Raw genomic sequence first — 144,179 nt, 5'->3', positions numbered from 1 at the left:
AATTGTGCATGGCCGGCCCCTTATCCATGCCTGTAAGTGTGGCCTCAAGGGATTTATATCTGCATCAGCAGCACTGACAGGCAAGGGGGAGCAGTGGGTCCTAGCGGGTCATGCGATTTAAAAGCCTGGCCATTTCCGCTTTACTCAGGTGTGAGGAACGGTTGTCAGTCAGTTGAGACACTGATTGGGGCTGTTGTTGGTTACCCAGGGTTATTTGGCTTGGACACTCGGCTACCCAGTGTCTGGTCTTTCCTCACACAAAACACTGGGAGATGGCGGGGGGCAGTGGGGACAGGACCAGGACCAGGTTGAAAAGTCAGTGAAGTATTGCAGGGATTCAACTGGTCATGATTCTGTCCTGACCTGGCTTTTGGGTTTTGCGCCTGCAGTTTTTTGAGTATGTTGCCAGATGCTACCGGTGTGGTGCTCTGCTCTATTCAACGTTGAGATCAGTCAGCTGCATGCGTGTGCTCCCTCTGTGTGCTGTCCCAGCTCTGCGCAGAGAACTGACCCAACAGACCCTGAGAGAACCCCCAATGACCACAGGCTCTTGTAAGGTACGAAGGCACCCGGCCAGGTTTATTGTTGAAGAGAAACACAGTCTCCAGCTCCCCGAATCAGAGATCCAAGGTGCTGCTAAGGTGCTGCTAGCTAGTACATCTGTGCTCCCTGGCAATGGACCGGCTCAGTCAATGGCAGGACTTTCTGTTGTCCCTAGACCAGACAAAGACACCACCCCGTGGTGAATTCTTACACACAGGTACACATCAATCCCGATGTATTGGGATGCAACCGCTCTACGTAGTAAGATGCCGCCTCTCACCTTGTACATGTTGGTTCAAACAAAAAAGCTCTATCCATCATATTACCCTTTGGCCCTGTCATTGGGATGGGTCAGCCTGTTCCTTGTTATCCGTGAGGAGTATACGAGTATACAAATGTTCTGATCTCTGGGGCCCAGTACCTGATAGATATGTCTGTTTGCAGCATCAGCTCTATCCTTGCCAGCTTCTGTGAGCAGGGCCTGCCTCTGGCTCACAATTAACTTTGCTTTATGTGAGCAAAGTCTTGGCCATAACTTTAGTTCAGGCCTTAGGCCTCATACCGGGCCTTTGATACCAAGGTTTCGATCTCAGGGCCTCCTCTTACTACACCTGAGACACCCACAATTATAGCCGCCTACATTATCTTTTGCTGTTACCACAGCAACACGAGCAGCTTTGCTCCTTATCTCTTTGGCCTGTCTGACTTTGCATTCAGAGGGCTACATAAATATGGATTCATAATCAGAGCCTGGGTTCACTCCCAAATTAAGGGCTGTTTGCAGGTGGGAGTTAAAACCTTCCTTTAACATCTTTAAAAATGCCTGGTCAGTTTTTTTGGGGGGTGGGGTCTACAATGCCTGCATGGCTGGAATACATCTCCCACTTTCTTTCCCAGTATTGAGAGGCCAGCTCGTCCTTGCTTTGTACGCAGCCCATGATCAGTTCCCAGTTACTGGCTCTGTTCCCCAAGGCTTCTTGGACAGCTTCCTTAAACTGAGTGTAGGCACAGGTCATATCATTGTCAGATTCAACTTTAACAGAGGTCCAAACGCCGTTTTGCTGCCCTTCTGTAGGGATGTTGGCCCATGATAGATTGGAGCATTTAGCTTTTGTTAAGATATAAAGATACCTGGGATGTAACGTACAGGTGGTAAGCATCTGGCTTATTCTTTTCCAGAATATCAAATTTGGATTTTTGTGCTTTAGATCAGAGAGATCTTTTAGTAAAGCTCTCATTTCCCAAATGCTGAGAGGAGTGTACTTTTAGGTATTATTATCCACTCCATTTCACCTGTCCCTGACCACCAAGTGAGGCCAAGGGAGCACTGCCACTTAATTTTGGGTTTAAAGGGGGGCAGGAGGAGGAGGAGGGGGCCAATTATCTTGATCTTCCCCCAAGTGTTCCAGGTTCCAATTTTGAATTTGTTTCTCAAGGTGTTTCCAATTAATTTCATTTTGGTTTTTATCAGAATCACCGCTTGACTCAGGGTTAGTAAAATGGCCCTTTTTTTGTATGCTAGCAACAATACGACATGCAGAAAAGGTGGGTTCTTTTGTTTGTTTTGTTTTTTTAAGTTTTGCTTTTAGAGTCCTGTTTTCTGATTCAAGCTTCCTCAGCTCACGGTTGCAATCTGCCTTTTGATTCAGTTCTGATGTAAGAGCCTTTCAGAGTGTTTCCAACTCTTGTAATCCCTTTCATCTTGCAGCACATGACGATGCCTTTCCCTAAGCTTTCTCTTGCCTGACCAGAGTCCAGACCACCACAGCACACTATCTATCGTACTCGTACCCTCATTCCAGCCTTCTTTTGCCATTATCTTTTCAATCTTCCCATGTTTCCCTTTCATAAAATCAATGAGTTTCCCTCCCGTGGAGGGCATGACTGACGTTCCCCAGGGCCAGTCAATGCCTCTGCCTTCTGTAGAGGGTGTCATTGGTGCACCCTGGGGCACACCAACGGATACCTCCCCCGCCCCATGGAGGGTATTGTTGATGCTTTCTGGGGCAATTCATAAGACATTGTATCTCAGCTTTCTGAAACCCACTTACACGACGCTTCAGGGGAGACTGACTGAGCACACCCTTATTCTCAGTTTACTGCAGCACACACTTGGGGTGCTGAGTACCTGGCAGTGCAGCCTTCGCCTCCAGCGATTCCTGCACCCCAGCAATCACTGCAGCACACACTTGGGGTGCTGAGTACCTGGCAGTGCAGCCTTCCCCTCCAGCGATCCCTGCACCCCAGCAACCTTGGCCACAAACACAGTTCCGTTCAGCCCACTTACCTGTGCTCCCTATATGTGGTTCATATTAAAAAAGGGGTGTGGAGGGATGCTTCAGGGATTTCTAGCCTGTGTATGGAAAACTGGGGTATTGTTTGTACCATAATATGGAGATATATCTATCTCCTAGAACTGGAAGGGACCCCAAAAGGTCATCAAGTCCATCCCCCGGCCTTCACTAGCAGGATCAAGTACTGGTTTTGCTCCAGTTCCCTAAGTGGCCCCCTCAAGGATTAAACTCACAAGCCTTCAGGACCAGATTTCAAAGAGAAACTGCTGAGCTTCAGTTCCTCAGCAACTTTGACACCATCAGCTCAGGATTAAGGAAAGACTGTGAATGGCTATCAACTACTAAAGCAGTTTCTCCTCCCTTGGTGTTCACACATCAACTGCTAGAAAAAGGCCTCATCCTCCCTGACTGAACTAACCTCCTTGTCTCTAGCCTGATTCTTGCTTGCATATTTATGCCTGCCTCTGGAAATTTCCACTACATGCATCCGACGAAGTGGGTATTCACCCACGAAAGCTCATGCTCCAATACGTCTGTTAGTTTATAAGGTGCCATGGGACTCTTTGTCGCTAGTATGATGATAGTTACTGATGAGAATTACTGATCTCCGATCGCTTAGTGACAGCCCTGGGTACCTACAGAGATTGATTGTGTCTCCCCTTAGTCATCTTTCTCCAGAACTCTCTGTCTACTATCTATCCAGCCATCTGAGGTATTTACAGGGTCTCAGACCCTATGGAGAGCTAGGCTCTATCCTTAGTTTTTTTTTACTAATCAACTATGATTTTTAAATATACATAAATGCACAGAGGAGCCAATTCCTCTCTGACTCAGCACAGAGCCCCAGAGTTCTCATCTCCCTTTGGGAAGGTCCCTTAATTACTGTTTACTCCTTAACCTGGATAAAGAGCACAGAAGTGCAGACATAGAAAAAGAGAGATTGGCTAGAGTGTCTCCAGTGTCCAGCCTGTTTCCATTCATACGTCGCTTCTCTTCAAAAGACTGAGTGAACTGCCCTGGGATTACACAGAGCTATATTATAAACAGTGCACACCCCTATGTCAGCTTTTGGAATGAGCTGTTGCTGTAGATCCTGGGGTGAGAGAGGTGTGGGATACGGCTACCTGAGGGTGGGATTCCGCAGGGGTTTGTTTTGGGACCTGTTCTGTTCAATATCTTCATCAACGATTTAGATGTTGGCATAGAGAGTACGCTTATTAAGTTTGCGGACGATACCAAACTGGGAAGGATTGCAATTGCTTTGGAGGACAGGGTCAAAATTCAAAATAATCTGGACAAATTGGGGAAATGGTCTGAGGTAAACAGGATGAAGTTCAATAAAGATAAATGCAAAGTGCTCCACTTAGGAAGGAACAATCAGTTTCACACATACAGAATGGGAAGAGACTGTCTAGGAAGGAGTATGGCAGAAAGAGATCTAGGGGTCATAGTAGACCACAAGCTTAATATGAGTCAACAGTGTGATACTGTTGCAAAAAAAGCAAACGTGATTCTGGGATGCATTAACAGGTGTGTTGTAAACAAGACACGAGAAGTCATTCTTCCGCTTTACTCTGCGCTGGTCAGGCCTCAGCTGGAGTATTGTGTCCAGTTCTGGGCACCGCATTTCAAGAAAGATGTGGAGAAATTGGAGAGGATCCAGAGAAGAGCAACAAGAATGATTAAAGGTCTTGAGAACATGACCTATGAAGGAAGGCTGAAGGAATTGGGTTTGTTTAGTTTGGAAAAGAGAAGACTGAGAGGGGACATGATAGCAGTTTTCAGGTATCTAAAAGGGTGTCATCAGGAGGAGGGAGAAAACTTGTTCACCTTAGCCTCCAATGATAGAACAAGAAGCAATGGGCTTAAACTGCAGCAAGGGAGATTTAGGTTGGACATTAGGAAAAAGTTCCTAACTGTCAGGGTAGTTAAACACTGGAATAGATTTTAGGGTGAAGACCTCTGGCGTCAGCGGCTCCCCTTCTAGCAGGAATTGGGGACGTTGGCAGGTTTCACTCTCTTTAAAATGCAAAGTGATGTGTAAAGGCTGCAAGCTGTTTCCATTTGCAGATGTTCTGTGCAGCGGCAGAGGGCTCAGCTGGGCTGTTGGGGTGACTCACTGATGGGGCTGGAGGGCAGGTCGCAGTAGGTAGCTTGGGAACCCCTCCCCTACATCTGCCCATGCTCCACGGGGAGTAATTCAATCTACACAGAAATCTGACATTCAAGGTGAGCTTTTAGTGCTAAAACCCTGATACCCTGAGCAATGATTTCTCAAGGAGTCCCATTTTTAGAGGGGCTGTGTGCTCTGGGCCCAATCCTGCCAGGGGCTGAGGAAGAAGAGATCCCACAGAATATCAGTGACTACTTCCCAAATTGCATCAGGTCTATTTGCTGCTGGAAATTCAATCAGGAAATGCATTTTCCACAATTTTACTCTTTAGCTTGATTGTAGATGCAGGAATTCAGAGCTGAGTTGCTCTGAGGGCACACAAGCAAGTCTCATTTCATGCGAGGGTTCCGTTCCACGGTTAGCGCTGCGATGGGGCAAGGCCAGATGGCTACAGTAAAGTACTGAGAAACAGGTATGTTAGCCCCAGGCTAAACAAATCCTTAGGACCATGGTAACCAAATGGCAGTTGCTCCAGGTTAATCAAGGCACCTGGGGCCAATTAAGATCTTTCAAGAAGGCAGTGGAGAGAACTACATTGATTAGAACACCTGCAGCCAATCAAGGCAGGCTAATCAGGGCACCTGGGTTTAAAAAGGAGCTCACTCCAGTCAGGCAAGGAGGAGCCAGAGGAGAGGAAGTGCGTGTGAGGAGCTGGGGGCAAGAGGCACAAGGAGCTGAGAGTGAGAGGCTGTGCTGCTGGAGAACTAAGGAGTACAAGTGTTATCAGACATCAGGAGGAAGATCCTGTGGTGAGGATTGTGGAAGTACAGAAAGAACTGACATGGATTTGTAGGGGATCTTAGTGCATGACAGTCTCTGTTAGCCAGAGTTAGGCTAGCTGTAACCCTAATGATGGGAGATTTGTAAAAGCAAGGATTGTGTGACACAAGTGGAAAAGAACTGTATGAGAAATTGTTTTTCGACCTTGTGTAGATAATACAATATGTAGACTGGCGTCTCTTAAGTGAGGAAAACAAGATATCAGGATGACCCATGTATCAACAAAATGCAGCTGTTGCTTATTATTGTCTATAACAAAAGTATAAATGCTTCCTGTAATTGTTTACCTGTTGAGAGACCTGTCTCGGAAGGGGAGACCCTATGTCCTAGTGCACTCTCTCCCTGTTGTAGCTGCTAAACAGAATAAAATATCAGACTCTGTTGCACCCAAACAAAAAGCGAGAACTGAGTTTTTCTCCGACAGGATAAAGAAGGTGTTTGGAGGAGGCCATGAGGAAGTAGCCCAGGGATTGTAGCTGTCATGCAGCTGTTACAGGAGGCACTATAGACAGCTGCAATCCACAGGGCCCTGGGCTGGAACCCAGAGTATAGGGCAGGCCCGGGTTCCCCCCAAACCTCCCAACTCCTGATCAGACACAGGAGAAGTTGACCCAGACTGTGGGGAAGATCACTGAGGTGAGCAAATCTGCCAATAAGCGCAGGACCCACCAAGGTAGAGGAGGAACTTTGTCACAGCGCGTAAAGCGAAAACCACGTATGGTGAAACACTCATTGAGTTGAATGGCGGGCGCAATCGCCTGCACTACAGATGCAGTTTTTATATTGTAATTTTTCTTTTTTTCCCCGTTTTTACCGACTGCACAAAGCTGAATTTGCGCATGTTAAATGCGCCTAAGATGCGACTTGCCTGTATTTCTGTTTCCTGATTAGCTGAAGGCTCCAGCACTTCTGCCCAGAAAATACCCCTCAGAGTTACAGGGCTATGTTCATCTCTTTCCCTTCTCTGGTTTCTGAGGGCCAAATGTCAGGACTCATAGCCTCCTTTCTCATGGGGTGAAATCTCCCCATTCTCCCACCCTCAGACTGGGCCCTGGGCTACCGCACAATGTGGCTGTAGCACCGAGCACTGTGCCTGCTCAGTAGGTCCGGCTGGGTTTGTGCCTGTGGTTGACAGGTGTGTGCTAAAGTACAGCTGTGTGAATGCTATGTCAAAACTTTCCATTTTAATACAAATACTACAAACAAACATTTCATGACATGTCTGCATATTGAAAGCCAGCGGCAGAGTTGTTGGAATTGCTACAGGAAGGAGCAGTGGTAACTGTTTGCAATGGGTTTGTGCTATTAACTCTCTGTTCAGTCAACAGCTGTATGGTACTCATCCCTGCTAACTGAGCAGAAGCCATTTGTAATACTTACATTCAGGGTCATGCACACAGTAACTCTACAACAGCCGTGCAAGACTTTCCAAGAAGTCCTGAGAAAACAGAACCGCTGGTCTCTGCTTCAGCAAAGAGGAGAGCTGAGGTGCAGGAAAGAGCAGTGTGATAGTTTTTGATGTAATTTACCTCCATCACCTGTTAAAAAAGCATGGCTGAAGTAACTAGCACACTCAGCTGGATATTAGTGCAAACCTAGTGTTTGCACTATTCACCCATTTGCGATGCCAACCCCTCCCTCATGCAGCTGAAGTAAGTGTCCATGTTAACTTGTAGCTTACCAGATAACTACAATCACTTGCATGGGGAGCAGATGCAGGTCCTGTGAGGATGAAGGGGAACCTGTAGGATGATCTAACTCTCTGGATTCAGTCAACATAGGCTGGGCAAAGCACTTGAGCTTCTCTTGGAGGGATTCTTGGGGTCAGAGTTTATCACTGGGAGCATTTGGTAAGGGAAAGGTAATAGATCCCAGTTCTGATCAAATTTACACACGTAAATCTGGAGTGATGTCGTTATTGAATTCAGAACCAGACCCTGAAAATTTATCCCATTTGCTACAAAGAGGCAGTGGCATAATTTGAACTCACATCAGCAGAGAAAAAAAATAACGTACATAATGATTCAATTAAACACGTTTATGAATAACTTAAATGCAGGACAGATAAACACAATGACCATTTTCACCATGCACTTGCCATATGTGTACACACGTCATGATACAATGGGCCACACTTTGAAGTTGAGGGCTAGAAAGGGTGTCTGTGTGAATGTTATTATTGCAAACTCAAACAGTGCTCAAATAGGCTGTGAAACTCTGATCCACTAAATATAAATGGGGCCGAGGGATTATCCGGATTCAAAGAGGGACTGGGTTTACACCACAAAATATGTCTAACTAGTGGGTGCCTGGGGGAAACTTTCCCTTGGAGCAGTTAATCTCCTAGCTCCCTATTGCAGGGATTCCTCCATCTTCCCCTGACGCATGTGTAATTGGTTAAAAACAGATCCAATCGTCCATGAGCCCATGTACATTTTCCTTTCCATGTTGGCCATCACAGACCTTGGCTTATTGATAGCCACCATACAGACGATACTAGGCCTATTCTTGTTTAAATTCTAGAGAGATCAGCCTTGATGCTTGTTTTCCCCAGATGTTCTTCATCCACTCTCTGCAATTCATTGAATCCTCTGTGCTCTATTTGATGGCATTTGACCGCTTCATCGCAATCTTTAACCCGCTGAGATATGCCTCCATCTTAACCCTGCCGAGAATAGCCAAGATGGGATTGATGTTTGTGCTAAGAGAAGTGGCAGTAATATTTCCACTCCTCTTTCTCCTGAAATGGTCCTAATTCTTTCGAGCCAATGTCCACTCCCATTCCTACTGCCTGCACCAGGATGTCATGAAGCTGGTTTGTTCGGACATCACAGTCAACAACATCTATGGCTTGTTTTTTACAGTCATAACGGTGAGGTTGGACTCGCTGCTCATTTTCCTCTCTTATGTGATGATCCTCAAAGCAGTGCTGAGCATCACGTCCCCAACAAAATGCCTTAGGATCCTGAACACTTGTGTCTCCCACCTCTGCGCCACCCTGCTCTTCTACATGCCAGAGTTCAGCCTGACTGTCATACACAGATTCTGGAAGAGCTCTTCTCCCTTGCTTCAAATTATCTTGGACTACATCTACCTGCTGGTTCCTCCTTTAATGAATCCAATTGTGTACAGCATGAAAAGCAACCATCTTCGTGCGAGGATAATCAGAGTGTTTGTCAAGTAAAGAGTCAGTTCATCATCCAGTTCCAGAGCTGGTGACACAGGTCATAACCACCTATTCCGCCTTGAACCCTTATATACGAGGAAACAAGAGCTACTGATCTCCACTCTGTAGAGAGAGGCTCATACAGAGTCTAAGACCTGATGCTTAGGGGGGCCATCCCCACCCGCCGTTGAGGGAGAACAACACTCCGGGGAAAAGAGACCAAGCCAGGCAGCAGCATTTACAAAGTCAATCGGTTCGTAGAGAGCCAGGGGAATGGTGGGATGTTGGCCCCTAAAGAGTCATAGCTTCGAATCTGGAGTTAAACGTCATACACCAAGGACAGTCTCTTATCATCAGTCTCTGTGTCGCAGGACAACAAGCCATTGTTCTCAGCCAATTTGACCCATGCTTTCAAGGCCCGCTGGTTGCTAGGGAGATGGTGGAGTTAGTGGGCCCCTTCTGTTAATGGGCATGCCGGCAGGGTGGGATTCAGTAGTATGGAAACCGGGAATAGTATAAGGGACCTAATATCAATCTAACCCTAACCCCTCCCCTTGGCTGCTGAAACCCTGCCCCTTGACACCGTAAGCCCTGACCACCTGTCACTGGAAGTCCCACCCATGGGGAATATTACTTCCGGGGTCAAGAAGGACACAGAGCCGGAAGCAAAGTTTGTCATGTGACCCCTCTAAGAACTCCTCCAACTGCCCTCTACCAATCAGGAGGGGTTTCTCCCCCGTAGGCCCACCCTGAGAGGAGATTTGTCCAATCAGGGGTATTTCTGGGCATGGTGAGCCGTCCGGAAGTGGTTCGTGTGACCCCTCCAAGAACTCCTCCACTGCCCTCTGCGAATCACGATGGGTTTCTGCCACACAGCACCACCCTGAGAGCAGATTTGACCAGTCAGTGGTGTTCTGGGGTGGGGTGACCTGCCCAGAAGAGGGTCGTGTCACCCCCTAAGAACTCGTCCCAGCGCCCTCTGCGAATCAGAGCGCAGCACTATCACCCCATGAGTCCCAGCCATCGGGGCAGAAGAGGCCATCTTTTACCAAGAACACGTGCTTTAGAAATCGTGGAAACATGGACGCCTTCACCACCCTGGTGAGAACTTCGGACTTTGTGTGAGCCCCGAGGGCCTTTGGACTTGTGCGGAGAAAGCGCTACATCAGCGACAGTTCCAGCGAGGGCCCTTTGACTCAGCCGTTGGTGGATACGCCAGAACCCGAAACCCAAAGCCTCGTGAGGCACCTGATGAGCATGAAGGCCTCTCGTTGTTCGCCCCCCAGAGGTGGAAGACGAACGCAGCTCAGGGAAGTCACCAGAGATCAAGGTGAACAAAACAGATGTTGCTCAGGTAAATGAATGATTAAGAAGTGACGGTTGATGATGGGGTGCAATGAAATTAGGAACCGGGAGGTTGTGTAAATCTAAAAACAAGCAGTGGGGTGCTTACGCTGTTTCTTTTGTGAAAATCTCTCAACAGCTCGACGATGCCTTTCTAGAGGCCTTTGAGAAGTGACATCAGTAGCCTTGTGGGAGCAGTGATGAGCTGTCAAAAAATTAACAACAGGTTCCCTCCTCCTCACCCCACGAGGGGGTCGTGCCCTCTCAGGGGTCATACCTTATCCAACACGCCATGTTCTTGATGCCTCCCGGGACCCCTGTCCTGTCCACCCCCTTCCCTCTCCCCTGACTGTCCCCTGCCACCCCATCTAACTCCTCCTCTCATTCCTGATCACCACCCGGGACCCCTGCCCCATCCAACCACACCTTCTTTCTGTTCCTGCCCCCCCACACCCTATCCAACCCTTGCTATGTCCTGACTGCCCCCCGAACCCTTGCCCCCTTTCAATTGCCCTGTTCCCTGCCCTTTGAACTCCCTGACCCCTATCCACTCCCCGACAACCCACCAAACTCCCCTGCCCTCTTCCAACACCCCGTCCCTGCTCCCTGCCCCCTTACGGACCCTGCTGTTTGGAGCCATTTGGCTTCAGCAGGGTCCACTTGTCCATGACCGGAATGGGAGCTGTGGGGGCCCGAGCCGAGCCGGAAAGAGCCCGTCGACCGGGACCTGGACCAGTGCCGGTGCCGCGAGGTCAGGGTAGGAGCTGCTCAGCCGGTACCGGGACCGGTGCCACGGGGCTCTGGATAGGCTGGACCGGGCTGGAGCTGCTTGGCCGGGACCGGGACCAGCACTGTGGGGCCCGAGCTGGGCCGGGGAGTCGGGGCCCGTGCTGGGCTGGAGCAGCTCAGCTGTGACCGGCATCCCTGGCCCGGGGTCCGAGCCGAGCCAGAGCTGTTCAGCCGTGACCGGCACCATCGCTGCGGGGCCTGAGCCGGGCCGGCTTGGAGCCTCTTGGCTGGAACCGGCACCGGTGCTGTGGGACCCGAGCCGAGCCGATGCCACTGAGGCCAGAGCTGGGGGTGCTTGGCCAGGACTGAGCAGGGGCGCTCAGCCAGGGCCAGGCCAGGGGCCAGGCCGGAGGGAGACACTCAGCCTGAGCCGGACTGGACCGTGCCATGCCTCTCTGGAGCCCTCCTCACAGCTGACCTGCCTGCTGCTTGTTTCAGGTTTCTCGTAAACATCTGATTCGCCGGAAGCAGGGGAGGGGGAGGAGAAGGAGGGCAGAGTGTTCAGGGGAGGAGAGGGCAGTGAGCTGGGGCCAGGGGCAGGATGGATAGCTGTCCGAGCTTTAGTTAAATTTAAAAGCAGTTTTAGAACCGGTTGTCCTGTAACAACTGGTTCTAAAAGGGTTTCTAAATTTAACAACTGGTTCCTGCGAACTGGTGGGAACTGGCTCCAGCTCACCACTACATAGGAGGAAATATATCAGGCATCAGCGGTTTTTGCTCATGTCTGAGACACAGAACTCAAGAGAAAAATCCAGAAAAGGACAAAATGGAAGAATGAACCAGCTCAGACTCCCTAATGGTAGGGGCAATGAATAAAACTTATTTATTTAAATGTGTCAATATGAATGTGTCCCCCTTCATATTTGTGTTAGTAAAAGACGGTACCAGTAAGCCATTTCCACACAGGCAGCTCTGTTAAAGAAAATATATTACATCCCTGGGGAAGTTGGGAGCTTCGGCGGGGTGAACCTTCTTTCTCAAGTGCCCAGAAAGCATAGTAAAACTTTAAATAGAAGATAAGTAACAGTTTGGCTTTCAGAGAGGGACAGTTACACTTTACACATTTCCACCCCACCATCAACTGCAGCCTGGACCATTCCACACAAGAGATCCACTTCCTAGACTCTACAGCACAAAATAAACGATGGCCACCTAAACACCACCCTATACCGGAAACCTACTGACCACTATACTTACCTACATGCCTCCAGCTTTCATCCAGACCACACCACTCAACCCACTGTCTACAGCCAAGTTCTACAATACAGTTGCATTTGCACCAACCCCTCAGATAGAAACAAACACCTACAAGATCTCTATCAAGCGTTCTTACAACTACAATATCCACCTGCAGAAGTGAAGAAACAGATTGACAGCACCCGAAGAGTACCCAGAAGTCACCTACTACAGGACAGGCTGAAAAAAGAAAGTAACAGAACACCACTAGCCATCACCAACCAGCTCCCAACCAGTGGCGTATTATCGCCTAGGCCAACAAGGCCTAGGCTTAGGGTGGCAAATTTGCTCACGTCCCCTCCCCATCTCTGCCTCTTCTCCAAATCCCTGGCCCGCCTCCTCCCCCAGGCACACTGCGCTTCCCTCCTTCCATCTCCCTCCCTGACTTGCCACGGGAAGATGATGGGAGGGAGAGAGAAGAGAGTAGTGGCACACTCAGAGGAGGCGGGGCAGAGGTGAGCTGCGACCCACGGGTGCTGGGAGTAACCTGGGAGAGGGGACAGGAACCGCTTCCCACCCCAGCTCATCTCGGCTCCACAGCCGCCATCCCCCGAATGCGTCACAAGTCCCCTTCTCCTACCTCCCTCCCAGGCTTGCCGTGGGGGAGCGGAAGTGAGCTAGCGCGTGGGGGGTGCACGGCAATTTTTTGAGGGCCTAGGGGTGCCAAATTTGTTAATCCGCCACAGCCCCCAAATAAAACCTCTCCAACACATCATCAAGGATCTACAACCTATTCTGAAGGACAGTCCCTCACTCTCACAGATCTTGGGAGAGAGCCCAGTCCGCTCTTACAGATAGCCTGCAAACCTACAGCAACCACACAACAAAAACACTAATCCAGGAACCTATGTTTGCAAGAAAGTCTCTTGCTAACTCTGTTCACATATCTATTGAGGGGATACCATCATAGGACCTAATCACATCAGCCACACTATCAGAGGCTCATTCACCTGCACATCTACCAATGTGACATATGTCATCATGTGTCAGCAATGACCCTCTGCCATGTACTTTGGCCAAACCGGACAGTCTCTATGTAAAAGAATAAATGGACACAAATCAGACGTCAAGAATTATTACATTAAAAAACCAGTGGGAGAACAATTCAGTCTCCCTGCCCACTTGATTACAGACCAAAAAGTCACAATATTACGACAAAAAAACTTCAAAAACAGACTCCGACAGGAGACTATTGAATTGGAATTAATTTGCAAATTGGACACCATTAAATTAGGCTTCAATAAAGACTGGGAGTGGATGAGCCCCACTACAGTTCCTCACATCTTCTTGTCAATTGCTGGAAATTGGCCATTTTCATTACCACTACAAACAGTTCTTTTTCTCTCCTGCTGATAATAGCTCACCTTAACTGATCACTCTCCATATAGTGTGTATGGTAACACCCATTGGTTCTTGTTCTCTGTATATATATCTATCTTCCTACTATATTTTCCACTGCATGCATCCGATGAAGTGGGCTGTGGCCCACCAAAGCTTATGCTCAAATAAATTTGTTACTCTCTAAAGTGCCACAAGTGCTCCTGTTCTTCTGTCCCTTTACACAAACCAGCTTGAATACATTTTAAAGAAATAAGACCATTGTGTTAGATGCGGATGTGCAATGGCAGGCAAATTTCGTGGATATGCACCGGTTCTCCAAATGCAGCAGCGGTTTTAAGTACATCTTACTAATGATAGACATTCTGTCCAAATATGCCTGGGTCTTAGGCCTAAAAGACAAGACAGGTGTAGAGGTATCCAAGGCCTTTCAAGCTATTTTCAGCAAAGGTTGCGTGCCTCAAAAATTACAAACCGATCAGCGGAAAGAAATTTTAAACAAACCTTTAAGCAGATTATTAAAGTGGCGTGGAGTTCACCATCTTCTTACTAATTATGAAGTCAAAGCAGGGGCTGTAGAGCGATTTAACAGAACTTTAAAACCTAGGATATGGAGATATTTTACAGCCCATAACACCTTTTGCTACACTGATGTGTTACCTGACTTTAAAGAGTTACAACCAGAGATTCACAGAACTATACGTACCAGACCCGCTGATATTAGCCCTTCAAATTCTTTGAAGGTAAGGAAAATGATTTACGGAAATGGTTTAAAATAATACTGGTTGTTGCCCCTAAAAAATCCCCCAGAGGGGGATTCCACTCACTCTCCCTTTTCACAAATATGACCCAGACAGTGTCGTGGTACAGGCACCACACTTGCAACCTCTCTTGGAGGTTGTATAGTTCTAAGCGGGCATAAGCGGTGGTGAAACAGGCTATGAAGACGTTGGTATTGCGAGAGACAGAGTACCGGTCTTTGCGTGCTTCCAAAACACACACGTGGTTTCATCGTCGATAAACTCACAGGATGAAACCTTGTAATTGAGGGAAAACAGGTACTGAAAGCATAGAGAAACTGGAGAGTGTCCAGAGAAGAGCAATAAGAATGATTAAAGGTCTTGAGAACATGACCTATGAAGGAAGGTTGAAAGAATTGGGTTTGTTTAGTTTGGAAAAGAGAAGACTGAGAGGGGACATGCTAGCAGTTTTCAGGTATCTAAAAGGGTGTCATAAGGAGGAGGGAGAAAACTTATCCACCTTAGTTAGCCTTTAAGAATAAACAAGAAGCAATGGGCTTAAACTCCAGCAAGGGAGGTTTAGATTGGACATTAGGAAAAAGTTCCTAACTGTCAAGGTGGTTAAACACTGGAATAAATTGCCTAAGGAGGTTGTGAAATCTCCATCTCCAGAGATATTTAAGAGTAGGTTAGATAAATGGCTATCAGGGCTGGTCTAGACAGTATTTGGTCCTGCCATGAGGGCAGAGGACTGGACACGATGACCTCTTGAGGTCCCTGCCAGTCCTAGAATCTATGACTTTATAAAATCTAAAGGTTTATTCATAAAAGGAAAAAGATACAGATGAGAGCTATAATTGGTTCAATGGAATTAATTACATACAGTCATGGCAAAGTTCTTGGTTCAGGCTTGTAACAGTGACAGAATAAAGTGCAGGTTTAAATTAAGTCTCTGGAGTACATCCCCAGCTGGGATGGGTCATCAGTTCTTTGTTCAGAGCTTCAGTTTGTAGCAAAGTCCCTCCAGAGGTGAGAAGCAGGATTGAACACAAGATGGAGATGAGGCATCAGCCTTTTATAGTTGTATCCAGGTGTAAGAACACCTTTTTGTCCTTACTGTAGAAAATTACAAGCAAAATGGAGTTTGGATTCATATGGACAAGTTCTTGCATACTTTGTTGACTCACAAGGTGTATCAGCCTTCTCTCAATGGGTCAGTTGTGTACCTGATGGTCCTTAATGGGCCATCAAGCAGGCTAGGCAGAGCTGACACCAATTCGCCTGGGATGTCACCCAGAAGCATAGCATAAGTTTGAAATACAGACAGGATAGAGCCAATATTCATAACTTCAATTACAAAATGACACATGCATACAGACAGCATAATCATAACAAACAACCCATAACCTGGTTTTAGAACCCTTCTATGACCCCCTTCACATAAGACTTGGTGCCACTACAGGACCTTGGTTGTAGCCATGTTCTATACGGTCCCAGTTCAAGTCAATAAGGTGACACACACATCTTCCGGTTTGGTCATTTTCTTTAAAACATGGTCACGGTCAGGGTCTGCACTAAATTGCACAGCATTTATCAAGGTCACCCCTTACGCTAAATGGTCTTGGGTTAGGCACAGACATTGCATAGAATACCCTATGCCAAGAACAGTGTTTAATCAGCTTTCCAAATACAACTCAGCACACAGGCCCCGGAGCTTGCAGTTTATATCTACTGAAGTCATGGCACCGTTGGGCTGGCACATCCATGACACAGCCCTCACAATCTTCAAAAAGCTTTTCCCTAAGGCAGTTATTCAGGACAGCATAAACAGCAACACGTACAATAGTCTGCATGACTTTTTTTACGTTCATGATGTGGCACTGGCTCAGTTAGTTCCATGCCAAGCCTCCTAAACTCCTCATAGCCATCATCCTCGGAGTCCTCTTCAACAATTTGTATCGGCTTTGAGCAAAAACAAGGAGAACCCAGTTCATCTTCGCTGCTTGATGTAACGCTGTCCAGGGCCTCCGGGTACTCTAGAAAGGCATCGTCAAGCTGTTGAGAGATTTACAGAAAAGAAACAGTGTAAGTTCTCCCTGCTTGTGTTCAAGTAGACACAACCCAACCCCTACCCCCCGGTTCCTAAGCCCATTACACCCCATCATCAACGGTCACTTTTTAATCATTCATTTACCTGAGCATGTCTTTTCCATTCACCTTCTCCTCCGATGACTCCCCCAAGCTGTGTTTGCCTTCCACCTCTAGGAGGGTGGAAAATGAGAGGCCATCACACTCATCAGGGTGCCTCAAGAGAGTTTGAGTTTCAGGTTCTGGCGTATCCATCAACGGCTGAGTCAAAGAGCCCTTGTGGGAACTGTCGCTAATGTAGCGCTTTCTCCACACAAGTTCAAAGGCCTTCGGGGCTAAAACAAAGTCCAAAGTGCTCACAGAGGTGGTGAAAAAGGAGTCCATGTTTCCACGATTTCTAAGGCACGCGTCCTTGGTAAAAGATGGCCTCTTCTGTCCCAATTGCTGGGACTTATGGGGTGATAGTGCTGCGCTCTGATTGGCAGAGGGTGCTGGGAGAAGTTCTCAGAGGGGTCACACGACCCTCATGTGGGTGGGTCACCCTGCCCCGCAACACCACTGATTGGTCAAATCTGCTCTTGGGGTGGTTCTATGCGGCTGAAACCCATCGCGATTGGTAGAGTGCAGTGGGAGGAGATCTTAGAGGGGTCACACGAGCCGCATCTGGATGAGTCACCCCACCCTGGAACACCTCTGATTGGTCAAATGACCTCTCGGCGTAGGCCTATGGGGGTGAAACCATTCCTGATTGGTAGAGGACAGTGGAAGGAGTACTTAGAGGGGTCACATGACACACTTTGCTTTCGGTCATGTGTCCGCCTTGACTCTGGAAGTAATATCCCTGTGGGTGGGGCTTCTCGTGATAGGTGGGCGGGGTTTAAGGGTGGAGGGGCAGGGTTTTAGGGGTCAAAGGGCCGGTTTGGGTTTGATTGATGGTAGGCCCCTAATAGTACTACTGGACAGACTTAGGATCCCTTGCCTTTCAAAAGAGTGGCTTTGTCAATTTAGTATCAGCTCTTCTTGAAGGAAGGATTGATTCTTGAACCATATGAGGTAAAGTAACAAATCCAGTGAGCTAGCCACACCTTCAATCTCATCCAAGCCCCCAGGCCCCCTTCATATTGGAATCTGAATTTAGATGTCATACCCCAAGGAGAGTCTCTTATACATCAGTCTCTGTGTCCCAAGACCACAAGCCATTCTTCTCAGCCACTTTAGCCTATGCTTAGCAGACCCGCTGGATGATAGAGAGATGTTGGAATTTGTGGGCCCCTTCTGTTAATGGGCATGGTGACAGGGTGGGATTCAGTAGTATGGAAACCGGACACCCTTGGCGGCCCTTGCCTTCCAAAAGGGTGGCTTTGTAAATTTAGTGTCAGGTGTTCTGGAACGAGAGTCCTTGGACATTCGGGACTTCACTTTGGTTTGAAGCTTCCTGAAGGTTTGCTTGAGGCACTTTAACATCCGTTTGAGCACTGTAACTTTGCTCCTGGAAGAGGATGGTGTCCTCGCTCTGGAGGCCTTTGGTGACTTTGGGGGAGAACCGTCAGGATTCCCAGTTGCTTTCTCCCCAGCTTGCCAAAGCCCTGTTGTACTCGTCGCAATGGACACCATCTTTGGTTGCTTGGTGGGAGCCATTTTCCCCATTCCATCCTGCTTCTTGCTCTTGCCTGCTGGAAGGAGCCACATCTCTGGCATCTTGTTGCGGTTGGATGATGCTGAGGAGTCTCCTGGAGTCCATGGCTGTGGAATTCCATGGGATCTTGTGGGCAAGTCAGCACCTGCAGAGCCAGCTGGTCTCTTCCATCGAAGCTTACCGCACTTTTGGCAGATTTTGATTGGCGGCTGGTCCCTGGGGAGCTTTGAATTCACAGTTCCATCGAACCCCTGTGAATCCACGATGTCTTGAAGACCATGCAGCTCAGCAGATGTCTCCTTCTGAGTTTTCTTACCCTTCGTCTTTCCTGGATATGCCTTGCGGCATTGCTGGCAAACTGAGACCTGGCCCGCCAAGAGGCGGGAGCTGCTCAACATTTCCGACAGCTGCTTGATCTGCAGGTCGTGTGCAGCCTGCCCAGCAAGGAGTGAGTCAAGGGTGGATCTTGTGATCTGTTCAGAGCCTGGTGCCACTGGGGCAACCTGGTGGCATTGGGTCCTGGGAAGATCTGCCCTGCTCTCACCTGCCTGTGCCCCTGGCCCCAGGCAGGCGCCTTCTCCCAAGATCACCTTCCTCTCCATGTGCAGCTCCAGCTTCTCTTCAGTCCCTTTGGTGCCACTCACACTGGTAAGGGGCTTTTTCAACTCGCTCCTACAAATCTGGAGTGTGGCTTCGAGGGTCTTCTCTGTTATTGTGGTTCTTGGAGGTGTCAATGCCAGACCCACCATTGCTGGCAGAGTGCAGTGGTCCGGGTTAATCTGGTTTCCTGCCACCCCATCATTCCTGCCCGTCTCCATGGTGGTATCTTCCACTGGCGTTGGAGGACGTGTGGAAGAAGAGGAGCTTGTGCTTTGCTTTCCTGTCTGCAGGAAATCGGTCTCCATCTCACTGAACTCCAGACTGGCTCCCCTGGCTTGGACGGCGTGAGGCAGCTTTGCTGGGGGCTCTGGGTCCAGGGTGAGCAGCCCCCTCTCCATGTCGTGATGCTCACGCCTCATGTGGAGTTCGATGGGGTGGGCAGGCTGCTGTCCCATTGTTGGGAATGCCACTGTCCTGTGCTTGCCTGGCTCCCTGGGGGGGCGGAGTGTTCCAGGCAGGGCAGTCTCTCTCAGGAGGGGAGCATCTCTCTGTGACTCTCTCACGATCTTAGGAAACGCCTTCATTTGGATCTCTGAGCATTTCTGAGCCACGTGATCCTGCAGCTTGACCCTGGCCGTAGGCACAAGCCTGGCCAGGATGGCATCAGGGGATGCCATGATCCTGTGGGCCTTTTGGTGCAGGGGTCCCCAGGGGCAGACACATGGCTCCTGGATCTCCTGTGCATGCTGAGGGCTGGTGGCGGATCTCAGGGGCTTTGAGACCTTTGCTGGAAATCCAAAATTGGGCCAATCTGTATTGAATGCCCATTGCTGCTTGGTGTCCTGCTCACCCAGCAATGGCTCCCTCGGGATGGGGGTTTGTGGAGCCCCCAGTTGGCTCTGCGGATGCTTCTGTCGGATGTTGAAGTCTGAACCATGCTCTGACATCTGGTCCAGACCTATGTTCTGCTCTCGCCGGTCTCATCTGCTGTGGGCAGGAGGACTGGGAAGAGGCTGGGCTTGAATGGGATGAGTGGATCCTTCCCAGCTTACCACAGTCATGATCTCCCTTGTGTGGCAGAGGGGCTCCGACCAAGTCATGGAGGCTTCTCTCAGGGAAAAGGAGCTGGGACTCCAGAGGGAAGAGGTGGTGGATTCCATAGGGGAATAGGAGAACTGGCTCATGGCAGATGTCGACACACCCAACCTGTGAAAGAGAGCAGACAGGAACAGATGGAACATGGCCCTGCTGAGCAAAGGCAGGGCTTGGACACAGCCTTCCAACAGTAGTGCAATGGGGCAGTGCCTAGACATGCGTTGCACACCACACCCTGACACAAGGACATCAACTGGGTAACGAAGGACTGAGAGGGGGAGCTGGCACTCATTTTATCTAGAACGATAACCCCTTCATCACACACACATGTGCAGCACCTAGCACAATGGGGCTTTGAGCATGATCGTGTCTCTACTGCTATTTTAAAAGAAAGATTAGCTAAGAACAATTGGTTTGGGGCAGGAAGATGTGAGCATGTGTGTGTAACCCTTGCCAGAGGATGTTGTGAAGGCCAAGACTATAAACTATAAAAGGAACTAGATAACTTCCTCAATGGCTATGAGCTACCTGGGTTTGAACCCAGCTGATGACTAGTGTTTGGGGTGTATCATGTGGTGTCCCACTCACTATATCTCTGTTGCCTGCTCTGGGGATTAGCTCTCAAGGTCAATGCCCCTTCCAATTGTCGCATGTGTTCACTGTCACTTCCACAATGACCCAGATAGTTTTCCTGTTCATTGCCCCGCTGGTTTATGCCATGCCCTTGGTGGCTGGTAGGGAAACACGGGCCCACACTGGGCTCCAGGCCAGGGACCCTCAACCCAGCAGTTCTGGGCTTTCCTCTCCAAGCCTGGAATGCTTCCTACTACTCCTGGTTCCCCTCCTTGTTCTGGGTGCGCCAGCTCCAAACACTCCCCCCTCTTCCCAGGGAGGGGCTGCCCTTTCCCAGCGGCAGCCCCTGTCTGTTGCCGGCTTTATAGGCTCTTCCTATTCCTGCCAGGGGAGCCTGCTTGGAATCAATTCCCTGCTCCCTGGCTCTTCCTCCAGGTGCACCCTGTGGAGTTAATGGGCCGGCCTGGCTACCTGAGCCCCTTCCAGTGCTATGTCATTTGATTGCTTTTTCTCTCAAACACAGCACAGGCAGGTGCTAGATAGTCGTCTGCTGGCAGATATTGCCGTACAGAAGGATTTGATCCTACTCACAACCCCAACTTGTAATCTCTGCATTTAATTTCTGATATTCTCTCACTTCACTTTCACTGGTCTCTCACCTTGGAAGCTAAAGCCTCTTAGTGGCTTTTTCCCCATTATTTTAGGATCCTGGACTGTCTGGTTGTCTCTGCTCCCTCCTCTCTACAATCACTATCCCTTCCCACACAGCCCCCAGTCTGGTGCCTCCCGGTCAGTTGCCTTACGGTATCAGAACTTCATCCAGGTGTCTGGCCACGTATTGTAGCCTCCTCTCAAGGAGCCTGAGGCTGTGAGCCAAGGGGAGCTTCTCCAGGGGCACAGGGCAGCTGTGGAACAGAGAGAGCAGATAGCTGAGAGCAGGCCCTGCCCTCAGGCCCTCTTTTACCCAGAGGTGCGGCACCGAAAGGCTCCCGGTCCCATTCTCCACTGAGGCAGCCTCCTCCCCTGCAATACCCGGGCCTTGGATGGTCTGCTTTAGGGTTAACTGGATTGTTAGGTGAGCCCTGTCTAGTGCTGAGCAAGTGAGAGTGTATCCTGCTGGCAGCGTGTGTGTCATGTCCCACCCACAGAAGCTAATCAACATATAGGATAACAGCCTACTATAGCTGCCAACTAATACAGCTACCTCTTTAGCTCTAAGGGGTGCTTTATGCTGCAGAGCTGTAGGTCCAGGGTTCAAATGCTACTGGGAACCTATCCTGGGAGACTGGAGGAGGGGCCATTACCCAAATGCTGGTGGATCCCTTTCAGCCTACTCACCGTACCAGAAAGGCCAGCCTTCCTCCTGACCTCTCCACCTCACCTCCTTGGGGTGCACAGGGCTGCTCCCAGAAAACATTTTCTCCCCCTCTTGGGAGGGGAGGATGGTCCAGTCCAGTCGACACAGTCTACCCCCTCACACACACTGCCCCAGGTTAAACGAACTGTATGATGCTCGAGGAAGGGAATGACCCACTGTACAAGGCGTGGAGGTGGATTACAGATGGCAACTTCTGCTGGGTGGGAATGAACTGCATTATTCTAAAGGAGAAGAGTTACTTGCCTGGTACATAGGTCGGGGCAGGGGAGGGATTACTCAGGCTATTGCCCCTGGGTGGGGATGAATTGAATGATGCTATAGGATAGGACTGACCCATTGCAGATTTATGGAGAGGGGCATTGCTTACCATGTCTCTAGGGATGCACAAGCCTCCTCCAACTCTTCCTCACAGCACCCAAAAGCTGCCAGAAGTGAGACATAAAGGAGACATTAAGCTGCTTGGGCACCCTCTGCTTCCTAGCACTCTAGAGCCCCAGATTTCACAGGCAGCCTGTGAACGAAGCCCCAGCCAGTGCCTCTGCAAGACTCTGGACACGACTGTACCTTCGCAGGAAGAGGGGAGGCAGGTGGGGGAATAGACCCTATTTCTCTGCTTTGCATGGGGCCTGAGTCTGCCACCGCAGCTGTGGGGTCAGGGGCTGCTTACCTTTCGATTTCTTCTTTTTCTTTCTATGCCTTCTCTTCCTCGGAGAAGCCTGCCACACACAGAGAAAGCAGCAGGGTTAGAAGAGAACTCCTCTATAAACCTGGGAGAACAATGAGCCAGAGGTGGCTGCCATGTGGGGCCAGAGGGAAGCTTTTCCTTGTGAGAGAGTATTGCACTATAAGGCTTTATGGGTAGGCGTTGTGCTTTCCTATGAGGCAGACAATATAGGGCACACAGCACAACCCATAACAGAGGTCACTGGAAGAAACCAGGGGTTGGAGAAACAGGGATTGCTGGTACCAGGAGCCTGCAGAGTTTATAAGCATTGAAGCGGAGATCCTGCAAAGTTCTCTCTCCTGCAGAGATGATAAAACTCTGCAGGTTTTAGGATTGCAGGGTATGCAATTAACCTCAGATACCATGCATGGAATTCAGACTCTGGGGCAAGAAATCTGACCTCTGGACAACAGTGTTTCCTAAATACATATTTAGGGAATGCATGCTATTGGGGTTTTATCTGCATGCATTTGGGATGGCCATGCTACTTCTGAGTTGTGAAACCATGAATGGGTTATGCAAATCCTCCCAAACAAGTGCTGATATAACCTGAATATCATCCTTAAATGGAAGCTCTTTTACACCAAAAAACAACAACAATAGTTTGGAATGAGTTCAGCCAACTTGCCTGGGAGCTGAAAAGTTTCTTGAAGGTAAACTGCACTGCTTGCAGCTTAACTCTCCAGGCATTCCTTTCACAGGCTAGAACTTTCTCACCTCGGCTCAGCCCTTGCCCTCCTCCCCAACAGATTAGCTCCTTTATTTCTCCAGGTGTTTTCAGCTGTCTTCCTTTTTTGGACAGGGAGGTGGTGGAGAAGAACCTATATTAACTCCCTTTGAATCCTTAAATAGGATTTGGCTATGACAGGAATCCTTTGTCTCCTAGTTTGACCCCCCCAACTCCTTCCTTTTGGAAAAATACCACCAGTCCAAAATGATGTCCATCTGAGGGAAGTGGGATTGTTTAGTCTGCAGAAGAGACAAATGAGGGGGGATTTGATAGCCGCTTTCAACTACCTGAAAGGGGATTCCAAAGAGGATGGATCTAGACTGTTCTCAGTGGTAGCAGATGACAGAACAAGGAGCAATGGTCTCAAGTTGCAGTGGGGGAAGTTTTGGTTGGATATTAGGAAAAACATTTTCACTAGGAGGGTGGTGAAGCTCTGGAATGGGTTACCTAGGGAGGTGGTGGAACCTCCTTCCTTACAGGTTTTTAATGATAGATCTGACAAAGCCCTGGCTGGGAATGATTTAGTTGGGAATTGGTCCTCCTTTGAGCAGGGGCTTGGACTAGATGACCTCCTGAGGTCCCTTCTAACCCTGAGATTCTATGGATTCTATGATTCTGTGAGGTGACATGATCACATGACCCTGCAGTGTCAAAGCAGCATCCCAGGAAACTTCGCAGGAAGGAGGAAGATTAGTATCTTCAAAGTCCTATTGTCCTCCCTAATAGTCCGTCCAGGCTGATTGCCTACTGTTCGGGGGCATTGCCCTGGTGCAAGTACTTTTGTAATTGATACAGAGCCCATATTCCTAACTTCAGATACAGAAACGATACATCCATACAAATAGGATAATCCCATTCAGTAAATCATAACCTTTCCAATGATATGTCACATGACCCATCTTGCATTAAACATATCTTAGTTATGCCACATTCATAGAACAATATTTCTATGAAGAATATGGGGCGTAATGTTACAGGGGTGAAGAAGCATGTGGACAAGGGCGATTGAGTGGATATAGTGCACCTGAACTTTCAGAAAACCTTTAACAAGATCCCTCATGAAAGGTTCTTAAGCAAAGTAAGTTGTCATGGGATAAGAGGGAAGGTCCTCTCATGGACCAGTAAGTGTTTTAATGATAGGAAACAAAAGGTAGGAATAAATGGTGAGTTTATGAAGAGAGATAAATAGCAAGATCCCGCAGGGATTTTTCCTGGGGCCAGAATTGTTCAACATATTCATAAATGATCTAGAAAAGGGAGGAAACAGAGTAGTGGCCAGATTTGCAGATGATACAAAACTAAAGATCGTTAAATCCAAAGCTGAATATGCCCTCCTTGTTCCCAGATGTATCACTCTGTGCTGGGCTGTTTGAAAATGCATTTTGTTTGAATGGGCCCCATTTGTCAAACAAACTCTCCAGAACTCTCTGTGTGACTGCCCTGTCCTCATTGTTATTTACCATTCTGCCAATCTTCATGTCATCAGCACATTTTGATCAGCAGCAATTTTGTATTTACTTCCAAGTGATTGAAAAGATATTGACTAGCATCAGACCTAGTCCTGATCCCTGCAGAGCCCTATTAGAAACACCCACATTCGATGAGCCCTTTGACAATTACTTTTTGAGATCTGTCAGTTCGCCATTAGCCTGTTCTCAATCCATTTAATCTGTGCTCCATTGATATTGCATAGTGCTAATTTTTAATCCAAATGTCCTGCGGTACTTGGATGCATAAACAGGGGAATCTCAAGTTGGAGAAGAGAGGTTATTTTACCTCTGTATTTGGCACTGGTGCAACGATTGCTGGAATCCTGTGTCCAGTTCTGGTGTCTAACATTCAGGAAAGATGTTGATAAATTGCAGAGGGTTCAGAGAAAAGCCATAAGAATGATGAATGGATTAGAAAACATGCCTTGTAGTGATAGACTTAAGGAGCTCAGTCAATGTCGCTAAAAGAGATTAAGGGTGGTTTGAGAAAAAGTCTATAAATCCCTACATGGGGAAGAAATAATTACAAATGGGCTCTTTAATTTAGCAGAGAAAGGTCTAACATGGTCTAATGGCTGGAAGTTGAAACTAGAAAAATTCAGACTGGAAATAATGCGTCCATTTTTAACAGTGAGAGGAACTAACCATTGGAACAAATTACCAAGGTCATGGTGGATAGATTCTCCATCATGGCAATTTTTAAAATCAAGATTGGATATTTTAATAAAAGGCATGCACTAGGCATTATTGTGTGGAAGTTCTTTGGCCTGTGTTAGACAGGAAGGTCAGACTAGAAGATCACAATGGGCTCATCTTGCCCTGGAATCTATGAAAAACAACACCTTACAAAAGTCTAAGTTTGTCACATCTATGTTTGACATGACCCATTTTCTATAAAACATTGTTAACCTGCTTTAAATATATTCCTCCCTTTTAATTCTTTACTGATTCATTCCCGTATCAGTTTGTCCATTATTTCAGGCTAACTGGCCTATAAGAAGCCAGGTCAACCTCCCGTACCTTTTTGAAGATTGACAAAACATTAGCACACTTCCAGCCTTCTGGAATTCCCTCAGGAATCCTAAATTGGTTACAAAATTAACATCAGTGGGCCAATAACCTCCTGATCCAGCTCTTTGAGAACCCTTGGGTGAAGATGATCCGAGCCTGCTGATTTAAAAGTACTTATATTTGGTTCCTTCATTCAGCTGGCATCAATCCAGCCTTTCCATCTTTCCAGGAGTCTCACTTACCTCAGATCTGGCGAGCCTTATCACAGCATAACAGACCAAAAAGAGCAGCATGAATTTCAGGATCTCTAGGCAGGAGGCAGAGTTGAGATAGGGGAGGAGTGAACTCATTTCCCTGGGCTCAAGCACTGAGACACTCTCAACACAGACAGTCTCAAACCAGCAACAAGTACCCAGTCTACACCTGAGGGCAAGTTGCTGCTCTGACATCAGGCAGGCGCTGATGTCATGTCTAGGTCACAATGGGGCTGCCCTCCTGCAATCTCCCTCTAGCCTGTGAGGTGTCAATGCTGTATTTAGATCAGGAGATGGGCTGAGCAGCTGAGTTCAGAATAAAGCAGGAGAGAGGGCATCAGGTTTCCCAGGAAAACCCTGGGTCTTTTCTGAGCTCTGACTCTCAAGCCCTTAGGCAAAGGACATTTTTTCCCTACTTGTGGGAACTCCTAAAACCCTTGTGACTGATGCAGAATCTCCCAGCCTGAAGTGAGAAGCAGCCCTGACGTGATTATCTAGTGCTACCAGTGCAGAAAAACTTTCATGGTATTGCCAGCCCAAGCATTCCAACAACATGAGCTGGGCCCCACCAAAATCATGAGATTAATGATAATAGGAGATATATCAATCTCTTAGAACTGGAAAGGACCTTGAAAGTCATCATGTCCAACCCCCTGCTTCCACTAGCAGGACCAATTTTTCCCCAAATCTCCAAAGCAGCTTTGTCAAGAATTGAACTCACACCCCTGGGTTTTACAAGCCAATGCTCAAACCACTGAACTATGCCAGATTGGCTTCAAAAATGTGAAATCTTCAAAAAATATTAATCTGGGGAATTTTTCATTTGCCTTCTGGTGTCTGAGCCGCTAAGTTGCACTCAATTCACATTCTCCAGCTTCTCTTTGCAACTACGAGGGCTTCAAACTGGCTAACAAATAAAATGAAATAAAGAGCAGAGATTCTCAAATAAATTACTTGACTCCAGCAGTTAAGAAATGCACCCTGTATCATAAGATAATCAAGAGCCCTACCTCTTATCTAACATGTTCAGTCAATAGACCTCAAAGCACTTTACAAAGGAGGTCTGGAGCATTAACCCCATTTTCCAGATGGGAAACTGAGGCACAGAGAAGCACAGTGACTTGCCCAAGGTCACCCAGCATGAAAGTAGCAGAGTCAGGACTAGCACTTAAGTCTTCTGAGCTCCATCTAGTGCTCTATCCACTAGGCCACAGTGCATTGGAAGGAAGGGGTCATCGTCAGTACATTCCTGTAGTGGTTCTTTTGGGCTCTTCCAATACCAATGTTATTGAAGTTACACATTTTGACCTGTGGCCTGTGCTGGGACAGGCGCATCCTTGTTAAAACGAGTTTTTCACAGCAGGTTGCATCTGAGTTCTTGTTAGGCCTGAACACAAGTTAACTGGCCCATGTCTCCAATGTCCCCATGGGAAAGTTTAAAAGCCATTGAAGGCCTTGCAGTGCACTGACATACTGGGATTTTCAGAAAGCCTTTGAGAAGGTCCCTCAGCAAAGGCTCTTAAGCAAAGTAAGCTGTCATGGGATAAGAGCAAGGGTCCTCTCATGGGTCAGGAACTGGCTGAACCATAGGAAACAAAGCATAGGAATACTGCATGGAGATGTGGTCTCCCCATCTGCAAAAAGATATCTTGGAATTGGAGAAGGTTAGAAAAGGGCAACAAAAATGATTAGGGGTGTGGAACAACTTGCATAGGAGGAGAGATTAATAAGACTGGGACTTTTCATCTTAGAAAAGACAACTACAGGGGATATGATAGAGGTCTGTAAAATCATGATTTGTGTGGAAAAAGTAAATAAGGAAGTGTTATTTACTCCTTCTCAGAACAAAAGAAGTAGGGGTCACCACATGAAATGAATAGGCAGCAGGTCGAAAAGAAATAAAAGGAAGTATTTCTTCACACGAGGCACAGTCAAGCCAGGGAACTCCTTGCCAGAGGATGTTGGGAAGGCTGAGACTATAAGAGGGTTCAAAAAAGAACTAGATAATTTCATGAAAGATAGCTCCATCAATGGCTATTAGCCAAGATGGGCAGGGATGCCACACGGTGCTCTGAGTGTCCGTAGGCTCTGTTTACCAGAAACTGGAAATGGATGACAGGGGATGGATCACTTGATGATTCCCTGTTCTGTTCATTCCCTCTGAAACACCCGGCATTGGCCATTGTCAGAAGACCGGATACTGGGCTAGATGAACCTTTGGTCTGACCCAGTGTGGCCATGGGTGGCAAGTTTGTAGAAATTTTGGTCGTGCTCAGCACCCACCCCCAAATCCACCCCCACTTGCCTAAGGCTCTGGGTGGGGTTTCGGGGGAGGAGGTCTGGGGTTCAGGTTCTGAGTTGGGGATTAGGGTGCAGGAGGGGTGCAGGCTTTGGGATGGAGTTTGGGTGCTGGATGCAGGCTCTGGGCTGGGGCAGGGGGTGGGTGTGCAGAAGGGGGTGAGGAGTGCAGGCTTTGGGACGGAGTTTGGGTGCAGGCTCTGGGCTGGGGGTGGGGGTGTATGAAGAGGGAGGTGGTGCATGCTCTAGGAGGGAGTTTGGGGATAGGAAGGAGTGCAAGGATGAAGGTAGTGGGGCTGAGGATGAGGGTTTCATGATGTGGGGGGGCTCAGGGCTAGGGAAGAGGGTTGGGTTGTTGGGTGAGGGCTGTGGGGCTGAGGATGAGGGGTTCATGCTGAGGAGGGGGGCTCGGAGCTGGGGCAGAGGATCAGGGTGCAGGGGAATGAGGGTTGGGGCTGAAGATGAGGGGTTCATGCCACAGGGGGGCGGGCTCAGGGCTGGGGCAGAGGATCAGGGTGCAGGGGAGATGAGGGTTGGGGCTGAGGATGAGGGGTTCATGCCGCAGGGGGGCAGGGTCAGGGCTGGGGCAGAGGATCAAGGTGCAGGGGGGATGAGGGTTGGGGCTGAGGATGAGGGGTTCATGCCGCAGGGGGGCGGGGTCAGGGCTGGGGCAGAGGATCAGGGTGCCGGGGGATGAGGGTTGGGGCTGAGGATGAGGGTTTGGAGCCTTGGAAGGGCTCAGAGCTGGGGCAGAGGATCAAGGTGCAGGAGGGATGAGGGTTGGGGCTGAGGATGAGGGGTTCATGCCGCAGGGGGGCGGGGTCAGGGCTGGGGCAGAGGATCAGGGTGCCGGGGGATGAGGGCTGTGGCTGGGGATGAGGGTTTGGAGCCTTGGAAGGGCTCAAGGCTGGGGCAGAGGTTCAGGGTGCCGAGGGATGAGGGTTGGGGCTGAGGATGAGGGGTTCCTGCTGCGGGGGGGCAGGGGCAGGGCTGGGGCAGAGGATTATGGTGCCGGGGGATGAGGGCTGTGGCTGGGGATGAGGGTTTGGAGCGTTGGAAGGGCTGAGGGCTGGGGCAGAGGATCAGGGTGCCGGGGGATGAGGGTTGGGGCTGAGGATGAGGGGTTCATGCTGTGTGGGGGGCTCAGGGCTGGGGCAGAGGATCAGAGTGTGAAGGGATGAGGTTTGGGGCTGAGGATAAGGGGTTCATGCCGCAGGGGGGCGGGGTCAGGGCTGGGGCAGAGGATCATGGTGTGAAGGGATGAGGGTTGGGGCTGAGGATAAGGGGTTCATGCCGCAGGGGGGCAGGGTCAGGGCTGGGGCAGAGGATCAGAGTGTGAAGGGATGAGGTTTGGGGCTGAGGATAAGGGGTTCATGCCGCAGGGGGGCAGGGTCAGGGCTGGGGCAGAGGATCAAGGTGCAGGGGGGATGAGGGTTGGGGCTGAGGATGAGGGGTTCATGCCGCAGGGGGGCGGGGTCAGGGCTGGGGCAGAGGATCAGGGTGCCGGGGGATGAGGGCTGTGGCTGGGGATGAGGGTTTGGAGCCTTGGAAGGGCTCAGGGCTGGGGCAGAGGATCAGGGTGCCGGGGGATGAGGGCTGTGGCTGGGGATGAGGGTTTGGCGCGTAGGAAGGGCTCAGGGCTAGGGCACAAGGGCAGGGGAAGGGCAGCCTGCCCTGCCATTATCGGATAGCAGCACTAGGACCCGGGGGCAGCAGCCAGCAGTTCTGCCGGGAGCCGTTCCACTCCGGCAGCACGAGCAGGCAGGGACGCGCCTGGCGGGGGGGACATGCAGGGGGAGGGTGGCAGGCGGAGCCCAGGACCCGCTCCACGCAGAGACGCGGCAGCACGGGGGAGACCCGCAGGGGCCGGGGCCCGATCCAGGCAGGGCCATGGTGTTGGTGTCACAAAGCATAACCCTGAGTAACTTAAAAGGTAAAAGGCAATAAGGATATGAAATCTCCCTGTTTAGGCCTCAGATGAGCAAAAGTCCCTCCATGTTTAAACTCTAATTGACCTAGCAGGCCAATAAATAGAAAAGGCCAGGTGCAACATCCGTTATCAGTTGCCATACAGCTCAAACCAGTATAAGGCAGAACTAATGAGGCCTGCATACTTTTGATTGAGGGAAAGGTGATAACAGTTCACAAAGAAGAAAGGACAAGGTCATAATTCAAAGGAGTGGACCTGACAAGATAGAATTGTAGTCTCCAGCCTTGATTAACTGTTTAGTGTAACTGCTTAATGTAACTGCTACAAGGGGGAAAAGGGGAGGGAGGGAAAAAGGGACGGGCTTAGCTAAAAGTAAAGTATAAAAAAGGTAAACTGCTTGTATTAGATGTGCTGGATCTGAGGCGTGCCAAGTCTCCCACCACCGCTTTGAGATCTCAAATAAACTTGTGTTTTGCTTCTCCACCCTGGTGTGTTTATAGGTGCTAAGCACTCCGGGCATGAACCACTGTTGCTTGCCTTGGGCACCGTCTGTGCCTGCAACAATGGGAGAGACCCAGCTCCAAATATTGCTGGAGCAGGGCACCCGGCCCTGAATATTCCTGGTGCTCGGGCACCGCCAATGTATATAACCTGCCACCTATGGGTGTGGCCATTCTTATGTTACAGCTGTTCAGCCTCCTTGATACCTGTCATGTCATAACCCTGCTCAATTCTCCAGTCCTCCTTGGAGTCTGGATGGAAAGACAGGGCAGATGTCACCTAGTGAGCTGGGCCTCTAAGAGCAACCCGCGTTCAGGCAGAGAGCAGCTCCTGGGAGAGCAGATTCAGGGCTCAGTTAAAGAGCTGGAGACAAGGGCCTAGCCTGAGTGTAACCCACCAAACTTCGGTTACACCTGTACCCATAATAATTCCATTTTATTGCAGGGATAGTGAGAAGGTTTAGTCTGTTCTGACAGCGGAACTGCCACCTGTGGAGAACAACACAAATATGCTGTCATAAACAGATAAGAAAAGTTAACAGCACAGAAGTACTTTATATCTCCTTGACTGTAAAGGGTTAACAAGATCAGTGAGCCTGGCTGTCACCTGACCCGAGGACCAATCAGAGGACAGGATACTTTCAAATCTTGAGGGAGGGAAGTTTCTGTGTGTGCTGTTAGTTCTGGTTCTTGTTCACTCGGGGAGCTCAGAGGGACCAGACGTGCAACCAGGTTTCTCTCCAATCTCTCCAATCCAGGCTCTTATAAGGTCAGACTAGTGAGTACTAGGTAGATAAGGCGAGTTAGGCTTATGGTTGTTTTCTTCATTTGCAAATGTGTATTTGGTTGGGAGGAGTTCAAATTGGTATTTTGCGGAAAAGATTTTAATTTGTACTTGTATACTTAGGCTGGGAGGGTGTTCCCAGTGTCTATAGCTAAAAGACCCTGTAACATATTCCATTTTTTTTTTAATTTACAAAGATAATTTTTACTGTTTTCTCTCTTTAATTAAAAGCTTTTCTTGTTTAAGAACCTGATTGTTTTTTTATTCTGGTGAGACCCCAGGGGACGGGGTCTGGATCCACCAGGGAATTGGTGGGGAGAAAGGAGGGAAGGGAGAGAGAGGTTAATTTCTCTCTGTGCCAGGATTACTTTCTCTCTCAGGCAGAGTCTGGGAGGGGGAAAGAGAAGGAGGGAGGAAGGTGAATTTTCCTCTCTGTTTTGTGATTCAAGGAGTTTGAATCACACAGTGATCTTCCAGGGTAACCCAGGGAGGGGAACACTGGGAGAGGCAATGGTGAGGGAAAGGGTTTACTTTCCTTGTGTTAAGATCCAGAGGGTCTGGGTCTTGGGGGTCCCCGGGCAAGCTTTTTTCTGGGGACCAGAGTGGTTTTGTGGGAACCAGGCACTGGAATTCCTGGTTGGTGACAGCGCTACAGGTTTTATGCTGGTAATTGAGCTTAGAGGAATTCATGCTGGTACCCCATCTTTTGGAGGCTAACGTTCAGAGTGGAGAATTATATCATGACATATGCAAACTGGGACAGTTGGGGATGCCAGTACCCTGAGTTGCTCCGATTTGGAGGAAAGAGACCACAGTGTGGTAAAGCTGCTCAGACTAAACAAAAAAAAATCCTTCAGTTGATAAGACGACAATCTGTGGGTTAACTAAGATGCCTCATAAATCAAAATATGCTCTTATCATTATAGCAATACAGCACATACCGATCAAAGAAAAATAACAGTATCTAACATACAGATTTCTTCAGTCCTGAAAGGTACACGGGCCACTAATCCTATGCATTGAAAGCATGCACTGCTTATGTGGCATTTATGTCCTCACACCCTCCTGAGCTGACCAAGCAGCAAGCACCCTGTTCTTTGAATAGGCTGGGATCAGTCTCCTGGCAGTTATCTGCTTGCTGCAGGTGGCCAAAGCAGGCCTGCGAACATCAGCCCTCAGGGCAGAGATCTTCAGCATCCTTCCGATATGGCTGTCTCTTTCTGGGGCTGGCTGACCTGGCGGAACAGGTTGACACCCCCTTTTTTTCAAATTTGGGAGTGGAATTGGCCTTCCACCCTTGCAGATGCCCTAATGAGCATGTGTGACCTAAACCAGCGCTCTACTCACACTCTACATGCAATGGTAATAGTCTTTGTACGAAATATGCCTTGAGAGGTATCATTTGAAAACTAACAACTCTCTGGTCAATAAGATCACAATGCAACATTACATAGATAGTTATGAGTTCCCCTTGTATGACATTACTTGTGAAAACCCGACAGCCCCTCCTAGGCAAACGCTGTTAAAGAGGTCTGTCCCAAACAAAGGAATGGGGGGTTATATAAGCAGCAAACAAGGTCATCAAGACAGCAGGGGAAGGAGATGATAGTGAACAGAGCAATTTACAATTCAGCAAACACAAGTGGGGGGCGGGGGAGGGAAAAGAGCAGGTGTAATGTTGACAGACCCTGGTTGCTGGCTGGCAGGCAGGATCAAACCTGGGACTTCTGGGGCTTACTGCATGAGCTATAGCTGCTCTACAGCCCCATTTCACTGTCTCTAAATGGTCTCGGTGCCACTAGATAGGACAGAACACCACACTCAGGAGGAGTGTGGGTTACATACTTCCCCTCGCTGAGGAAGCACATCCCGAGCTCAGAGACTTCCTGGTTGAAATCCCAGACGAGCCCCCACTTGTAACATTGACAGACCCTGGTTGGTGGCGGGAGGGATTGAACTTAAGGCCTCTGGAACTTACCGCACGAGTCTCTACCGCATGAGCTAAAAGGCCACACCACAGACTCATTTTAGTTCTCTCTCATTAAGTGGTCTTGGTGTCACTTGATGGGACAGGACACCACACCCAGGAGGTGTGTGGATTACACACGGAGCCTTCACCACCAGACTTCAGGTCGCCTTCCTCACAGCTTCGATAAACTTTGCTTTGAGGGGATCCTTTAGAACATTGGCTCTCAACCTTTTCAGTCTACTGTGCCCCTTTCAGGAGTCTGATTTGTCTTGTGTACCTCCAAGTTTCACCTCACTTAGAAACTACTTGTTTACAAAATCAGATATAAAATATAGATGTGTCACAGCACACTCTTACTGACAAATTGATGACTTTCTCCTTTTGTCTGTATGAAATTTTAGTTTGTACTTATTTCGCTAGTGCTTGTTATGAAGCCTGCTGTAAAACTAGGCAAATATCGACAGGAGTTGATGTGCTCCCTAGAAGACCTCTGTGTACCCCATGCCCCTGGTTGACAACCACTGCTTTAGAAGAATCAACTTCCAAGACTCAACGGACTAGAAAAGAAAGGGGCAGACAATCCCACATTCTTTCACCTAAGAAAACAAAAACACCAGCACCTTTGGGCCCCTGGAAGAGAGCCTGAGCAAGGGGAGAGCCAGCCACCATTTTGCTGGGAGACTATGGCTGAGAGAAACCGTCTTTAACAGAACCTGTGTGAAACAAGGCGTACATTTATATTGCTGAGAGTAATTAATCACTGGGACAATTTACCAAAGGTTGTAGTGGATTCTCCATCGCTAACAACTTTTAAATCAAGACTGGATGTTTTTCTGAAAGATGTGCTCTAGGAATTATTTTGGGGAAATTTTCTGGCCTGTGTGATACAGCATTCTGGCCTTGGAATCTATGAAAGGGCCTTTCAAAGGGCAGTATGGGTTAGTAGACTATTAAACACATGAGGAAACTGAGGTACAGAGAGACAACTCATCGAGGCTCATGCAACAGGTCAGTGGCAGAGGTGCAACTGCACTGAGGTTTCCTGACTGCCCAGCCAGTTCTCTGCCCATTGGAACACACTGCCTCCTTGGTAGTACATTATATTCCCCGAAAATAAATTCTGAATAAGGAAAGGAGAGCATTCACGCTAGCAATCAGATTTCTTGGAGTTCTGCTCATCCAGTCAGGGAACAGAAGTCAAGTCATATGACCCGAGTGTCCAATCCACACACTGTGAGTTTTAACTAGCAAACTGATTCCTGAAGAAGAATTATTCATTGAACTCACCCTGGGATTATTTTTGAAATAGGGATAAATTTGAGTGCCCTGTAAGCTTCTTATGGAGAATTTATGAAGAGAAAATGGGATGGATTCATAGCATAAATTATTCCCCATGAATTATTTGCTTGGCTGTAAAGATAAGTACATCCATACCCCCCACATATCGGCAAGTACTGCTGACCCAATACATTCAAACATCACAAGTCAGGCCTCCCAAATCATGAGATTTTATAATTATCTGGGGGATTCTTTTGATTTGCCTTATACTTTTTGAACCATTGGGGGGTCACATTTTGAACATGATGGGCTAGACATTTACTATTTTTTAAATGAATGTGGAGATTCTTATGTACTCGGGGGCGGCTCCACTCTGGGATACTGTCTTCGCACCGGCCGCTTCCCTGACCCCTGATCAGCACATTAACTTCAAAACAAATACAATTTATTAAACAGCAACTGTAAGAAAAATAAGGAAAAATAGAGATGGCTAAGAGGAACAAGGGACCCCCCCCCATGGGCTCGGAAGCACCACAACCGGCATCTCTGGGATGTGAGGGCAGGTCACAGCCTGTTCCTCACACTCCCAGCTCCCTCGCGGGCCTCAGGCTCTAGCCAGCCGGACCCTTCTCCCCAGCATTGTCCACCCCCTCGGTCAGGGTCATGTTCCCTCCCCCCGAGTCCAGCCTGTGTGTCTGGGGGCGTCTCCCTGCACTGGGCCCCTGCCCAGGGCCCCACTCGCACTCCCCAGCCACTCCCCGCGCCCGGCTCCAGCGTGACCTGTGCCCGCAGTCCCAGCTCTGGCCCCACAGCTCCCCACTGCAGCTTGGCCCTGGCTTCCTGATGGCGCGGCTGGTCTGCGCTGCCCCAGCTCCCAGCTGCTCCAGCTCCCGCATCTCTGGCTGCTGCTCTCCCCTTAGCTCTGCCCCTTTTGCCTCAGGCAGCTCCCCTCACATGGAGGTGGGATCCTGGGATCCTGGCTCCCTCATTGGCTGGCCTACCCTGTCAGTCAGGCTGACCTGGAGCTTTGGCATTTCCCTCATGGCCCTGGAGACTGTCAGTCTCAGGATCCTGATTTCTCTTCATCCATTCCCCTTTCTTTTGGTACTGGGAGAGGCCAGCCAAAAACCCCACTAAGTGTCAGTGGGGGGCAGCAGCCTCCTCCTGCTGGCGTAGATCCAATCTTCAGAGCAGACCCCTTGGACTGAACTGGAAATTGGGATTCAAAACACACACACACATCCAGCCCCTGACACTTTGAGCTCCAAACAGTTCTTAGATCTGGCTGCAGTTCCACCCTCACAAGCTCTTCATCTACCCACCCTCCAGTCCCTCTTCCTAGTGCACGGGCAGCCTGGGGCTGCACTGATAATACCTTCAGCAGCAGACCAAAGGTCTATCCAGCCCAGTATCCTGTCTTCCTACAGTGGCCAATGGCAGGTGCCCCAAAGGGAGTGAACAGAACAGGGAATCATCGAGTGATCCCTGCCTGTCACCCAATCCCAGCTTCTGGCAAACAGAGTCTAGGGACACCATTCCTGCCCATCCTGCTAATAGCCATTGATTGACCTGTCCTCCATGAATCTATCTAGCTCCCTTATGAACCTCGTTATACTACTGGCCTTCACAACAGTCTCTGGCAAGGAATTCCAGGGATTGACATGCGTTGCATGAAAAAAAGTACTTTCTTGTGTTTGTTTTAAACCTGCTGCCTATTAGTTTCGTTTGGTGGGCCTCTTGTTCTTATATTATGAGAAGGAGTAAATAACACTTCCTCATCTACTTTCTCTATACCACTCATGATTTTATAGACCTCTGTCGTAACCCACCTCACTTGCCTCTTTTCCAAGCTGAAAAGTCCCAGTCTTATTAATCTCTCCCTATACAGAAGCTGTTCAATACCCTAATCATTTTTGTTGCACTTTTCTAAACCTTTTCAAATTCCAATATATCTTTTTTGAGGTGGGGCGACCACATCTGCATGCAGTATTCAAGGACAGGCCCTGGTAGCAAATCTCTGATGAATCTGTGCTAGCCGGGAGCTGGAAGGGGGCCTTGAGCAGTTGTGGAGGAACAGAGATTGTGTGTGAGTGGGCCTATCTACCAGTGGATCACTGAGATCTGTGCATAACCTTGGGGATATCTAGATCCTGGATCTCACCTTTCATTCCTCAGGGAGAAGGGAAGAGATCTTGCCTCCTGGAATGATCCGATGGAAATTTCCATGTACAGAGTTTTGTGGAATTTTCCTTTCCTGGCCTGCACCCTGAGTCTGTAATGTAGGAAAGGGGGCTGCCAGTGAGAAATCTGGTCCTTTATTATTATTATTATTATAACTATTATTTAATTTATTTTATTTCGAGAAGATCACAGCTGTGAAAGCATCCTCATTACCACATGCCACTCCTGAGGTAGCCATGAGGCTAATTGGAAGCATACGAACAGTGATGAGAAGCTCGGATTCCAGGAATAGAGCCTGCATCTGGGCTGGCGCTGCAGTCCAGTTGTGTAGCATCACCGGGTATCCCCTGTGATTTGGCCTCCTGCAGTTTGCCATTGGCTGTGACAAGGGTTACAGCTGCTGCACACTAAGCCAAGCAGCTGAGGTTCCCTGATGGCCAAGTGGCCCCCATGGGAATGTGCAGACATGCTTCATAAAGACAGTTGCCTCCCTGCCTGATGCCCATTCAACCTCCTCCATGACTCCTTGTCCTTTTGGGTGAAGACCTCTGGTGTCAGCAGCTCCCCTTCTATCAGGAATTGGGTACGTTGGCAGGTTTAACTATCTTTACAATGTAAAGTGATGTGTAAAGGCTGAAAGCTGTTTACACTGGCATAGGCTCTGTGCAGTGGCAGAGGGCTCAGTTGGGCTGTCGGGGTGACTCAGTGACAGGGCTGGAGGGCAGGCTGTGCTAGGTAGCTTGGGAACCCCTCCCCTACATATGCCCATGATCCACAGTGGGTTGTTCAAGCTACAGAGAAATCTCACATTGAAAGAGAGTTCAGAGTGTTAAAACCCCAAAGCCCCGAATCAGGATTTCTCAAGGGGTCCCATTTCTAGAGGTGCCATCTGCTCTGGACTGAGTGAGAGGAGACCTCATGGAATGTCAGTGACTAGTTCCCAACTTGCCTCAGGTTTATTTGCTCCTGGAAATTGAACAGGAAATGCATTGTCAAAGTATTTATTCTCTGGCTTGATTGTGAAGGCAGGAATTCAGAGTGCATTGCTCTGTGGCAACAGGTCCTGTAGAGCACATATCTGGTTCCTGACTGTCTGCGGGCTCCAGCACTTCTGTCCTGTAGACACCCCTCAGAGTTGCAGGACTACCTGCATGTCTGCCCCCTCTCTGGTATCCAAATGCCAGATGTCAGGCCTCGTAACCTTCCCTCTCATGGGGTGGAATCCCGGGATCCTCCCACCCGCAGACTGGGCCCTGGGCTACTGCACTCTGTGAGGAGACTGTGCTTGCCCAGCAGGTCCCAGTGGGTTTGGCACCTGTGGTTCTTCCCTTTGGGAATCTGTAATGAGTGACCAGCCAGGCTTCTTGAACATAAATACTGTTTAATCTGAACAGCAGGAATAAAGTGTAACATGGGAGAATAAGAGGGTTTTCAAACAACAGTCTGTATAAGTCTCTGACCCCAACTCCTCCCATTCTGATGGGGACTCAGGCAGGCCCAGGGCCTTGAGACTTCCTCAGCGATGTCTGTGCCTGTCAGTCTGAAGAGTTTCTCAGCAACAGCTCTCCCACCTGTGCACAGACTTACAGAACTGGCAAAACAAGCTGTGTAACGTGGTTGGTGTCCAGAAATAGGCTTTTCCCAACTTGTAGCTCTGGTGTTGATTCTCAAACTCCCTGAAGTGCTGAATGAGTGATGGCTTTTCTGGATCTGTGACTTCCCATCCTGTTTATTCTCCAACAGCCTGCTGTTGAACTAAGAAAAGCCACACTGGTTACACCCAATAAAGCCATAACATAAACAACCCAAAAGTTAACCCAATATAGTTATATAAACTGACAGAACAGAACCTAATGTGAATCAGTCAACTATTAACCCAGGGACAGAGGAGCTAATAGACTTTTATTTGCTGACAAGCAACTGAATGAGGGGTGAGACGCTGGGATCTTCTCTGGTTCTGAACAAATCCCGATGACAGATGCTACATTTTAAGTCCCACTCTAACCTGAGAAATCATCTCTGAGAGAAGATCAGAGGGGAAAGAAAGGGTTGACATGTGTGTACTAAAATAAAGATGTGTAAATGTTATGTCAAAATTTTTAATTGTAATACAAATTTTACACATCAAAATTTCATGACATGAAGGTATATTGAAAGCCCTCAGCAGAATTGTTAGAATCGCTACAGGAAGCAGCAGTGGAAACATTACTGCTTAATGGTTTTTGCTTTAGAAAGTATTTCAGAAATACTCCACAAACTATTTGGAAAGGTTTTATGCTATGAACTCCTTGATCAGTGAATCATAGAATCATTGAAGATTAGGGTTGGGAGACCTCAGGAGGTCATCTAGTCCAATTCCCTGCTCAAAGGAGGACCAACAACAACTAAATCATCCCAGCCAGGGCTTTGTCAAGCCTCCCTTAAAAACTTCTAAGGAAGGAGATTCCACCACCTCCTTAGGGAACCCATTCCAGTGCTTCACCAGCCTCCTAGTGAAATAGTGTTTCCTAATATCCAACCTAGACCTCCCCCACTGCAACTTGAGACCATTGCTTCTTGTTGTCTCATCCGTCACCACTGAGAACAGCCAAACTCCATCCTCTTTGGAAACCCCCTTCAGGTGGTTGTTGAAGGCTGCTATCAAATCCCCCCTCACTCTTCTCTTCCGCAGACTAAATAACCTCAGTTCTCTCAGCCTTTCTTCAAAAGTCATGTGCCCTAGCCCACTGATCGTTTCCATTGCCCTATGCTGGATTCTCTCTGACTTGTTCACATCCTTTCTACAGTGGGTGGCCCAAAAGTGGACACAATACTCCAGATGTACCCTCACCAGCACTGAATAGAAGGGAATAATCGCTTCCCTTGATCGGCTGGCAATGCTCCTACTAATGCAGCCCAATAAGCCCTTCGCCTTCTTGGCAACAAGGGCACGCTGCTGACTCATATCCAGCTTCTCATCCCCTGTAATCCCCGAGTCCTTTTCTGCAGAACTGCTGCTTAATCAGTTGGTCCCTAGTCTGTAGCAGCGCATGGGAATCTTCAGTCCTTAAGTGCAGGACTCCGTCCTTGTCCTTGCTGAACCTTCTCAGATTTCTTTTGGCCCAATCCTCCAATTTGTCTAGGTCTCTCTTGATCTGATCCCTACCCTCCAGCATATCTAGTTCTCCCCCCTGATTAGTGTCATCTGAAGGTGCAATCCATCCAATCATCCAGGATCATTAATAAAGGTGTGGAAGAGTTGTTTGATGCTGTTTCCTGCTAACTAACAAGAAGCTGTTTCTAATCACGGCCATGAGCACAATGCCTCTGCAATACCTGTGCAAGAGTTTCCAACAAGTCCTGAGAAAAAGACCGCTGCTCTGTGTTTCAGCAAAGAGTGGAGCAGAGGTGCAGGAAAGGGGAGTGTTTCTATGCAATTTTCACCTTACACGAGGATGGCTGAAGTAACTTGCACGTTGAAAAGAATATTAGCGTAAACCTACTGTTTGAACTATCCATTCATTTGTGATGCCAACTGTTTCCCCACCCAGATGAAGTAGCTGTCTGTGTCAGCTTGTATCTTTGCAGATAGCTACAGACCCTTCCACGGGGAGAGGGAGCAGTTCCTGTGAGGATGAAGAGAAGCCTGTAGAAGATGGTCAGACATTCTGGATTCAGTCAATGTTGTCCAGGCAAAGCAGTCCAGCTTCTCCCGGAGAGATTCGTCGGGGTCAGAGTGTATCACTGGGAACACTTGCTTAGGGAAAATGGATAGAGCCTGGTTCTTACTGATTTTACACATGTAAATTTGGAGTGACGCAGTTGAAGTAAATGTTAGTGAATTCAGAATGTGGACTTGGGAATTTTTCCCATGTGCTGAAGAGAGGCAGTGTCATAATTTGGACTCCCAGGAATGGTGAAAATAATTTTTATATATATATATATATATATATATATATATATATATATATATATATATATATATATATATATATAAAGGAAGAGAGAACACTGGGCTGTGTTTCAGCATAGAGCTGAGGTGCAGAGGCAGAACAATTCCGTCAGTTACCTGGTGTTGCGAGCTGATTTCCCTCTGAGGAGTTTTTTTAATGTTGCTGAGTACCTGTAAAGACATTTCCCTTTCCTAGTACAACATAATGTGACTTTGTGTTATGGGCAATGGGCATTTATTAGCTTTGAATTGGTAAATTAATTCCTTTAACTCTTCCAAAAAAAACCCTTGCAATGACACAAGACTTTATACTAGTGTAGGCAAAATATCAGAAGGGTCGCCGTGTAAGTCTGGATCTGTAAAAAGCAACAAAGAATCCTGTGACACCTTATAGATTAACAGACGTATTGGAGCACGAGCTTTCATGGGTGAATACTCACTTCGTCGGATGCATGTAGTGGAAATTTCCAGGGGCAGGTATATATATGCAGGCAAGAATCAATATGGAAATAACGAGGTTAGTTCAATCAGGGAGGATGAGGCCCTCTTCTAGCAGTTAAGGTGTGAAAACCACGGCAGGAGAAACTGCTTTTGTTGTTGGCTAGCCATTCACAGTCTTTGTTTAATCCTGAGCTGATGGTGTCAAATTTGCAGATGAACTGAAGCTCAGCAGTTTCTCTTTGGAGTCTGGTCCTGAAGTTCTTTTGCTCCAGGATGGCTACTTTTAAATCTGCTATTGTGTGGCCAGGGAGATTGAAATGTTCTCCTACAGGTTTTTGTATATTGCCATTCCCAATATCTGACTTGTGTCCATTTATCCTTTTACGTAAGAATTGTCCAGATTGGCCGATGTACATAGCAGAGGTGCATTGCTGGCACATGGTGGTGCATATTACATTGGTGGACGTGCAGGTGAATGAACCAGTGATGTTGTGGCTGATCTGGTTAGGCCCTGTGATGGTGTCGCTGGTGTAGAAGAAATGGGTGTTTATATGGGTTACCAGAAAATCTAATTATAGCAGTGAGGATTGTTTTTAATATAGTATTGGAAGGGCTCTAAACCTTCCTGATTTATACCACAAAATATGTGTAAATGCTGGGTATCAAGAGGAAACTTTCCCTGGAAGCAGGTTATCTCATACCTGTCTATTGAAGGGCTTCTTCCCCCTTTTTCTCCAGCATCGGAAACTGGCTACTGAGCTAGATGGAATACAGGTCTTATCCAGTCTGGCAGTGCCTATCTTCCCATCAGTGGTAAAAATCCAAGACTATGTTTTTGATGATTTTCCTTGAGATCCTGAGAGTCTCTAGACTTGCACTAAGAGCAGAAAGATGTCTTGTTAAATATAATCTAGTTTCCTGTTCTTTTTTCCTTCAGGAAGGAAAGTTGAAAACTCCTGGGACCTGCCCAGTACATTATGTCAGCTGTCAATGACACCAAATCCAACTCTGCAGAGTTACTTCTCACCAGAATACCCGGGATGGAAGACATTCATCTCTGGATCTCTATCCCTTTCTACTTAATGTATGTTATTTCGATAGTAGGAAATTCAGTCATTCTGTTCATTATAAAAACAGATCCAAGCCTCCAAGAGCCCATGTACATTTTTCTTTCCATGTTGGCAGTCACAGACCTTGGCTTATCGGTAACCACCATGCCAATGATACTAGGCATATTCTTGTTTAAATCTAGGGAGATCAGCCTCAATGCCTGTTTTGCTCAGCTGTTTTTCATCAACTCACTTTCATACATTCAATCATCTGTGCTCTTGTTGATGGCCTTTGACCGCTTTGTCACGATCTGCAATCCTTTAAGATATGCGTCCATCTTAACCCTCCCAAAAATAGTCAAGATGGGACTGGTATGTGTGCTAAGGGCAGTGGCCTTAATATTCCCACTCCCCTTTCTCTTGAAACGGTTCCAATACTGTCGAGCTAATGTCCTCTCCCATTCCTACTGTGTGAACCGAGAGGTCATGAAGTTAGCTTGTTCAGATATCACAGTCAACAGCATCTATGTCTTGTCCATTGCACTTTTAACAGTGGAGTTAGACTCACTGCTTATTTGCTTGTCTTATGTGATGATCCTCAGAAGAGTGCTGAGCATCACATCCCACATGGAGTCCCTCAGGGCCCTGAACACCTGTGTGGCCCGCCTCTGTGCTGTCTTCCTTTTCTACACACCAATGCTTGGCTTGCCTGTGATACACAGATTCGGGAATAGCTCTTCTCACTCGCTTCAGATTTTCCTGGGATATGTATACCTGCTGGTCCCGCCTCTGATGAATCCAATCGTGTACAGCGTGAAAAGCAAACACCTTCATGTGAAGATAATCAGGGTGTTCTTCAAGTGACGGGTCAGTTCATCACTTGGCTATGGCACTGGTGACTTAAGCGACAAATACATGGACCACAGCCACCTATTCCATCCTGGACCATTCCATCTGAGATGCTATGAGCTACTTATCTCCACTTTGTAGAGAGGTTCAGATGAGGTCTAAACCCTGGCACAATGTGAGATGGATGTCCTGACCCGCTGGTGAGGGAGGACAGTGCAATGGGGAAAGGAGACCAAGGGAGGCAGTGAGATGAACAAAGTTCTTGTGTTTCTGGAGAGACGGGACTGGTGGGATGTTGGCCCATAAAAAGCCGTATCCTTGGCTGCTCAGACTTCAGAATTCCTGTTGATGCCGTTAATAAAGAGAATGAATGTGGCTATTGTTTCCCGTTAGACCTGGCCTGTCACTTTCCTGGCTCTGGTTAAAAATCTACATGCCATGAAAAAAGCTGCAGAGCCATGATCAAAGCTCTTTTGCAATTGCAGTCCTGGCCCTTCCTGAGCAGTCTGGGCACTGGGTGATCCATGAGCGTGGCACCATGTGTGGTCAGAGGCTATTCAAGGACCACGGACACTCACCTTCCCCGATGCCCTCAGAAAGGTGCTTGTGACTGAGTCATGTCAGAAACATGATTAATACAGGAGCCCTGGGAGGCCATTTTATTCCGTGAGGCACCACCCTCTGCTCCTCCACTTCCCCCATATCCCCGACCCTGTCCAGGCTGGAAGCTGGAGCCTTGCTGTGTTTAGAGCTGGTCAGACAGCCCTGATGTTCCACATTCCCTAGGCAGGAGGTTCAGGGGACCCAAGAACAGCCCCCAGCCCATCTTCCCACTGTGACGTTATTGATATAATCTGGAACCATATAGAACATGGTTTGCAACCAAGGTCCTATAGTGGCACCAGATCTTATGTAAAGGGGGTCATGTAAGGTGTCTAAGACCAGGGTATGGGTCACTGATTATGATTATGCTGTCTGTATGTCTGTATCATTTTGTAGTTGAAGTTATGAATATTGGCTGTATACTGTCTATATTTCAAACTTGTGCTGTGTTACTGGGAGAGATCCCAGACAAGTGGGTGTTAGCTCTGCTTAGCCTGCTTGATGGCCCATTAAGCACCATCAGCTACACAATTGACCCATTGAGAGGAGGCAGATAGGCCTTGTGACTCAGCAGGGTGTGCAGAAACTGGCCCATGTGACTGCAAACTCCATTTTGCTGTAATTTTCCACAGTAAGAACAAAGAAGTGTTCTTACACCTGGAAGTGCCTATATAAGGCTTATGCCTCATCTCCATTTTGTCTTCAATCCTACTTCCTACCTCTGGAGGCACTTTGCTACAAGCTGAAGCTCTACACAAGGGACTGATGACCCATCCCAGCTGGGTGTACTCCAGAGACTTGATTTAAACCTGCAGTTTACTCCATCACTACTACAAGCCTGAACTAAGAACTTTGCCATCACTGTATGTAATTGATTCCATTTAACCAGTTCTGGCTCTCATCTCTATCTTTTTACTTTTATGAATAAACCTTTAGATTTTAGATTCTAAAGGATTGGCAACAGTGTGATTTGTGGGTAAGATCTGATGTGTATATTGACCTGGGTCTGGGGCTTGGTCCTTTGGGATCGAGAGAACCTTTTTCTTTTATTGGGGTGTTCATTTTCATAACCATTCATCCCCAGAACGAGTGGCCCTGGTGGTGATACTGGAAGACTGGAGTGTCTAAGGAAATTGCTTGTGTGACTTGTGGTTAGCCAGTGGGGTGAAACTGAAGTCATTTTTGTCTGGCTGGCTTGGTTTACCTTAGATGTGGAAAAACTCCAGCCTACAGCTATAACTGCCCTGTTTAAGCAGTTGGTCCTGAATTGGCACTCTCAGTTGGGTCCGGCCAGAACCGCATCGTCACACTCACCCACCAGGACACACCACAATTGAAGGTGGAGAATCTGGGGCTCTCAACAATGGCCTGGGCTCCCTGGTCAGTTCTTACCACAATCCAGCTCCGACCCAGCTGGGGACCATGCTTGAGGTGAAGAGAAGGAACAGGGGGAAGGGCCTCAGGAGAAGGGGAGGAAGAGGAAGATGGGGTCTAAGGGGAAAATGAGGAGCAAGGGATGCAGCATCCCTGAAGCATTGCAGACCCCTGCAAGGAGGTCACTGGGGGAGAATGGGGCTGGGCGGTAGGAGAGGCACTTATCTATGGCCCAGATTATTGTAGTGTCTGAGGACCTCTTGATCTTTGACATATTTATCAGTACAACACCCCGTGCTGTAGGGCAACATTATTAACACCACTGGTAAGATTCCAAGAGCAGAAGGAACCATTGTGATCACCTAGTCTGACTGCCTGTGGATCATGGGCCAGAGACCTCCCCTGAAATAACTCCTAGAGGAGAACTATTGGAACAACCTCCTGCCTTGATTTAACAGTTGTCAGTGATGGAGAATCAACCACGGCCCTTGATAAATTCTTTCCATGGTTAATTACCCTCATTCTTAAAAAAACACCACATCCTTTCTGAATGTCTCTAGATTCATCTTCCAGCCATTGGATCATGCTATTAATGTCTCTGCTAGACTGAAGAAACCATTGTTAAATGTTTGTTCCTCATGTAGGTACTTACAGACATTGGTTGCGTCACCCCTTAACAATAACACCCCTTTCTGTTAAAGTAAATAAATTGAGCTTCTTCAGTGGCTCACTCTCAAGCAGGTTTTCTAATTCTTTCAACATTCTCTTGGTTATTCTCTGACTCCTCTTCAGTTTATCCACGTCTTCCTCCAACTGTAGGCAATAGAACAGGACACAATATTCCAGCAGTGCCCCCAGCTGTGCCAAATACCCATGCAAAATATCATCTTTGCTTCTACTCGAGATTCCCCTGATTATATTTCCTGGATTACACTGGGTTTTTCAGCCATAGCACACCACTGAGCTGCAAGTCTTTTTCAGAGTCACTGCTTCCCAAGATTGGGTCCCCCATTCGACAAGGATGGCCTGCATCCCTTGTTCCCAGATGTAATCTTTAAATTGAGCCATATTAAAGGAGATATTGTTGAGGCACAGAGGGATTAAGTGAGTTGCCCAAGGTCACAGAAGAAGTCTGTGGAAGAGCCTGGAACTGAAGCCAGTTCTTTTGAGTCTCAGGCCAGCACTTTAAGCCCTGAACCATCCTTCCTATCTGGGACTAGTGGCTGGAGAGACAAAAGCGGGTGTCTCCAACGGGCTTAAATAGACTTTCCTTTGTGGTTGGAGTCCCTCTCTTCTATCCTATGCAGAATCCAGCAAGTCACATGTCCGCGCATGACTCAAAACTTTACAGGTGGCGGCCATTGTTCACATGCTACCTTCAAAGTCGCCAAGTAGACTTCTTCTTTGGATTGGAGTCTTCCAAGGTTCTATTGTCCGTTACGTGTTTCTTGATTGGGCACTTAACTTGAAAATTCCTTGCTTAAGAATCTGACCAAATACCTTACTAAGGCTACTTAAAATCAAACAAGTACACAGCCAATATTTATAACTTTGAATACAAAAATGTTACATGTGTACAGATAGGATGGATAGATTCAGTAGATCATAACCTGTGCAGAGATATGTTACATGGCATGCCCAGTTATGGCATATATACATTCATAAGCATATTTCTATAAAGCATTATTGGGTGCCACATTGGTTAAACATCTTGCAAAATAAATAACCCACAGAAGACATGTTGAGAGATAATGTTTGTGGTTTTGTGTATTTACATATCTATGAGTAGTGTGGAAAATGTAATCAACAGTTCCTGTCTGTGCTGTATTCTGATAATTCAGAGGTCAAAAGAACATCCTATCATGTAAATAAATTGTAAACACAAGATATCTCAGTATTCCTCTCTCTTTGCAATGTACTGTGAATAGTGGAGAACAAGCAAATGGCCTTATGTTAATTTATACAGCTAAGTAATGGTGATGGACGTCCTTCAAAGTCATCCTAATTACCTTCTGTTCCCTGAGGAATTTCAACTTGTCAAAAGACATGAAATTGGATAAACCATCCTTGGGTCCTGATTCTGTCATCTCAGATCTGCTTAGATTTCATCAGGGGAAGTTTGAGTCGCAAAGCCGAGGTTCCAGTTATACTGGTACGCCCTGAATATGAGATTTGGACATTGTAATCTGACATGTGAACTGAATTCTAAAGGAACTTTTTGAAACTACGAAGCTCACCATCTCTGCGATGAATCTACACATCAATTAATTGAACTCATGTCTGGATGTATAGAAATATTTTAATCATACTCTCTTCTGTTTTTTACTAAATTTTAGTTTAGTTAATGAGTGTCTATCTGGAATTAGATAAGGCTCAGGGAAATGTTTCTCTGGAGAAAATTACTGTGGAGAACTGTAACAGTGAAGGAAATGTTCCTGTGTCTGTTCGGGGTAATGACTTGCCCATGAAGGGAGCTATCCCAATCTCCAAGCAATTGTCCTTGAACAACCATGTGTCCTGGAACAGAGGAAAGGATATTCCAAGTTGTTTGCCTGTTAAAGAGGAATGTTTCCCTAGCTCAAGGTCCTTTCAGCTGAGTGTGACTCCCTCATTTGGGAGAGGTTAAGCACAGTTCTCCTCAGCTTTGTTCTTACAATAAAGAAAATAACATTGATAACAACATTTCCCTATCCCTGAATTCAGTACGACGGTGATTTGTAACCCAGCATCAGCCAAAGTAGATCACTTTGAGCAACACCACTATCTGCTGAGTATCTAGGAAAACTAGGTGTGTTCATGTAAATACCGTTTGCTTCTGAAGTCTCTTCCACTCCCAGCTAGCTGTCAGGGGGAACTCATTTAGCCCCTGCTAACAAAGGATTATGCACCAAACAATATGCCAGGGTCGCATGCCATAGAAGAGGACTGGACTCATTGACTTAGGTGGTCGCTTCCAGGCCTATATGCCAAATTTGCATCACATCTGGAGCTCATGTGGTGTTGCTTACCAACTCTGACAATGCTGTGCATCCTGGATGATGGATTTGCCCATCCATAGATTCAGGAGAAAGCATGACACAGCATTCTCATCTGGAAAAGGAATTGTTCTTGTAACCACAGCAGTGAGGATTGCTTGACCCATACTAGAGGGAGATAAGTCTGTAAAAGAAACTTATTGGAACATCTCTGAGGGTGAGATCTCATCTGTAATCACTTTCTTACTGTAGTAGACTTAGACTTGCATGTTTTATTTCATTTTGCTTGGTAATTCACTTTGTTCTGTTTGTTATTACTTGGAACCACTTAAATCCTACTTTCTGTATTTAATACAATCACTTTTTACTTATTAATAGACCCAGAGTATGTATTAATCACTGGGGGGGCAAACAGCTTTGCATATCTCTCTACCAGTGCTATAGAGGACGGACCATCTATGAGTCTACCTGTGTAAGTTTATATAGTGTAAAACGGATTTATTTGGGGTTTGGATCCCATTAGGACCTCCCATTGGGAGCTGGGCATCTGAGTTCTGGAGACAGGAACACTTCTCAAGCTGTTTTCAGTTAAGCCTAAAGCTTTTGGGGGATGTTGTTCAGATCTGGGTCTGGGTTTGCAGCAGACATAGCGTGTCTGGCTCAAACCAGGCAGGGCACTGAAGTCCCAAACAGCCAGGGAAAATGGGCTCAAAGGAAATCATGGCACATCAGGTGGCACATCCCTAGAGTTTTCTGTGATCCAGCCCATCAAAACAATATAGAACCATTACTACACTCCTCTTTCCTGCACCTCATCTCCACTCTTTGCTGGATCACTCACCAGCAGTTCTGTTCTGTCAGGACTTTTTGGAAAGTCTTGCATGGGTATCGCAGAGGGATTTTGTTCATGACTCTGAATGTAAGTGTTAGAAACAGCTACTGGTCAGTTACCGGGAGACCGTATCATACACGTGTTCACTGAATGAAGAGTTAATAGCACAAACCCATTGCAAACACTATTTGGAGTACTACTGAAATACTTTCTAAAGCAAAAGCCTTTATGCAGTAAAGTCCCCACTACTCCTTCCTGTAGAGATTCCAACAACTCTGCTGCTGGTTTTTGATATACATGCATGTCATGAAACTTTGTGTTTTTAATATTTATATTACAATGAAAAGTTTTGGCATAACATTTACACATTTGTACTTTGACACACACATGTAAACCCACTCGTTCCCCTCTGATCATCTTTCAGAGATGACTTCTCAGGTTAGAGTGGGAAATAAATGTAGCATCTGTCATCTGGATTTCTTCAGAACCTGAAAGATCCCAGCGTCTCAGCCCTCAGTCAGTTGTTTGTCAGCAAACAAAAGTCTAGTAGCTCCTCTGTCCCTGGGTTAGTTGCTGACTGGTTCTCCTCAGGTTCTGTTCTTTCAGTCTGCAGCCTGTATCTGGAGTGGTAACAGGCATTCCCTGAGCTCTCACTCTCTACTACATAGTGACCTCAGAGCTGTTATTCAGGCACCATGAGGGTTTGAAGGACACAGATTTCAAAGTCAAATGTATGAGTATTCATGGAAATAGAACATCATTTCACACATGAAATGGGACAGAGGCTCATGGTTAAAGCTAGAGCTGGGCTGGAAAACTGAGAGGTTCGCCCCCCACATACCCCCCATAAAAGTAAGACCCAAATTAAAATGTTTCCTTTTTATCCATTCTCTGGGGTGTGTTTTCATAGAAAATGGATCATTTTTCTGTAAAATTTCAATTTCCACGATACTGCTCAGCTGCAGATGCCTGGATCCCCAAGAGAAATTGGGACTTTTCATCTGCTTCTCCCTCATAACATAAATGAAGGCTGCACTGGTGGAGTCTCTGGCTGCACTCTGGATATGGAAAGGGCAAAACCTCCCAACCAGTCTATAGCTGAGGATTTGTGCCCTTCAGCTACACCAACCAATCTGCCAGTCTGTGGACTATTGTGATAGACCCTGGTAGCACATCTCTAATGAGCTTCCAGGGAGCTGGTGAGGGTCCTGGAGTAGTTGGGGAGGCCCAGAGATTGTGCATGGGTGGGCCTAGCTCCCAATGGATCACTGAGATCAGGGCATAACTTTGGGGATTCCTGGGTCCTGGGTCCCCCCTTTTCATTCTTCAGGGAAAAGGAAGGGAGCTCCCCTCCTGGAACGAGCTGAGGGAAATTTCCATGTACAGAAACTTGTGGATTCTCTGTCCTTTGGTCAGCCCCCTGGGTGTGTAATGGAGGAAAGGGGACTGCTGCAGAGAAATCTGCTCCTATATTCTTCTTATTATTATTATTTTAGTTTTGTTTATTTCAGCAAGATCACAGATGTTATGGCATCATCATTACCACTCGGCCACCCTCAAGGTAGCCATGTGAATAACAGGGATGATAAGTCCCAATTCCAGCAAGACAGCCTGCAGCAGGTCCGGTTCTGCAGTCTCACTGGGTAGCATTAGCACGCATTCCCTATCATTTCGCCTCTTGCACTTTGCCTTTTGTTTTCACGGGGTTTATACCTGCTGCACAGGAAGCCAAGCAGCTAAGTGTCCCTGATGGTCCAGTGACCCCTATGAGATATTGCGAACATGCTCCATAAAGACAGGTGCCTCTCTGTCTGAACAGATGCTGCCTGCTGCCCTGCAACCTCTCCGATGACTCCTTGTCCTTTAGGGTGAAGACCTCTGGCGTCAGCGGCTCCCCTTCTAGCAGGAATTGGGGACGTTGGCAGGTTTCACTCTCTTTAAAATGCAAAGTGATGTGTAAAGGCTGCAAGCTGTTTCCATTTGCAGATGTTCTGTGCAGCGACAGAGGGCTCAGCTGGGCTGTTGGGGTGACTCAGTGATGGGGCTGGAGGGCAGGTCGCAGTAGGTCGCTTGGGAACCCCTCCCCCACATCTGCCCATGCTCCACGGTGAGTAATTCAATCTACACAGAAATCTGACATTCAGAGCGAGCTTGCAGTGCTAAAAGCCTGATGCCCTGAGCAAGTCCCATTTGTAGAGGTGCTGTGTGCTCTGGGCCCCATCCTGCCAGGGGCTGAGGAAGAAGAGATCCAACGGAATATCAGTGACTTCTTCCCAAATTGCATCAGGTCTATTTGCTGCTGGAAATTTAATCAGCAAATGCATTTTCCACAATTTTACTCTTTGACTGGATTGTAGATGCAGGAATTCAGAGCTGAGTTGCTCTGAGGGCACACAAGCAAGTCTCATTTTATGTGAGGGTTCCGTTCCACGGTTAGCGCTGCGATGGGGCAAGGCCAGATGGCTACAGTAAAGTACTGAGAAACAGGTATGTAAGCCCCAGGCTAAACAAATCCTTAGGACCATGGTAACCAAATGGCAGTTGCTTCCGGTTAATCAAGGCACCTGGGGCCAATTAAGATCTTTCAAGAAGGCAGTGGAGAGAACTACATTGATTAGAACACCTGCAGCCAATCAAGGCAGGCTAATCAGGGCACCTGGGTTTAAAAAGGAGCTCACTCCAGTCAGGCAGGGAGGAGCCAGAGGAGAGGAAGTGCGTGTGAGGAGCTGGGGGCAAGAGGCACAAGGAGCTGAGAGTGAGAGGCTGTGCTCCTGGAGGACTAAGGAGTACAAGCGTTATCAGACATCAGGAGGAAGATCCTGTGGTGAGGACTGTGGAAGTACAGAAAGAACTGACATGGATTTGTAGGGGATCTTAGTGCATGACAGTCTCTGTTAGCCAGAGTTAGGCTAGCTGTAACCCTAATAATGGGAGATTTGTAAAAGCAAGGATTCTGTGAGGTGAGTGGAAAAGAACTGTGTGAGAAGTTGTTTTTCGACCTTGTGTAGATAATACAATATGTAGACTGGCGTCTCTTAAGTGAGGAAAACAAGATATCAGGATGACCCATGTATCAACAAAATGCAGCTGTTGCTTATTATTGTCTATAACAAAAATATAAATGCTTGCTGTAATTGTTTACTTGTTGAGAGACCTGTCTAGGAAGGAGAGACCCTATGTCGTAGTGCACTCCCTCCCTGTTGTAGCTGCTAAACAGAATAAAGTATCTGACTCTGCTGCACCCAAACAAAAAGCGAGAACTGAGTTTTTCTCTGACAGGATAAAGAAGCTGTTTGGAGGAGGCCATGAGGAAGTAGCCCAGGGAGTTGTAGCTATCATGCAGCTGTTACAGGAGGCACTATAGACAGCTGCGATCCACAGGGCCCTGGGCTGGAACCCGGAGCAGAGGGCGGGCCCGGGTTCCCCCCAAACCTCCCAACTCCTGATCAGACACAGGAGGAGTTGATCCAGACTGTGGGGAAGATCACTGAGGTGAGCAAATCCGCCAATAAGCGCAGGACCCACCAAGGTAGAGGAGGAACTTTGTCACAGCGCGTAAAGCGAAAACCACATATGGTGAAACACTCATTGAGTTGAATGGCGGGCGCAATCGCTTGCACTACAGATGCAGTTTTTATATTGTAATTTTTCTTTTTTTCCCTGTTTTTACCAACTGTGCAAAGATGAATTTGTGCATGTTAAATGTACCTAAGATGCGACTTGCCTGTATTTCTGTTTCCTGACTAGCTGAAGGCTCCAGCACTTCTGCCCAGAAAATACTCCTCAGCGTTACAGGGCTATGTTCAACTCTTTCCCTTCTCTGGTTTCTGAGGGCCAAATGTCAGGACTCGTAGCCTCCTTTCTCATGGGGTGAAATCTCACCATTCTCCCACCCTCAGACTGGGCCCTGGGCTACCGCACAATGTGGCTGTAGCACCGAGCAGTGTGCCTGCTCAATAAGTCCGGCTGGGTTTGTACCTGCGGTTGACATGTGTGTGCTAAAGTACGGCTGTGTAAATGTTATTTCAAAACTTTTCATTGTAACACAAATATTACAAACACAAATGTCATGACATGTCTGCATATTGAAAGCCAGCGGCAGAGTTGTTGGAATTGCTACAGGAAGGAGCAGTGGTAACTGTTTGCAATGGGTTTGTGCTATTAACTCTCTGTTCAGTGAACAGCTGTATGGTACTCATCCCTGCTAACTGAGCAGAAGCTATTTGTAATACTTACATTCAGGGTCATGCACACAATAACTCTACAATAGCCGTGCAAGACTTTCCAAAAAGTCCTGAGAAAACAGAACCGCTGGTCTGTGTTTCAGCAAAGAGGAGAGCTGAGGTGCAGGAAAGAGCAGTGTGATATTTTTTTATGTAATTTACCTCCATCACCTGTTAAAAAAGCATGGCTGAAGTAACTAGCACACTCAACTGGATATTAGTGCAAACCTAGTGTTTGCACTATTCACCCATTTGCGATGCCAACCCCTCCCTCATGCAGCTGAAGTAACTGTCCATGTTAGCTTGTAGCTTACCAAATAACTACAATCCCTTGCATTGGAGCAGATGCAGGTCCTGTGAAGATGAAGGGGAACCTGTAGAATGATCAAACTCTATGGATTCAGTCAACATAGGCTGGGAAAAGCACTTCAGCTTCTCTTGGAGGAATTCTTGGGGTCAGAGTGTATCACTGGGAGCATTTGGTAAGGGAAAGTTAATAGATCCCGGTTCCGATCGAATTTACACACGTAAATCTGGAGTGATGCCGTTATTGAATTCAGAACCAGACCCTGAAAATTTATCCCATGTGCTGCAAAGAGGCTGTGGAACAATTTGAACTCACATGAGCAGAGAAAAAAAAATAAGGTACATAATGAGGCAATGAAACAAGTTTATGAATAACTTAAATGCAGGACAGATAAACACAATGACCATTTTCACCATGCACTTGCCGTATATGGTTTAAAGCAACAAGAGGCATATTTCTTCACAAAACTCACAGTCGTTACCTGTGGGACTCCTTGACAGTGGATGTTGTGAAGAGCAAGACTTCAACAGGATTCAAAAAAGAACTAGATAAATTCATGGAGGACAGGTCCATCGATGGCTAATAGCCAGGACGGGCAGGCATGGTTTCCCTAGCCTCTGTTTGCCAGAAGCTGGGACTGGGTGACAGGGGATGGATCACTTGCTGATTACTTGTTCTGTTCATTCCCTCTGGGGCACCTGGCATTGGCCACTGTGGGAAGACAGGATACTGGGCTGGATGGACCTTTTTCAGACCCAGTATGGTCATTCTGATATATGTTCTTATGTGTCTCTCAAGAAAGTGCTGACCTGTCCTACACATCTCAAGCCAGCAGAGGGCTCACTGCTGACAGTCCCACATGGAAATAGGCACCTCTCTCCAACCCAAGAGCCAGGCCTCTAGATGCTCAAATCACTGGGTTTTAGGTGCTTAAGGACCTTTTTGAACCACTAGAAAAAAACTCATTGGATGATGTTTCCCCATGGACCCTACTAGGTGCTGTTTACCATCCCCCCTCCCATAGTTACCAGTAGACTGGAAAGAAGTTTATGTGATCTGAGTGCATCATCCTGCTTCTTTCCAAAAACAACACAGAAAGGTTTATTGAACATTTTTGCCCTGTGTGTATTACTATTAACCATGTTACCATCTCCATCTAGTGAAGGCCTGTACTGCTATTAGGATTTCCTTTGTTTCTAATATACTGACAAAATCTTATTATTATTTTCCACAGCCCTGCTAGCCATGGATTTGTCTCTGGTGTCTTTTGCTTCCCTTATCCATTTTCTATATTTTATAACTTCTAATTTCTATCAATTGCTATCCACTTCCCCTTCTTTAGAAGCAGTGATGAACAATCTCCTCCTATCAATGGCCAGGGGCAGATATCCATGCTCATCCTCCTGGACCTCTTTGCATTATCTGACACTGTTAAAAATGAGATACTTCTCTCTAACCTAAGAGGCAGCAGGAGTCCAGAGGGATGCACTAAAATGGTCTGAATTCTTCCTGAAGGGATGCAGGTGACACCAATCTCCTTCTGTCCTTCCCGTACGACCTAACCAGTATCACTAGGATGGCCTAGTTCTTGGACAGAACAGCTGGGTGAAGCTGAATCCAAGCAAGACAGAGGTGATGCTGGTGGGCAGAGCAAAGTATTTTGAAGGGTTGACAGCCACTCTGAAGTCTCCTTTGGCTGAAGGTTCACAGACACACCTAGGCAATTCAGTCCATTGTCAAGGAATGTTCTTGGATTCCTTTCTGATGCAGATCTTTCTCATCCCAGCATCTGTGAGTAGTGCTTTCTACCATGTCCAGTTAACTCAGAAGCTCGGTCCCATCCTGGTGGATGATGAGCTGTCCTCAGTTATATAGGCCTTCATCACCTCTGTGTGGACTGCAGCCATCTGTAAGGGACCTGTCGTCCCCTTACTAAAACTTGATGGGGGGTTGGTTGGCCATTTCCCAGTACCAAAAGAAAGGGCTGATGGGAAATCAGTAACCTAAGACTGACAGTCTTCAGGGGCAATTGGGAAAGGCCAATGATCCTTGCTAGTACCCCTTGGTTAAGTCTAAGTTAGAGATGAACTAGGCACTTCCCAGTTTCTCCAATAGCTCATCTGTGCATGGCATTGGATAGTTGTCTGGGCAAGTTACAGCATTTAGCTTACAGTAGTCCATGCAAAAGCGTATCTCCCCACCTGGTTTCGGAACTAGAACCACTGGAGATACCCATGCACTGTTAGAGGGGTGGATTACACCATCTGTAGCATGGTCTGGATCTCCCATTCTATAGCAGTTTTGGCTTGAGAAGACACCCCGTAAGACTGGGCTCTAATTGGGTGAGCATTGCCTGTGTCAATGGAGTGGTATGCCCCTTCTGTGGGGCGGCTGAGAACATCGGCGTGAAGCTAGCGCACAGCTCCTTGATCTGCTGTCGCTACAGACATCCAAGGTTCATGGAGAGGTTCACCTCTTCCACGCCACCGTCACCTTTTCCTTCGTAGTAGACACCTTCAGGTCACTCAGCGTCATCTCCTCCGTGGGCTGCAAACTGGAAAACTTTTAATTCCCTGAAATAAAAGGGCTTTGGAGAATTAACGTGCTATACTTACAATGTGGTAGGTGTGTCGGGAAAATATCATATCTGGTTCCCACTTCAGGACTCTGAACCATTGACAGTTGTGCTCGAGCGTTAGCCCCTCTCTAATTCTGGCCTTGTTTTTAAAAGAGTCGTAGCTGTTCATATGTTCCTTAGGCATTTCAGCTGCCACCTCTGCTAAGGGTCCACTGAGCTGTGGCCTCAGCTCCACCATATACTGGTCGATACCCTTGGCAGGCCCTTTCAAAATTTTATAAGAAGGCCTCAGTATCATCACCTGCCTTGTAGGTGGGGAACTTTCTGGGATTGGAAGCGGTACTTGGAGAAGGTTTGCTAGGGTTGTCCTGTATATTCTGCTTAGCCTTTGCCCTCTTTAACTCCACTTCATGCTTCTGGGCCTCTCTCTGGGCCTCCATAGCCCTCTTGTGGCCAGTTTCTTCCCTGGCTTTTTCTGCCTCCATCTTGGCTTTTTCTGCCTCCATAGCTCTCTTGTGAGCAGCTTCTTCCCTGGTCAGCTGTTTATCATGTTTCTTTATTCTTTCCTCAGCTTCAAAGCTGACTAATTCCAATTTTTTTCTGGACGTCACTTTCTGTCATGCTAGCCTTTCTGCTTAACCTAGTCTAACCCAAGAGTTAGAAAGAAAGAACAAAAAAACTCTTGTGAATTCCCTTGCAGGAGATTAACTACTTTGCCCGCAGGCAGAGAAGAAAAAAAACCTTCAGCTGCTCACAGCTTACAAAACAAACAAGCAAACAAAACCTCTCTGCTTTCTAAGCAGCCAAAAAGGAAAAAAAATCCTTTTAAAATCCTACTGGGCTTTTGGTTCAAAATGATCCCACCGCACTGCCACCATGTCAGGGTTCCTTCCCTACTCTGAACTCTGGGGTAGAGATATGGGGACCCGCATGAAAGATCCGCTGAGCTTACTTTTACCAGCTTAGGTTAAAAGCTTTCCCAAGACACAAACTCCACCTTGAATCGTATGTTGCCACCACCAAGTGATTTCAACAAACATTCAGAGAGAACCACAAAGGGAACTTCCCTCCTTCCTTTTGAAACATCTTGTTCCCCATTGGTTCCTCTGGTCAGGTGTCAGCTAGGCTGGGGGAACTTCTTAACCCTTTACAGGTAAAAGAGACATTAACCCTTAACTGTCTGTTTATGACACCTGCAGACTCCAACCGTTACCTGCTTCACTCAAACCCCATCCACAGGCAGTTCAGCCTGTCTAAAGGGCAGTGTCCATTGCACGGCACTCCAGACAGCAAGGCTGCATATGACACTTGTAGATACACAAATCTGTAATGATTCTGGACCCACCACCACCTCCCTCCACCCTTCCCCCACACTGCTCGGATGTGTCTTCCCACGTGTGTCTCCAACTTCTAAAAATATTGATAAATGCATTGTTGTGTTTGAAAGCCTTCTCTATTGCATTTACTGAAAGCAAGCACAGCGCAGAAAAGCACCAGGCACTGTTAGTCAGTGAATCATATGGACGATCACAGATGCCTAATAGCTCTGGGACCACTGCACTTCTATGCATTGCACCAAACATGACTGGTTTTCAACAACGAATTGCTCCCTCAAGGCAATTCTGAGCCTCACGGCCCTGCACTGGGCCCCTCTAATAGCCCTGTGCTCTGGCTGTTCAAATTCAGCTTCCAGGTGCGGAGCCTCAGAAGTCTAGGCCTGAGTGAGCTGCTGTCAAGGCTCCCCACGAATGGCTTCATGAGCCACGTTATCAAGGGGTAGGCAGAGTCTCCCAGGATCACAATGGGCATTTTGACTTCCCCTCCAGTGATCTTCTTCTCTGGGAAAAAAGGCTCGGCTTGCAGCTTCCTGAATAGGCCTGTGTTCCGAAAGATTTGTGCATCGTGCATCTTTCTGGACCAGCCTGGGTTAATGTCCATGAAACAGCCATGTTGATCCACAAGCTATTATAACCTAGTTCCAGATTTGGACCTTAGCGTCCAAAATATGGGGGTTAGCATGAAAACCTCCAAGCTTAGTTACCAGCTTGGACCTGGTAAAGCTGCCACCACCCAAAAAATTAGAGTGTTTTGGGACACTCTGGTCCCCCCAAACCTTCCCTGGGGACCCCAAGACCCAAATCCCTTGAGTCTCACAACAAAGGGAAATAAACCTTTTCCCTTCCCCCCTCCAGGTGTTCCTGGAGAGATACACAGAAACAAGCTCCGTGAATCTAAACAGAGGGATTCCACCCTCCCCGTTTCCAGCCTTGGAAAACAGAAGTACCGAGAGCTAATCTCTCTTCCCCCCTCACCCAGAGGGAATGCAAAGTCAGGCTAGTAAATCTAAAACACACAGATTTCCCCCTGACTTCTTCCTCCCACCAATTCCCTGGTGAGCACAGACTCAATTCCCTGGAGTTCCCCACTAAAGAAAAACTTCAACAGGTCTTAAAAAGAAAGATTTATGTAAGAAGAAAGAAAAATACATGAAAAATGGTCTCTCTGTATTAAGGTGACAAATACAGGGTCAATTGCTTAAAAGAAATATGAATAAACAGCCTTATTCAAAAAGAATACAATTCAAAGCACTCCAGCAACTATACCATGTAAATACAAAAGAAAAAAAGAATAACCCCTATTGTATTATGATCTCTGTACTCACAACTTGGAAACAGAAGATTAGAAAGCAGGAAATAGAAAAATCCTTCCCATAGCCGAGAGGGACAGGCAGAAGACCCAAGAACAAAGGACTCACACACAAACTTCCCTCCACCCAGATCTGAAAAAGTCTGGTTTCCTGATTGGTCCTCTGGTCAGGTGTTTCAGGTACTTCTTTCCAGGTGTAAGAGACATTAACCCTTAGCTATCTGTTTATGACACACCCCCCAAATTGCAGACAGTGGGGAACCGCACTGGTGGTGATTTCCTTCTAGAACTTTAAAATAAACAGATTAATACAACACATGCACCTTTACATATACCACTAAGTATATAACTAACAGACTTTTACATTTTAAGAACACTTTTTAACTACTGGATTTTGGGAAACTCTCACGGGAGAGTGCATCAGCTACTTTGTTAGAAGCTCCTGAGATGTGCTGAATTTCAAAATCAAAATTTTGGAGAGCTAAACTCCAACGAAGAAGTTTCTTGTTGTTCCCCTTGGCAGTATGAAGCCACTTTAGTGCAGCATGGTCAGTTTGTAGCTGGAACCGCCATCCCCAAACATATGGGCGTAGCTTTTTCAGGGCGTACACAATGGCATAGCATTTCTTTTTACTGACTGACCAGTGACTTTCCCTCTCAGACAGTTTCTTGCTGAGAAACACGACAGGATGGAAGTTGTGATCCGTTGCTTCCTGCATGAGAACTGCTTCTATACCACGCTCAGATGCATCCGTGGTTACTAGGAATGGTTTGTCAAAGTCCGGGGCCCTGAGCACAGGGTCAGACATGAGCGTTGCCTTAAGTTGGGTAAAGGCTTTTTGACATTCATTAGTCCACTTAACTGCATTTGGCTGGGTCTTTTTGGTCAGGTCGGTCAGTGGGGCAGCCATTTGGCTGTAGTGTGGTACAAATCGCCTGTAGTACCCGGCCAAGCCTAAGAATGATTGGACCTGTTTCTTTGACCTTGGGACACGCCACTTTTGGATAGCATCCACCTTGGCCTGTAGGGGGTTTATGGTTCCTCGACCCACCTGGTGCCCCAGGTAAGTCACTCTGTTTTGGCCTATTTGACACTTTTTGGCCTTAACAGTTAGTCCGGCCTGCCTGATGCGCTCAAAGACCTTTTCCAGGTGTAGTAGGTGTTCGGGCCAGGAGTCCGAAAAAATGGCCACATCATCGAGGTAGGCAACTGCATATTCTCCCAGTCCTGCTAGTAGACCATGTACCAGCCTCTGGAAGGTGGCGGGTGCATTTTGAAGCCCGAAAGGAAGGACATTAAATTCATACACCCCCGCATGGGTGACGAATGCTGACCTCTCCTTGGCAGGTTCATCTAGCGGTACTTGCCAGTACCCCTTGGTTAAGTCTATTGTAGATATGAACTGGGCACATCCCAACTTCTCCAATAGCTCATCGGTGCGTGGCATTGGATAGTTGTCCGGACGAGTTACCGCATTTAGCTTACGGTAGTCCACGCAAAAGAGTATTTCCCCATCTGGTTTGGGTACCAGAACCACTGGAGATGCCCATGCACTGGTAGATGAGCGGATTATACTCATCTGTAGCATGTTCTGGATCTTCCGTTCTATAGCAGCTTGGGCATGAGGGGACACCCGGTAGGGTGGGGTTCTAATGGGGTGAGCATTACCTGTGTCAATGGAGTGGTATGCCCGTTCAGTCCGTCCTGGGGTGGCTGAGAACAATGGGGCGAAGCTAGTGCACAGCTCCTTGATTTGTCGCCGCTGCAGACGTTCCAGGGTGGTTGAGAGGTTCACCTCTTCTACGCCACCGTCTTTTTTCCCATTGTAGTATACACCGTCAGGCCACTCAGCATCATCTCCCTGGACTGTAAACTGACAAACCTGTAAGTCTCTGGAATAGAAAGGCTTGAGAGAATTAACATGGTACACTCTGGGCTTTAGTGAGGAATTGGGAAATGCTATGAGGCAGTTCACAGTTCCCAGGCGCTCTTGGACTGTGAACGGCCCTTCCCATGATGCTTCCATCTTATGGGCCTGTTGCGCCTTCAAGACCATAACCTGGTCTCCTACCTTGAAGGAACGTTCTTTGGCATGTTTGTCATACCAGGCCTTTTGCTCTTCCTGAGCATCCTTTAGGTTCTCTTTAGCAAGGGCTAAAAAGTGTCGGAGGGTGCTTTGTAGGTTGCTTACAAAGTCCAGAATGTTAGTTCCTGGAGAAGGTGTAAACCCCTCCCATTGCTGCTTCACCAACTGTAATGGCCCCTTACCTCGTGACCATACACAAGTTCAAACGGTGAAAACCCTAAACTGGGATGTGGTACAGCCCGGTAGGCAAACAGCAACTGCTGCAACACTAGGTCCCAATTATTGGAGTATTCGTTGATGAATTTACGTATCATGGCCCCCAAAGTTCCATTAAACCTTTCCACCAGGCCATTGGTTTGATGGTGGTACGGGGTGGCAACCAAGTGGTTCACCCCATGAGTTTCCCACAGTTTTTGCATGGTCCCTGCCAGGAAATTAGATCCTGAATCTGTAAGGATGTCGGAGGGCCAACCTACCCTGGCAAAAATGTCTGTTAGGGCCAGGCACACAGTGTTAGCCCTGGTGTTGCCTAGAGCTACTGCTTCCGGCCATCGGGTAGCAAAGTCCATGAAAGTCAGTATGTACTGCTTTCCTCTGGGCGTCTTTTTTGGGAAAGGACCCAGAATATCCACAGCTACTCGCTGAAATGGGACCTCAATTATGGGGATTGGCTGGAGAGGGGCCTTGACCTGGTCTTGGGGTTTTCCCACTCTTTGGCATACCTCACAAGACCGGACATACTTGGCAACGTCCTTGCCCATCCCCTCCCAGTGGAAGGACTTCCCCAACCGGTCCTTGGTTCTGTTCACCCCAGCATGGCCACTGGGATGATCATGGGCTAAGCTTAAGAGCTTCGCCCAGTACTTAGTTGGAACCACCAACCGTTTTTGTGGCTGCCATTCTTCCCGGTGTCCACCAGAAAGACTCTCCCTGTATAAAAGTCCTTGGTCTATAACAAACCGGGATCGATTAGAAGAGCTGAGAGGCGGTGGGGTGCTCCGTGCCGCCGCCCAAGCTTTCTGAAGGCTGTCACCTGCTTCCTGCTCAGTCTGGAACGGTTCCCTTGAGGCTGGGGTCACCAGTTCTTCCTCAGACTGTGGACTTGGGCTTGGTCCCTCTGGAAGCGATGTAGGTGATGGGGTTGTTTCCGTTGCTGGTGAACCGCTCTCTGCTGGTGCACCTGAGGGTATTTCAGGCTCTGGCTGAGCCTTTTGGGTATGGCTGTCTGTTGCTTCTGCCAGTTCTGGCTCGCTGGCGCCCTCTGGCGTTGAGTTTGAAGATGTGGTTGCACTTGCTGGTGCTGGTTGCTGTTCCAGTTCCGGGCCTGGGACTGGAGGCGCTGTGGCTGTTTCAGTGGTTGGCATGGAATCCGGGTCCACTACCTCTGTCTGGGTCTCTGGTAACACAGACGGGGCGTCTGTGGACGGCTCAGGAACAGGAATGGGTCTGGAAGCTTGCCTGGTTTGGCTACGTGTAACCATTCCCACTCGCTTGGCCCGCTTCACCTGGTTGGCCAAGTCTTCTCCCAGTAGCATGGGGATAGGATAATTGTCATAGACTGCAAAAGTCCACATTCCTGACCAGCCTTTGTACTGGACAGGCAGTTCAGCTGTAGGCAAGTCTACAGTTTGTGACATGAATGGGTAAATTGTCACTTGGGCCTTTGGGTTGATGAATTTGGGGTCTACGAAGGATTGGTGGATAGCTGACACTTGTGCCCCCGTGTCTCTCCACGCAGTAACCTTCTTTCCGCCCACTCTCAAATTTTCCCTTCGCTCCAAGGGTATTTGAGAGGCATCTGGGCCTAGGGATCTTTGGTGTGATGGAGGTGTAATGAACTGCACTCGGATGGTGTTCTTTGGACAGTTGGCCTTGATATGTCTCAGTTCATTACACTTAAAGCATCTTCCATCTGATGGGTCACTGGGTCGAGATGAGTTACTGGAGACTGGTGAGGTGGAAGAATAGTGTGCCTGTGGCTTTACTTGGGTTGTAGGTGGGGTTTTTGGCTGCCCTCGGTTGTAGAGTTTATGGTCGGTGTGCCCTCTGGGGTATTCGTTCCCCTTGACAGTAGCTTTCTTGCTTTCTGCCACTTCCATCCATCTGGCTCCATTCTCCCCCACCTCAGCGAGATTTTTGGGTTTTCCATCTTGTATGTACCGTGTTATGTCCTCAGGAACACCATCCAAGAACTGCTCCATTTGTATGAGGAGGTGCAGTTCTTCCAAGGATTTAACATTGTGTCCTGATATCCAGGCCTCATAATTTTTCCAAACGTAGTAGGCATGTTTGGGAAATGACACATCTGGTTTCCACTTTGGGGTTCTGAAACACCGACGGGCATGATCCAGGGTTATCCCCATTCTGTATCTGGCCTTGGTTTGAAAAAGTTTATAGTCGTTCATATTCTCCTTAGACATTTCAGCTGCCACCTCTGCTAAAGGTCCACTGAGCTGTGGCCTCAATTCTACCATGTACTGGTCTTCAGAGATGCAGTACCCAAGACAGGCTCTTTCAAAATTTTCCAAGAAGGCCTCGGTGTCATCACCTGCCTTGTAGGTGGGAAATTTTCTGTGCTGTGGAACAATCATTGGCGCAGGGTTGTTAGAGTTGGCTATGTTTTGCTTAGCCTTTTCTAATTCCATGGCCTGTCAGTGGGCTTCCCTCTGGAGTTCCAGCTGTTTTTGGTGGTCTGCATCTTTGGCTGCTTGCTCTCTTTTGTAGGCTGCCTCTCTTTCTCTTTCTCTCAGCTCCATCTCTTGTAGTCTTTTTTCCAGTTCTCGCCTGTGTTCAGCTTGTTTGATTTGTTCTTCGGCCTCCATTTTTGTCTTGTTAGGCATGGTTCCTGTTTTCTTGTGTTGGGGTGCCCTCCAGTGTTTATTGTCTGAACTGCAGGCTCTGTTGCCTCCTGGGGTCTGCCTAGCAACAGTGCCTTTTTCCCTTTCTTCCTCTAGCTAATCTTTTCAATGTAAAGTAAACCAGAAAAACCACTTTATTTGCATGTGTATAGTGCTGGTATTTGACTCCTAATGGGAGTGCTATTGTGTGACAAAAGACCCGCAATAGTTACTTAATGGTTGCTTGCTTAATATGCAAGCCAGAAACTGCAAGAGAGAGCAGAGAAAAAAAATTCTCTCTGGTTCCTTTTAAAACCAAACTGTTTCTCTCTGCTTAAAAGCCCCTAGCAGAGAAAAGAAAAATATAATATTCCTACTGGCTTCTGGATTCTATCTATCTCACCACTGCACACCATATCATAACCTAGCCCCAGATTTGGACCTTAGCGTCCAAAATATGGAGGTTAGCATGAAAACCTCCAAGCTTAGTTACCAGCTTGGACCTGGTAAAGCTGCCACCACCCAAAAAATTAGAGTGTTTTGGGACACTCTGGTCCCCCCAAACCTTCCCTGGGGACCCCAAGACCCAAATCCCTTGAGTCTCACAACAAAGGGAAATAAACCTTTTCCCTTCCCCCCTCCAGGTGTTCCTGGAGAGATACACAGAAACAAGCTCCGTGAATCTAAACAGAGGGATTCCACCCTCCCCGTTTCCAGCCTTGGAAAACAGAAGTACCGAGAGCTAATCTCTCTTCCCCCCTCACCCAGAGGGAATGCAAAGTCAGGCTAGTAAATCTAACACACACAGATTTCCCCCTGACTTCTTCCTCCCACCAATTCCCTGGTGAGCACAGACTCAATTCCCTGCAGTTCCCCACTAAAGAAAAACTTCAACAGGTCTTAAAAAGAAAGATTTATGTAAAAAGAAAGAAAAATACATGAAAAATGGTCTCTCTGTATTAAGGTGACAAATACAGGGTCAATTGCTTAAAAGAAATATGAATAAACAGCCTTATTCAAAAAGAATACAATTCAAAGCACTCCAGCAACTATACCATGTAAATACAAAAGAAAAAAAGAATAACCCCTATTGTATTATGATCTCTGTACTCACAACTTGGAAACAGAAGATTAGAAAGCAGGAAATAGAAAAATCCTTCCCATAGCCGAGAGGGACAGGCAGAAGACCCAAGAACAAAGGACTCACACACAAACTTCCCTCCACCCAGATCTGAAAAAGTCTGGTTTCCTGATTGGTCCTCTGGTCAGGTGTTTCAGGTACTTCTTTCCAGGTGTAAGAGACATTAACCCTTAGCTATCTGTTTATGACACAAGCACCTGGAGAAACATTGAGAAATACCCTTTCCTATTAATGTACTCGGAGGCTAGGTGGTCTGGTGTCAGAATTGGAATATGTGTCCCATCTATCACCCCTTCACAGTTAGGGAGCCTATCTGTGCAAAGCCAGTCACAATGTCACAAATGTTGCCCAGAGTCAAACTTTATTTTGTTCTTCCTGAGCAGGATGTGAATAATGTCCCTGCAAACTTCCATCAACGTGAGTCCAACGATCGACTTCCACACTCCGAATTGGTTTGCTACCAATCCGTAGCTCTGTGGAGTAGCCACCTTCCACAGTGCGATCACCGTGCACTTCTCCCTCATCAGGGCAGCTCTCATTCTCATGTTCCTGCACCACAGGGTGGGGGCGAGTTCTTCACAGTCCCATGCAAGAGTTTTTTTTCAAACAAATGTTCTTCAGCCACTGATCATCATCCCAGACTTGCATGGTGATATATTCTTCACTAATGATCTGAAGGATGGCATGGATTGCACCCTCTGCAAGTTTGCAGATGGCACTAAACTGGGAGGAGTAGTAGATACGCTGGAGGGTAGGGATAGGATACAGAGGGACCTAAACAAATTAGAGGATTGGGCCAAAAGAAACCTGACAAGGTTCAACAAGCGCAAGTGCAGAGTCCTTCGCTTAGGATGGAGACACCCATGCACTGCTACAAACTAGAGACCAAGTGGCTAGGCAGCAGTTCTGCAGAAATTGTGTCCAGTTCTGGGCACCGCATTTCAAGAAAGATGTGGAAAAATTGGAGAGGGTCCAGAGAAGAGTAACAAGAATGATTAAAGGTCTTGAGAACATGACTATGAAGGAAGGCTGAAGGAATTGGGTTTGTTTAGTTTGGAAAAGAGAAGACTGAGAGGGGACCTGATAGCAGTATTCAGGTATCTAAAAGGGTGTCATCAGGAGGAGGGAGAAAACTTGTTCACCTTAGCCTCCAATGATAGAACAAGAAGCAATAGACTTAAACTGCAGCAAGGGAGATTTAGGTTGGACATTAGGAAAAAGTTCCTAACTGTCAGGGTAGTTAAACACTGGAATAGATTGCCTAGGGAAGTTGTGGAATCTCCATCTCTGGAGATATTTAAGAGTAGGTTAGATAAATGTCTATCAGGGCTGGTCTAGACAGTATTTGGTCCTGCCATGAGGGCAGGGGACTGGACTCGATGACCTCTCGAGGTCCCTTCCAGTCCTAGAGTCTATGAGTCTATAAAAGGACCTAGGGGATGAGAACCTGGATATGATCGCATAGCAATAGCCTCATATGGTCTTAGAAAGTGCTCATGTCTCCCCTGAGCCATCTTTCTCCAGTTCTTTCTGCTCTTATCTAACCATCCATCCTGGGCATTTACAGGGTACCAGAGCCTGTGGAGAGCCAGGCATTGTTCCTTATTTTCTTTCTAATCAACTGTATTTTATAAATATATCAAAATACGCAAAAGAGCCAATTCCTCTCTGACTCAGCACAGAGCCTAAGAAACCTCATCTTCCTTTGGGAAGGTTCCTTAATTACTGTTTACTCCTAAAGCTGGATAATTAGCACAGAAGAGGAGACTTGCTTGTCTATAGCCAGTTTACATTCAGATGCTCTCTTCTCCTGTAGAGGCTGAGTGAATCCCACTAGGATTACACAGAGCTACATTATAAACTGTGCATACCCCTGTGTTGGCTCTCGGTGTGGGAACCTGCTGCAGATGCTGGGATGAGAGATGTGTGGGATGTGGCTACCTGAGGGGGATTCCCAGAGAAGACGCTTCCGTCTCAGAATTCACAGGTACCATCTCTTGCTGATGAGCTCACCTGCTCGACAAACCCAGTGCAATATAGGTATGGAGGGACAGAGAGTAAGTCTGTGGTCCTTTCTGCTCTGCACAATCATGACATATCCCAGGACTCTTGCCATAGTTGATGACTTTGCCAAAGAATCACTGGCCAAAATGTCACTCCTTTATGTGCACCCCTGCTCATCCCACCTAATGGCTTCCAGTTCCAAGGTGGTGCATTTCAGTGGTGCAGTGAATCCTTCAGGATGAAAGATGTCAGTAGATGTGCAATACAAGGCCAAATTCTGCAGACCTTGTCCTGTACTTTGCTCAGGCCCCAGTGAGGCAAAACTCCCCTTTGAGCAGCAACTGAATAGCGACCTCAGGAGCTAGCTGTGTGCTTATAGAATCGCAAGGCTGGAAGGGACCTCAGGAGATCATCTAGTCCATCCCTCTGTTCAAAGCAGGACCAATCCCTGAACAGATTTTTGCCCCCAAATGACCCCATCAAAGATTGAGTTCACAACCCTGGATTTAACAGGCTAATGCTTAAACCGCTGAGCTATCCCTCCCCCCCCAACACAGATAATGTCACCCTCTCCTCTTGTGTTTCAGGACTATGTCTGTTAATGGGGAAGGGGGACAGGGGCTGTTACCTGACTTTTATCTGCTGGAAAGATTAGAGGTGCTGAAGCTCCTCACTAGAACATGTTTTCAACATGGGTAACACATACTTTCTCCTAGCTTCATTCAAGAAGTTGGCTGAACTGTTACGCCTGAAACTTTCAAAAAACAATTCCGCTTGGTCCTTTTTTTTTTTTGTTTTTAGATCATTCAAGATCTCCTGGTTAAGTCATTGTCATCTTTTGCCATACATCCTATCTTTCCTATGCAGTGGGATAGTTTGCTCTTGTGCCCTTAATAATGTCTCTGAAAAACTGCCCACTGTCTTCTATTATTTTCCCCATAGATTTGCTTCTCATGAGATCTTACCTACCAAGTTCCTGAGTTAGCTAAAATCTATCATCTTGAAATCTATTGTCTTTAGTTTGCTTTCCTCCATCCTACCATTCCTTAGAATCATGAACGCCATCATTTCATGGTCACTGTCCTCCAAACTGCCTTTCATTTTCAAATTCTCAACCAGTTCCTCCTTGTTTGTCAAAATCAAGTCTAGAACAGCCTCTCTCCTAGTAGCTTTCTCCAGCTTCTGGAACAAAAAATTGTCCCCAATACATTCCAAGAACTTGCTGGATAATCTGTGCCCTGGTGTAGAGACCATGAGATTAATTCCCTCTCGGGAATTACCTGTGCTGAGGGGAGAACCATTCCATCTGTGGAAGTAGTCTCTATATTGAACTGCTATGGCAGTAACGCTGTAGCATTGTAAGTATAAACAACCCTTCAAGCAGGTCTTCCAGAAAACAACATCCAGTCTGGATCTGCCAACATGGGGAATTGAAGAATCCAATACTTCCCTTCTCAGTGTGTCCCAATGGTTAATCACCCTCAGTGCTCAATGTTTGGCCGTAATTTCTAGCTGGAATTTGCCTGGCTTCAACTTCCAGCTCTTTGGTCTTGCTCAGCCTTTCCCTGGTAGATTACAGAGCCTATTAATACCCATGGTTTTCTCCCCACAAAAGTCTCCGCTTGATCAACTTTTTGATAAATTAAAGAGATACACACCTTCATGTCTAAAGGCCCGGCTTTTTCTCTATCCACCAATCATTTTTGTGGCTCTCTTCTGCCCCCTCTTTCAACATCTTTTTTCAAATGTGGGCCCCAGAACTGGCTGCAGTTTGTTTCACCAATGCCACATGCAGAGGTAAAATCCTTCCCCTGCTGCAACTCACCATTCCCCTGTTTATCCATCCAAGGATCACATCATCCCTTTATGCTCCAGCATTTCACTGATAACTCACGATGAGTTGGTTATCCACAATGACCCCTAAATCCTTTTCAGTGTCCTTGCGTTCCATAATACAGTGTGTAGTGTGTGAGTCTGGCCTGCATTCCCTGTTCTGAGAGGATAATTTTGCATTTGACTGTATTAAAACAGTTTGTTTGCATGGTCCTCTCTTACCAATGTTCCATATCAATCGGTGTGCCTGCCCTGGGCTCCTCCCTGTATCCACTCTGCCAATCTTTGGGTCATCTGCAAATTTTCTCTGCAGTGATTTTCTATTTACTTCCAGATCATTGATTAAAATATTGAATAGCATTAGGCCTAGAACTGATCCCTATGCAAGCTCATTACAAACAGCCCCATTTACTGATGAAGGCCTAATGACAACAACTTTCTGAGATCCATCAGTTAGCCAGTTTGCAGTCCATTTTACATGCTCCCAACTGATACTTTAGACTGTTTATTTTTTAAACTCAATATTTTCCCCTACTGAATCAAATACCTCTGAGAAATCAAGGTGTGCTACATCTGCGTGCTTCCCTTGATCAACCAAGGTGTACTCTCATAAAAGGATGAAATCAGGATTATTTGACAAGATCTGTTCTGCATAAAGCTTGTTGGTGACAGGCATAACTTACCTTTCTAGACTGTTTTTGAACTAATCCCATACCAGCTTTCCCATTGTTTCTTAACCTTGTCAATTCTTTTATAAAAACAAAACAAAACAAAAAAAACTCTTTTCTTTATTTTTTAATACTTTGCATTTAACACAGGAACTGACATGAAAATTTTCTAGGATTTCTCAGGTTGTTAACATACTAAATAACCTCCTCTTTTGGATCCATAGCCCTGCCAAACAGCGAGTTTTCCCTGATGTCTTAATGTCCCTTATCAACTATTATAACTTCCAATTTCTATTCTTGGCTAGCTATTTTCTGTATTCACTTTGCCACTGAAATGTGTTTTTACTCAAAGTCGTTCACTTTGTTAATTATGGAATCATGATTTTTCCATTATCTAATAAATTATCAAAGAATTACCAATTTTCATTCATATTTTTCTGTCTAAATTTTTCCTCTCAGTCAGTTTTGCTGACAATTTTCCTTGGCTTTTGCTCCCCATTTTCTGAGCCTGTCTGTGAAATCCGTTTGATATGTGCTCTATCCTGAATAGATGACCAAAACTGAACACCTATCCCGAACATGTTATGCTCCATCCCATATCTTAGTGATCTGAACATTGTTTTGTTTTGTCCACTGCTGTGAATGAGCAGGTGTTTCTTATCAGCTGCTACCAATGGGGCCCAGATCTTTTCCATGAAGTATGTTCTGGTTGAAATGTTTCTCCCAGCACACATCTTCCTAAAGGTTTTTTTCCACTCTCAGATTTCAAGTGACTGGATAAATGGGAAACTCACCACAGAATTGACTCCCTATCCTGGCTCTCGTTGCATTAAGAAATAATGCTAGATAACCAGTATCCACCCTTGTGCCTCCTGCTGGAGTCTCGTAAGGTTCCCCCACCACAATATGTAGGAATTGTTAACACAGGGAGCACCACAAAATATGGAATTGGATTTAGTAGGGTCGCTGTTCATAGTTATTGTCTCTGATTTATGAAAATGTCATTTTTCAGAGTGTGAAGAGTGATCAGACTCCTTCTCCCATGAGAACAGTCTACACTAGTGCATGTGGTGTCTCATATTAATGTTGTCTCTCCATTCAGGCATTTGTACTGTGACCATTACCCAAGACCCTGGGAACACACAGAAAGTCAGGGGAACATATAGTATATGCAGGAGAAACCCTTATGCATCAGAGTTGGACACCTTCTCCCCTACTCCATGTCAGATTCCAACAGAACTGACTTTACCAACCCCTCCACTTTCATCCTACTTGGCATTCCTGGTCTAGAGGCAGCTCATATCTGGATCTCCATTCCCTTCTGTGCTATGTACACCATAGCTGTGCTGGGGAACTTCACCATCCTATTCATTGTGAAGATGGAGCAGAGCCTCCATGGGCCGATGTACTATTTCCTCTGCATGCTGGCCATCACTGACCTGGTCATGTCCATATCCACCGTGCCCAAAATGCTGAGCATCTTCTGGTTCAATTCAGTGCATACCTCACCCAGATGTACTTAATTCACTGCTTCTCAGAGATGGAATCTGGAATCCTCGTGGCCATGGCTTTTGATTGCTACATGGCCATCTGCAATCCTCTGAGACATTCCACCATCCTGACAAAGTCTGTTGTGATCAAGAGAGGCCTGGCCATGGTGTTGTGCAATGGCATATTCTCATGACCCTATCCCTTACTGGCGAGGCAGTGACCATATTGCAGAACCAACGTCATCCCCGACTCCGACTGTGTGCATATAGCTGTGGTGAAGCTGGCCTGCGCTGACATCCGCATCAGTAGTTACAATGGCCTTTTTGATCTTTTTTCTGTGATAGGAATTGACATGTGTTTTATTGCTGTGCCCTATACTCTGATCCTCAGGGCCATCTTCTGCCTTTCCATGAAGGACGCCCCTCTGAAAACTTTTGGGACCTGCATCTCTCATCTTTGTGCCATCTTAGCTTTGTACATCCCAGATTTCTTCTCATCTCTCACACAGAGGTTTGGCCACAATGTGCCACTGCATTTATGCATTCTCATTGCCACTGTGTATCTGGTGGTGCTCCCTGTGCTACACCCCATCATCTATGGGTTGAGAACCAAACAGATCCGGGGCAGGCTGCTGCAGCTCCTTACTCATAAAGGGACCTAAATGTTTTCTCCATGTGCTCTGGCTCTCAGATTGAGCTCTGTGCAGAGCTGGCTGGTGCATGGTGCTGAGGCCTCTTCCTTAAATCACTCACTGGACAGACAGAGAGACACTAAACCCTTCCTTGTCCTTACTTTGCTGTGCCAATGTGATGAACTGGGGATCAGTCTGTACAATACACTGGATGGCCACCATTCTAATTGCTGGTAGCTGGACCTCTGAAATTGTAACCTTGCCTCATCTCTTCTGTAAAGCCTCAATCCTGCTGTGTGTCTTCTCAAGGCCCTGCCCCTTTCATTTGCTCCTGTCTTCCCCTCCCCTTGTCAACTGTTTCCCAGTCATCTCACATATTATGGCAAGTCACTGAACGGGCACTGCTGAATGGCCATACTGGGTAAAATCAATGGTCCATGTAGCCCAGCAGCCTGTTTCCTAACAGTGCCCAGTGCTAGGTGCTTCAGAGGGAATGAACAGAACATGCCAATCCTCATCTGATTGATGTGAAGCAGCTTGGCGGAAGGGGGCAGGAGCCCTGATCCCAGGCTGCCTCCACTTCAGCTGGCAGAAGTTCAAGCCTTTCGCCACTATAGGAATCACCAAGGGAGGGGAAGAGCCCAGGCCTCCAGCTAGAGCAGCAGGAGACCTTAGTTCAGGTTGGCCTGAGCCTTGGCCACAGGCACAGAGCGGAGGTGGGAGGGGAGGGATGAGAGAAGCCCTGTTTATATTTGTCCTCTCCATATTCCATACCACTGCCGCCAAAGGGTTGTCTTATTTCACCCGAACCTCAGGGGGTGTTGTTCTAGTCTCCATCCCCTAATGTTTTAGGAGCTGCTCTCTACCCTACAGCTCCCTTACCCTTTCTGGAGATAGAGACAGGTTGTGTGGCACCACTGGTACAGTCTCCTCACCAGTGGTCTTCTCCTTCTTTGCCCATCTCCGTGGGTTAAACGGTTGTAACAGGGGCCCAGTCTGAGGATCACCATGGGCCTAGTACCCCATCCCCCATTGTAATGCTGGATGAGCCTCATCGATTTCTAGTGGATACCTGTGGTTTCAAGGGCAAGATGAATTTCCCTCTCCATTGTTGGGGTGACTTCCATCTTGTCCACTTAGCCATGAGGGCTGTTTTGGAGGAATGGAGGGAAACCGGGAGGTAGGACATCCTGGTCTACCAGTGGGCCCATAACTTCTGTGACAAGCCTTTTAAGTTCGTCAGCGAATGTGGCAAGGCCAGCTGGGGATCCTTCTGCCTGAAAGGATCCTCCTCAGCCCTCAGAATGAAGCCAACCATCTTTTCAACATTGAACACCAGATGCTCTACAATGGGTCTCCACATTTGCCAGGTGCTCTCCTTCCTTTCTGACGTAGGGTACTGTGTGGTTTGCCTGCAGGAATCCCACATAGATCCTGCTGACGAGACTAGTTTGTGTCTGGAGTGGAGGGACCAGATATATTGTAGACACCTTAGCACTCATTTGGCTGGGGTGGCCACCCTGTTCTCTCCCGACCTACAATCTGAGTACTGGGAGTTGCCAAGATGGTCCCAGGTCACCTGCTGAACCTCCAGCCCTGTGTGGAGGGGCTGACGTTGAATCTGTTCAATGTCTACCCATCAAATGCAGACTCAGAGTGGTTATGTTTCTACCAACAGGTGTCTCCTGTCCTTGGCACCTTGTATCCTCACTAGTGCCTGGTCCTGAGTGTGGATTTTAATACCATCTCTGAGGACCAGAATCACTCAGGGATTGAGAGCAGCCAGGCTGCTGCAGGCATCCTCAGAGAGATTGTCAATCATCACTCCCTGGGTGCACGTCTGGTGCAACCAACAACTGGATGACAATTAAATTCAGGAGTCTTAAGAGGGGATCTGGATTGAGTAATGGGTCTTATGTAAACGAAATGAAAAATTTGTTAGAAAAGTGAGTGAGGGGAAAAGTCATTAGAGGCTTGAAAGAAATGTGTAATTTGGTTACTCAGGAACAGTTCCCAAAAATGTGCAGTGATGATGTAAAACAATATTTGTGGAACAAAAAGGTAAATGTAGTGGGTGAATTAGCTGAGTTTGCAGACACTTTTGAGCAGTCACAAGCTGCAATTAAACATAAACCACTGGCAGAGGGGTACAGGGTTTGTGGAAAGAAGAATCACTGTTTTACTCCTGGGAAAAAGGAGGCTGGGCATTCACCTTCTCATTCCTTGTTACTCATCCCGAATCTCCTGCACAAGCAGAGGAGCCCAGAAGGTGATATCATTGTAAGTCCGCTGAGCATCTGAGGAATAAATATCCTTGGCTGAGTGGAAATAGGCAGGAGATAACACATGAAGTTGCTGTTTCTCAGAACGCAGGGGTATGCCAGGCTAATGTCTCTTTCTACACATGACTTGTAAAGGTTGCTTTTTCACAATCAAACAGTGAGCATATGCACGCTATTAAACTAAATGTCAAAGTACAGCAGGGATGGAAAGATACAGGTGCAGAAATTTCTGTGGTCAGGAGAGACCTGATCCAGGAGAAGGATTTGTTGTCAGGGAAAATGGCAGAATTAGAATTGATGGGAATTGAACGCGTCCTTGCCCGTTTAGCTAAGATACACACGGAAACAGGTGATTTGCAGGCTGAACTGACTGTTGTAGCAGTGGTACACAATTTTGCACCATCTCTACTGGGGAATGATTTCTTTGATGTGGCAGAATCTGTCCCAGGATTTGTTAGTCACGAGAAGACATCTTGGGCTGAAAGTCCCAGAGGGGAGGTTAAAGTCACAAGTGCTGCTGGGAGAATAGGAGAGTCTCTCTTTAATTTCTCTGAAGCAGTGAAGAATGCAGGTTTGGGGGCAGGGATGGTTTTAACTAGCTCCTGTAGCCCCAGGGCTCGAGGTTAATCCCTACGGGAAGGGAGGAAAGAGCCAGCTCCTGTCCTGTGATCATCTCTCCGGGGGAGGGGGATGATCCACCTTGCAACAGGGAGGCCTTCTCTGCTGCTGACTGCCAGGAAGTTTCAGGTCAGCAGGGGGCAAGTCCTTCCCTTGAATGGGGAGACTTTGGAAAACCAGTAAAGTGCCTGAAACCACTATGGCTTACTGTTAAAGGCGGCCTAGTCAGCAAGCTGTAAATTGGCCATTCAGCAATCTCAGCTTGACCAAGGCAGGAGGGGAGGGAGTTTTGGGTGCCACAGAAAGGGTAGCTTGACCCCACGTCCTTCCTGATAAGAATTGTGTTGAAGTTGCTGATACATGCGTTTTAGAAAAGCAGGATGTTTCCCAGGAATGTCTATTAGGGTCTCAAGGCTACAAACTCTGGAAAAATCCGCACCTGGTTAATCAATAATCAGAAGGAGCCTCTTGCTTGATCATTGGAACTGTTCATTTAACAAGTTTTCTTTAAGGGACATGTCATTCTATTACTAGTATATAAATAAGGGGGAAAAGCTTGAGGTAGTGGGACTCGTTTGGACTCCTTTTGGACTCTCCCTCTGGATACATCTTGCACTCCCCCCTGGCAGATGGAAGATTTGGCCACTTGAAGCCTGATGCTGTGTCACTTGAGAGCCACACTCAGCTTTGGTAATTATCAAGGTTTGGGGGTGTTTTACTAACCTATTATGGATGTGTGCAAGTGCTTGAGACTAGTAAAGTTTAGCTTTAAGTGAAAGTACTCTTTGTGTTGTCCTGTCTGTGCCAGCCATCTATCCGTCTCCCCTGATTTATTTCCTGACACCACCTTGCACAGAGTACAAGTTACCAAGAGCTTTGGGTTGAAAGAACCGCGGGTAACACCCCAGTGCACAGAGACATGTATCCCAAAGATGGAAGCTGACGATCGCTGTGGTGGGAACAGACCCCAGGAGCTCTGTAACTGGAAGCAAACCTGACCTGAGTAAAAGGGGTGGGATTTGGCTAATCAGTGAAGAGTCTGTCATGGCTGGTAGCTGTGAGCCCACAGCTGAATCAGGATCACCTTCCCTTTTGGCTATACAGGATTGTCTGCCTCAGAGGGGAACCCAGAGAGGGAAGTCCAGATGGAAGATGGGGGGTGGTGGAGAGTCTGCCCACCATTTGTAGGGTTGCTATTCCCCAGGAAGAGGGTGAAAAATCTGCATCTGAAATGCCAGACCCCTCTCCTGTGGACCAGGGTTTAAGGGAAAATTGGAGGTCAGATCTCCTGAAGTGGAGCGCCCCCCACAGCTGACCTTTTGGGAACAGAGAGTGGGGCGGCCTAGGGGATCTTACCAATCCAAAGCACCCCATTAAAGAATGTTGTTCCTGCTACCCTTGTGGAAGAGAACGCTGTCTCTTCAAGGCAGGAAGAAGGAAAACTTTGCATTTGGGAAGCTTCACCAGGAGGTGGGGCCCAACACAAAAATATTCCAGAGGAAGGGGCTGAGGGCAGGCATGGTTGTAGTTCACTTTTTCCTTGCCAAACCCCCAAACACATGCCTGAATTGAGAGTCTTCACCAAAGAGGCCGAAGAATCTGTATCTGAGCACCTACCATGGTGCACAAAGGGATTGGGAAATACAGTGAACACTGGGCAAGTCAGGCTGTGTGAATAAAGTCTGTCCATCATAAGCTGGCTGTTAATCCTGTGTCTTTTGGTACTTTATCTAGGGGTCAAGACAAAGAGGTTAATACTTATGATAAACCCTTTCAGGATAGGTAACATTTGATTTGTGTGAAAAAATATTTCTTCATGCTCGAGATGGTGACAAAACAGTCCCACAAGCATGTTGCTTTTTAGCTTATACCTGTAAACAAGCTGGAAGCTTGGCTGAGCAGCAAAATCATAACAGGCCTACACTGCTGCCTGGGAGGGGAAGCTAAGGCCCAACGCCTCATGGCATTGGTGGTTAAATGCCAAGACACCTCCACTTGATCAGGTATTGCTATCTGCATTCTTTTAGCAATACTACACTCCAACTTGTCCTCAGGCACCCAGGGACCAGGAACCCCACACTTTGCTAGACACCTGTGAATGACGTCATAAGATTTAAAGGTACTGAAAGGGGGCGTGACCAGACACAAACAGGGATTTTACATGCACTTCCTCCACCATGGACAGTGTCCAAGTCTCTGCCAGTAAGCTCAAGAAGAGGGTGTGATGTTGCACTCTATATGTTTATGGAAATATGCATAGGAGTGTAAATATGACATAACTGGAATAGGCTTTATGCTAGGTAGGCAATGTAACATATCTTTGCAAAGATTATGATCTACTGAATATATTCATCCGATCTGTATGCATGTATCATTTTATATCTGAAGTTATGAGTGTGGGCTCTGTGCTTGTATTTAAAGTGTTTGCTATAGGAAACACATAAGAAACGTTTGGCCAACATGTAATGAAGCTATTATTCAAGTAATTGAGAGTACTTAACTCACAATGGACTTTGGGAGATGGCAGTCCACATCTGAGCTTTCCGGGGAATGTTCAGACTAACATGTAAACAATGACATCGACCTCCAAAAAGCTGAATCAATCATGGACCTGTGACTTGCCCAGGTGGCTACAAACTCCATTTTGTTGCTCTGACTTTGCACAGAAGAACAATATGGTTTCCGCCCACAAGAGAGAGAATATAAAAGACCCTGGTAGCCCCTCCATTTTGTCTTCAGCTGGCTCAAGAGATGGCCTCTGCACCTCAAAGAGATGCCTGAAAGAAACTGGAACAAAGGACAGTAACTAGGGGGGTGAGAATGATGGCTGGACCCAGGCCATAAACTACAACATTGGTCTGAAAAGGTTTGGACCCAGACTAGGAAGGAATCTAGTCTGTGAAAGAAGCTTATTGGAACATCTCTGAGGGTGAGATTTCATCTGTACTCACTTTCCTAGTGTATTAGGCTTAGACTTGAGTGTTTTGTTTTATTTTGCTTGGTAAATTACTTTGTTCTGTCTGTTATTACTTGAAATCACGAAAATCCTCAGAGGTAGTCCCAGTACGTCAGGTGACAGTCCCAAGGGGGCCTCTCTGACTGAACTCGTCACAAACACATCTCCTTTTCCTGCAGCATTAACAAGTTCCCTTTCTCCCTCTTGGAATCGGCCCAAAATTTTCTAGAATTTCTTTTCTTCTTAATACACTTACTAACCTCCTTTTTGTGATCCTTAGGCCTGAGAAGCGTATATTTTTCCCAGACATCTTCAACTTTCCTTTTCAGTTTTCATATTTTCTGATTTGTATTATTTGTCATATGTTTCTCCTTTTCCCTCTTTCTTATATATACTTTTTCCTATCTAATGGCTGTCTTCAGTTGGCCACACAGTTGGGTTTTTAGCAAAAATGATCCACTTTCTTGTCTCTGGAATTATTAAACAAACTCTTCTTAAATAACTACTACTTTTTCCTCCCAATCATTTTGCTGATAATTTGCCTCAACTTTGGGGAATTAGCCATTTTGAAGCACTAGATGTCTATACATATTACTGGTTGGGAACTGTTCTCCAGTTCTTCATGTGAATGTAATCAGTTCATTTGTTTATTTTGTTCTCTTTATTATGAGCCCCCTTCTTTGTCTCTTCTCTAAACTAAACAGTCACACGCTTTTCAGTCTGTCTGCATCTGGCACCATCCCCATTCTCATAACCTGTCTCAGAACCCCCTCTCTGAGTGCTATATCCATTATAGAGACTGGGTGGCCAAGCTCAGTGCCTATCCAGAGCAGGTTATTCTCCACCCCATTTCTTATGGAACCAGACATTGTCTTTGCTTGGCCGTGCTGTGAATGAGCAGGTGTTTCCATGGAGCTGTTATCAGTTATGCCCAGCTCTTTCCCTTAAGGCGTGTTCTACTTGGGATGTTTCCCCCGGCACATGTCCTGGCAAAGCTTTCTTTTTTTTTCCAACTGTCAGATTTTGAGCAACTGGGTGAATGGGGAACTCCTTACAGTATGGACTCTCGAGTCTGGGTTTCATTGTATCAAGAAACAATAAGGGATAACCAGTATCCACACTTGTGTTTCCTGCTGGTGCCTTTCAAAGTTTTCCACATCATGATGTGTAAGAATTATTGATGCACGAAGTACCATAAAATATGGAATTGGCATTAGTAGTGTCAGTTATTCATGATTTGTTTATCTCAATAATTAAACTTTAACTTTTCAGTTTACCCCGGGTTAAGCAATCAGCTTCACCCATGGGAATAGCTTCTAGTAGCGCATTCAATGTCTCATATCAACATTGTCTCTCCATTCAGGCATTAATAATGCGACCATCATCTCAGAATCTGTGCACATGCAGGAAGTCAGGGCAACATGTGGTGCATTCATGAGAAAACTTTCTGCCTCAGGGTTGGACAATTCTCCCATATTCCATGCCAGAGTCCAACACAACTAAGTACACCAACCCCTCCACCTTCATCTTGCTGGGCATTCCTGAGCTAGAGGTGGCCCATGTCTGGATCTCCATCCCCTTTGGCACCATGTATATCATAGCTGTCTTGGGGAACCTCACCATCCTTTTCAATGTGAAGAGGGAGCCGAGCCTCCATGGGCACGTGTGCTATTTCCTCTGCATGCTGGCCATCACTGACCTAGTCCTGTCCAAATCCATCCTCCCGAAAATGCTGGCAATCTTCTGGTTCAATTCCAGGGAGACCAATTTCAGTGTCTGCCTCACCCAGATGTACTTCATTCCTCCTTCTCAGCGATGGAGTCTGGGATCTTTGTGGCTGTCTTGAACAGACAGTTAAGGGTTTAATGCCTCTTTTACCTGTAAAGGGTTAAGAAGTTCACCTAGCCTAGCTGACACCTGACCAGAGGAACCAATGGGGGAACAAGATGTTTCAAAAGGAAGGAGGGAAGTTTTCCGTTGTTTAGAGTTTCAGGTTCAGCTGGAGTGAAAAAGATCATGGAATCAGCCTCTTATCAGAGTAGCAAGCTTTAGAAAGGGATAAATAGCTTTATGTTTATTTTCTTTGTAACTTGTCTTGGTACTATTAAGGGAATTATCAAAATTGGGTATTTGGGTATTTTTTGCGTAACTAAGTTTTTGCTCAGGGGAACATCCTCGGTGTTTGGAATCTGTTGTCTGTGAGAGTAGCTGACATGCTAATCTCTTCCAGAGGGTTTTCTTTTACCTTTCTTTTCTTTAATTAAAAGCTTTTTTCTTAATACCTGATTGATTTTTTCCTTGTTTTTAGATCCAAGGGGTTTGGATCTGGATCCACCAGGAGTTGGTGGGAGAAAGGAGGGGGAATGCTTAATTACTCCTTGTTTTAAGATCCAAGGGGTTTGGATCTGTGTTCACCAGGAAATTGGTGAAGTCTCTCAAGGCTACCCAGGGAGGAAAAGTAGTGCTTGTGAGTGGTGGCAGCGATACCAGATCTAAACTGGTAATTAAGTTTAGAAGTGTCCATGCAGGTTCCCACATCTGTACCCTTCAGAGTGGGGAAGGAACCTGGACAGTGGCAATGACTTCTGATCGCTGCGTGGCCCTCTGTGATCCCACGTGTCTTACAAAGTGGGCATTCACCCAAGAAAGCTTTTGCTCTGATACTTCTGTTAATCTATAAGGTGCCACAGGACTTTTTGTCACTTTTTACAGATCCAGACTAACACGGCTACCCCTCTTATACTTGTGATCCCCTGAGACATTCCTCCACCCTGACAAACCATGTTATAGCCAATATCAGCATATCTGTGGTGCTGCACAGAGCAATACTCATAATCTCCAAACCCTTCCTGGCAAGGTGGTGGCCATATTGCAGAACCAACATCATTGCTCACTCGCAATGCGAGCACATGGCTGTGGTGAAAGTGGCCCGCGACAACATCTGCACCAGTAGTTACTATGGCCTCTCTGTGCTATTCTTCGTGGCTAGTCTGGATTTGTTTTTTATAGCTGTGTCCTAAATTCAGATCCTCAGGGCCATCTTCAGCCTCCCCACAAAGGACACCTGACTCAAGGCTTTTGGGACATGCAGCTCTCACCTTTGTGTCATTTCAGCTTCTTACATCACATCTCTCTTCTCCATCATCACGCACCAGTTTGGCGAGAATGTGGCCCTTCTTTTCCATGTTCTCATGGCCAACGTGTATCTCCTGGTGCTCCCTATGCTGAACCCCACCATCTACGGGGTCAGGACAAAACAGATCCAGGACAGGCTGCTTCAGGTCTTTATTCATAAAGGGGCCTAACGTTTTCTTCTGGTGCTCTGGCTCTCAGACCGAGCTCTGTGCAAAGCTCGCCGGTGACTTGGTGTTGAGCCCCCTTTCCTGAATCACATATTGGATAGCCTGAGAGACACTGAACCCTTTTCTGACTTTACTTTTCAGTATGAGCGTGGGAAACTGGGGAATCCAGTCTGTGTAAGAGTGATTCCAGGGGCTATCGAGGCACTTGAAAAACTCTAAAAGTGGCAAAGATTCCTGTTGCACCTTATAGAACAAAGGTCAGCAACCTTTCAGGAGTGGAGTGCCGAGTCTTCATTTATTCAGCAAAGAATCCTGTGGCACCTTATAGACTAACAGACGTTTTGGAGCATGAGCATTCGTGGGTGAATACCCACTTCCTCAGATGCATGTGGTGGAAATGTCCAGGGGCAGGTATATATATGCTAGCAAGCAAGCTAGAGATAACGAGGTCAGTTCAATCAGGGAGGATGAGGCCCTGAAACATATTCTCACCAGTAACTGCACACCACACCATAATAACTCTAGCTCAGGAACCAATCCATGCAACAAACCTCGATGCCAACTCTGCCCACATATCTACACCAGCGACACCATCACAGGACCTAACCAGATCAGCCACACCATCACTGGTTCATTCACCTGCACATCCACCAATGTAATATACGCCGTCATATGCCAGCAATGCCCCTCTGCTATGTACATTGGCCAAACTGGACAGTCTCTACGGAAAAGGATAAATGGACACAAATCAGACATTAGGAATGGCAATATACAAAAACCTGTAGGAGAGCACTTCAACCTCCCTGGCCACACTATAATAGACCTTAAGGTGGCCATCCTGGAGCAAAAATACTTCAGGAACAGACTTCAAAGAGAAACTGCTGAGCTTCAGTTCATCTGCAAATTTGACACCATCAGCTCAGGATTGAACAAAGACTGTGAATGGCTTGCCAACTACAGAACCAGTTTCTCCTCTCTTGGTTTTCACACATCAACTGCTAGAACAGGGCCTCATCCTCCCTGATTGAACTGACCTCGTTATCTCTAGCTTGCTTGCTAGCATATATATACCTGCCCCTGGAAATTTCCACCACATGCATCTGAGGAAGTGGGTATTCACCCACGAAAGCTCATGCTCCAAAACGTCTGTTAGTCTATAAGATGCCACAGGATTCTTTGCTGCTTTTACAGATCCAGACTAACACGGTTACCCCTCTGATGCTTCATTTATTCACTCTCATTTAAGGTTTCACATGCCAGTAATACAATTTAACGTTTTTAGAAGGTCTCGTTCTATGTCTATAATATATAATTAAACTATTGTTATATGTAAAGTAAATAAAGTTTCTAAAATGTTTAAGAAGCGTCATTTAAAATTAAATTAAAACACAGAGTCCCCTGGACTGGTGGCCAGGACCCAGGCATTGTGAGTGCCACTTAAAATCAGCTCATGTGCCGCCTTTGGCACTTGTGCCATAGGTTGCCTACCCCTGTTATAGACTAAAAAACGTATTAGAGCATGAGCTTTTGTGGGTGAATACCCACTTAGTCAGATGCAACAAGGATGCAACAGGTGGTATTCACCCACAAAAGCTCATGGTCCAATAGGTCTGTTAGTCTATAAGGTGCCACAGGACTCTTTGCTGCTTTTACAGATCCAGACTAACACGGCTGCCCCTCTGATATTTGAAAAACTCTAATTTTTTTGTCTGACAACTTAGCAATTAGGTGAAGGAGCACTATATCTAATTTATATATAAAAGAAAAAAAATTAGACCCACTCAGTTCCAGTACTAAAATGTTCTGATATCTTGTGACAAGTCACTTAAAGTTTCCTGGGTAGGTTAAAATTTAAATGTATATTCCAACATGTTACTAAGTCTGTGGAGATAGAGAGAGAGGGTGTCAGGACCTATGGTTTTTCTCTCAGCTCTGGCAGGCAATTGGGTCTACTATGTTACAGCAGGGAGAAGATACATCTGGGGTCTATATAAGAACCTCAGAATGGCCACGCTGGGTTAGACCTATGATCCGTCTAGCCCAGTATCCTATCTTCTGACACTGGACAAAGCCACAAGCTTCAGAGGGAATGAACAGAACAGGGCAATCATGAAGTGATTCATGAACTGCCTCCCACTCCCAGCTTCTAGCAAAGAGAAGGGACTTCATCCCTGCCCATCCTGGCTAATAGCCATTGATGGACCTATCCTTCATTAATTTTTCTAGTTCCTGCTGCAACCCTGTTCTTGTTTTTGCCTTCACAACATCTTCTGGCAAATAGTTCCACAGATTGACTGTGAAGAAATACTTCCTTTTGTTTCTTTTAAATCTGCTGCCTATTAATTGAGTGACCCCTAGTTCTTCTGTTATGTGAAGGAGTAAATAACATTTCCGTATTCAATTTCTCCACATCATTCATGATTCTATAGACACCTCACACATCCCCCCTTTTCCAAGCTGAAAAATCCCAGCTTTTTTAATCTTTCCTCATACGGATTATGTTCCATACCCATAATCTTTTCTGTTTCACTTCTTTGTACCTATTCCAAATCCAAAGTAAATTTTTGTGATGGTGTGACCACATATGCATGCAGTAGTCAATATGTGGGTGTACCATGGATTTATGAAGCACTAATGTGATTTTTTCTGTCTTATTACCTATTCCATACCTGGCGGGGTCAAGACTTCCAGTACCTGTTCTCACCTCTGCCATTGACTCTATGTACATGTGTAAATATCAAATTAAGGGCAGGTGTGCTGTTTATCTCCCTCTCTGAAAGATGCCAAAGCCATCCTTCCTTCCCAGATAATGCCAGGGCTTATCCATCTGCCTTGGTGGAAGAGGAAGAGCAGGGAGATGGGCCTCAGGAGACATTGGGGGTAGGTTTCTGAAAACATCCATACAATGTGAAGCAGCAGTCAAAAAAGTGAACAGAATGTTGGTAATAATTAAGAAAGAGATAGACTAGGGGTTGGCAACCTTTCAGCAGTGATGTTCCGAGTCTTCGTTTATTCACTGTCATTTAAGGTTTCATGTGCCAGTCATACATTTTAATGTTCTTAGAAGGTCTCTTTCTATGTCTATAATATATAATCAAACTATTGTTATATGTAAAGTAAATAAGGTTTCTAAAATGTTTAAGAAGATTCATTTAAAATTAAATTAAAATTCAGAGTCCCCTGGACTGGTGGCCAGAACCCAGGCAGTGTGAGTGCCACTGAAAATCAGCTCATGTGTCGCCTTCAACACTCGTGTCATAGGTTGCCTACCTCTGGGACAGACAATAGGGCAGAAATAATCATATTGACTCTATATAAATCTATGGTATAACCACATCTTGAGTACCATTTGCAGATGTCGTTGCCCCATCTCAAAAAAGATATATTGGAATTGGAAGAGGTTCAGAAAAGGGAAACAGAAATAATTAGGGGTATGGAACAGCTTCCATCTCAGGAGAGATTAATAAAATTTTGATTTTTCAGCTTGTAAAAGAGATGGCTAAGTGGAGATGTGATAGAGGTCTATAAAATCATGACTGGTATAGAGCAAGTAGATACGGAAATGTTGTTTATTACTTCTCAAAACATAAGAACTATGAGTCATCGAAAAAAATTAATAGGAAGCAGGTTTAAAAGAAATAAAAGAAGATATTTCTTCACACAACACACAGTCATCTGTAGAACTCCTTGCCAGAGGATGTTGTGAAGGCCAAGACCATAACAGGGTTCAAAAAAGAGTTAGTTAAATTCATGGAGAATAGATCCATCAATGGCTATTAGCCAGGGATTGTGTCTCTAGCGTCTGTTTGCCAGTATCTGGGAGTGAGTGATGGATAACTTAATGATTCTCTGTTCTGATTATTCCCTCTGGGGCACCTGGAACTGGCTACTATCAGAAGACTGGATAATGGGCTAGATGGACCTTTGGACAGACCCAGTATGGCCCTTCTTATATTCTTATGGTTAATATATCAGATATAAAACCAATTTTGAGGATCTCAATAACTCAGTCCTGGGTTAGGGGTTGTTATAAAAGTGGATGGGTAGGGTTCTGTGGCCTGCCTTGTGCAGGAGGTCAGACTAGATGATCATATTGGTCCCTTCTGACCTATGAGTCTATGAGTCTATATCCAATTGATTTTTCAGTTAGCAGTGATGGAATAAACTGCTAGCTTCCAAAAGTTTATCTGGAGTCATCCAAACAGCTTGGGGGTCATCAGTCCTCCTGAGGTCTCCTCTTTGAGAGCTTCCTTGACAGAAATCCAGACCAGAGAAATGAAGCAGGAAATGAAGACAAGATGGAGATGTCTCTGGGGTCGTTTCATATCCTCTGCCCTGTGCATGGAATTGTACTGTCCCAAACAAAGTCCACAGTCCAGGTCCCTGGTACATCACTGACCCAAGAAAGAGTCCAGGGTCACATGAGCAGTTCACATGTCCTTAGATGCTTTTTTACAGAGGTGTGTTTCTTCTACATCCCATCATGAGAGCTAAGTTTTCTTCATGGGAAACCAACACAGCTCTCTGGCCTTATCCATTTGAGCAGAGTTACCCAGGAACACAACACATGTGTAAGATGCCACTACCTCTCCAATAACCCTAACTGCAGACACAAACAAAACAATCGTATTATTAATACTGTGATTATATCCCAACCATGAGAATACAATTGTGTGGTACCACAGATATATTTTTTCAAAGAATTAAACTTTAATTTTGTTGGAACAAAATAGAAATAATAAAAAGTAGTCGTGTGTCACACAAAATACGACACAGGACAACACACAGGACAAACCGGACAATCTTACAATGAAAAACAAATCATGCCCAAATTCTATTTATAACTGTACACAACAAGGCAAACAACAACAAATTAAAAAGGTTAAACATGTAAACAAGTTATTAACATATGTAAAACTTTTAATAAAAACTGATAAAATCATATTAACATTTGCCAAATTTCTTGTATAAATTTAGTAAGAAGGAATTTTGCATGACTTTATATACAGCTTTAATTTAAAACTCTGCTCCATGGAAATAAGGAAAGCCCATGTGTCATAAATAGATAGCTAAGGGTTAATGTTCTTTTACCTGTAAAGGGTTAACACAGGGAACCAAACACCTGACCAGAGGACCAATCAGGAAACAAGACTTTTTCAAATCTGGGTGGAGGGAAGTTTTGGGTGTGAGTTCTTTGTTCTTTGTCTTGGGTCTGACCCTCTCGGCTCTGAGAGCGATTTTTCTATCTCCAGGCTTTCTAATCTTCTGTTTCCAAGCTGTAAGTACAAGGATAGTAAGGTTTATAGGTTTATATTGTTTTTTTTTTGTATTTACATGTGTGTAGTTGCTGGAATGTGTTAAATTGTATTCTTTTTGGATAAGGCTGTTTATTCATTTTTTTTCCTTTAAGCAATTGACCCTGTATATTGTCACCTGGATACAGAGACTATATTTAATGTCTTTTTTCTTTTTTTTTTATATAAAGCTTTCTTTTTAAGACCTGTTGGAGTTTTTCTTTAGTGGGGTCTCCAGGGAATTGAGTCTGCAGCTCACCAGGGAATTGGTGGGAGGAAGAAGTCAGGGGGAAAATCTCTTTGTGTTAGATTTACTAAGCCTGACTTTGCATACCCTCTGGGTGAGGGGGAGAGAGATTAGTTCTCTCCGTACTTGTGTTTCCAGGACTGGAAACAGGGAGGGGAAAATCCCTTTGTTTAGAATCACGAAGCTTGCTTCTGTATATCTCTCCAGGAACCCAGGGAGGGAACACCTGGAGGGCAGGAGGGGGAAGGGAAATGGTTTATTCCCCTTTGTTGTGAGACTCAAGGAATCTGAGTCTTGGGGTCCCCCAGGGAAGGTTTGGGGGAGACTACAGTGAGCTAGGCACTGTATAATTCCTAGCTGGTGGCAGCAATTACCAGGTCCAAGCTGGTAATTAAGCTTGGAGGTTTTCATGCTAACACCCACATTTTGGACGCTAAGGTCCAGATCTGGCAAAAAATGTTATGACAACATGTTCTAAATATTAGTTAGTGGTTAGGATTAGAAGCAGCTTGTGCATTTCTGTCTCTTGGCAACCATATCTTCAAGAAAGTTAGGAATAATTCCAGCTGTTGCATTCCTGAAGGGTTAAAATAATTAATTTACTGGATTTGTATAAAGTTTTTACTTTGTTTTCCCTTTGTTTCTTCTTTTGTTCTGTTTTCAATGGCTTTCTCTTTTGGAAGTGTCTGTAAAAATTGTAACTTTTAACTTTTAACACAGGGAGGGAGTCGAAGTGTGGACAGGTGGAGAAAAGGCAGGGGAGTGGGGGAGGAGGTGAAGTGCTGCCTAATGGTAAAGAGCAACCTGGCAAACTGAAAAATTGAAATGAAGAACTTGGAAATTCCTTCCTGCGGGACCCTCAATCCCTTTCACCCCCGCTGGGAAAGAGCTGAGAAAGGAAAAGAAATCAGTTCTTGCTACCAGCTAACTAAGAAACGTGCGCAAACATCTTAAGACACAGAAATCCAATCACGTTCTTTAAAAAATGTAAATTTTATTGGAAAGAAGAAGAAAGAAAATACATGTGGAACTCAGGCTGTTGCTAGATTTTAAAGAGCAACTGCAGGAATTTAGCACCAAGAATAGCTTCGTGGGGTCCAGCTTAAAGGTAACCAAGCAAACTCTAGGTCAGCCGGATTGCAGGCTAATGAGGGGAACAAGAGGCCAGGGCTCCCATCCACAGTGTGAGTTGGGCTGCCTGGGCCAGAGCGATGCTGGGAGCGGAGCTGCAGCAACCAGAACCAGAGAGTCCAGAGGAGCAGCCCGGGGAGCTGCAGTGGAGGCAAAGGAGCAGCAGTGCTGAGGCAGAGTGGAGCTGAAGCTGGAGCAGTTCAGAGCCGGGTGAACTGAGCAGCTGGGCAGAAAGAGACAGGACCGTAGGCAGAGGACCCAACACAGAAAGATGCCCCAGCTCACCAGATTTAGAGGGGGATTTTAACACCAATGAGAGGGTCAACACTGGGAAAAAGAGTCCTGCTACCTAGAACCTGAGGGCGTATGGCCACTGCCAGACCATGTCTGACTTGTGGCATCCCTGCAGCACAGCCAGGACTGGGCAGGAGGCCTGGGATGTGTGAGGCAGAAACTGTGAACATTTTCCTATAACTTTTCCCATTTTGTCCTTTTATTTAAAATTGCTTGCTTTTTAATAAATTCTGTTTGCTTGAACTCTATGTGAGGATCAGTGTCTCAGAGCGGAGAGAGCACCCCAGAGCAGGGACACCCTAGCGCCTGATCTCAGTGACCACGACAAGGTTGGGGATTGAGCCCTCCAGGAATCCTGGGCCCAGCTGTGTTGGGGTTATGAGGACTCTGCCACACAGGAGAGTGGAAGGGGAGCCCTGGAGGTCAGGCAGGCCTCTGGGAAAAGGGAGAAGGAGCTAGGACTCAGATCCTTTCGCTAGCCCATTCCACCAGGGTAGCGTATAAACCAGGAAAATTCCCCAACGGAGAAGGAGTGGTTCCCCGATTACATCACTGAGAAATTCTTCAAAAGACTCGCCTTACTTTTCTCTAATAACATGAAAATTTTACCCTTCAAACGTTTTGCTACTTTGCGGTATGCAAAGCTCTTCAAACTTTTGCAAAACTGTGTGATAAACAGGTAACTGAGGCTATGTCCACACTACCGGCTGTGCTGCTGAAATGTCTTCCGTGTAGCCGCTCTACACCGATGGGAGAGAGCTCTCCTGCTGCCATAACTAAACCACCCCCCATGAGTGTGTCCCGCTGACATACCGCTGTCCTCACTTGCAATTTCGTCAGTCATGGGGAGGGGGGAGGTGTTACACCCCGACTGACAAAAGTGCTAGTGTAGACAAAACCTGAGTTGCATGCAAATAAAGATGTCCACTGTCCCAAGTCCTGAAATGTATAAGATGCTTGCAATTATCTGCTGGCCTTTCTCACCAAACCCAGCTGCTTGCATGACTTGCCGTTGGTGAATCCACGTTGACTGTTCCTGATCACCTTCCTCTCCTCCAAGTGTTTCAGAATGGTTTCCTTGAGGACTTGCTCCATGATCTTTCCAGGGACAATATAGTAGGAAAAAATATATATATACAGAGGACATGAAAAAATGGATGCTGATAATAGCCCACCTTAACTGATCACTCTCGTTCTAGTGGGTATGGCAACACTCATTGTTTCATGTTCTTTGTGTGTGTGTATATATATATATATCTTCCTACTGTATTTTCCACTCCATGCATCTGATGAAGTGGATTTTAGCCCACAAAAACTTATATGCAAATAAATGTGTTAGTCTCTCAGGTGCCACAAGGACTCGTTCTTTGTGCTGATACAGACTAACACGGCTGCTGTTCTGAAACCTGACACTTGAGAGTGTCACAGTGTCACAGACATCCCACATCACAAACTTTGCAATCAGATAAGGATGAATATGAGTGTACAGGGTGTCCCCACAAGGTACAATGTGTCACACACGTGTTGGCAGGTTTCTGAGTGGAAATGAAAGTGGAGTCCCGGGGTTCACACCTCAAAGGAGCGGGGAGCTCACAAATCCCAGCTAGTTCTGAAAACCTCAGATTCACCTTAAGAGGATGGCGAAGGCTCAGGCTCCCTCTTCCAGATTTTCCTCTGCATCCCACCCAATGAGCAGCCCCTGCCAGAGCTGGAGTCCATTTCCCTCTTGGTGATAAGGAGAGATCATGCTTACGGCAGGGAAGTCAGGATGCCTGGGTGGGGTCTGTCATCTTACCACCCAATCTCTGTAAGATCTTGACTAAATAAAGTCTCCCTGTGCCTCAATGTACCTATTTATTTAATGGGGCTGTGGTCATAATGACTTTCCTTTGCTGGGTATTTTGAACATCCTTCAACGAGAGGTGATGCACAGTATGATCTCTGATCCCTTAGCAACAGCACCATGTGCCTGCAGAACGTGCCTGTGTCTCCCCTCAGACTTCTTTCTATAGATGTGTCTGTCTAGTTTCTTCCCATCCTGTCTAGGAATTTACAGGGTATCAGACTCTATGGACTTTTAAGCATTAGCCCTAGTTTTGCTATATATCAACTATAATTTTTCAATATACACAAATGCACAGAGCAGCCAATTCCTCACTGACTCAGCACAGAGCCCTAGAGTTCTCATCTCCCTTTGGGAAGGAACCGTAATAACTGTTTACTCCTAAAGCTGGATAAAAAGCACAGAAATCCAACCTGTTTACATGGAGATGCTCTCTTATCCGCTAGAGGCTGAGCAACCCCTCCCTGGGATTGCACAGAGCTATATTATAAATGGCTCTTGGTGTAGGATGCTGCTGCAGATTCTGGGGTGAGAGAAGTGGGGGACACGGCTACCTGAGGAGGATTCCCAGGGAAGATGCTTCCATCTCAGAGTTAACAGGTACCCTTCTCTTGCTGTGGAGTTCAGCTGCTCAACAAACTCAGTACATTGTGGGCATGATGGGACAGAGAATGATTCTGTGGTCCTTTTTCATCTGCACAGACATTAAACATACAAGGGCCCTGGCCACAGGGGATGAGTTTGCTTCAGTATCATGGGTTAAAAAATGTCCCTCTTTTCTGGGCCCTCTCAGGCTGATGGCCTCCAGCCCCAAGGTCGCTGGATTTCAGTGTTACAGTGGATCCTTCGGGATATACAATAAAAGGCCAAATTGTGAGGCCGTGACCCGTAGTTTTTCCAGGCCACAATGAAACAAATCTCCCCTTGGAGTAGGAACTGAGTTTAAATCTCAGGAGCCAGCTGGGTGTTAATGCAGAGAGACTGTCATCTCCTCCTCTTGCAATTCAGGGCTCTGGCTGTTAACAGGGGAGCGGGGCCTATTACCTGACTTTTATCTCCATGGAGCTGCTTGGGATCCTCACTCAAACAATTGTTTAAGAAGGATGAATTCAAACTGGAACAGGTACAGAGAAGGGCTGCTAGGATGATCCGAGGAATTCAAAACCTGTCTTATGAAAGGAGACTCAAAAAGCTTGGCTTGTTTAGCCTAACCAAAAGAAGGCTGAGGCGGGATATGATCACTCTTTATAAATATATCGGGGGATAAATATTAGGAGGGAGAGGAATTATTTAAGCTTAGTATCAATGTGGGCACAGTAACAAATGGATATAAACTGGACACTAGGAAGTTTAGACTTGAAATTAGATGAAGGTTTCTAACCATTAGAGTCAAGTATCAGAGGGGTAGCCGTGTTAGTCTGCATCTGTAAAAGCAGCAAAGAATCCTGTGGCATTTTATAGACTAACAGACGTTTTGGAGCATGAGCTTTCGTGGGTGAACACCCACTTCGTTAGATGCATGTAGTGGAAATTTCCAGGGGCAGGTATATATATGTAAGCAAGCTAGAGATAATGAGGTTAGTTCAATCAGGGAGGATGAGGCCCTGTTCTAGCAATTGAGGTGTGAAAACCAAGGGAGGAGAATCTGTTTCTGTTTCTGAATTCATAGTCTTTGTTTAATCCTGAGCTGATGGTGTCAAATTTGCAGATTAACTGAAGCTGAGCAGTTTCTCTCTGAAGTCTGGTCCCGAAGTTTTTTTGCTGCAGGATGGCCACCTTAAGGTCTGCTATAGTGTGGCCAGGGAGGTTGAAGTGTTCTCCTACAGGTTTTTGTATATTGCCATTCCTAATATCTGCTTTGTATCCATTGATTCTTTTCCGTAGAGACTGTCCAGTTTGGCCGATGTACATAGCAGAGGGGCATTGCTGGCATATGATGGCGTATATTACATTGGTGGACGTGCAGGTGAATGAACCGGTGATGGTGTGGCTGATCTGGTTAGGTCCTGTGATGGTGTCGCTGGTGTAGATATGTGGGCAGAGTTGGCATCGAAATTTGTTGCATGGATTGGTTCCTGAGCGCAAATTACTATGGTGCAGTGTGCAGTTACTTGTGAGAATATGTTTCAGGTTGGCAGGTTGTCTGTGGGCGAGGACTGGCCTGCCACCCAAGGCCTGTGAAAGTATGGGATCATTGTCCAGGATGGGTTGTAGAACCCTGATGATGTGTTGGAGGGGTTTTAGCTGGAGACTGTATATGATGGCCAGTGGAGTCCTGTTGGTTTCTTTCTTGGGTTTGTCTTGCAGTAGGAGGCTTCTGGGTACACGTCTGGCTCTGTTGATCTGTTTCCTTATTTCCACTACATGCATCTGATGAAGTGGGTATCACCCACGAAAGCTCATGCTCCAAAATGTCTGTTTTCTGTAAGGTGCCACAGGATTCTTTGCTGCTTTAACCATTAGAGGAGTGAAGTTCTGGAACAGCCTTCCAAGGGGAGTAATGGGGGTAAAAGACATAACTGGCTTTAAGACTAATCTTGATAAGATTATGGAGGGGATGGTATGATGGGATAACCTAATTTTGGCATGCATCTGACGAAGTGGGTATTCACCCACAAAAGCTCATGCTCCAAAACATCTGTTAGTCTATAAGGTGCCACAGGACTCTTTGCTGCTTTTACAGATCCAGACTAACACGGCTACCTCTCTGATACTAATTTTGGCAATTCATTTGGCAATTGATATTTGATTATCAGTAGGTAAGTATGTCCAGTGGTCTGTGATGGGATGTTAGATGGGATGGGATCTGAGTTACTACAGAGAATTCTTTCCTGGGTGCTGGTTGGTGAGTCTTGCCCACATGCTCAAGGTTTAACTGATTGCCATATTTGGGGTCAGGAAGGAATTTTCCTCCAGGGCAGATTGGCAGAGTCTCTGGAGGTTTTTCGCCTTCCTCTGCAGCATGGGGCATGGGTCACTTGCTGGAGGATTCTCTGCATCATGAAGTCTTCAAACCATGATTCGAGGACTTCAATAACTCAGACATAGGCTAATGGTTTGCTACAGGAGTGGATGAGTGAGATTGTGTGGCCTGCATTGTGCAGGAGGTCAGACTAGATGATCATAATGGTCCCTTCTGACCTTAAAGTCTATGGCCATGTCTACATCTAAAATTTTGAAGCGCTGGTTGTTACAGCTGTATTAGTACAGCTGTATAGGGCCAGCGCTGCAGAGTGGCCACACTTACAGCAACCAGCGCTGCAAGTGGTGTTAGATGTGGCCACACTGCAGCGCTGTTGGGCGGCTTCAAGGGGGGTTCGGGGAACGCGAGAGCAAACCGGGAAAGGAGACCAGCTTCGCCGCGGTTTGCTCTCGCATTCCCCGAACCCCCCTGCAAACCGCAGGGAAGGAGACCTGCTTGCTCGGGGGTTCGGGGAACGAGAGAGCAAACCGGGAAAGGAGACCAGCTTCGCCGCGGTTTGCTCTCGCATTCCCCGAACTACCCTGCAAACCGCAGGGAAGGAGACCTGCTTGTTCGGGGAACGCGAGAGCAAACCAGGGAAGGAGACCAGCTTCGCCACGGTTTGCTCTCGCGTTCCCCGAACCTCCCTGCAAACCGCAGGGAAGGAGACCTGCTTGTTCGGGGAACGCGAGAGCAAACCAGGGAAGGAGACCAGCTTCGCCGCGGTTTGCTCTCGCGTTCCCCGAACCACTCTGCAAACCGCAGGGAAGGAGACCTGCTTGTTCGGGGAACGCGAGAGCAAACCGGGAAAGGAGACCAGCTTCGCCGCGGTTTGCTCTCGCGTTCCCGGAACCACCCAGCAAACCTCAGGGAAGGAGACCTGCTTGCTCGGGGTTCGGGGAACGCGAGAGCAAGCCGGGGAAGGAGACAAGCTTGATTACCAGAGGCTTCCTCAGGTATGCTGGGATACCTGCTTATTCCACGGAGGTCAAGAAAAGCGCTGGTAAGTGTCTACACTTGATTACCAGCGCTGGATCACCAGCGCTGGATCCTCTACACCCGAGACAAAACGGGAGTACGGCCAGCGCTGCAAACAGGGAGTTGCAGCGCTGGTGGTGCCCTGCAGATGTGTACACCTCCTAAGTTGCAGCGCTGTAACTCCCTCACCAGCGCTGCAACTTTCTGATGTAGACAAGCCCTCTGAGTATATAATTGTAAGAATTTTTCAACAATGGCACCTCATCTTTTCTCCTAGCTTCATTTGAGAAGTCGGCTCAAATGTTATGTCAGAAACACACACAAAAAACCCAATTCAGCTGGAAGAAGACACCTAGCATGTGAAATTTGAATCCAAATGCTTAAAGTCTGGCAAACTTATAAGCAACTGAAAATGATGTCTCCTAAGTTAAGGGGTCAGACAGCCTTAATTAATGGTGGTGCCACCAGCAACACCATCTATGGCCAAAAGATTTGTGATTCTCCTTCAGCTAAATGCTTTGTTCCAGTAACATCTGTGGTAAGAAGTTCCACAGGCCAATCATATAAACAATTTTTACTTTCAATGTTATCTGTTCAGACTTTCAATGGAATTCAATGTTCCCTTCCTCGCGTGCTATAAGACAGAGTAAAGATAAATGCCTGACCCACTTTCTTTATCGATAGTTTCATAGGATATAAGGCCAGAAGGGACTGTTAGATCATCCAATCTGAATTCCTGTATAACATGGGGCATTAAATTTCACCCAGTTACCCCTGTGTTGAGCCTAATAACTTGTGTTTGACTAAAGCCTAACAGGGGCGGGGTAGCTCAGTGGTTTGAGCATTGGACTGCTAACCCCAGGGTTGTGAATTTAATCCTTGAGGGGGCCACTTAGAGATCAGAGGCAAAAATTAGTACTTGGTTCTGCTAGTGAAGGCAGGGGGCTGGACTCAACAAACTTTTAAGGTCCCTTCCAGTTCTAGGAGATTGGTATATCTCCTATTATTATATACTTGGATTTTATATCATAGAATCCTAGAGCCACAGGGGGAGAAGGAACCACAAAGGTTAGCGAATCTACCCCCCTGCCAAGATGCAGGATTTGTTGTGTCTAAGCCATCCAGGACAGATGACTGTCCAGCTTCCTTTAGAAAACCTGCAGTAAAAGGAGTCTCCATGATTTCCCAAGGCATCTGTTGCATTTGCTTTCTGTTCTAACAAGAAGTTTATCCTGAGATTTTATCTAAATCTGTTTTGCTGTAGTTTGAACCCATGGCCTCTTCTCCTGCCCTTTGTGACAAGAGTGACCAGCTGTTCTCCATCTTTTTTATGGAAGCCTTTCAAGTATCCAAAGACCACTGCCATATTCTCCTCAATCTCCTCTTTTCCAGGCTAAACATATCCGGTTCCTTCAGCATTCGCTCATATGACCTCTGGTCATTTTCCGATTCTCTATGTCCTTCCTGTACTTTGGCAACTAAAATTAGACTCAGTACTGTTTTGACTTGCATCCTATACCTCCATAAATTACATTTCCTTTTTTTTTTTGCAACACAAACTGCAAAAAAATGCACACCTCTGAGAGAGTTAGCTATATCAACCTCACCCCGATATAGCTGGCGTTGGGATCAATGGATGAAGTTTTCTATCCACTTAGCTACCACCTCTTGCCGAGGTGGATTACCTACACTGACACGAGAACCCCTGCCATTGCTGTAAGCAGTGTCTACAGCGGAGCGCTAAGGCAGAACCACTGCAGCATTTTAAATGTAGACAAGTCCTCAAGCAGATCTTCCAGAAAAACATCCAGTCTGGATCTACAGACATGCAGAGTTGGAGAATTCACCTCTTTCCTCTGCAGTTTGTTCCAAATGTTAAACACCCTCATGGCTAAAAATCTGGCCTTATTTCCAGCTGTTATTTATCTGGATTCATCTTCCAGCCATTAGGCTTTGTTCTCCCTTTCTCTGCTAGATTTTAGAGCCAGTTATATGTGTTTGTGTCTAGATATTTATATCCCCCTCCAACTGCTGCCTTCACTTTGCCACTGAACAGAGTATTTAGCCAAAGTTGTTCACACTCTTTACTGCAGAATTTCTGCTTCTTAGCTATCTAATAAATTCTCCCAATAAAGAACACCCAGTTCTCACTTTGCTAGATTTTAGAGCCAGTTATATGTGTTTGTGTCTAGATATTTACATCCCCCTCCAACTGCTGCCTTCACTTTGCCACTGAACAGAGTATTTAGCCAAAGTTGTTCACACTCTTTACTGCAGAATTTCTGCTTCTTAGCTATCTAATAAATTCTCCCAATAAAGAACACCCAGTTCTCACTTTTCTCTCAAATGTTTTCCTCCCAATCAATTTTGCTGATAATTTGCTTCAGCTTTGAGGAATTAGCCCTTATAAAACACAAAGTTTCCATAGATGTTACTGGTTGGGAACTGTTCTATGTTTGTCCATTTAAATGTAATCAGTAATCAGTTTCATTCTTTATTTTCCTCTCCACTATCATAATCACCCTTCTTTGTCTCTTCTTTAAACTAAAGGGGGGGAGGGATAGCTCAGGGGTTTGAGCATTGGCCTACTAAACCCAGGGTTGTGAGTTCAATCCCTGAGGAGGCCATTAAGGGAACTGGGGTAAAAATCTGGGGATGGTCCTGCTTGGAGCAGGGGGTTGGACTAGATGACCTCCTGAGGTCCCTTCTATCCCTAATAGTCTATGATTCTAAACAGTCCCAGACTTTTCAGTCCGCAGATGGCAGCCTCCCCCATTCTCCTTGCCTGTGGCTGAAATCCCCTTTCTATCGGCTATATCCTTTATAGAGACTGGATGACCAAAACTGAGCGCATGTCCATACCAGGGTATTCTCCATACAATTACTTAGGCATCTGAACATTGTCTTTGTTTTGGTCACTGCTGAGAATGGGCTGGTGTTTCCGTTAAGTTGCCCACAATTACTTCCAGGTCTTTCCCTGAGTCTCTACCTCTGGTACATGTTTTCTCAAATCTTTTTTTTTTTTTTTCCCCAGTCTTAGATTTTAAGCAACCGAGTGAACGGGGAACTCCCTGTAGAATGGACTCTCTAGCCTGGCTTTCATTGCATTAAGGAACAATGATGGATAACCAGCATCCACTCTCGTGTTTCCTGCTGCTGCCTGTTAAGGTTTCTCACAACACAACATGTAGGAATTATTCTTGCATGAAGCACCAGAAAATATAGAATTGGCCTTATTGGTGTCAATTGTTCATAATTCATTTCTCTGAAGAGTGAAAATGTCATTTTTCACTGTGTGAAGAGTGACCAATCTGCTTCACTCATTACCACAGCATCCAGCAGTACATTTAGTGTCTCCAATTAACATTATTTCTCCTTCCAGGCATTTTCACTGTGACCATCACCCTAGACCCTGCTCATATACAGGAAGTCAGGGGAACATACAGTGCATAAAGGAGACACCGTTCTACCTCAGAGTTGGACACCTTCTCCCCTACTCCATGTCAGATTCCAACACAACTGACGTCACCAACCCCTCCACCTTCATCCTGCTGGGCATTCCTGGCCTGGAGGCAGCCCACATCTGGATCTCCATCCCCTTCTGCACCATGTACGTCACAGCCATCTTGGGGAACTTCACCATCCTGTTCATCGTGAAGAGAGAGCCAAGCCTCCATGGGCCCATGTACTATTTCCTCTGCATGCTGGCTGTCACCGACCTGGTCCTGTCCACATCCATCCTGCCCAAAACACTGAGCATCTTCTGGTTCAATTCTAGGGAGATCGATTTCAGTGCCTGCCTCACCCAGATGTACTTCATTCACTGCTTCTCAGCGATGGAGTCTGGGATCTTCGTGGCCATGGCTTTTGATCGTTACGTGGCCATTTGTGATCCCCTGAGACATTCCACCACCCTGACAAACCCTGTGGTGGCCAGGATCTGCCTAGCTGTGGTGCTGCGCAGTGGCATGCTCACACTGCCCTATCCTTTTCTAGCGAGAAGTTGGCCATATTGTACAACTAATATTATCCCACAATCATATTGTGAGCACATAGCCGTGGTGAAGCTGTCCTGCACCGACATCCATGTCAGTAGTTACTACGGTCTCTTTGTGGTATTCTCTGTTATTGGATTGGATGTGTCTTTTATTGCTGTGTCCTACACCCATATCCTTTGGGCCATCTTCCATCTCCCCACAAAGGATGCCCGGCTAAAGACATTTGGGACCTGTGGCTCCCACATCTGTGTCATCTTAGCCTTTTACATCCCAGCTCTATTCTCCTTCCTCACACACCGGTTTGGCCACAATGTGCCCCTGCATTTCCACATTCTCATAGCCAACATGTACCTCCTGGTTCCCCCCATGTTAAACCCCATCATCTACGGGGTAAGGACCAAAGGGATCCGGGACAGGGTGCTCCAGCTCTTTACTCATAAAGGGACTTGAAGTTTTCTTCTTGTGCTCTGGATCTCAGAGCGAGCTCCATGCAGAGCTGCCTGGTGATGTTTTGCTGTGCTATCTTCCTTGAATCGCTTACTGACCAGTCAAAAAGACATCAAATCATTTTCTGATCTTACTGCGCTGTGTCAGCATGACAAACTGAGGAATCAATTTATGTACAATTCATTGGGCGGCCACCTTTCTAATTGCTGGTAACTGGACCTCCGAGACCTGACTCCTTATTCTACCTCTTCGGCCAAGGCTGTGCCCCTGGTCTGCCCCTATCACTTGCCCCTCTCTGCCCCTCCCCCTGTCACTCACTGGATCATTTCCACCTCCCTCCTCCCATCCTTAGCTGCAAGGGAGACATTTCAGATTTTGTTAGGGTGGGTGAAATTTGAACATGATTCCAGGGGCTTCTTGTGCTCTTGAAATCTCTTGGATTTTGGCAGATAACTTAGCAATTAGCATTGTATCTAATTCCTATATAAAAGAAAGAAAGAGAAATAAGTATTAGACCCACTCACCTCTAAAATAACATGTTCTGACATCTTGTGGCAAGTCACTTAAAGGACACTGGTTAGGTTTAAAATTTTAATGTATATTCTTACTTTGCTACTAACTGTACACACAGAGAGACCCCATCAGTACTCCTGGGTTCTATCTCAGTTCTCGGAGGGCAGTGGGACCTAGTAGGTTATGGCAGATGACAGATACATCTGGGGTCTGTATAAGAACATCAGAATGACTATACTGGGAAAGACCAATAGTCCATCTAGTCCAGTATTCTCTCTTCCAACTGTGGCCAATGCACGTTGCTTCAAAGGGAATGAACAGAACAGAGTAATCATCAAGTGATTCATGCCCTGTCACCCACTCCCAGCTTCTGGCAAACTGTGGCTTTGGACATCATCTCTGCCCATCCTGGCTATTAGCCATTGGTGGAGCTGTCCTCCATGAACTAATCTGGTTCTTATTGGACCCATGTTATAGTTTTAGCCTTGGCAACATCCAGTGGCAAAAAGTTACACAGGTTGACTGTGCTTTAAATAATGCTTCCTATTAATTTCATTGTGTGACCCCTAGTTGTGTGTTTTGTGAAGGAGTAAATAACAATTCCTTTTTTGAATTTTCAACACCAGTCGTGGTTTTATATACCTATAGCATATCTCCCCTTAGTCGACTGTTTTCATAACTGAAAAGTCCAAGTCTTATGTTGCCCTTCTCTGAACCCTTTCCAATTCCATTATATCTTTTTCGAGATGGGGTGACCAAATCTGCACACAGTATTCAAGATATAGGCATACCATGGATCTGTATAGAGGCAAAATGATATGTTAATATCTTATTGTCTTATTAACTAACCCTCTCCTAGTGATTCCAACTTTCTGTTCGCTTTTTTGACTGCTGTTCCACTTTGAATAGATGTTTTCAGAGAACTCTGAACAATGACTTCAAGATCTCTTTCTTGATGGGTAACACTAATTTTGACTCCATCATTTTGTATGAATAGTTGCAATTATATTTTGCCATATGCATTACTTTGCGTTTATCAGCACTGACTTTCATCTGTCATTGTGTTGTCCAGTCACCAAGTCTTGTGAAATCCCTTTGCAACTTTGGACTTAACTATCTTGAGTAAATTTGTATCATCTGCACATTTTCCTACCTCATGTTTACCCCTTTTGCCAGATCATTAATGACTATGTGGAATAGGACTGGTCCCCATACAAACCCCTGGGGGACACCACTCTTTACCTCTCTCCATTATCACCATTTATTCAACTCTTTGTTTCCTATCTTTTAACTGGAGTGCCTGGCAATGCTTTCTGCCCATCAAATGATGGTTAATTTAATTTAGAACAATCTTTTTGTTATCTGAATCATCCTGTCTCTGTTTATAAACAAAGGCAGAGGCTGGGAGCCTCACAGAACTCATCATATTCCACAGTCAAGCTGTGCTGCAGTTAAGAGCTCCATGTGGGACTAGGGTGTGAGGAGCAGACCTCAGGTATGAAACTCAGGGCAGGCTAGAGCCCACCTGATTTCTCTACATGGTGCTTCTGGCCAGCTGGCCTCCCTCTGCTCTGGGGCTGGTCTGGGAGCTGCTGCAGCATGTCATGGAGCATTTCTGCAGAAAGGAGATGGGTTCAGATCAGCAGGGGCTAGCATGGGTTAATGACCTGGGGCCTCACCCAGCCCTGCAGGAACTGGACACTGCCAGATCCCCTTTTTGTCCTGACTTCCCGGCTGAGAACTGGGTACCGGGCCACCCTAAATGTCACCCAGACACAGAAGCCAAAAAACAGATTGTTGGGGTAAAAGGGTGATGAGCGGAAACCCTATTAACTCACCTTTGATTTTATGAGCCATCTGTATCCTTATGTCTTTGGGCTTTTACTGTACCCATTGCTCCCATGGTTTGCGCTCAGAGGCAAGTGGCTGAGGAGGAGGCATCTGTGTATAAATAGGTTGGTCATTAAAGGCTACCAGCACCTAAAGAGATCTCACAGGGAGAGAAGAAGGGAGTTACTGTATTTATATAAAATCCAGATTTCTCCAGCTTCTCTACAGAGGGGTGGGCATGGAAGGAATGGAAGCTCCCAAGAAGAGGGATCAGAGAGAGGAGTTTTGGTCCAGCCCTTTAAAAACACAGAGACTAGATGAGCTAGAAATAAGCTGCCACGGGATAAAAGAGAATGTGCTGTCATGGATTGGTAACTGGCTAAAAGATAGGGAACAAAGGGCAGGTATAAATGGTCAGGTTTCAGAAAGGTGAGAGGTTAATAGTGGTGTCCCCCATGGGTTTGTTCTGGGACCAGTCCTAGTCAACATATAAATGGTCTGGAAAAAGGGGCAAACAGTGAGGTGGCAAAATGTGGACGTGATACAAAATTACTAAATCTAGCGAAGACCCAGACAGACTGCAAGGAGCTACAAGAGGATCTCTCAAATCTGTGCGAGTTCAGCGGCAGTCAGAAAAGTGAACAGAATGCTGGAAATAAATAAGAAAGGGATAGATAAAAGAACAGAAAATATAATGTTACCTCTATATAAATGTATGGTACACCCACATCTTGAATACTGCATGCAGATGTGGTCGCCCCATCTCAAAAAAGATATATTGGAATTGGAAAAGTTTCAGAAAGGGGCAACAAAAATGATTAGGGGTGTGGAAGGCTTCTGTATGTGGAGAAGTTAATATGACGGAGACGTTTCAGCTTGGAAAAGAGATGACTAAGGGGAGATATGACTGAGGTCTAGGAAATCATGACTGGTGTAGAGAAAGGAGACAAGGACGTGTTGTTTACTATTTCTCATAACAAAAGAACTAGGGGTCACCAAATCAAATTAACAGGCAGCAGGTTTAAAACAAAGCAAGTATTTCTTCACACAATGCACAGTCAACCTTTAGAACTCCTTGCCAGAGGATGTTGTAAAGACCAAGACTATAACAGCGTTTAAAAAAAGAACTAAATAAATTCATAGAAGATAGATCCATCAATGGCTATTACCCAGGATGGGCAGGTATGCTGTTTCTAATCTCTGTTTGCCAGTCGCCAGAAATGGGTGACAGGGGTTGGATCACTTGCTGATTCCCTGTTCTATCCATTCCCTCAGGAGCAACTGGCACTGGTCACTGTCGGAAACAGGATACTGGGCTAGATGGATCTTTGGTCTGACCCAGTAGGGCTGTTCTTATGTTCAGACTGGAGAGAGGTAGTGTGAAAGTAGAATGAATTATATAGTAAGAATAGAAAGGATTAAAGAAATGTTGTCTGTACCTTTAAGCAAAGTTGTTGGAATGTTGCAACCAGGTGTCAGGAATACAGACATTAACATAGAACAATTGCACCGTTTAAGGGCAATTGGTGAAGCATTAGCCTTAGATCAATAACAGTTAGTAAGGAAATAGGATATGCATGCTATGCCCCAAGTGATTTTTACTGTTTTGATTTCTTTGTCCCTTTGTCTAATTCCCGCTCTTTTATCTGTATAAATAAGACTGTTTGGGCCTTGCATGGCCACTCACATATTCTGAATGTTATTGACAGAGAGCTGCACTAATAAAACAGAGTGGTCTGACAAAGTGTGAGTCCTGATTCTAACTTTGACAATTTGGAGGTTCCACCGAGATGGCAACCGTCTTCATTGGGGTTGTGTGATTCCTGACTGTTTTTGTAGGATGACCGTGGCAGCCGGCACCTGGGCATTTGGCCCAAGCGGTCCCCCACTAGAGCGGAAAGGCGCACAGCCACAGTGAGGTCTACGCCATCGAACCTGTTGGTTCCCACTCTGTTCTGGTAGGGATCCTGGGATCTGACATCAGGAATCTGGTCAGGTAATTATTTCTGTGTTTTGTCCGGACTGAGGACTGTCCTGTCTCTGTGTCTATCTGTCCTCTTGTGGAGTGTTTGAGTCTGGGTGCCGTCTCTGTCTGGGGATCGGCCGACCAAGGGGTTCCTGTCCCCGCGGTCTGAGTGAGTGGAATCTGCACAATCGCAGCCGCACCGCACTTTGGGTAAAACCCCTGGTGTGAAAGCAAGGGTGACTGAGGCAGTAGCCTGTGGGCTCCTTTTGTGTGTTGCACTGGGCATCACTCTGACGAACCCAAATTTCCTTCTTGTGTGATTGGTGTGTGAAGTCCTCCTGTATGGGTAACCAGACGTCTAAGTCGGGACAGTTCCCTAAATGAACGCCGGCTCATTTTATGTATTTAGGATGGGTCCAGACTCCTGTAAAAAGGGTCCAGACTCCTGTAAATTTCTAGGAAAATGGTCTAGGCTAACTCAGGGGGATCCCAAAACTCAGTGGCCACTGTTAAAATCTTGGAACAAATACTGAGTGGACGTCTTAAAGGACAAACTCGGCCAACCTAAAACTAAATTGGCTAAAGGAGAGGTTAATTGTTTCATGCAGTGGTGGGAAGAGACAAATCGTAGGTGGACAAAATCAAAAGTGGCCTCTCTCAATTATTCAAATAATAAGTTAAAAGCTTTATTAAAAGCCTCCTCTCCCACCACCAGACCAAGCGCTCCCCTTTACCCCGTTCTCCGAACCCCGGATCGATCCAACCCCCTTCATACTCCCATCTCATTGTAAAAACGACCAAAAAGCCCTTTGTTCTGTTCCCCTTTGTTGTCTGCCTCAAAAACTGATTCTTTAGTGTTCCACTACCAATTCAGCAAAGAGGGTGGGCTCCTCAACTAGCCCTCACCCTTCCTGGTCCCTTTCCTTGAACATTTCTTTCAAAATTGTGAAATGACCACAATATCACTCACAAACGGTTCATTGGAAAAAAAAAAAAAAGCAGGATCGGGCCCAGACAAGCAGGCAAGCAACAGATAAAGAAACAGGTTGAAAGCCCTAAGGAAATAGTGTCAGGAGTAAAAAAAGCAGTAAGTGCAAGCATGAACCCCTGGAACAATACTTAAAATGGTGAAATCGGAGGTGATAAGGGTGTCATTTTGGGACATAAACAAGTGATTTAAGGGAAGAGAGTGAAAAGTTAACTCTACAAAGGCTGGAGAGAATTAAGCAGTTAAACTTTGTGGAAAATGTTAAAAAGGACCATGTTAAAGAGAGAGAATTCTTGGTTTCTTTGCAGCCATTCTGAAGGGAAAATGGGCCCTTTTCCAGAAGAGTGCCTGTAAATAATCTATATATATATACAGCTATGCAAAAACAAAGCAGTGTAAAAAAATGTTAAGGAAAAGAAAATGTGTATGTATCTATTTGTCTGTGAAAATATGTAAAGTTCTAAGAATCTAAACCAACACATCTGGTTTGTAAAACTCCTGTTTTGCAGGGGTAAGATAAATTGATTTTGTTTTTGTTTTTAATGCCACTACAAATTCATTTGACTCTAATTCAAAGTTGCAAAACTGACAGACCTTTTTGCAAGACACAGGCAATTAGTGTTGTTTGGCTTTGGGATTTAGCATTTAACCCTTAAGGGGTAACTTCATTCTTTACAAAAATTAAAATGTTTTTAAATAAAGACCAAGTCATGGCTGCAATAGGGCAGTCAAAATCAGGAGAATAGGTAGAGATTCTGGAGTCTGTTTGTTTGTTTGGTTTGGTTTTTCTGTAACAATAGCAGATAAGAGCAGAAAGAATAAGAAATTAACAGTGACCCTCTGAAGCAACAGCAGAGGTGAGGTGCACAAAACAAAAAGAAGCAATGTTAAAAACACAGAGCCTTAAAATGGCTCTGTGGAATCAGACTGTCACTTTGATAAGGATACATGAAAACTGTAAGAACAAAAGAAACAGTTACACCTTATGTAAAAATTGATATGGCTAATGTTTTTAAAAAGTTATAGTATAGAAGGAATGTGCATTTTCCCTCGGACATGTGCGGTGTATATTGTAAAAAGGGGTAAAAAATGCAAATGAAACATGCTGCTGAATTAAAATCCTATTAGGGCTCCAAAAAGAGCCGCAATAGGCTGTTTTTTTCTTTTTCAGATCCCTGTGTGTTAAGACAAAGTCTCTGAGTTCTGCTGATGGCTCTGAATCCAAAAGTCAAGCCTGTGTTGATGCAAATTACCTAACTGATAAAGAAAGGTGAGAACTGCCAGCACAAAAGAAGCTGCAAATAAATAACATACCTGGTCAGCAAACAAATTGCCTACATAAAAGGCATGGTATAACAAGCTACCTTTAATAGATTTGATGCTAATACTATTGTTAATATTAAACATTGAAATAAATTTAATGTTAGTAAGTACCCCTGTAACAAGTTAGAGTGTATGATTTTTGGAAAAATCCTTTAAAGTAATATGGTAATGATGCTTCTCAGCTATTACCTGTGAATAAACTTAAAGCTTAACACAGCAGGAAAAACATTACAAACCTGGGCCATGGCTACACGTACAGTTCTGCAGCGCTGGTAGTTACAGTTGTGTTCGTACAGCTGTGTAGGGCCAGCGCTGCAGTGTGGCCACACTGACAGCTACCAGCGCTGCAGTGTGGCCACATTTGCAGCATTTGCAGCGCTGTTGGGAGTGGTGCATTGTGGGCAGCTATCCCAGCGTTCAAGTGGCTGCAACGTGCTTTTCAAAAGAGGGGGGTGGGGTGGAATGTGACAGGGAGCGTGGGGGAGACAGAGAGTGGATTTTTGGAGCAGACACTGTTCTCAGCTCCCTGCCTTGCAAGTTGTAAGGACTGGAAGATACACAGTGCCTACCTTCAATCATTTTAAAAGTTTTGACCTTTCCCCCACCTGTCTCTTATTCACTAAATGCTAATTATGCACTTCTAAATAGTCGTCAGACCACATAAACAGTTGCTCAACGTTACCCCTCCCCCCTCTCTCCTCAAGCAAACAGCTTTGAACATTCCAAAGCAATTCTCCTGCCTTCGCTGGCTCGCAGCTGTTTGTTTTTTAGCAAGTGGCTACGGGGAGATCGGAGTTCAGCCATTCTTCTGGTTTGTTGTGGACAGGAATTCTGGGATACCTCCTTATACCCCGGAGGTCAATAAAAGCGCTGGTGGGGTCCACACTTGCTGACCAGCGCTGGATCACCAGCGCTGGAATCGCTACACCCGAGGCTCGACCGGTGTACAGCCAGCGCTGCAACCAGGGAGTTGCAGCGCTGGCTGTGCTTTGCAAGTGTGGCCACATCCTGAGTTGCAGCGCTGTAACCCCCTCACCAGCGCTGCAACTCTCCAGTGTAGCCAAACCCTGAGTCTGCTATATAAGAGGAAAAACTTGAGGTACACCACCTCATGAATTTAATAACTAAACAGTGCAATAATTTCTGCATAACCCTTAAAATGTAAAAGTCATTAAAACCTGGCCTGACTATAGAAAAAAAAACACACAGGAAAATATGGGGTAATTCCTCTGTTTTGCCTGCAATCAGCAAGGGTATTTGTAAAAGAAAGGAATCTTTTAAGTAATAATCAACGGCACCCCAAAAGGGATAGAAAAATGTTATTTTTGTCTTTCAGATAATCCAAAGTACTGTATAATGGGCTATGTGTATGTGTTAATTCTTGGGGAAAAGTGTTTAAAAAGTGTTAGCAACCTACTGGACCATTCATATTATACACACAAATGGGGACATGTTAAGAATTGCCGCTACAGAAAAACATCATAGCTTACCATTGGTATAACATATTTTCTGGATGGTTTCCCACAACTACTGGCATACTAATGTTACTACCCCTAATTGTGTTTTTGGTTTTAAACTGTATGTGTGTAATTGAAATGTTTACAATGTGCTGGTGGATAAAAGAAATGTGTGCAAAGCTAAAGCCACAGGCCCAAATCATCTCCCAGTATTTTCTATTACATGGACTAAATAAGAAGTGACACTGGCGATTAATAATCTTAGTGTCAAAAGGGGGATATGTAGGAGCAGGATTTTATAATGTCCCATAAGAATTAAAGTATAATTTGATTTCATCCTGCTAGTCACCTTTTTTAAATACCAGAACGAAATGAGCCCCTGGGACTATTAGAGTCTGTTTTCCCATATGCATTACAAATTGGGCCCTCTCTAACTCTTTGTTTTAAGATTTAGGGAGTAAGAGACAGGATTCTCTATTGTGTCTATGTTAAATAAATTAGAGAAACATTGAAGGCCTGGGTCTCAATGTAAATTGTCTTAGTTATCAATTGTAAAACTTAGCAAGGTTTAATTTGCAATGCATTTTTGTTCAATATAAAATACTACTGTTTGTATTATAGACTCATAGACTCATAGACTCTAGGACTGGAAGGGACCTCGAGAGGTCATCGAGTCCAGTCCCCTGCCCTCATGGCAGGACCAAATACTGTCTAGACCATCCCCGATAGACATTTATCTAACCTACTCTTAAATATCTCCAGCGAAGGAGATTCCACAACTTCCCTAGGCAATCTATTCCAGTGTTTGACTACCCTGACAGTTAGGAACTTTTTCCTAATGTCCAGCCTAAATCTCCCTTGCTGCAGTTTAAGCCCATTGCTTCTTGTTCTATCATTGGAGGCTAAGGTGAACAAGTTTTCTCCCTCCTCCTGATGACACCCTTTTAGATACCTGAAAACTGCTATCATGTCCCCTCTCAGTCTTCTCTTTTCCAAACTAAACAAACCCAATTCCTTCAGCCTTCCTTCATAGGTCATGTTCTCAAGACCTTTAATCATTCTTGTTGCTCTTCTCTGGACCCTCTCCAATTTCTCCACATCTTTCTTGAAATGCGGTGCCCAGAACTGGACACAATACTCCAGTTGAGGCCTAACCAGCGCAGAGTAAAGCGGAAGAATGACTTCTCGTGTCTTGTTTACAACACACCTCTTAATGCATCCCAGAATCACGTTTGCTTTTTTTGCAACAGTATCACACTGTTCACTCATATTAAGCTTGTGGTCCACTATGACCCCTAGATCTCTTTCTGCCATACTCCTTCCTAGACAGTCTCTTCCCATTCTGTATGTGTGAAACTGATTGTTCCTTCCTAAGTGGAGCACTTTGCATTTATCTTTATTGAACTTCATCCTGTTTACCTCAGACCATTTCTCCAATTTTTCCAGATTGTTTTGAATTTTGACCCTGTCCTCCAGAGCAGTTGCAATCCCTCCCAGTTTGGTATCGTCCGCAAACTTAATAAGCGTACTTTCTATGCCAACATCTAAATCGTTGATGAAGATATTGAACAGGACCGGTCCCAAAACAGACCCCTGCGGAACCCCACTTGTTATACCTTTCCAGCAGGATTGGGAGCCATTAACAACTACTCTCTGAGTATGGTTATCCAGCCAGTTATGCACCCACCTTATAGTAGCCCCATCTAAATTGTACTTTCCTAGCTTATCTATAAGAATATCATGCGAAACTGTATCAAATGCCTTACTAAAGTCTAGGTATATCACATCCACGGCTTCTCCCTTATCCACAAGGCTCGTTATCCTATCAAAGAACGCTATCAGATTAGTTTGACATGATTTGTTCTTTACAAATCCATGCTGGCTATTCCCTATCACCTTACCACCTTCCAAGTGTTTGCAGATGATTTCTTTGATTACCTGCTCCATTATCTTCCCTGGCACAGAAGTTAAACTAACTGGTCTGTAGTTTCCCGGGTTGTTTTTATTTCCCTTTTTATAGATGGGCACTATATTTGCCCCCTTCCAGTCTTCTGGAATCTCCCCCGTCTCCCATGATTTCCCAAAGATAATAGCTAGAGGCTCAGATACCTCTTCCATTAACTCCTTGAGTATTCTAGGATGCATTCCATCAGGCCCTGGTGACTTGCAGGCATCTAACTTTTCTAAGTGATTTTTTACTTGCTCTTTCCTTATTTTCTCTTCTAAACCTACCCTCTTCCCGTAAGCATTCACTATACTAGACATTCCTTCAGACTTCTCAGTGAAGACCGAAACAAAGAAGTCATTAAGCATCTCTGCCATTTCCAAGTCTCCCGTTACTGTTACCCCCTCCTCATTGAGCAGTGGGCCTACCCTGTCCTTAGTCTTCCTCTTGCTTCTAATGTATTGATAAAAAGTCTTCTTGTTTCCCTTTATTCCCATAGCTAGTTTGAGTTCATTTTGTGCCTTTGCTTTTCTAATCTTGCCTCTGCATTCCTGTGTTATTTGCCTATATTCATCCTTCGTGATCTGACCTAGTTTCCATTTTTTATATGACGCCTTTTTATTTTGTAGGTCACGCAAGATCTCAAGGGTAAGCCAAGGTGGTCTTTTGCCACATTTTCTATCTTTCCTAACCATCGGAATAACTTGCTTTTGGGCCCGTAATAGCGTCCCTTTGAAAAACTGCCAACTTTCCTCAGTTGTTTTTCCCCTCAGTCTTAATTCCCATGGGACCTTGCCTATCAGCTCTCTGAGCTTAGCAAAATCCGCCTTCCTGAAATCCATTGTCTCTATTCTGCTGTACTCCCTTCTACCTTTCCTTAGAATTGCAAATTCTATGATTTCATGATCACTTTCACCCAAGCTTCCTTCTACTTTTAAATTCTCAACAAGTTCCTCCCTATTGGTTAAAATCAAGTCTAGAACAGCTTCCCCCCTAGTAGCTTTTTCAACTTTCTGAAATAAAAAGTTGTCTGCAATGCAGTCCAGGAACTTATTGGATAGTCTGTGCCCCACGGTGTTATTTTCCCAACATATATCTGGATAGTTGAAGTCCCCCATCACCACCAAATCTTGGGCTTTGGATGATTTTGTTAGTTGTTTGAAAAAAGCCTCATCCACCTCTTCTGCCTGATTAGGTGGCCTGTAGTAGACTCCCAGCACGACATCACCTGTGTTTTTTACCCCTTTTAGCCTAACCCAGAGACTCTCCACCCTTCCGTCTCCTATGTCCATCTCCACCTCAGTCCAAATGTGTACATTTTTAATATATAAGGCAACACCTCCTCCCTTTTTCCCCTGTCTATCCTTCCTGAGCAAACTATACCCATCCACACCAACATTCCAGTCGTGTGTATTATCCCACCAAGTTTCAGTAATGCCAATAATGTCATAGTTGTATTTATTTATTAGCACTTCCAGTTCTTCCTGCTTATTACCATACTTCTTGCATTTGTATAAAGGCATCTAAGATACTGGTTTGATCTTGCCTCCCAGCTTTGCCCTGACCCTCCTTCCTCTCTGCCATTATAGCCCGTGCTCCCTCCTGTTTCCAACCCATCTCCCAGGTCTTGTTCCCCACTTACCTGTGGGCTTTGCTCACCTGTCCCCGTCGAACCTAGTTTAAAGCCCTCCTTACTAGGTTAGCCAGTCTGTGCGCAAATAAGGCCTTTCCCCGCTTCGAAAGGTGAATGCCATCTGTTCCTAGCAGTCCTTCCTCAAATGGCATTCTATCTGCTATATCCTTTATAGAGACTGAGTGTCCACAGCTCAGCGCGTGTCCAGAGCAGGTTATTCTCCATCCCTTAGACATCCAGACATTATCTTTGTTTTGGCCATAGCTGTGAATGAGCAACTGTTTCCATGGAGCTCCTCTCAATGACGCGCAGGTCTTTTCCCTGAATTTGTTTCTAGTTGGATTTGATTCTAGTTTTTTTCCCCTTCTGGTACATGTTTTGTCAAAGCTTTGTTTCTTTTCCACTCTTACATTTTGAGCAACTGGGGAACTCCCTGCAGCATGGACTCCTAGCCTGGCTTTTATTGCATTAAGGAACACTGATGAATAGCCAGTATCCACACTCATGTTTCCCACCGGTGCCTCTTAAGGTTTCCCATGCCAAGTTCTGTAGGAATTCCTGATGCACAGAACACCATAAAATATGGAATTGGCATTAGTATGGTCAGTTGTTCATGATTTATTTCTCTGAATAGTGAAAATGTCATTTTTTAAATTGTGGAGAGTGAAAAATCTGCCTCAGCCTTGAGAACAGCTTCCAGGAGTCCATGTAGTGTCTAATATTAACCTTGTCTCTCCATCCAGGCATTTGTACTGTGACCATCACCCTAGAACCTTGGCACATAGAGGAAGTCAGGGGAAAGTACGGTACATGCAAGAGACACCATTCTGCCTCAGAGTTGGACACGTTCTCCCCTACTCCATGTCAGATTCCAACACAACTGACTTCACCAACTCCTCTAATTTCATCCTGCTGGGCATTCCTGGCCTGGAGACAGCCCATATCTGGATCTCCATCCCCTTCTGCACCATGTACGCCATAGCCATCTTGGGGAACTTCACCATCCTGTTCATCGTGAAAATGGAGCAGAGGCTCCATGCCCCCATGTACTATTTCCTCTGCATGCTGGCCATCACCTACTTGGTCCTATCCACGTCCATCCTGCCCAAAATGCTGAGCATCTTCTGGTTCAATTCCAGGGAGATCGAGGTCAGTGCCTGCCTCGCCCAGATGTACTTCATTCACTGCTTCTCGGTAATAGAGTCTGGGATCTTCGTGGCCATGGCTTTTGATCGCTATGTGGCCATCTGTGAACCCCTCGGACATTCCACCATCCTGGCAAAACCCATGGTGGTGAAGATTGGACTGGCCGTGGTGCTGCGTGACATCATGCTCATACTACCCTATCCCCTCCTGACAAGGCAATGGCCATATTGCAAAACCAACATCATCCCCGACACACACTGCATGCACATAGCCGTGGTGAAGCTGGCTTGCGCCGATACCCACATCAGTAGTTACTATGGCCTCTTTGTGCTATTCTGCGTAAAGTGTCTGGATATGATTTGTATTGCCGTGTCCTATACCCAGATTCTCAGGGCCATCTTCAGCCTCCCCACACAGGACGCCCGGCTCAAGGCTTTTGGGACCTGCAGCTCCCACCTCTGTTCCATCTTAGCCTTTTTCATCCCAGCTCTCTTCTCCTCCCTTACGTACCGGTTTGGCAAGAAAGTGGCCCTGCATTTCCGTGTTCTCATTGGCAATGTGAACCTCCTGGTGCCCCCCACACTAAACCCCATCATCTACGGTGTGAGGACCAAACAGATCCGGGACAGTCTGCTCCAGCTCTTTACTCATAAAAGGACCTAAAGTTTTCTCCTGGTGCTCTGGCTCTCAGATTGAGGTCTATGAAGAGCTGGCTGGAGACATGCTGTCATAAACAGATAAGAAAAGTTAATAGCACAGAAGTACTTTATATCTCTTTGACTATAAAGGGTTAACAAGTTCAGTAAGCCCGGCTGTCACCTGACCAGAGGACCATTCAGGAAACAGGATACTTTCAAATCTTGAGGGAGGGAAGTTTCTGTGTGTGCTGTTAGAATTTGGTGGTTGTTCACTCTGGGGCCTCAGAGTGACCAGACGTGCAACCAAGTTTCTCTCCAATCTCTCCAATACAGGCTCTTATAAGTTCAGAATAGTGAGTACTAGGTAGATAAAGCGAGTTAGGCTTTTGTTTGTTTTCTTTATTTGCAAATGTGTGTTTGGTTGGAAGGAGTTCAACTTGGTATTTTGCTGAAAAGATTTTAATTTGTACTTGTATACTTAGGCTGGGAGGGTATTCCCAGTGTCTATAGCTGAAAGACCCTGTACCTATTCCATCTTAAATTTACAAGATCATTTTTACTATTTTTCTCTCTTTAATTAAAAGTTTCTTGTTTAAGAACATGATTGTTTTTTATTCTGGTGAGACCCCAGGGGACTGGGTCTGGATTCACCAGGGAATTGGTGGGGAGAAAGGAGGGAAGGGGGAGAGAGAGGTTAATTTCTCTCTGTGTTAGGATTACTTTCTCTCTCAGGAAGAGTCTGGGAGGGCGAGAGAGAAGGAGGGAGGAAGGTGAATTGTCCTCTCTATTTTGTGATTCAAGGAGTTTGAATCACAGTGATCTTCCAGGGTAACCCAGGGAGGGGAAGCCTGGGAGAGGCAACGGTGAGGGAAAGGGTTTACTTTCCTTGTGGTAAGATCCAGAGGGTCTGGGTCTTGGGGGTCCCCGTGCAGGTTTTCTGGGGACCAGAGTGTACCAGGCACTGGAATTCCTGGTTGGTGGCAGCGCTACAAGTACTAAGCTGGTAATTGAGCTTAGAGGAATTCATGCTGGTACCCATCTTTTGGACGCTAAGGTTCAGAGTGGGGAATTGTACCATGACACATGCTGTTGGGCCCTCTTCCCTGAATCACTTGCTGGCCAGTCAAAGAGACATTAAAGACTTCCTTGACCTTAATGTGCTGTGTCAACGTGACAGGCTGGGGAATCGGTCTGTGTATAACACTTAACATAGGGTTCCCATCTTTCTAATTGCTTTTTACTGGACCCCTGAGGGCCCGTGCCCTGCCCTGCCTATTCCCCCAAGGCCCTGCCCCCTTTTCCACTTCTTCCAATAAGGCCCTGCCTCTGTTCTACCTTTCCTCCAAAGCCCACCCTTGTTGCTCACTGCTATTCTCCCCATCTCCAGCCACTCACTGGATCATCTCCACCTCCCTGCCTCCAGCCCCCAGCTGGTCTCCCTTTGCAGCCTGACAAGTAGCCTGCAGTGGATGCAGTGCTGGGGCCTTCACGGCAATCAGAAATGGAGAGGGAAGCCGGGAAGCTGAATAAAAACAACTGAGAGCTGAGAGCAGGGTTGCTACAGGCAGGCGAGATTGCACATCAAACAGCTCGTGGGCCCTAAACTTCAGTTACAGATTCCTGAGTGAAGAGACCATTGTGAGGCTTATTTCTTTAGCTTTCAGCTCCTTTTTTCCCTCTTTGCTGGGGGCCTGTAGCAGGCAGGGTCCCTGCATTGAGTATGGGCTGGGAGCCCCTTGTCCTGAGCCAAGCCTGGGGGGAAGGACAAGGGATCAGCTTTGAAGCTAGGGGAATAACAGCTGAGAGAGGCTGAAGAATAAGCCCCCATGTTAGCTGAGAAAGCTGGACGCTGGGCAGAGGCCAGGTTGGCTTTGGTAGCTAATAGAGAGGGAGATCAATGGCACCGTATGAGCCAGGTCTCAGAGAGAAAAAGCAATGTATAGGCAGCTAGGGATGCATGAGATATGGACCCAGCGCAAGACACATCCATTCCTGCTGCTTCAGTTTCCCCAGGTGTAAAAGGGGGATACCTCATAAAAACATAAAAATGTCTGGGGTCCTAGGTTGGAGAGCTGGGGGAAACTGGCTGGAGCCTCTCTATTGCTGGTTCATGGGTGGCTAGTGAAAACATTCATGTAACCGCAACTGGATGTGTTCCTGTCTGTGTATGGCTGTGTAAGTGCAAGACCTGGAGCAGATAGCAGCTTCCCATAGCCTCATAGTGTGAAAGGGAGCCCTGATTGGTATATCAGATGGCTCACTGGTATCTCAGTTCCAGGTTACACCCATGGAAGTTCGTCACATCCACCCAGCAAATGGACCCTCCTAGACCATGTGTCCATTCCCCGCTTGTCATGAACTCAGTTACTGAAGGGGAGATGGTGGTTACAGTAGGTAAATCAGGACTCCTGAGTTTTGTCTGTCATTCTCTGTGGGACCTCCCCCAAGTCACATCTCCCTTTGCCTGAGTTTACCTATCTGTATAATGGTGATATGTTCATAGGGACTTTACCTAGCTGGAAGTTTTCAGGATCCATCAATGAAAGGTGCGGCACAGTATGATGATAGTTCTTGATGAGAATTACTGATCTTTGATCCCTTAGCGACAGCCCTGTGTGCCTGCAGAAAGTGCTCATGTCTCTCCTCAGTCATCTGTCTCCAGATCTGTCTGTCTGCTATCTACCCAGCCATCCTGGGCATTTACAGTGTATCAGACTCTATGGAGGCCTATGCATTAACCCTAGTTTTCTTCCTAATCAACTATAATTTTTAAATACACACAAATACACAGAGCAGTCAATTCCTCTCTGACTCAGCACAGAGCCCCAGAATTCTCATCTCCCTTTGGGAAGGTTCCTTAATTACTGTTTACTCCTAAAGCTGGACAAAAAACACAGAAGTGCAGACATGGAAAGAAAGACATTGGCTAGAGTGTCTCTGGTCTCCGGCCTGTTTGCATCCAGATGCCGCTTCTCCTCTAGAGGCTGAGCAAACCCCACTGGGATTGCACAGAGCTATATAATAAACGGTGCACACCCCTGTTTTTATTTTTGTTGACGCAGCTGCTGGGGTGAGAGAGGTGTGGGACATGACTACCAGACTGGGATTCCCAGGGAAGACACTTCCACTTCAAAATTCACAGGTACCCTTCTCTAGCTGAGGAGCTCACCTGCTGGACAAACCAAGAGCACCATGGGTATGATGGGATAGAGAATAGGTCTATTGTCCTTTATGCTCTGCACAGCCACTAAACATCTGCTCGCCACAGGGGTGAGTTTGCTCCAGTATCACTGTCCAAATGACATTCCTTTCTGTGGATACCTACCCGCCCCTGCCAATGGCCTCACGCCCTGAGGTGGCTGTATTTGATTGGCACAGTGGATGCTTCATGATGAAAGGTATTAGTAGATGTACAATACAAGGCCAAATTTGGAGGCCACACCCTGTATTTTGCTCAGGCCCCACCGAAACAAAATTTCCCTTGGAGTAAGAACTGAATAAAGACCTCAGGAGCCAGCTGTGTGTTAATGCACAGACACTGCCAATTCCTCTCCCCTTGCATTTCGGGGCTCTGGCTGTTAACTGGGTTGAGGGTGGGGGGAGGGAGTCGTTACCTGACTTTTATATGCTGCAAATCATTTAGATGGAAGGGGACTTCACTGGAATAATTATAGGAATTTGTCAACATGGACAAGACATATTCTCTCCTAGCTTCATTGGAGAAGTCAGCTGAACTGTTATGTCTTGTGTTCTGCTTTGTATTGTTTCCAATCACAATTGAGCCGGAAGCAGACACTCAGCATTGCAAATATAAGTCCAAACAGTTAAAATTTGGCAAACATATAAACAATAGAAAATGAGATCTCTCAATTGAAGGGGTCAGACAGCCTTAAATAAAGGTGCCAGCAGAACTACCTACAATGGCCAATCACACTTGTGAGCCCCATTCAGCTAAGCTGTTTGCTCCAGTAATGTCATTGGAATGGAGTACCAGAGGCCAAATAAGTATAATGTAAACTATGTTCTTTTATCGGTGTTAATTGTTCAGATTTTCAATGTAATTAAATGTTCAGTTGTTCGTGTTTTGTGAAACATAGTAGATACAAATGCCTGATCTACTTTCTTTGTCATAGATTCATATGATTTAAGGTCAGAAGGGACCATTTGATCATCCAACCTGACATCCTGTATAACACAGGCCATTCAATTTTACCTAATTACCCCGAATCAAAGTTCATAACTTGTATGTGACTAAGATCTGTTCCACTCTAGGATTTTACATTATAGAACCATAGAGCTATGGGGTTAGAAAGGAATGAAAGGGTGAGCTAGTCTGACCCCTTGCCAAGATGTAGGATGTGTTGTGTCTAAATCATCCCAAAGAGACTGGCGTCCCACCACCTTTGGGATATCTCCAGCGAAAGAGCTTCTATAACCTCACAAAGCGCCTGTTCCTTTGTCCTCCTGTTCTTAAAGTTAGGAAGCTTTTTTTCCCTCAGATATAATCTAAATCTTCTATGCTGGAGTTTGAACCCACTGCCTGTTGTCCTGTGTTCTGCAGCAAGACAGAATAACATTCCTCCGTCTTTCTTATTGCAGCCTTTCAAGTATCCAAAGACTGCTCCCATCTCTCCCTCAATCTCCTCTTTTCCAAACTAAACACAAATGGTTGCTTCAGCCCTTGCTCATCTGGCTTGCCTTTTATCCCTTTGATCATCGTTGTCGCTTGCCTCTGGAAACTTTCCAGTTTCTCTTCATCCTTCCTATACATCGGTGACCCAAACTAGACTCAATACTCCAGCTGAGGCCTAACCAGTGCCTAATCGTTGAGTACTATCACCTCCAATGATTTCCATTTCCCTTTTCTGAAAAAATCAACACCCCTGAAAAATGTAGCTATATCAACCTAACCCTGGTGTAGAAGGCATTAGGTCAACAGAAGAATTCTTCAATGGACTTAGCTTCCCCTCTTGGGGAGATGGATTAACAACTTTGACAGGAGAACCTCTGATGTCCGTATACGTAGTGTCAACATTGAAGCACTCGAGCAGGACCATTGTAGCTTTTTAAGTGTAGACGAGCCCTTAATCAGATCTTCCAGAAAAGCATCCAGTCTGGATCTGCTGGCATGGGGAGTTGGAGAACCCACCACTTCTCTTCACAGTGTGTTGCAAACGTTAATCATCCAGAGTGGTAATCATTTAGCCCTTATTTCCAACTCTAATATTTTTGGCTTCAGATTCCAGTGATTGGGTCTTGCTTTGCCTTTCATCAGCAGATTGAAGAGTATGTTATTGATATTTAAGATGAGTAAATGAAGCTCCTTAAGTCACTCTCTCTGACCGGCATTTTCTCCAGTCTCTAATAATTTTTGTGGCTCTTTCTGCACCCTCTCTAATTTTTCAACATCATTTCTGAAATGTGGAACCTGGGAGTGGAAACAGTCAGTGCAGAGGTAAAATCCTTCTCTTGCTCCAACTCACCACTCCCCTGTTTATGTATCCAAAGATCTCATCAGTGCTTTTGGCAACAGCATCAAGCTGGGAGCTCACAATGAGTTGGGTGTCTACAATGACCCCTAAATCCTTTCCACTGTCCCTGTGTCCCATAATGCAGTGCCCTGGTCTGTGGATCAAGACTGCATTCCCTGTTCCAAGAGGATCCCTTTGCATTTGTCTGTATTAAAGTATTTTGTTTCCATGGCCCCAGCTCACCAAATGTTCCAGGTCAATCAATGTGCCTGCCCCAGCCTACTCTTTGTAACCAATCTGCCAATCTTTAGGTCATCAGTAAATTTTATCTGCAGTGTTTTTCTCTTTGCTTCCAGATCATTGATGAAAATATTGAATAGTGTTGGGCCAAAAATGGATCCCTGCAGACCCTCATAAAAACACCTCCATCCACTGACAATGGCCCATTGACAACTGTTTTCTAAGATCTTTCAGTTAGCCAGTTTTTAGTCCACTTTACATGTGCTCTACTGATATTGTATAGTGTGCATTTTTTTATCTGAATTTTTCCCCCTACTGAAACAAACGCCTCAGAGAAATCAAAGTGTATTGCATCTGCTTGGTTCCCTTTATTGATCAAAAGTGTGTTCTCATTTCAGGATAAAATCGGGTTTATCTGACAAGACATGTTTTCCACACACCATGTTGTTGACTGGCATTAATTACATTCCTATGTTTTTTTAACTAATCCCAGACCAGCTTTTTCATTCTTGCTTAATTTTGTAAAATCTTTTTTTTAAACTTTCCCTTTTTTAATTGAATATTTTACATTGAACCCAGATCTGTCCTGTTCCCCCTCTCCTTTTCTTTTCCTTTTGTCTCTCCGGCTGCCTCACCGTGTACCTCTGGTCCCGAGTGAGATGTGCTCTTGATCAGCCAGTCGTAACTAGGGTGTTTGGAACTCTACGATTCAGTTGTAGATGCTGCTTGTCATCATCCTTGTCTTCTAATGGACTGGGAAGTATTTTATCATCTTAGGTGATATATGTTTATCATTCTGCTTCTTTCCGAATGCAGAACACAATTATATCTTGAAGGTATCTACCTTTCCTGCAACATTAACAAACTTTGTTTCTCCCTCAAAGAATTGAGCTAAACCTTTTCTAGGATTTCTTTTGTTCTCAAAATACTTTAATAACCTTCTTTTTGTGATCCTTAGAACTGGGAATCATGGATTTTTCTATGATGTTTTTAGCATCCCTTATGAATTTTCATAAATTCCAATTTGTATTATTTGCTCTCTCTATTTTCCTTTTTCCCTATTTGTTAAATATTCCTTCCCATCCCATCCCTCAAGTTGCTGCCTTCACTTTGTCAGTAAACTGGATTTTTGTCCAAAGTTCTCTACTTTCTGGACTAGCGGCTTTTTGCCAATCTAATTAACTGTTCTACAAGAAATCCCACTTTTCCTTCTCATTTTTTCTCTTCAAATGTTTCCTCCCCATCAGTTTTATTGACCTTTTACCTTTGCTTTGGGAAATTAGCCTGTAGCAGGGTGGTCACTCTGCTCCATCCCTGAAAGACGTAAAACAGCCCTGGGAGAGGGCTGCCCTGGGGAGCCAAGAGTAAAAGCAGCCCTGGAGAAGGTTGTGGCTGGGAAAAGGAGTGAAAGTGCCTGTGTAGCTGACCACAGGTGAGGCAGCTCAATTAGGGCTCAGCTGGCTCTGATAAGAGGGCTGGGGACCAGGAGCTGGAAGAGTCTCACTCAAGCCCTGGCATGGGAAGGGATAGCTGCCTGGGATCGAGGAACCTGAATCAGAGCAGTACAGGGGAATTGGGGAAATGGAGCTGGGGAGCTCCAGCCTGGTAAACCTCCAGGCTGCAGGCTTTGGTGAACACCTACAAAGGTACTGGGGCTACAGAGATGCAGCTTGGGACTAGGCAGAGGCATCTGGTCCAGCCCTCTTGCCAATGATGAGTGGCCATGACAGACTTCACTCTGCGCCAGTGAGCGGGGGCTAGATGATGAGTGGCAGTAGCCACTGAGGCAAGTGGGCATAGAGGGTTGGGGGTTCCCTTGGGAGGAGAGACCCAGAATGTGGGAGCATTGCCAGGGGGCAGGACCCCAAGGTAAAGAGGCAGTTGGGTCCAGAAGGGACACAGGGGCCAGATTCCAGGAGGAGGCGCTCCATATGCTGGAGAGCTAATTCCCGAGATGACGAGCAGGAGGTGCCACGCCCGTGAGTCATCCTCTCACTACATAGCCCTTTTGAAACACTAAGCATCTATAGATATTACTGGCTGGGAACGGATCTGTGTTTGTCCATTGTAATGTCATCAGTTCCATTTTTTATTTTCCTCTCCTCTATCATATACCCTCTTACTGGTCTCTTCTCTAAACTAAACAGGCCCAGACTTCACAGTCTGTTGGCAGCCTCCCCCATTCTCAGAGCCTGTCTCAGAAATCCCCTTTCTATCGGCTCTATCCTTTATAGAGACTGAATGTCCACAACTGAGTGTGAGTCCAGAGCAGATTATTCTCCATCCCATTCCTTAGGCATCTGAACATTGTCTTTGTTTTGACCACTGCTGAGAATGAGCCGAGCTGCCATCAGTGGCGACCAGGTCTTTCCCATAATGTGAGTTCTAGTGGAGATATTTCCCTCCGGTACATGTTTTATCAAAGCTTTGTTTCTTTTTCACGCCTTATAAGAGCCCCCCCCCCATAGTGTGTGTAGTGTCTCATATTAACATTGTCTCTCCATCCAGGCGTTCGTACTGCCACCATCACCCTAGAGCCTGGGCACATTAAGGAAATCAGAGGAACGTATAGTACGTGCAGGAGACTCCATTCTCCCTCAGCGTTGGACACCTTCTCTCCTACTCCATGTCAGATTCCAACACAACTGACTTCACCAACCCCTCCACCTTCATCCTGCTGGGCATTCCTGGCCTGGAGGCGGCCCGTGTCTGGATCTCCATCCCCTTCTGCACCATGTACGCCATAGCCATGTTGGGAAACTTCACCATCCTGTTCATCGTGAAGAGGGAGCCGAGCCTTCATGTGCCCATGTACTATTTCCTCTGCATGCTGGTCATCACCGACCTGGTCCTGTCCACATCCACCCTGCCAAAAACACTGAGCATCTTCTGGTTCAATTCCAGGGAGATCGATTTCAGTGCCTGCCTCACCCAGATGCTCTTCATTCACTGCTTCTCAGTGATGGAATCTGGGATCCTCGTGGCCATGGCTTTTGATCGCTATGTGGCCATCTGCCACCCCCTGAGACATTCCACCACCCTGGCAAACCCAGTGGTGGCTAAGATTGGCCTGGCCGTGGTGCTGCGTGGCATCATGCTCATACTGCCCTATCCCTTACTGGCGAGGCAGTGGCCATATTGCAAAAGCAACATCATCCCCGACATACACTGCACGCACATAGCAGTGGTGAAGCTGGCTTGCGCCGACACCCACATCACTAATTACTACGGCCTCTTTGTGCTATTCTGCATCAGGGGTCTGGATATGTTTTTTATTGCTGTGTCCTATACCCAGATCCTCAGGGCCATCTTCAGCCTCCCCACACAAGACGCCCGGCTCAAGACTTTTGGGACCTGCAGCTTCCACCTCTGTTCCATCTTAGCCTTTTACATCCCAGCTCTCTTCTCCTCCCTCACATACCGATTTGGCCACAATGTGGCCCTGCATTTCCATGTTCTCATTGGCAACGTGAGCGTCCTGGTGCCACCCATGCTAAACCCCATCATCTACGGTGTGAGGACCAAACAGATCCAGGACAGGCTGCTCTGGCTCCTTTCTCATAAAGACATCTGAATTGTAATCCTGGTGCTCTAACTGTCAGACCAAACTGCGTTCAGAGCTGGCTGGTGAGATAGGCCTGGGCCCACTTCCCTGAATCACTTACTAGACTGTCAAAGTGACATTGAATCCTTTCCTGGCCTTACTGTGCTGTGTCAACATGACAGACTGGGGAATCGGTCTGTGTACAACTAACATAGGGTTCCCATCCTTCCAACTGCATTTTACTGGACCCCTGAGGGCCCATGCCCTGCCCTGCCTATTCCCCCAAGGCCCTGCTCCCTTTTAATTCTACCAGCAAGGCCCTGCCTCTGTTCTGCCTTTTCCTCCAAAGTCCACCCTTGTCGCTCACTGCTCTTCTCCCCATCCCCAACCTCTCACTGGATCATCTCCACCTCTCTGCCCCCAGCCCCCAGCTGGTCTCTCTCTGCCCGAGTCTGAGACAGGACCTGCTGCAGTCTGACAAGTAGCCTGCAGTGGATGCAGCACTGGGGCCAACAGGACAATCAGGAGCAGAGCTGGAGTCCAGGAAGCTGTATAAAAGCAACTGAGGGTTGAGTGCAGGGTTGTGTGGCAGGTGTGCAAGGCTGTGCATCATACAGCTTGTGACCCCTAAGTCTCAGCAGAGTCCCGAGGGCAGAGACCATTGTGTGACTTATTGTTTTAGCTTTCAGCTTCCTCTCTTTCCTCCTGACTGAGGGTGTCTAGCAGGCAGGGTCCCTGCAATGGGAATGGGCTGGGAGCCAGGCTCTCCAATAATGCTTCATAGAAATATGCTTAGGAGTATAAATATGACATATCTGGAATATGTTTTATACTACATGTGTCCCATAGACCACTTCTGCCAGCATAATTAACCAAGTCCAATGAGTGCCTCCCGCTGATGCAACATTTATCGGTCAGGGGTGTGTTTTTTCACACCCATGACCCCCAAAAGTTTTACCAACAAAATTGTTAGTGTAGACAAAGCCTGAGTTGCATGCTGATAAAGATGTCCACTGCCTCAATTCCTGCCCTTTTTAAGAAGATTGCAATTTTCTGCTGGTCTTCTCTGTCAGCAAACCCAGCTGCTTGCATAGATGTATCTCAAAACTCTGCCTGAGTCTCTTCCCAGACTCTGCACCATTACCAGAGAGTTTCAACTGCTTGGGGGCCTTCAATTGGTCCATCTCCAGGATGGCTCCTTTGTTCCTTCTGTAATAACCTTAGTCCCAGATCTGGACCTTAGCGTCCAAAATATGGGGGTTAGCATGAAAACCTCCAAGCTTAGTTACCAGCTTGGACCTGGTACCTGCTGCCACCACCCAAAAAATTAGAGTGTTTTGGGGCACTCTGGTCCCTCTGAAAAACCTTCCCTGGGGACCCCAAGACCCAAATCCCTTGAGTCTCACAACAAAGGGAAATAATCCTTTTTCCCTTCCCCCCTCCAGGTGCTCCTGGAGAGATACACAGACACAAGCTCTGTGAAACTACACAGAGAGACTCCCCCTCTCTGTTCCCAATCCTGAAAACAAAAAGTACTTTTCTATTCCCCCAGAGGGAATGCAAAATCAGGCTAGCGATCCAACACACAAATCTCCCCTTGATTTCTTCCTCCCACCAATTCCCTGGTGAGTACAGACTCAATTTCCCTGAAGTAAAGAAAAACTCCAACAGGTCTTAAAAGAAAGCTTTATATAAAAAGAAAGAAAAATAAGTATAAATGTTCTCTCTGTATTAAGATGATACAACACAGGGTCAATTGCTTAAAAGAATATTGAATAAACAGCCTTATTCCAAAAGAATACAAATCAAAGCACTCCAGCACTTATATTTATGCAAATATCAAAGAAAAGAAACCATATAACTTACTATCTGATCTCTTTGTCCTTACACTTGGAAACAGAAGACTAGAAAATAGAACTACTTCTCCAAAGCTCAGAGAAAGCAGGCAGCCAGAAAACAAAGACAAAGACACTCAATTCCCTCCACCCAAAGTTGAAAAAATCCGGTTTCCTGATTGGTCCTCTGGTCAGGTGCTTCAGGTGAAAGAGACATTAACCCTTAGCTATCTGTTTATGACACGCCCCCCAAATTGCAGACAGTGGGGAAGCTCACTGGCGGCGATTTCCTTCTAGAACTTGAAAATAAACAGATTAATACAACACATACACCTTTACATATACTCCTAAGTATATAACTAACAGACTTCTACATTTTAAGAACACTTTTTAACTACTGAATTCTGGGAAACTCTCACGGGAGAGTGCATCAGCAACTTTATTAGAAGCTCCTGTGATGTGTTGAATTTCAAAATCAAAATCTTGGAGAGCTAAACTCCAACGAAGAAGTTTCTTGTTGTTCCCCTTGGCAGTATGAAGCCACTTTAGTGCAGCATGGTCAGTTTGTAGTTGGAACCGCCGTCCCCAAACATATGGGCGTAGCTTTTCCAGGGCGTACACAATGGCATAGCATTCCTTTTGACTGACTGACCAGTGACTTTCCCTCTCAGACAGTTTCTTGCTGAGAAACACGACAGGATGGAAGTTGTGATCTGTTGCTTCCTGCATGAGCACTGCTCCTATACCACGCTCAGATGCATCTGTGGTTACTAGGAATGGCTTGTCAAAATCCGGGGCCCTGAGCACAGGGTCAGACATGAGCGTCGCCTTAAGCTGGGTAAAGGCCTTTTGACACTCATCAGTCCACTTAACGGCATTTGGCTGGGTCTTTTTGGTCAGGTCGGTCAGTGGGGCAGCGATTTGGCTGTAGTGTGGTACAAATCGCCTGTAGTATGCGGCCAAGCCTAAGAAGGATTGGACCTGCTTCTTGGACCGTGGGACAGGCCACTTTTGGATAGCATCCACCTTGGCCTGTAGGGGGTTTATGGTTCCTCGACCCACCTGGTGCCCCAGGTAAGTTACTCTGTTTTGGCCTATTTGACACTTTTTGGCCTTAACAGTTAGTCCTGCCTGCCTGATGCGCTCAAAGACCTTTTCCAGGTGTAGTAGGTGTTCGGGCCAGGAGTCTGAAAAAATGGCCACATCATCGAGGTAGGCAACTGCAAATTCTCCCAGTCCAGCTAGTAGACCATCTACCAGCCTCTGGAAGGTGGCGGGTGCATTTCGAAGGCCGAAAGGAAGGACATTGAATTCATACACCCCCGCATGGGTGACGAATGCTGACCTCTCCTTGGCAGGTTCATCTAGCGGTACTTGCCAGTACCCCTTGGTTAAGTCTATTGTAGAGATGAACTGGGCCCGTCCCAACTTCTCCAATAGCTCATCGGTGCGTGGCATTGGATAGTTGTCCGGACGAGTTACCGCATTTAGCTTACGGTAGTCCACGCAAAAGCGTATTTTCCCATCTGGTTTGGGTACCAGAACCACTGGAGATGCCCATGCACTGGTAGATGAGCGGATTATACCCATCTGTAGCATGTTCTGGATCTCCCGTTCTATAGCAGCTTGGGCATGAGGAGACACTCGGTAGGGTGGGGTTCTGATTGGGTGAGCATTACCTGTATCAATGGAGTGGTATGCCCGTTCAGTCCGTCCTGGGGTGGCTGAGAACAATGGGGCGAAGCTAGTGCACAGCTCCTTGATTTGTTGCCGCTGCAGACGTTCCAGGGTGGTTGAGAGGTTCACCTCTTCCACGCCACCGTCTTTTTTTCCGTCGTAGTAGACACCGTCAGGCCACTCAGCATCATCTCCCTGGACTGTAAACTGACAAACCTGTAAGTCTCTGGAATAGAAAGGCTTGAGAGAATTAACATGGTACACTTTAGGCTTTAGTGAGGAATTGGGAAATGCTATGAGGTAGTTTACAGCTCCCAGGCGCTCTTGGACCGTGAATGGCCCTTCCCATGATGCTTCCATCTTATGGGTCTGTTGCGCCTTTAAGACCATAACCTGGTCTCCTACCTTGAAGGAACGTTTTCTGGCATGTCTGTCATACCAGGCCTTTTGCTCTTCTTGAGCATCTTTTAGGTTCTCTCTAGCAAGGGCTAAAGAGTGTCGGAGGGTGCTTTGTAGGTTGCTTACAAAGTCCAGAATGTTAGTTCCTGGAGAAGGCGTAAACCCCTCCCATTGCCGCTTCACCAACTGTAATGGCCCCTTAACCTCGTGACCATACACCAGTTCAAACGGTGAAAACCCTAAACTGGGATGTGGTACAGCCCTGTAGGCAAACAGCAACTGCTGCAACACTAGGTCCCAATTATTGGAGAATTCGTTGATGAATTTTCGTATCATGGCCCCCAAAGTTCCATTGAACCTTTCCACCAGGCCATTGGTTTGATGGTGGTATGGGGTGGCAACCAAGTGATTCACCCCATGAGTTTCCCACAGTTTTTCCATGGTCCCTGCCAGGAAATTAGACCCTGAATCTGTAAGGATGTCGGAGGGCCAACCTACCCTGGCAAAGATGTCTGTTAAGGCCAGGCACACAGTGTTAGCCCGGGTGTTGCCTAGAGCTACTGCTTCCGGCCATCGGGTAGCAAAGTCCACTAAAGTCAGTACGTACTGCTTTCCTCTGGGCGTCTTTTTTGGGAAAGGGCCCAGAATATCCACAGCTACTCGCTGAAATGGGACCTCAATTATGGGGAGTGGCTGGAGAGGGGCCTTGACCAGGTCTTGAGGCTTTCCCACTCTTTGGCATACCTCACAAGACCGGACATACTTGGCAACGTCCTTGCCCATCCCCTCCCAGTGGAAGGACTTCCCCAACCGGTCCTTGGTTCTGTTCACCCCAGCATGGCCACTGGGATGATCATGGGCTAAGCTCAAGAGCTTCCCCCGGTACTTAGTTGGAACCACCAACTGTTTTTGCGGCTGCCATTCTTCCCGGTGTCCACCAGAAAGAATTTCCTTGTATAAAAGTCCTTGGTCTATAACAAACCGGGATCGATTAGAAGAGCTGAGAGGCGGTGGGGTGCTCCGTGCCACCGCCCAAGCTTTCTGAAGGCTGTCATCCGCTTCCTGCTCAGTCTGGAACTGTTCCCTTGAGGCTGGGGTCACCAGTTCTTCCTCAGACTGTGGACTTGGGCTTGGTCCCTCTGGAAGCGATGTAGGTGATGGGGTTGTTTCCGTTGCTGGTGAACCGCTCTCCGCTGGTGCACCTGAGGGTATTTCAGGCTCTGGCTGAGCCTTTTGGGTATGGCTGTCTGTTGCTTCTGCCAGTTTTGGCTCGCTGGCGCCCTCTGGCGTTGAGTTTGAAGATGGGGTTGCAATGGCTGGTGCTGGTTGCTGTTCCAGTTCCGGGCCTGGGACTGGAGGTGCTGTGGCTGTTTCAGTGGTTGGCATGGAATCCGGGTCCACTACCTCTGTCTGGGTCTCTGGTAACCCAGACGGGGCCTCTGTGGACGGTTCAGGAACAGGAATGGGTCTGGAAGCTTGCCTGGTTTGGCTACGTGTAACCATTCCCACTCTCTTGGCCCGCCTCACCTGGTTGGCCAAGTCTTCCCCCAGTAGCATGGGGATAGGATAATTGTCATAGACTGCAAAAGTCCACATTCCTGAGCAGCCTTTGTACTGGACAGGCAGTTGAGCTGTAGGCAAGTCTACAGCTTGTGACATGAAGGGGTAAATTGTAACTTTGGCCTTTGGGTTGATGAATTTGGGGTCAACGAAGGATTGGTGGATAGCTGACACTTGTGCCCCCGTGTCTCTCCACGCAGTAACCTTCTTTCCGCCCACTCTCAAATTTTCCCTTCGCTCCAAGGGTATTTGAGAGGCATCCGGGCCTGGGGATCTTTGGTGTGATGGTGGTGTAATGAATTGCACTCGCATGGTGTTCTTGGGACACTTGGCCTTGATATGTCCCAGTTCATTACACTTAAAGCATCTTCCATCTGATGGGTCACTGGGCCGAGGTGAGTTACTGGAGACTGGTGAGGTTGAAGGGTAGGGTATCTGTGGCTTTACTTGGGTGGTATGTGGGGTCTTTGGCTGTCCTCGGTTGTAGGGTTTATGGTCTGTGTGCCCCCTGGGGTAATCGTTCCCCTTGACAGTAGCTTTCTTGCTTTCTGCCAGTTCCATCCATTTGGCTCCAATCTCCCCCGCCTCAGCGATATCTTTGGGATTTCCATCTTGTATGTACCGTGTGATGTCTTCAGGAACACCATCCAAGAACTGCTCCATTTGTATGAGGAGGTTCATTTCTTCCAAGGTTTGAATGTTGTTTCCTGTTAGCCAGGCCTCATAGTTTTTTGCAATGTAGTAGGCGTGTTTGGGAAATGACACCTCTGGTTTCCACTTTTGGGTTCTGAAGCGCCGACGGGCATGATCTGGGGTTATCCCCATCCTGTATCTGGCCTTGGTTAGAAAAAGTTTATAGTCATTCATTTGCTGCTTAGGCATTTCAGCTGCCACCTCTGCTAAAGGTCCACTGAGCTGTGACCTCAATTCTACCATGTACTGGTCTTCGGGAATCTTGTACCCAAGACAAGCTCTTTCAAAATTTTCCAAGAAGGCCTCGGTGTCATCACCTGCCTTGTAGGTGGGAAATTTCCTGTGCTGTGGAGCAATATTTGGCGCCGGGTTGTTAGGGTTGGCTGGCACATGCAGCCCAGCTTTTGCCAACTCCAGTTCATGTTTCCTCTGTTTTTCCTTCTCTTCCATTTCTTTTTGTTGCTTTTCCATTTCTCGGCGGTGGGCCAACTCTTCTTCTGCTTGTTTCCTTCGGTAGGCCACCTCTTCTTCTTCTAGTTTTCTTTTGTGTGCTGCCTCCTTGGCTGCCTCTTTGGCTGCCTGTTCTCTTTGGTAGGCTGCCTCTTTGATCTGTTCTTCTCTTTCTTTCATCTCCATCTCTTTTTGTTTTATTTCCAGTTGTCGCCTGTGTTCAGCTTCTTTGATTTGTTCTTCGGCGTCAATTTTTGCCTTAGAAGTCATGGTTCCTGTTTTCTTGTGTTGGGGTGCCCTCCGGTGTTTATCTTCTGAACTGCAGGCTCTGTTCCCTCCTGGAGTCTGCCTAGCAACAGTGCTTTTTTCCTTTTCTCTCTCTAGCTAATGTTCAATGAAGGGAAACCAGAAAAACCACTTTATTTGCATGCCTATAAGTGCTGGTACTTGCCTCCTAATGGGAGGGCTATTGCATGACAAAAGACCCTTAACATGCAAGCCACAAACTGCGAGAGAGAGCAGAAAAAAAAATTCTCTCTGGTTCCCTTTTAAAACCAACTGTTTCTCTCTGCTAAAAAGCCCTTAGCAGAGAAAAGAAAAATATAATATTTCTACTGGCTTCTGGATTCTGTCTATCTCCCACCAGCTGCCACTCATGTAATAACCTTAGTCCCAGATCTGGACCTTAGCGTCCAAAATATGGGGGTTAGCATGAAAACCTCCAAGCTTAGTTACCAGCTTGGACCTGGTACCTGCTGCCACCACCCAAAAAATTAGAGTGTTTTGGGGCACTCTGGTCCCTCTGAAAAACCTTCCCTGGGGACCCCAAGACCCAAATCCCTTGAGTCTCACAACAAAGGGAAATAATCCTTTTTCCCTTCCCCCCTCCAGGTGCTCCTGGAGAGATACACAGACACAAGCTCTGTGAAACTACACAGAGAGACTCCCCCTCTCTGTTCCCAATCCTGAAAACAAAAAGTACTTTTCTATTCCCCCAGAGGGAATGCAAAATCAGGCTAGCGATCCAACACACAAATCTCCCCTTGATTTCTTCCTCCCACCAATTCCCTGGTGAGTACAGACTCAATTTCCCTGAAGTAAAGAAAAACTCCAACAGGTCTTAAAAGAAAGCTTTATATAAAAAGAAAGAAAAATAAGTATAAATGTTCTCTCTGTATTAAGATGATACAACACAGGGTCAATTGCTTAAAAGAATATTGAATAAACAGCCTTATTCCAAAAGAATACAAATCAAAGCACTCCAGCACTTATATTTATGCAAATATCAAAGAAAAGAAACCATATAACTTACTATCTGATCTCTTTGTCCTTACACTTGGAAACAGAAGACTAGAAAATAGAACTACTTCTCCAAAGCTCAGAGAAAGCAGGCAGCCAGAAAACAAAGACAAAGACACTCAATTCCCTCCACCCAAAGTTGAAAAAATCCGGTTTCCTGATTGGTCCTCTGGTCAGGTGCTTCAGGTGAAAGAGACATTAACCCTTAGCTATCTGTTTATGACACCTTCACCACAGCCCTGTTTTCTCTCCCCTCTCCTCTGGTCTCCCCTCTGGTACGAGGGTTTGTCTTGGGAAAGCATGAGGAGGCAATACCACCTTTCGAAGGAAGGAGGCGTAAAGCCTGCCAGTGACAAAATTGTCCATACTGCTAGGTGTGAGCCCTGCATGGCTAAGCAGGGGGTAGATTCTGCCTTAGAGAGTATGGAGTTATGTATCCTAGGAGAGGGTCCAGATAAGGAAACTGGGGAAGGAATAGTGGGAGTACAGGAATGTCTCCTCACTGGTCACTTGGGAGAGGATGCCCAGGACAGAATGGCTGGTTCAGCATCTCTGTACCCAGGCACTCAGCCTGTGGTTCAGGCTTTGAGAGGGAACCGTGTAACTGACCTCCCCCTCTCTCGGAGGCAGAGAGAGGGGTAATGAAGGATACCTCAATCCAGGTCCTAATTTTTCAGGAGTTTGTTCCTGACATGCTTGTGAAAACTAACCCTGTCTCTTTAGGACAGGAGGTCGATCCTGCTGAAAATGATTATCTATGAAAATGCTAATGACCCATTAGACAGAGAGGAGGAAGTAATTCCGTGGATTGGTAAGACATGGAAGGCAGCTGTGAAAGAGCTGCTGAGATGTCATAAACAGATAGCTAAGGGTTAATGTTCTTTTACCTGTAAAGGGTTAACATAGGGAACCAAACACCTGATCAGAGGACCAATCAGGAAACAAGACTTTTTCAAATCTGGGTGGAGGGAAGTTTTGGGTGTGAGTTCTTTGTTCTTTGTCTTGTGTCTGTGCCCTCTCGGCTCTAAGAGTGATTTTTCTATCTCCTGGCTTTCTAATCTTCTGTTTCCAAGTTGTAAGTACAAGGATAATAAGACAATAGGTTTATATTGTTTTCTTTTGTATTTACATGTGTGTAGTTGCTGGAATGTTTTAAATTGTATTCTTTTTGAATAAGGCTGTTTATTCATTTTTCTTTTAAGCAATTGATCCTGTATATTGTCTACATGATACAGAGCCTATTTTTAATGTCCTTTTTTCTTTCTCTTTATAGAAAGCTTTCTTTTTAAGACCTGTTGGAGTTTTTCTTTAGTGGGGACTCCAGGGAATTGAGTCTGCAGCTCACCAGGGAATTGGTCTGTCTGCTATCTATGAAGCCATCCTAGGCATTTACAGAGCATCTGACCCTAGGGAGGCCTAGGCACTATCCCAAGTTTTCTTCGTAATCAACTATAATTTTTAAATATACACAAATACACAGAGCAGCCAATTCCTCTCTGACTCAGCTCAAAGCCCAAGAGTTCTCATCTCCCTTTGGAAAGGTCCTTTAATTACTGTTTACTCTTAAAGCTGGACAACAGACACAGCAGCGCAGACATGGAAAGAAAGACATTGGCTAGAGTGTCTCCGGTCTCCGGCCTCTTTGCATCCAGATGACACTTCTCCCCTAGAGGCTGAGCGAACCCCACTGGGATTGCACAGAACCCTGCATCAGCTCTCGGCGTGGGATGTTGTTGCAGACGCTGGGGTGAGAGAGGTGTGGGATATGGCTACCTGACGGGGATTCCCAAGAAAGACACTTCCACTTCGCAATTCACAGATTCCCATCTCTAGCTGGTGAGTTCACCTGCTGGACAAACCAAGAGCAACATGGGCCTGATGGGATAGAGAATAAGTCTATTGTCCTTAATGATCTGCACAGCCATTAAAAATCCCAGGCCCTTGCCACATGGCTGAGTTTGACCCGTATCACTGTCCAAAATGTCATTCCTTTCTGTGAACACCCAGCTACCCCTGCCAATGGCCTCACGGCCCGAGGCAGATGTATTTTAGTGGATCCTTCATGATGAAAGATGTTAGTAGATGGACAGTACAAGGCCAAATTTGGAGGCCATGCCCTGTATTTTGCTCAGGACCCACTAAGGCAAAATTTCCCTTGGAGTAAGAACTGAATAAAGAACTCAGGAGCCAGCTGTGTGTTAATGCACAGACACTGCCCGCTCCCTCCTCTAGCAATTTTAGGTTTTGTCTATTAAAAGTGTGTGTGTGCGGGGGAAGGGGGGGTCATTACCTGACTTTTATCTGCTGCAAAGAATTGAGGAATAATTATAAGAATTTTTGAACATGGGCAGCACTCTCCTAGCTTCATTTGAGACTTTGGCTGAACTGTTATGCCTGAAACATTGAAAACACAATTCAGCCAGGAGGAGACACCCAGCATTGCAAATGTAAGTCCTAATCGTTACAGTCTGGCAAACTTAAAAAAAAATAAAATGAGATCTCCTAATTGAAGCTCTCAGAGAGCCTTAACTAAGGGGGCCCCCCAGAACCACCTACAATGGCTAAGCTGTTTACCTCAATAATGTCAGTGCTAATGAGTTCCACAGGTCAAACAGGTATTGGGTGTTAGACTTTCAGATTTTCTATGTAACTGAATGTTCCCTTGTTTGTGTGTTGTGAAACAGAGTAAATACAAATGCCTGATTTACTTTCTTTGCTGAAAGATTCATATGATTTGTGGTCAGAAGGGGCGATTTGATCATCCAGCCTGATGTCCTGTATAACACAGGCCACTAAATTTTACCCAGTTACCCTTGAGTCGAGCCTTATAACATCTGTGTGACTAAGCCCTGCTCCAATCTAGGATTTTACTTTACAGAATCATAGAGCCATGGAGTTAACCGGCTACCAATATGTAGGATGTGTTGTGTCTAAACCATCCTAGAGAGACTGGCGTCCCGCCACCTTAGGGATACCTCCAGGGGAGGAGCTTCCACAACCTCACAAAGTGTCTGTTCCACTGTCCTCCTGTTCTTAAAGTTAGGAAGTTTTTCCTCAGATGTAATTCCTCCATCTTTCTTATCGCAGCCTTTCAAGTATCCAAAGACTGCTCCCATCTCCCCCTCAATCTCCTCTTTTCCAAACCAAACACAAATGGTTGCTTCAGCCCTTGCTCGTATGCCTTGTCCTCTATCCCTTTGATCATCATTGTCGCTTGCCTCTGGATCCTTTCCAATTTCTCTACATCCTTCCTATACATCGGTGACCCAAACTAGACACAATGCTCCAGCTGAGGCCTAACCAGTGCCTGGTAGTTGAGTACTATCACCTCCCATGATTTCCATTTCCCTTTTCTGAAAAAATCAACACCCCTGAAAAATGTAGCTATATCAACCTAACCCTGGTGTAGAAGGCATTAGGTCAACAGAAGAATTCTTCAATGGACTTAGCTTCCCCTCTTGGGGAGATGGATTAACAACTTTGACAGGAGAACCCCTGCTGTCTGTATAAGTAGTGTCAACATTGAAGCACTCGAGCAGGACCATTGTAGCTTTTTAAGTGTAGATGAGTCCTTACTCAGATCTTCCAGAAAAGCATCCAGTCTGGATCTGCTGGCATGGGGAGTTGGAGAACCCACCACTTCTCTTCGCAGTGTGTTGCAAATGTTAATCGTCCAGAGTGGTAATCATTTAGCCCTTATTTCCAACTATAATATTTTTGGCTTCAGATTCCAGTGATTGGGTCCTGCTTTTCCTTTCTTCAATAGATTAAAGAGTATGTTATTGATATTTAAGATGAATAAATGAAGCTCCTTAAGTCACTCTCTCTGGAGATAAAATTTACAGATGACCCAAAGATTGGCAGATTGGTTACAAAAAGGAGGCTGGGGCAGGCACATTGATTGACCTGGAACATATGGTGAGCTGGGGCCATGGAAACAAAATATTTTAATACAGACAAATGCAAAGGGATCCTCTTGGAAGAGGGAATGCAGTCTTGATCCACAGACCACGCACTGCATTATGGGACACAGGGACCGTGGAAAGGATTTAGGGGTCATTGTAGACACCCAACTCATTGTGAGCTCCCAGCTTGATGCTGTTGCCAAAAGCACTGATGAGATCCTTGGATATATAAACAGGGGAGTGGTGAGTTGGAGCAAGAGAATGATTTTACCTCCGCACTGACTGTTTCCACTCCCAGGTTCCACATTTCAGAAATGATGTTGAAAAATTGGAGAGGGTGCGTGTTTTTATGAGGTTCTGCAGGGATCCGTTTTTGGCCCAACACTATTCAATATTTTCATCAATGATCTGGAATCAAAGAGAAAAATTAACAATATCCCATTGACAACTGTTTTCTAAGATCTTTCAGTTAGCCAGTTTTTGGTCCACTTTACATGTGCTCTACTGATATTGTATAGTGTGCATTTTTTTATCTGAATTTTTCCACTTACTGAAACAAACGCCTCAGAGAAATCAAAGTGTATTGCATCTGCTTGGTTCCCTTGGTTGATCAAAAGTGTGTTCTCATTTCAGGATAAAATCGGCTTTATCTGACAAGACATGTTTTCCATACACCATGTTGTTGACTGGCATTAATTATATTCCTATGTTTTTTTTAACTAATCCCAGCCCAGCTTTTCCATTCTTTATTAATTTTGTAAAATCTTTTTTTTAAACTTTCCCTTTTTAATTGAATATTTTACATTTAACCCAGATCTGTCCTGTTCTCCCTCCCCCCTTTTCTTTTCCTTTTGGCTCTCCGGCTGCCTCACCGTGTACCTCTGGTTCCCAGTGAGATGTGCACTTGATCAGCCAGTCGTAACTCGGGTGTTTGGAACTCTACGATTCAATTGTAGATGCTGTTTGTCGCCATCCTTGTCTTCTAATGGACTCGGAAGTATTTTATCATCTTAGGTGAGATATGTTTCTTATTCTGCTTCTTTCCGAATGCAGAACACAAGTATATATTGAAGGTATCTACCTTTCCTGCAACATTAACAAACTTTGTTTCTCCCTCAAAGAATTGAGCTAAACCTTTTCTAGGATTTCTTTTGTTCTCAAAATACTTTAATAAGTTCCTTTTTGTGATTCTTAAACCTGCAAAACCTGGATTTTTCTATGACGTTTTTAGCATCTCTTATGAATTTTCATAAATTCCAATTTGTATTATTTGCTCTCTATTTTCCCTTTTCCCCATATGTTATATATTTGTAACCATTCTGTTCCTTCTCTGCCGCAACGCGCCGCCCCAATTGCTGCCTTCACTTTGTCAGTAAACCAAGTTTTTTGTCCAAAATTCTCTACTTTCTTGATAGTGGAATAGTGAATTTTTGCCAATCTCATAAACTCTTCTTCAAGAACTCCCAATTTTCATTCTCATTTTTAATCTTGAAATTGTTCCTCTCAATCACTTTTATTGATCTTTTGCCTCTCCTTTGGGGAATTAGCCCTTTTGAAACACTAAGTGAATTGCCTCATTAGACTGACTTCACACTCTGTAAGACAATTCACATCTTTTCATGTATTTATACGTGCTCCTGTATTTTCCACTCCATGCATTTGATGAAGTAGGTTCTAGCCCATAAAAGCTTATTCCCAAATGAATTTGTAAGTCTCTGAGGTGCCACAAGGACTCTTTGTTGTTTTTGCAGATATCGTCTAACACAGCTAACGCTCTGAAACTAAGTGTCTATAGATATTACTGGTCGGGAACTGTTCTGTATTTGTCCATTTGAATGTAATCAGTTCCATTCGTTATTTATCTCTCATCTATCATAAGCCCCCTTCTTTGTCTCTTCTCTATGCTCAACACTCTGTCGGCATATGGTGGCCTCTCCCCTTCTCTTAGCCTGTCTCAGAAATCCCCCGTCCATTGGCTATACACTATATAGAGAACGAGTGTCCACAACGGAGCGCACGTCCAGAGCAGGGTATTCTCCATTCCCCTCCTTGGGCATCTGAACATTGTCTTTGTTTTGGTCACGGCTGCAAATAAGCCACTGTTTCCATGGAGCTGCTATCAATGATGCTCAGGTGTTTCCCATGAGGTGAGTTCTAATTGGGATGTTTCCCTCTGGTAATGTTTTGTCAAAGCTTTGTTTCTTTTTCACTCTTAGATTTTGAGTGCCATAAAATGTGGACTTGGCATTAGCAGAGTCAGTTGTTAATAATTCATTTATCTGAATAGTGAAAATGTCTTTTTTTCAGTGTGTGAAGAGTGACCAATTTCCTTCACCCATGAGAACAGTCCCCAGTTGTGCATGTAGTGTCTCCTATTAACATTTCCTCTCCATTCAGGCATTGGTACTGTGACCATCACCCTAGAGCCTGGGCACATATACAAATTCAGAGGAACATACAGTAAATGCAAGAGACACCGTTCTGCCTCAGAGTTGGACACCTTCTCCTTTACTCCATGTCAGATTGTAACACAACCGACTTCACCAACCCCTCCACCTTCATCCTGCTGGGCATTCCTGGCCTGGAGGGGGCTCATGTCTGGATCTCCATCCCCTTCTGTGCTATGTACATCATAGCTGTCTCGGGGATCCTCACCATCCTGTTCATCATAAAGAGGGAGAGGAGCTTCCATGCCCCCATGTACTATTTCCTTTGCATGCTGGCCATCACCAACCTGGTGTTGTCTACATCCATGCTGCCCAAAATGCTGAGCACCTTCTGGTTCAATTCGAGGGAGATTGATTTCAGTACCTGCCTCACCCAGATGTACTTCATTCACTTGTTCTCGGCGATGGAGTCTGGGATCCTCATGGCCATGGGTTTTGATCGCTATGTGACCATCTGTGATCCCCTCAGACATTGCACTGTCCTGGCATACCACGTGGTGGCCAAGATTGGCTTGGCTGTGGTGCTGCTTGGTGGCATGATCATACTGCCCTATCTCATCCTGACAAGGCAGTGGCCATATTCTGAAACCAACATCATACCCGATACATACTGTGCACATACAGCTGTGGTGAAGCTGGCTTGCGCTGATCATCAGCATCAGTAATTATTATGGCCTCTTTGTGCTATTCTTTGTAAAGGGTCTGGATATGTTTTTTGTTGCCTTGTCCTATACCCAGATCCTCAGGGCCATCTTCAGCCTCCTGACAAAGGATGCCTGGCTCAAGACCTTTGGGACCTGCAGCTCCCACCTCTGTTCCATCTTAGCCTTTTTCATTTCAGCTCTCTTCTCCTCCCTCACATACTGATTTGGCCAGAATGTGGCCCTGCATTTCAGAGTTCTCACTGGCAATGTGAACCTCCTGGTGTCCCCCATGCTAAACCCCATCATCTACAGGGTGAGGACCAAACAGATCCACGACAGGCTGCTCCGGCTCTTTATTCATAAAGAGATCTAATGTTTCTCCTTGTGCTCTGGCTCTGATCTCCATGCAGAGCTGTCTGGTGAAATGGTGCTGGGCCCTCTTCCCTAAGTTAATTACAGGACAGATAAAGTGACATTGAATCCTTTCCTGGCCTTACTGTGCTGTGTCAGCATGACAGACTGGGGAATAGGTCTGTGTACAGCTCATTAACTCATGGGGTTTCTACCTTTCTTATTGCTTTTAAGCGGAACTCTGAGGCCCTGCCCCCTTTCCAGTGGGACATAGATGATGAGGTGAAACTCAGGACAAACTGCTGCTTAAAGCAGGACCAACCCCCAAATTGCCCTGCCAAGGATTAAACTCACAACGCTGGGTTTAGCAGGCCAATGCTCAAACCACTGAGCTATCCCTCCCCCTGCTTAGCATTATCTTCCTCAAAGCCCTAGCTTATCTGCTACCTTACCCTGTAGGAGCCTATGTTCTGCCAGTAGCCTGCACAAAGTAACCTGAGTGCTGACACAGCTCCACAGCTAACGAGCTGCTCAGAGTCTTCACTAAGACCTCAATTCTGGTGGGATTCTCCAGTGAGGTGTTCCCTCCCATTTCCCCAGCAGGCCCCATCTATTAGGTATTCTCAGAGCATGCCTCCCTGATGGGACCCTGTAGGTTGGGAATGTGTGTGTTTGCATGTGCATCCATGTGTGTATGTGTGTTTGTGTGTGCATGTGGGTCCAAGTGTGTGTGCGCATCTGTGGGTCTTTGTGTGTATGTGTGTCTGTGTGTGTGTCTGTTTGCATGTGTGTGCAGGTGTGTGTGCACATGTGAGACTGTGTGTGTGCTTGCATGTGGGTCAGTGTGTGTGCATCCAAGTGTATGCTTGTGTATGTGTGTCTGTGTGTGTGTCTGTTTGCATGTGTGTCCATGTGTCTGCACCCCCAGAATATCTCAAGAGCCCAGTGGTTTAGCACCCTCACCTAGAATGTGGGAGACCCAGATTCAAGTCCCTGCTCTGCTGAATGTTTGTTTGTATAAAGTGAAACAGCACAAGCTGGAGAGACTGAGCACCCCAGTCAGAATAGCCATTTGTGGGCTGCTCAGGGCACTCATGTGGGAGATATGTGTTATGTCTCTGCTCCAAAGCAGGTAGAACATAGATTTTGGATCTGAGTCTCCCACATCTCTCTTGCATCTGTCACTAGAAAATGCTGACCTTTCCTAAGCACCTTTCTCCAGCAAAGGGCTCATAGCTGACAATCCCACATGGAAATAGATACCTCTCTCCAGCCAATCTGCTGAGCTCCTAAACACCCAAATCAATGGGAGTTACGTGCTTAAGGACCGTGCAATGGATATTGAGTGCTTGTGGAGCCAACATCTAGGGCAAGCCTACCTTATTTGCTCCAGCAAGCCAATATACTGAATAATGCAATCAAAGGAAAAGTACTGGTGAGTCTTCTAAACTCAAGGGCAAAGGGTGTGTGGTGCACAGGTGGCTGACTTTAGGGTGCTGCCAGAGAAGCATCAAGAAATCTCTTCTAAGAATGAAGTGACCAATTTTGATGACTGGTGTGATGTTGCACCCCATAAGGCTTTATGGAAGTATGCTTATGAAGGTAAATATGGCATAACTGCTGTATGTTTTATTCTACATATGCCATGTAACATATCTCTGTAAAGGTTACGATCTACTAAATCTATTCATCCTATTTATATGTATATATCATTTTTGTATTTGAATTATGAATATTGGCTGTATATTGGTTTAATTTTAAATAGCCTTAGTAAGGCATTTGGTCAGTTCAAGGTAGCATGTGAACCATGGCTGCTATCTGTAAGTTCTGAGTCATGCATAGACATGTGACTTGCCCATGTGACTCCAAAACTCCATCTTGTAGCTGGGATTCTACACAGGGGGAGGGAGGGGTGTGCACACACAAGAGAAAGTATGTTTAAATCCCTCGGAGACTCCTCCATTTTGTCTTCAGCTAGCTCCAGAGATAGCCTCTCCACCCCTAGAGGATACCTGAAAGAAATTAGAAAAAAGGACAGTAACCATGGGGGTGTGAGTGACTGCTGGACCCAGACTAGAAGGAGGCTAGTCTGTAAAAGAAACTTACTGGAAGATCTCTGAGGAGGATGTTTTATCTGTATTCAGTTTTCTTATTGTGTTAGGGATAGACTTGCATGTTTTATTTTAGTTTGCTTGGTAATTCACTTTGTTCTGTCTTTTACTACTTGGAATCACTTAAATCCTACTTTCTATATTTAATAAAATCACTTTTTACCTATTAATAAACTCAGAGTATGTATGGGGAGGAGGGGTGCATATCTCTCTATTAGTGTTCTAGAGGATGAACAGTTTTTGAGTTTACCCTGTGTAAGCTTTATACAGGGTAAAACAGATTTATTTGGGGTTTGGACTCCACTGGGAATTGGGCATCTGCGTGTCAGAGACAGGAACACTTCTTAAGCTGTTTTCAGTTAAGTCTGCAGTTTGTGGGACATGGTTCAGACCTGGGTCTGTGTTTGTAGCCGGCAAGCATGTCTGGCACAACCAGGCAGGGTTCTGGAGCAGTAGCATAGCTAGTGGGTTGCAGGGGAAGCAGATGCTTCCTCTCAGCACATTTTCCCAAAAGCGGCGCCTTAGTTAGGGGTTACCACGGTGCCAGTGGTCGAGGCCCACACTCTGCTCTGAAGCTTGGCATGCAGGGTCGGCAGAGAGAGGGCAGTGGCAACAGCAAAGGTTACTGGGCATGCTCAGTTCGGGTGAGCTTGCTCAGAACCCCCAAAGTAGGGAATTGGGATCAGGAACTGTTTGTGTCGTTACACCGGCACTGGGCTCCTGCAGGCAAGGGGGAGGGCGGCGTGGCCAGAGGAGCCATGGGGGACCGGCTTGGCGTGGCCGGAGGAGCGAGGGGGGAAGCAGCATGGCAGCCCGCAGCACGGCTGGAGGAGCCATGGGGGGGCGGCATGGTCAGAGGAACTATGGGGGACCAGCTCGGCGTGGCCGGAGGAGTCAGGGGGGGTACAGCATGGCAGCCCACAGCGTGGCCGGAGGAGCCATGGTGGGGTGGCAAGGCTAGAGGAGCCATGGGGGGATGGCATGGTCGGAGGACTCATGGGGGGACGGCGCAGCTGGAGGAGTGAGGGGGGGCACAGCATGGCAGCCCGCAGCACGGCCAGAGGAGCCATGGGGGGGCGGCATGGTCAGAGGAGCCATGGAGGGACAGCGCAGCTGGAGGAGTGAGGGGGGTACAGCATGGCAGCCCACAGCGTGGCCGGAGGAGCCATGGTCGGGTGGCAAGGCTAGAGGAGCCATGGGGGGATGGCATGGTCGGAGGACTCACGGGGGGACGGCGCAGCTGGAGGAGTGAGGGGGGTACAGCATGGCAGCCCACAGCGTGGCCGGAGGAGCCATGGTGGGGTGGCAAGGCTAGAGGAGCCATGGGGGGATGGCATGGTCGGAGGACTCATGGGGGGACGGCGCTGCCCCAGGAGTGAGGGGAGGCACTGCATGGCAGCGCACAGCGCAGCTGGAGGAGCCATGGGGGGGTGGCAAGGCTGGAGGAGCCATGGGAAGGCGGCACAGCCGGAGAAGCCAGCCAAGCAGGGGGCGCGGAGCAGCGGAGGAAGAGCCAAGGTGGGGCGCCTTTTTGATGTTTGCTCCCCCTGCTCTTAGAACCTGGCTACGCCACTATTCTGGAGTCCCGAGCTGGCAGGGAAGGCAGGGGCAGAATTAGTCTTGGCACATCAGTTGGCAGCTCCCAAGGGGTTTCTGTGATCCAACCCGTCACACCTTCCAACCCTAATATTCTATGATTCTGTATGAGTCAGCGATGTGCCCTTGTTGCCAAGAAGGCTAACGACACATTGGGCTGCAGTAGTAAGAGCACTGCCAGAAGATCAAGGGAAGCCTTTATTCTATAATGAGATAACAGGCTCTGTGGATATGGGGAAATCGATGAATGTGATTTATCTTGACTTTGGTAATTAATCCAACCCACACACTGAAGAAGGTAATTGTGGATCTTACCTTATCAAATATTTCAGTAATGGAATCCCACTGTGGAAAGGCTATTCAATCATACTAAAGGGCTTGAGGAATTGGATAAATCTTCATGATATTCCCAGACCCCATATGGATCGAAAGGAAAGGGATATTTTAGGAACAGATGGTGTTGGGGTAGGAGTTCTTTATATATAAATAAGGAAGTGGCTGAAAATAAAATGAAAGCTATGGGTCAACACCTAAAGGATTTAGCAGTGCTCCTGAAGGTATCCTTAGATCAGCTAATTTCCATACAGAATGGGGTGGCACAGGTTCTAGGGGAATGGGAACAATCCTAAGAGAAGGATCACCTCCACCTCTTGCAGGCTGTTGGTGTCCTACAGATCAATGTTCTCTTGTCCCTGGCTTGCATGCAAACGCAGATGTGGATTATTGATATGATTCTGGATGGCATGAGACTGCCAGTTCCAGTTCAAACGGTGCTCCAAGGGCTGGCTCTTGTTCAAATGGCTAACTTAAGAGTGCTGCCAGAGAAGCAACATGAAGTCTTTTTTTTCTAAAGATGAGGGGACCAATTTCAATGAATGGCTCTAAGGTGTCCATGACAGGCCAAAACAGCCAGCAAAGTTGCTCTCACTAGAACTAAAGTTGCAGCCCAAAGTAGGAAAATGAAAAGTCCAGTGGTGCTCTCATCAAACCTGGTAACCATGTACCTATTTCACAACCATAGATGCCAGAGACATAAGAAAAAAAACAGGACAAGTGTGAGTCAAATCCTCGCACTGTGGTCACCCACAACAATCCTAAACTGCTGGTTTACACTATCCCTACTGGACCTGGGAGAGTTGTACATAGGGACCAGTTAAATATTGGACTATTAGTCTGATCAGGGCTAATAGAAGGGATAGAGCAGCGTGTCCCAAGGAAACAAACCAATGGGGCAAACCCAAACCCTGTTGAAAATGGACAGATCCCTCAAATGGTCCTGGTGTTACCCAGGGACAGGGGAATAGAAAAATTGGGCAAGAAACCACCAGTTTTAAGAAGGTCCCAGAGAACTACCAGGGGTATACTGCCTGGTAAACCTAGAGATGATTATGTTATTTGTTCTAAGTGGTGTTGTAATGAATACTGTGATGTATAGTAGAAAGAAGTGGACATGGGTTCTTAAGTGTTCAATTATTGATTGTTAATGGCTTTTTTATATAACGTGATGCTGGTTAATCTTGTTAACATGGGACCTAGATGTGCTGGTTGTAATATAACGGCTGTGGCAGAATATTAGCAAGGGAGAATGTCAGGGGACTGTTGGCCCTTCACTAAAACTTCTTGAGCATTTTTGATTGGCCCTTTCTCAGTACCTAAATGAATGGTCGATGGGAAACCAGGTCCCTGAGAGTGACAGGCCCCAGGGGCAATGGGGAGAGGCCAGCGCTCCCAGTCAGCCTGACTGACAGCACAGGAAGGCCAAGGGGGAGGTCAGGGTGGTCCCATCCTCCGTGTGAGCTGGGGATGCCAGGGCCAGAGCGGGGCCATGCTAAGGAGAGCTGGGGAGCCGCCATGCCAGGCAGAGCTGGCACGGTCACAGAAGCATCCCAGGAGCAGGCCCATGCTGGGAGCAGCCACAGCAGCCAGAGAAACTGTCGAGAGATCCAGGAGCGGCGCTAGGGTTTTTGACACCATAGGCGGGGGTCCTTCTGCGGCTCCTGGTCTTAGGGGCACTTTGGTGGCAGATCCCGGAGTGAGTGAAGGATCCGCCGCAGAATTACCGCCGAAGCCCCGGAACATGGAAGCCCCGGAACATGCTAACAGGGAGTTTTGCAAGGGAGTTTGGAAGGGGAGTAGGAAGGGAGGGGGGGTCCCTTGTCGGTCTCATCTGTGACCCGTTGGTCCCTTGAACCCATAACCTGAGCCACATCGAAAACCTTTCTGTTCACAGCAAAGAGGAGCGGACAGAGAGCTGTAGACAGGAATTTGAGACTTTGACAGAGGGAGGCTTAAAATGGTGAGGAGGACCCGTAACACCTGTGCCAGCACTGCTTCTGTCTCCTCCACCTGCGCCTGTAGCCAGACAGAGCACCAAAGCATGGATGCTTTTACCCAGATTCTGGTGTGGGCTTGCAAAGACTGTAATTTGCAATTTCCACTTACTGATATCCAGGCTGGGGGTGGCATCCAATGTGAAAGGTGCCTACTGGTGGAATCTCTCAGGCAGCAGGTGGGAGAGCTACAGGAGGAGGTGGCCTGGCTGAGGAACATCTATGTCCATGAGCAATTCCTGGACAGTATCCATGTGGAGACAGCTGATGGTGCTGTCCCAGTTGACGGGACTACTGACTCTGCAGTGGAAGAGGAGATGCCTCAGGGTGTACCTGACACACCAGTGGAGGAGGAGGCTCAGGGTGGACACAGCCAGCTGGTTACTTCTAGCAGCGGGCAGTGCTCCACCACTGCTGCGAACCCTCCTGTTGTGGTAAAAGATACAGGAGAGAAGAAATCACCACTAACAGTTAAGGGGGTGAAGCCTCGTACCCCTAAGGCTGGGAGGTCTGCTGCCACCACTGATAAGAAACGTAGGGTAGTGGTGGTTGGAGACTCTCTGCTGAGGGGGACGGAGACACCCATCTGTCGCCCTGACCGTTCATCCCGGGAGGTATGCTGCCTGCCAGGGGCCCGTATCCGAGACGTTACAGAGGCTTTGTCGAGGATTATCCGGCCTTCTGACTACTATCCCATGCTACTCATCCATGTGGGCACAAATGATACTGCGAGGTGTGATGCTGAGCAGATCAAGAGTGACTACAGGGCTCTGGGAGTACGGGTTAAGGAGTTTGGAGCGCAGGTGGTATTCTCTTCGATTCTTCCTGTTGAAGGTAGGGGTCCGGGCAGAGACAGATGCATTGTGGAGGTGAATGCCTGGCTGCGAAGATGGTGTCGCCAGGAGGGCTTTGGCTTCCTCGACCACGGGATGCTACTTGAGGAAGGACTGCTAGGAACAGATGGCGTTCACCTTTCGAAGAGAGGGAAGGCCTTATTCGCGCACAGACTGGCTAACCTGGTAAGGAGGGCTTTAAACTAGGTTCGACGGGGACAGGTGAGCAAAGCCCACAGGAAAGTGGGGAACAAGACCTGGGAGATGGGTTGGAAGCAGAAGGGAGCATGGGCTATAATGGCAGAGAGGAAGGAGGGTCAGGGCAAAGCTGGGAGGCAAAATCAAACCAGTATCTTAGATGCCTTTATACAAATGCAAGAAGTATGGGTAATAAGCAGGAAGAACTGGAAGTGCTAATAAACAAATACAACTATGACATTATTGGCATTACTGAAACTTGGTGGGATAATACACACGACTGGAATGTTGGTGTGGATGGGTATAGTTTGCTCAGGAAGGATAGACAGGGGAAAAAGGGAGGAGGTGTTGCCTTATATATTAAAAATGTACACACTTGGACTGAGGTGGAGATGGACATAGGAGACGGAAGGGTGGAGAGTCTCTGGGTTAGGCTAAAAGGGGTAAAAAACACAGGTGATGTCGTGCTGGGAGTCTACTACAGGCCACCTAATCAGGCGGAAGAGGTGGATGAGGCTTTTTTCAAACAACTAACAAAATCATCCAAAGCCCAAGATTTGGTGGTGATGGGGGACTTCAACTATCCAGATATATGTTGGGACAATAACACCGCGGGGCACAGACTATCCAATAAGTTCCTGGACTGCATTGCAGACAACTTTTTATTTCAGAAAGTTGAAAAAGCTACTAGGGGGGAAGCTGTTCTAGACTTGATTTTAACAAATAGGGAGGAACTTGTTGAGAATTTGAAAGTAGAAGGAAGCTTGGGTGAAAGTGATCATGAAATCATAGAATTTGCAATTCTAAGGAAGGGTAGAAGGGAGTACAGCAGAATAGAGACAATGGACTTCAGGAAGGCAGATTTTGGTAAGCTCAGAGAACTGATAGGCAAGGTCCCATGGGAATTAAGACTGAGGGGAAAAAACAACTGAGGAAAGTTGGCAGTTTTTCAAAGGGACGCTATTAAGGGCCCAAAAGCAAGTTATTCCAATGGTTAGGAAAGATAGAAAATGTGGCAAAAGACCACCTTGGCTTACCCTTGAGATCTTGCGTGACCTACAAAATAAAAAGGCGTCATATAAAAAATGGAAACTAGGGCAGATCACGAAGGATGAATATAGGCAAATAACACAGGAATGCAGAGGCAAGATTAGAAAAGCAAAGGCACAAAATGAACTCAAACTATCTATAGGAATAAAGGGAAACAAGAAGACTTTTTATCAATACATTCGAAGCAAGAGGAAGACTAAGGACAGGGTAGGCCCACTGCTCAATGAGGAGGGGGTAACAGTAACGGGAGACTTGGAAATGGCAGAGATGCTTAATGACTTCTTTGTTTCGGTCTTCACTGAGAAGTCTGAAGGAATGTCTAGTATAGTGAAT

General features: G+C 46.3%; 5 protein-coding genes and 1 pseudogene across 5 annotated transcripts; 5 read left to right on the top strand and 1 right to left on the bottom strand.

Annotated features, from left to right (window-relative positions):
• The first annotated feature begins 42,271 nt into the window (after positions 1-42,271).
• LOC127058962 (olfactory receptor 51G2-like) lies at positions 42,272-43,207 on the top strand. Its single transcript, XM_050969550.1, has one exon. The coding sequence runs from the start codon at positions 42,272-42,274 to the stop codon at positions 43,205-43,207; it is 936 nt and encodes a 311-aa protein (XP_050825507.1).
• A 12,554-nt stretch (positions 43,208-55,761) lies between these two features.
• Positions 55,762-126,811, bottom strand: LOC127044535 (nascent polypeptide-associated complex subunit alpha, muscle-specific form-like). Its single transcript, XM_050939525.1, has 4 exons — positions 125,907-126,811; positions 61,734-62,322; positions 56,428-56,667; positions 55,762-55,886 (listed from the first exon to the last, which is right to left on the bottom strand). Exons 1-4 carry the CDS (start codon positions 126,804-126,806, stop codon positions 55,762-55,764), a joined length of 1,854 nt encoding a protein of 617 aa, XP_050795482.1. The 5' UTR covers positions 126,807-126,811.
• Positions 70,521-71,452, top strand: LOC127031016 (olfactory receptor 52R1-like; annotated as a pseudogene).
• On the top strand, positions 96,815-97,777 carry LOC127036036 (olfactory receptor 52R1-like). Its single transcript, XM_050926507.1, has one exon. It carries the CDS (start codon positions 96,830-96,832, stop codon positions 97,775-97,777), a length of 948 nt encoding a protein of 315 aa, XP_050782464.1. The 5' UTR covers positions 96,815-96,829.
• LOC127052888 (olfactory receptor 52R1-like) lies at positions 110,291-111,238 on the top strand. The gene has a single exon (XM_050957065.1). It carries the CDS (start codon positions 110,291-110,293, stop codon positions 111,236-111,238), a length of 948 nt encoding a protein of 315 aa, XP_050813022.1.
• On the top strand, positions 119,543-120,498 carry LOC127050789 (olfactory receptor 52R1-like). Its single transcript, XM_050952362.1, has one exon. It carries the CDS (start codon positions 119,551-119,553, stop codon positions 120,496-120,498), a length of 948 nt encoding a protein of 315 aa, XP_050808319.1. The 5' UTR covers positions 119,543-119,550.
• Positions 126,812-144,179: the final 17,368 nt, after the last annotated feature.

Source organism: Gopherus flavomarginatus, chromosome 1, assembly GCF_025201925.1.
Source record: "Gopherus flavomarginatus isolate rGopFla2 chromosome 1, rGopFla2.mat.asm, whole genome shotgun sequence".
In the NCBI taxonomy this organism is placed as follows: Eukaryota; Metazoa; Chordata; order Testudines; family Testudinidae; genus Gopherus; species Gopherus flavomarginatus.
Note: the sequence above shows the minus strand (reverse complement) of the source record. Positions and strands in the feature narration are given on the sequence as shown.

Excerpts from the sequence above, each read along its gene's own strand:
- LOC127036036 (XM_050926507.1), top strand. The coding sequence starts at position 96,830 with ATGTCAGATTCCAACACAACTGACGTCACCAACCCCTCCACCTTCATC.
- LOC127044535 (XM_050939525.1), bottom strand. The coding sequence starts at position 126,806 with ATGAATGACTATAAACTTTTTCTAACCAAGGCCAGATACAGGATGGGG. Across the intron at positions 62,323-125,906 it reads GGGAAGACTTGGCCAACCAG|GTGAAGCGGGCCAAGCGAGT; the intron begins GTGAGGCGGGCC and ends TTGGCCAACCAG. Across the intron at positions 56,668-61,733 it reads ATACAGGGAGAGTCTTTCTG|TCAGCTTTGAAGCTGAGGAA; the intron begins GTGGACACCGGG and ends AATTGGAATTAG.
- LOC127058962 (XM_050969550.1), top strand. The coding sequence starts at position 42,272 with ATGTCAGCTGTCAATGACACCAAATCCAACTCTGCAGAGTTACTTCTC.
- LOC127050789 (XM_050952362.1), top strand. The coding sequence starts at position 119,551 with ATGTCAGATTCCAACACAACTGACTTCACCAACCCCTCCACCTTCATC.
- LOC127052888 (XM_050957065.1), top strand. The coding sequence starts at position 110,291 with ATGTCAGATTCCAACACAACTGACTTCACCAACTCCTCTAATTTCATC.